We start from the raw sequence: 144,179 nt of genomic DNA, 5'->3' as shown, positions 1-144,179 counted from the left end.
ATCTATTTTACAGACAGATATTTTATAGTATTTATAGAATACCATGATTTCTAGAATTATAAATCCATAACACTAAGATATTATAGTTTATTCAGTCAGATAATACAGATTAGATATATAGTTATTTCATTCAGATATTATAGTATTTACATATTAGATTTACAGTGTTATGGTTATTTTGGAATCATGATGAAACAAAAAGATAATTATATATATGTATTATAGAGTATCATACCCTAATGAATTATTTTAGTTGGATTCAGTCAGCAGAGCATGGTACCATAGATATTTTAGATCAGAGTACAACCACATATCTCAGATAGTGTGTGGATTTTCGTCTACCATGCCTTGGAGAGATTACAGGCTCCCCAACATTTTGGGTAGAGATGGCCAATTTGACAAGGTATATGCTAGTACTAAGCCTTTAGAGAGATTGTAGTAAGTCCGGACTGAGGATTGGTAGAGTATCAGCTGACTTATCCTAGTGGGCCAACCAGAGTTAAGTCCCGCTTATGGGCCGCACAACCCTGTCATGAGGGGTTAAATCATGACATATGGATTTCCAGGGTAGTTTTCACAATTATCTATATATGTACAGATTTACAAAATAACAGAAGATATATTATAATATTAGTAGTATGATTAAATAGAAAACAGAGATATTAAAGATGTATTTTAAGCCACATAGGTGTGAGTTACACAGTATTACATTTTGCATGGTATTATAGTTCAGTTATTTATCAGTAAATTATTTATGTAAACTCAGTTTCCACACACTGGTAATAGCATATTTCGTTTTACTGAACGTTGTCTCATCCCAGTAACTTAACATATTTCAAGTGTTCCAGTTAGGTGAGCAGATCAAGCTCGTAGGTAGAGAAGACGTCTACACTACTCTGTCTGTAGGGTAAGTGTTATTACGGGATTGTATTTAGAGTGGTATTCAGGGGTTTTTGGGGTAAGTGGTGCTGGGATGATGTGATCATGTATGTGTGTTTTGTGAGAATAATGTATTTATGGTATTGTAAATATGGATGTATGACCTTATATTTTCTGCTGCATAGGTATGTTATTCTGTGAGTAGAAATTTCCTCAGTGCCCACCAAGGGTCTGAGATGTTATAGCAAATAATATAGGGGTATCAGAGTATTTTATTTTGCAGTATATTTTAAAAAAAAATGGTATGAATTTTTAGGTCGTTAAATACCTCGAGGTGGAGGTGGTCCAGCACATGTGTATACGATGACCCTAGATGAAGCAGATAATGCTAAGAGGGCATGTATGAGTTTATGTTTAAGATAATGACATTTTTATTTAATTATAGATGATGCAGAAGTTTATATGATGATATATACTGAATTGTATGAGATATAGAAAATTAATAATTATAGAAATGTGGAAATGAATGATTAGCAAAATTTTGAGGATGAAATTCCTTAAGGAGGAAAGAAATAATTATAGAAATGTGGAAATGAATGATTAGCAAAATTTTGAGGATGAAATTCCTTAAGGAGGAAAGAATGTAAAGACCCAGAAAATATAATAATAAAATAAATTGGGAAAAAGAAGTTTTTGGGCTAAGAGAAGAGAAAATCGGCGACTGTTTTCTGGCGTGAGGAGAGAATCGGCAACGGTTATGTGGAATTACTGCGGGTCAGTAACAGGTAAAACAGTAAAAATAGGGTCGGTTAAAGAGTAAACCAATGATGGTTTTCTAGAGGTCTTAGAAAATCGGCGACGGTTTCGCCGGTTTTCTAAGACAGAGGTGATATATAGAAAGATCCTACGAGTGTTTCAAAGGAAATCAAAATTTTTCCTTTCTTTTTCTTCGAAAACCTACATTTCACCTCTCTATTTTCTTCGATTCTCACTCCACTAAGGACCATTTTGATGGTCTGGAACCGCCACGAGGTTCGTCGGATCTTTCTCTACAAAGCTACTGGAGCAGGTCATTGATTTGGGGTTTTGGGGAATTATCCCAAAAGTAGGGTAAGTGAGATATGTTAAAATTTTATTATTAGATTAAGGTATATGGCATCTAGGAAGTGTTAAATGAATGTTGTTTTGAGATTTGAGTTGATAAATTAGGGTTTTTGAATCAGGGATCGGGTGAGCGTTGTAGGTATCGTTTCGAGGTTTCTGCTAGCATAGTTCAGGAAACCAGGTAAGGGGAATATATTAAATTAGGATTTTTTAGGAAATAACCAATGAAAAATGGTAATTTTATGTATATATGTATATGATTTTCACGTGAGTTTTGAAAAGCCGATTGTTTGAATTGTAAATTTTTTAGCCTAGGGTTGTGCTACTAGATATTATTTACGAAAATGGAAAGTTAAAACGACAAATTTTTTTGGATAATTGTGTAAGACATTAAATGTATATTTTCAATATATTAATGATGAATGTGGGTTAGCTTATTTTACAGTAAAAGTATGAAAAATGTTGTTAAATTATGTGGCATGAGTAAAATGAAGTTTCTGTATTGAACTATGATATATGTATGAGATACTAGAAATATTAGAAATGTATTGAGAATTAAAATGTGATATGATTTATTCTGCATGTGTTTTGAGAATGTTAAATTACAATGTATGGTTTGAGAACTTCAGTGGACCAGAAAAGGGCATAGTACTGTTGTGATTATTTATGGAAGCGCTAGTGCACCCACACGTCTTAGAGAGAGTGTGGAGACGGGATGTCGATTGTGTTGGGAAGGGTAGGGTCCCCCTGGAATCTAGACCAGTATGGGAACAACAAATCGGACCTACAGATTGTAGAATGTGGTTTATTTAACTCTTGAGGGCCAACCAGGGTTAAGTCTAGCCTTCGGGCCGCACAACCCGTCATGGGGCAGAAGCATGACTATGATTTTTCACTGGCATAAAGAGTTCTAAACGCATAATTTTTATTTTTAACCATTGATAATATAAGAACAATAGATATGGAAATAGCAGATATAGGAACAATAGATATAAGAACAACAGACAGGAATGATATGAAAATAGATTATGTGAATGTAGACGTGAATACAGAAATAAGAAATGTAGAATATGAATGTAGATGTAATGAATAACACAGAGATAACAACATAAAGAGTAATGTAGGAAAGTATTATCAGTATTAAATATAGTAGTATTATATGTATTTGGGGCGAGGTATACTCTTTTCCCAAGGGCTTGCTGAGAAAGGTGAATACCTTTATAGATATTAGATGTAGCCATGAGCTGCATAACGTATTAGGGCAGAGGGAAGCTACTTGTATGGCCAGGTAGTCTTCCTTATTCTCGAGAACTTCTACCAGTAAACTTTTGTGTGAATGCGTGAGTATGAGATAAACTAACCACTTGAGGGCTTACAAAGTAAGGTAAGTGCCCTAATATGTTATAGTTGTGACTGTAGGTTGCTTAAGGTATCAGAGCAGAGGGGTGCTACTTGTATGGGCGGGTAATCACCACAATCCTTGGAAACTCTCATTGATAAAATACCTTGCATGTGCTTGAGTAGGAACAGATGATTTCACAATTGTGATCTTATTTGAAAATGATGAATATATATATATATATATATATATATATATATATATTGTACACAAATCTCATGATAGTCACACATTAATTTAACGTATTTCATCCTTATTGAGATGTGTCTCATCCGATATAAATTCTATCTTTTCAAGACCTTCACGTGATCAAGCTTAGTGAGCTCGAGGCTGGTATAGCATTTTTTATATAGAGAAAGAGGGTATAAATTTTGGTTATAATTTTTGGGGTTGTAATATATTTATGTTTTCAGAGTTGTGAATATTTGTGAATACTGGATGTTGGTTCATACTTTTCAGGTTGTATAGATGTAGAAACTCTAGTATATTATTAAGGAGTTGTTATTATTTTCGCGGCGTAACTGATAAAGAGCTAGGTACAGGTAATGGAACACGTGGCACCCAGGCCCCACATGACGGGTTTGGGGCGTCACAAGGTCGTATCAGAGCTATATTATAAATAACACTTCAGACCCTAGCTTCGGGTTTGGAGCTTTACAATATATGCTTCAAGATTATCTAAAATCAATGAAAATTTGACAATTATCTCCATTTATTAGGAAAATTTAAGATTTATTTATACAACATTTGAAGATTTTGATCAAGGATAACAAATTCTCAATGGAATCATAATATAATTTACAATGCAAGAGCTTTTATTACTGCTCACTAGACTATTTGGAGGAATAGAATTGTAGAAAGTCTTTAATAGTAACTATATCATATTACACTCAAAATTTTGAGATGCGGAGGTTGATAATATATTGTGATGGTGTCTTTGGTCATCATGCAATGACCAAAGACTTATAAATCCACAAACTCGTGTAGTGCAATAATAATTATTTGTTAGCGATTGAATAAAAATAACTACTCTTTAGATAGGTAGAAAGGAAATGAGATTGGAATAAAGGGAATTGAATTTCTTACTTGAGTTCACCATCTGTACTATAAAAGGGATTCACCTATTTGGTATCATCTTTCTAAAACCCAAAATTAACTTGATGTAAAATATATTTTGATTTGTTAAAAAAATGAATATTTAAGGGTATAAGTGTATAAAACATGTTATAATATATTTTTAACAATTCTTAAAAAATTAGGAAGTAGTTTTCCTTCCCCATTAACCTCTTCGTTTAGTTTTTAAAATGCCCTTATAATCTATGTTTAACCATTTCTAAAAAAGTGAGAAGTAGTTTTCCATCCCTTTAGCCTCTTTGTCTAGTTTTCAAAATGCTCTTATAATTCATCTTTAACCATTTCTAAAAAATTGAGAAGTAGTTTTCTGCCCCTTTAATCTCTTTGTTTAGTTTCTAAATGTCCATATAATATTTAATTCATTATTATTTTTTAATAACTTTTTTTTATAAATTTTTAAAATTAGAGAACTTAAAAACATGTAGATAGTGAGTTTTTTCCTTTTTTCATTTTTTTAATAATAAAACATTAAATAGTGGTCTGCTGAGAACTTTTTTCCCACTTTGATGCATCCCGAAACATGCTGGATGGTCCAGCAAATTTTAAAAGAAAACTCGCTAAGCCATTCAGTGAGTTTTAAATGACGAGGGCTTTCGCCGATTGACATGTGGCAATCAAAACTAGCTAAATGGTCTAACGAGTTTTAAAGCTAATTTTTTTAAAAAAAAAATTGCTACTTGATGTAGCGAGTTTGACCTCCACACCAATTTCCATGCCCACGGAACCTCCTCCCTCTTCCCATTTTTAAATGATGCATGCAATAAATAAATGTTCAAATTAATGTCCCATGAGGTCGCAATTCCCCACGCACAATCATGGCTATGCCTGCGTTAAGTCTTGTCAGGCAAAATTATCGGCACAATGAAGCATTAAACAAAGAGGAAGAAGAAACCAAGTTGCCTAGGAACCTCCTCCCTCTCCCTCTTCTTCCGTCTTCGCATTCATAGCCAACACCGTCACTGGCACGTTCACAGCCAACGTCGTCACTGTGCACTCTTGCTTCAGCCATAGGCACTCATGCATGTGTCGTCGTAGAAGGCAAGGCTGGCGACGGAGGCGCCGCTATTATGGTTGATGAAGTCGCCGTCATTGTTGATGGTGGCCGAGAGGTTGGGATTTCCGTATAAGCGCCGACGACTGAAATGTTTGGTTGTTGTGGGGTCAAATTGGTATAAAGGGAAGTCAAATAGATCTAGCCAACTTGGTTTCTTCTTCCTCTTTGTTTCATGTTTAGATTAGGAGTAAATAAATAATAATTTTTTATAACAAATTTTCTTTCTCTTTTTAAATAAAAAATATATTAAAAAATCAAAGGGGAGAGGGGCAATCGTGTTGTTGTGTGTAAGGATAAAGGAGAGAAGGTTGATTTTTCAATTTTCAATTTTAAATTAATAGGTGGTTTTGTGCTTCTTTTGCAAGAAAATGGCCATGAGTCATTATAGTGGCCATTGATGCGGGGAGAAGTTGAAGGTAAGGATTTTGATCCAATCTTATTTAGTTGTTCAATAATGGAGAGCTACATGTCCATATAAAATTGAAAATATTTCCTTTTTGTGTGATTTCCTTTTTATTTGGAAAAATAATAATAAATATGAAATTACCCTAAAAAATATAAATAAATTCAAAAAAAGACAGCTAGACAAGATAGTTGAGAGAAAGATGCCTAAAACCTATAAGATAATTAATTAAAAACTGGTTTATCTCTTTCATGTGATGGAGTTTTAGACTTGCTTACATGCAGTAAGAGCTGCAGGCTTAGGTGGGCAGCCTATCTCAAGTTAGGCCTTAAATGTCATAACTTACCATAGGCATGACCATGATTGTGCATGGGGAATTGCGACCTCACCATACATTAATCTGAACATGTATTTGCTGCATGCGTCGTTTAAAAATGGGAAAAGGGAGGAGATTCGAGTTTTTTTCCCGGTTTATCTTTTTTTTAAAATATATATTTAATAATACCCTGTTTAAAAAAATAATTCCCAGAATGATTCTGACGTAATCTTGCTGCTTTTAAATCTCACTGGATCAAGCAGCGAGATTTGCTTGCCATGCGTTAGTCAGTTAACCGGTCTATCATTTAAATCTCATTGAACCAAACAGCGAGATTTACTGTGCATTTATTTTTTTTATTAATAATTCAAACTATATTATTTTCAAAAATCTTTTGAACTATAATTTGTAACATGGATTGATTCAATTTTTTGTATTCTCCTTTTTTATTTAGTTATTATAGTAATAATAAATTAAATTTTTGGAGTGAAGAATCATTTAATAATTTAAATTTTCACATAGAATAAATTCAATTTTTGAATTTAATTAAAAATATAAATGTATGTGAAACATGTGAATGTATACTAATAACAGTTACAAGTAAATAGTACCAAAACTATTTATTGCTGTTCATTTATTAACTAAAAAAAAAAAACTATTTTCCAAAACTAAATGGACACTATATGTTTCTAGAATTATTCAAACAATTTGATACTCACAGAACTCAATATAATGCTCACAAATAATGTATATAGTAATCTTTTTACTTCAGAGACTGGGAGGCAGCAGACAATGCAAAAACTGGCACTCCAAACAAACTAGAACTGCATGACTTATCATCAGAACTCTCTATGAAGTAATAATAATCTATAATAATTTTTTCCATGACTTTATTTCTTCTATTGTATTAAGCAATGTGAGGGGGAATCCCTCCTTAAGAAGGGCCACACTCAAAAGACATGATGCTTGAGATCCACAAGTAGATTGAGTGCTACAAGTAAGAAGCACACAGATTGATCTTGCCAATTTTCTGAAAGCGCATCCCGGAATAAGAACAGATTGATAAGATGCCACTAACTTCAACAATGAGCTAAGTTCATCAACAACATCATTCACCAAGTGTGCGTGCATAACGTGCCATAAAGCACCAAAGTTCCATGACAATCTCCCTACAAAGGAAGTGAGGGTGGAAGCCATTCTCGAGCAAGAAATACAGTACTTCTCCCCAAGCTAGACTTGAAGAAACCACAATTATGAAGCTTTTCAAAGTATGCCAAAACCAATAAAACATTGGTTGCCAAGCTAACTCCTGGGATTTTCCAGTGTCATGAAATATAGGAATTTGCAAGACGAGCAATGAACAATACACCTCTTCATCGATCAAAATATTTAAAAGCCAATCAAGCTTTCTAACTATCATGGGTCTCACATCTTCTTGAAGTTCACAAGAACTTCTCGGAAGACATAGAAAGAAAGCAACACGTCCATGCAACAATACTCTTGACCTAGACATTGCTTCACAACCCACTGAAAAGATTGCATCCATTGAAATCATCCCATCATAACTACTTGGCTTCCTATGGGTTGAAATTAAATCCATTTCATCAGTGAACAACTAATCCAAAATTTGGAAGTTAAGTTCCCCTTTCACTTGATCTGAATTTAGTAAGGATTTAAGTAAACTAAAAGATGTTGGCTCAAAAAATTTCTGCCACTGCTTCACTTGCATTTCTTAGAAGAGTTTCTTTGGTTAGTGAAATTGAAAAGGTTGAAATCATCACAACACAAAGTGCCATCTCCTTATAGAGAATCCCGATTCAACCAAGTTTTGAACATTGAGTTGGATCAAATTATAGATGTGTTTATGCTTATCCAAGTCCTTTTTTTACACTTGTTACCCCCACTATTTCCTTGGATTAATTTGAAATAGATCTGTGATCATAAATTTTTTTAACAATGTTTCATATGTGTAGGCATGTAAGTCCCTTGATGAGAAGTGGTGTCCCAAATTTCTGGTAATTGTTGCTCAAAATAATCATCACACTAAGTTCTTCCAAGTTGGTGGATGTCCAAAAGGAATGTTGTAGATGTACATACCATGTTTTCAAATGTGAAGTAGAGCCTAGTTAAAACACCATTATTTCTTTTTTCTTCCGTCTTATGGTGTCCTATGGGTTGGGAGATATAAACAAATTCTTAAACTGACTATTTAAATATCCAGAATCTCACTTACATTTTCACATGTTATTGAGGTGGGATAATTAGAGTTATTTACGCCTTTCAACCCTATATGTCAATTGTAATTATTTTACTACTTGCTTTAATTTGAGGGAGCACAATGCCCACACATTACCATGTGTTGTTAGATGAGGTTGGTTTTTCTGCAGATGACCTACATGATCTTGTTTAGTTATACGTCATATGTGTTAGTAGATTCGGGCAATTGTAGCTACTGAAATGATGGTTATTGAACAGTTTTAATTTAAAATAATCTTGTTATTAGTGTATATTTATAATGTATGACTGATATATTTTTGACTAGTGACTCCCATTGCCCATATTCAACCATGCGCTTTGAGTTATTTATTTGTTGTTGAACCAATATTCTATAATATGAATAATATCAAGTAAGTATTGGAGCTCAAAATTTGATATACATATCCTTCTTATAACTTACAAAGTCATGTTCTGGTTAACTAATTCTTAAAATATAATTAATTTATCATTAATGTAAAAAAATTATATTATAAATTTATCATTCGTTGTTACAAAACTTAAATTATAATTTTCCTTTGTTGTTGAACCAACTTTCTATAATATGAATATTATCATTTAGTGTGGTCTGTGCGTCCAATCATATAAAGAATCATTACTGTAAAAATTTTGGCAATCTCCTTTTCAAAAATGACCAAATCCCGTACACGCACCTGTTCAAGAAAATTTTTATCTTATACAAACGATACCAGTATGTTCACAACTTTCATACACATTCAATGTACCAAATAACTGTAAAAATTTTATAGAGAAAACATTTAAAAAATGACCATATCCCATCCACGTGCTTGTTCGAAGAAAACATTTTTCATATACAAATGATAACAGTATGTTTACAACTTTCATACACATTCAACATATCAAATAAATGTAAAAATTTCGATAGAGTCTCCTTTTAAAAAATGACCATATCCCATCCATGCACTTGTTCAAAGAAAATATTTTTTATATAGAAACGATATCAGTATGTTCACAACTTTCATACACATTTAACATATCAAATAACTGTAAAAATTTCGGCAGAGCCTCCTTTTTAAAAATGACCATATCCCATCCACACACCTGTTTAAAGAAAACATTTTTCGTATACAAACCATACTAGTATGTTCACAACTTTCATACACATTCAATGTATCAAATAACTGTAAAAATTTCAACAGAGCCTCCTTTTAAAAAAATGACCATATCCCATCCACGCACCTATTCAAAGAAAACATTTTTCGTATATAAATGATACCAGTATGTTCACAACTTTCATACACATTCAACGTATCAAATAACTATAAAAATTTCACAAAGAAAACATTTGAAAAATGACCATATCCCATCCACGCACTTGTTTAAAGAAAACATTTTTCGTATACAAACGAAACCAGTATGTTCCTAACTTTCATTCACAACTTTCATAAACATTCAACGTATCAAATAACTGTAAAAATGAAAATAAATATTCATTTATTCACACCTGTCATACACAACTTTTAATTGGGGAGGTGGGAATAAAAACAACATTCATTTACAACTTTCATTCACACCTGTCATACACAACATTCATTCACATTTACATATGCTGCAGAAAATGAATAAATATTCCTAATTATATACATAAATAATACAACGATGCTATACAAATGAAAAAATAGAAAATACATGTTGTACAAATGAAAAAAAAATAGATGTACAAATGAAGAAATAAAAAATAGAAGTTGTGCAAATGAAATAAACAAAATCGAGCGGACTACTCCATGCTGCATGGGGGTTATCTCCAGTTTCAGGGTGGCTACCGTTGGCACCAGCCCTCTCCTGGCATCTCCTCCGTGTCTGGTGTCTTGTCCCATTGACGTGCTGTAAGCCCAACATCTTTGCCAAAAAGGAACTGCATCATCTACATCTATGCGAAGCGGATGGGGAGATAACACATATGAAGGCTCTAGATGAGACCGAGGTGGCATAGTGGGTGCATCCACCTCCTCTGCATCGATCAGGTCATTTAATAGGTAATCCATCGAGGGGGTGGTAGCAGAGTCCGAGGGAGCATCTTCCTGTCTACTAGATGAACCCACAATATCAGCCACCATCGAAGGCGCATACGGTGCCGATGGGCCGAGTACATATTATGCCTGTACAACGGGCGGCGAGAAGGCCAGACTCGGTGGACGACTGGAGGAAGCTGCTCGATCTCCTCATATTGGAGCTAGTCGACCTCCTCGTGGATGCAGGGCACATCAAGCTATAAGGATTCATCAACCGTCCTCATGGACAAGGTCCAATCCAGCTCTCACTAGTCTCTGAATAGCGGGATCTGAAGAAAGTACATCAACCTCCTGTAGTACGTCCGCCTGCAACATACGAAAAAAATTGGTTACTACATTGACATCGTAACGTAGCTAGTAAAAAAGTAGGCGTGCATTAAAGTATTCTTACGAGGCTCATATAGACAGTAGTGGTCTTATTCACGAAACATCGTGTGATGGACCTATGCCACATATAGTATGGGTCATCCAGATGCATCAGACCATCCTCTGCCACTCCCCCTATAATGTACTCTCGCCGATAATGCCAAGCAGTCACGTACATCTGGTGCTCGACCGCCCAGTCTGTGACCCCTCGACCGCGCCCATCAATCTTGTGCAGGTCCTCCCCATGTACATCTACCCCTGACGTCAAAAAGTGATCGGGAATGCCTTGTCAATAGCCAAAATGATGCATATCTTGGTCAGGAAGATACCACTCGATAATATGAAAACATATGAGTGGCACTCGGGCTACCCACAAGTCCCTCCCAACTATATAATCAGTGGATAGGTCGACCAAGATATCATCTGCGTAGGGCGTCCATAAGAACTACACTTAAACATAAGTATAATTTAATAGGTGGGTCATGTATCTGATGGAAAAAGATTATGATGTGCTACCCTTGAATGTGAGTATACCTCGTGCTCCCGGTGCATGTCAAACTCGAACCTATACCAAGGCAACGTATGCTATGCAACCGACGGTGCCCTCAACTCATCCCTCCATCTGTGTAAAGTAATACGTAAGTTAATAAGTGTAATGACTAGTACATACTACAAATTAGTATTGTAGTACTCAATTCACAAATGCATTGTGAATGAAATTACTAATCAGAATGTGAGTGGGATTGGGTCAATCGGACGACCGTCCTCGTCCCTATCAATACGAAGGGCACCGCGGCGTGTAGGAGCTAAGGAAGTGAATCTCTCCCATGCCCAAACTTGTAATAAGTGGAGTGGGCCAGAGATCTCGCACCGCAACTGGTTAGCTGCGCGACACATCTCCCTGCAAAGCCATGCTAATGTCGCCAACCCCTAACTATACGAACGTATCTCAGTCAAATCCGTAAGGATTGGGAGGAACATCTGATGCAAATAACTCCCCGAGAGGTCACAAAACAGCATCCCACATATCAAACGCAACAAGTGGATTCATGTGTGGAACGCTACAGTATGCACATCTACATCTGCCGGGAGCTGGTGAAACATCTCCCCCTCAAGAAACCGCATGTGGACGCGGGAACCAACCATCTTGCTATCAAGTAGCACCAACCCTAAAAATCACTCACATATATGGCGTAACGCTCCTCCCTGACTGCCTTCCCCCTGCTCTATTGGTCCAGCAGTACAACCAGTGATGGGCCTCCCATCAATCAGCAACCCAAACAAAATCGCAATGTCTTGGAGGGTGATAGTTGCCTTCCTGTGCGGTAGGTAGAACATGTGCATCTCAGGTCTCCATTGCTCCATAAAGAAGGTCACTAGATGCCAGTCCAGCTAAACATGGCCAATATGATAAATCTCATAGAATCCAGCATCTCATATCCATTGAATGATGCGGGCGTCTGCAGCTATCCAATCGTGGATTAATTGCGTGCCCCCTCGACAGTATAAGGGATTGACGTGCGAATTGGCCCATGCTCTGTTGGACCGTTGCTGATCCTCCATCATTAGGATGCTAGCATCAGATGACCCTGGCATTAGATGACCCTGGATCGATCCTGCAAAACATAACTGTTACCCTAAACAAGGCTTTCACCTCTTGTTTTGATGGTAACAAATGAAGGAAAGGTTTGATGACATTGTGTGTTCAAGTAATGATGTTTTTAGGCAACTTAGAAAGCCAAAACCAACAAAGCTTTGAAATATCACCAACAAGCTTAAAAGTACTGATGTGTCATGAAGTGATCAAAAAGGGAAGCTCAAAGACATCTGAAGATGAAATGAACTCAAAGCTCCAAGATGACCATGAAGTTTTCAAAGAACAAGAAGTGTTTAATCTGTTAGGAAATCTTCATGTAAGTACTTCAAAGGTAAAAATATCATTATGAATTAAATGAAGCTCATTAGGGAGATATAAATGGACTTAGAGACTTTATTTTAAAACCCCAAAAAATTTCTTTCAAAAGTAAGAAAGCACGGAAACCAAATATCTTTGAAAAAGGAAGAAGGAAACTGATTTTTTACTGTCCAGGCGACCGAGGTAAAATCCTCAGGCGACCGAGGATTTTTTGCTGAAGAAAATTAAAACAAGTAGTGTGTCTTCAAGCACCTAACCCTGTATCTTCAAGCTCTTGAACTCACTACAAGAGACCGAGGTTGCCTTTTAGGAAACTGAAGTACGACAATGGGCAGATTTTTTAAACTTCTAATTTTCAAATCTAATTGACTTGCGCCCCAATCTTTTTAGAAACTTGGAGGGCACTCCAAGTAAACTTAGGTAGCACGAATGTGAATGTTTTTCAAGCCTATAAATACATGTTTTATAATCTTCACATTCACACCAAGCATTGAATATTCTTTCAGAATCCCTTTCACTCAAAGCTCTTGCTATCTGCTTTAAGTGCTGAATTGTTGCAAATTTCATGATCCTCAACAAAGATAAGTAAACCGGTGATATTTACATTAAGCTTCTTACTTCATTCTTTTGGTATTTTGAATTGAAGTATATTAGTTTCTAAATTGTACTAATCAGCTCTTTGTGTGAGCATTATTTGTACATGTCTATTTGATTTATATCTTGTAGATTGACGATTCCAAGGACTGTTTGGATTGTTGGCTAAGTAAGAGGATATTGTTTAAAGATGCGGGCTCTAGCTTAAAGGAGTGATCGAACGAGGCGATATCGTTTGGAGAAGGCGGGCTCTAGCCTTAACCAACGAGTGTTGTAAAGGTTTTTTTGGCCCGTTAAAGGAACAGGTTTAGTGAATCCTTTGGTGGTTTGCCAAAGGCGAGGACATAGGCTGAGTATAAGTCAAACCTCATAAAAATTCTGGTCTCACTCTCTCTTTCCCTACTCTTTTTATTTTCAGTACATATACAATTGCGTGGATGTTTTAGATATTTGAATTATATACACTACATGAATTAGATATTAAATAAAATTAAAGCTTAATTTGCTTTTGGTATTGCAGAAACCGAAAGGAAGTTCGTTAGTTGATCAATCTTTTGCGGAAACTATAAAGTAGTGCGTTGATTGATTCAACACCCCAAGACTCTTTAACTTAAAGTTTATTTAAGGTTTAAGTATTTGGAAAGAGTGATTGGATGTTGCATTGAATATCAAATTGAGAGACAATTTTCATATATACAAGGCTTGATTCAAATTGATATACCTAGAGCTGACAACCAAAGCTATATTGTGATTGAATGGTTTAAAGTTTGATATTGATTGGAATGTGTTTATATTTCAAAGAGTGTTGAATCTTGCAAACTTTCATCAATCTAAATAGTGCTACAGTTAACTTGTACTTGGCAAATCACTTGGTTGTTTGCTTTCAAATTGTGGTTGATTGATTACTTGAAAGATTATATAGTTGTGTGGTTGTGAATTAAATAAAGGAACTATGTTCTTATATGATTGGTGAATTAAACAAACAAGTCTAAAATTAATTAATCAAGAAGAAGTTCTCATAGGAATTAAAAGAAAGTTTTAAAATCCAATTCACCCCCCCCCCCCTTTTGGGACTACACCTTGCTTTTTAGTAACGATGAAATACAGTCAATATAATAATACTATGACACCTAGACGAACCCCTATAAGTGATAATGACTAGTGCGATGACCCAGAAGCATCCCCAGGTTGTGTCCTTCTCGGACACCTTGTGCGTTTATGTCCTTCTTGATGACATATGTTGCACATGATATTCTTCCTACCTTCTAGTGCGTCCATCTTATTGTGTATACGTAAGCTTCTTAATTGACCTTTATGTCGACCATATGCAGGATTTTCCTACAAAGTGGTTAATGAGGATACTGGCTAATACGCCTCGTGCATAATCAGATGAAAATCCATGGCGTATATCACATAATGGTCGACAGTGCTCCAACATGACTCAACATACTGAAGCTCGTTCAACCGCATCTCTCCACATGCAGCGAGAAGGTGGGAGCAGGGAAAATGTAATGCTTGTTACTTTCCACACGAGCATTCGCGTCTCTAAATGCTCAAAGTTTAGACCTTATTCCCTTTATGTGGCCCCAATTGCGCGATTTTGATGCTAAAACTACCCCTCGACTGGTCGAACATTGTGACTTGATGTCTGGTCGCCTTCAACTTCCTTCTTTCCATCGCTAGCAATATATGTAGAGTGAATACATTTCCTCCAAATATTGCATTACGAGCAACCTCCAGTCAGCTATTGAAATAATGTGCAATGAGATAAAATGTTAGTTACACAAAGGCTATTATTTGAAGGCTATAAGCACCTTTCAGGATGGTGTTGAAACATTCCACAAGGTTAGTGGTCATGTTCCCAAACCTTCTTCCACCCTCGTGGCACTAAGTCCACATATAAGGAGGGATCTGATCAAAAAACGACTTCACTGGTTCCCCACCCTCATCAAATATCCTCTCCATTCACATGTTAAATTTTCTTACCCAATGCTTCCTTCCCGCTCACTCGGCAATACGCTTCAGATTGACACTTTGTACTTTCATATTAAGTTGTTGACCACGTGTCGAAGGTAGAATCAGTGGTGGCCACGTGGTGGTTTCCAATCAGGATTGCGTTGCACTGCAGCAAAAATTTCTGGATGCCAATCTGATATAAGGAAAATGTCATTCCTATCAGTAATGGAATGAAGACAACATAGATTGTACGCGCACATCACTTCCATCCACTTCGGCAATGTTTGATAAGACTTCTCCCAATCGCCGAATACTTGGCTAATTACTTTTTGTTTGCCCAATTGAATAGCCAAAACGATGATCTATGAACTCCTTCAATGTGGCGATCGACGTCGACGCATCTCCCTTTATCATATTCACTATCTCCCTAGCAATGAGGGATGAAGTGATTTAGTTATGGTCATGTGAGAGAAGTTTGTTCAGACACGTGTGCGGACCACCATATTGGGTGATTTCGAATAATCGGTGTTTCATCCAATACATTACATGCAATCTCCATCTGCAATTGTGCTCCTTACATCTAGCAACCCACAACTCTGGGGTAAATCGAACAGCGTGGAAGTCATGGTGAGTTCAAGTGTGATACATTCGCATTACCACGATCAACTGATCCTTCAACCTGAAGAGTATCCCCCCACTCAGCTTAGAGGATTCATCTCAACGAGTCACATGTATAGGAAGCTCATCTACCGTAGTTGAATTTGTAGCATCTACGTCAATATGACCGTACATCGGAGGCTTATCCATGAACTAGATGTCGTACGTGGCATCATCCATTTCACTGAGGGGTGGGCTCTCATCATCAGGGGACTCATTTAACCCTTCACCCATTTCCTGCTCATACGTGTCTTCATCTTGACGATTAACATCATTCGTAATGTTCATTCTCTTGTCCAATGCATCATTTTGCAATGGCGAACAACGATTCTGGACCCTCTGGCAAGACTTCTTCGCAACCTCCCTGCGAATACGTGTCAGGAACAGGTGTTTCATACATCAATGGCTCAAACGACGATCCAAGATATTTGTTAAAATCCACAATAGGCATACCACCAACCTCCGCACTCATATCGATATGACGTGTTTGTTGGGTGTCTTCCTCCACTTCATCCAAATACTCAGCAGGCGCCTCTGGCTACCTAGCCGTGGTTACACCCATTTAAGGAATGGTTTCAACATATAATTGCACAGTTAAATATATCGAATCTACACAGTGTGCATCCAACACAATGCGCAGACCATAATCATCATATATGGGAACAGCCTTGTAGAGGACTGTATTATTGAACCCACACTAAGGGTATCGTGCGGTCACCCGCAATGCATATTGATCTGGATCAATATGCAAATATTTGTATATCTTCACATACAATTTATTTAATTTACACCTATAGCCAATTCGAATTGGTCGAACTGGCGGAGTATTATAACTAACACCATCTGCTCCGGTTATAATGTTCCCCCTATATACAACAATACCGTCACCGGAGCACTGCTTGAGTTTCCTACCATTTAGATCGGCGCTCAAGAAATAAAAAATACCTACGCAAAACAAAATTGTATATGTTGACCTTATAGGTCATATCGAGTTTTGATAATGACAAATACTTGTTGTATTTGATTGATGTTTGAGGATATGTGCAGGCATATAATTGGAAACTCAAAATGGCGACACAAGAAGTAAAAGTTGAAGGCCCTGAAGATCCTACTTATGTTGTATTTAATTTCTATATTCATTATGAGTCTGTAATAGTAAATAGGATCTGGGTTGTAATAATCGTATGCATCACATGCATGATTTGATAGGTAAGATCAAAACAAAAAAGGCCTAGAATGACCCTAGGACACTCACACATGCACATATATATATGGTCATAAGGAAAGGGTGATTGCATAATTAAATTGACCTGAAATGCACTTAAGTCGCATGTTCGGTCGACCGTACTGCTCAAGTACAAATCCTCTTGGTCGCCGGTGCCGGGTCAATAGTTTGATCACTACCCGTTCAACCAAACTTGTCATTTCATTCTCACCCGATTGACCGAACTCCTTCCGAGTCAACTATTTGACCATACGGTTGACCGAGCCTAAATTGTATGCCAACCACCTGGTCAACCGAGTTCCCATGTGTAAGAACTCAATGCTCCGGTCGACCGAACTACTCAGTTCAAAAGCTCCTGATCAATCGAACCACAAAGAAAAAAAAAATCGCCTTTAGGACGCCATGTCCGGTCGACTGATCTTCTAGTTCAATTTATGCCCGATTGACCGAATGTGCACAACTCGGTCAACCAAACCTTACTTCGATCGACCGATGCTCTCAGTTTGCCCCAATGTTTTTACTGTGGTTAAAATAATAAAATGGAATTATTTTGGTTAAAATGTATTAAAATATTTATAACAATTCCATATGTGTCTTGAACGGTTATATTTTTTGGGAAATCTATATATACCCCCTCAATTAGAATAATTAGCACAAGATTAACAAACTTGATTAGTGATTTTTCTCTGAATTTCAAAATCATTCTCTCTTACTTCCAAGTTTCCTACACTCATACTTACCTTGTCATATTGCCAATAATCCGTTTGTAAGTTTGAATTGAGTGTTCTTGTCCTATAGGTTTGCTCTCTCAAATTTGTGATTGTTTGATATTATTTTGTTTGAGAGCAAGGCCTCAAGTTTTCTTAGGAGACTTTGTTAATAATCCTTTCCTAAGAAGACTTCACTTGAGCTTTTGAGTATTGCACTATCATTGCAATATCTTAAGAAGTTCTCATTCGATTTTGGTTGCTAAAAATATTTTAAAATCATCTTCAAATATCTCGTGTTTTTCATTTTGAGAAAATTTCTTGGAAAGATATTTTTTTTATGTTCTAAATATCTTTGTTGCAATATTCCTTGAGTAATATTATCTTTAGAACACAAAGATCAAATCTTTTTTGCAAACAAAATCTATACATCTCTTAAACTTTATACATTGAGAAAAATCATCTGTTAAGATATCTGAAGTGTGGCTAATAACTTTGTTTGAGCATTGTGACTGAATATATTGTGTGATATAAAGATCATATTATTCGCACTCTCACGAACTGATTGCAATGCTTGAATAAATATTTGAGAGTAGATATCTAAGACCACAATGAGCTTACTTTATTATATCGTTTGGTGGTGCATGTGATTGTTTATATTGGGTACAAATTTGCTTTACATGAAAGCATAATCACTGTACTAATTTCATTATTGTGAATATACTATTGTGTTTCTAGGCATGGCCTAAGGGGGTGGTAATCCGGTCCGGTAAGGATTGGTTGTAAAGGTTGAGGTCAGCCTTGTGCTAATTGACTTGGTTGTTTAGGTGCCGCTCCACCCGTTTAAGTGAGCATTATAGTAATAATTGGTTTACTTTACCTGCACTAGATTGACCATAGGGTTGTGAATATACTGTTGTTAGGTTGCTGACCTAGGGGATTAAGTTTAAAAGTACCAATTCACCCCCCCCCCTCTCGAGATCATGGTAAAGCTAACAATTGGTATCAGAGCCACGTAGCATAGACTAGTAGTTATTTTGCAAAAGATCTTATATGGCTCATAGCTCCGTGACCCCTTTCCCTTATAGACCATCTTTCACACGACCTTCGATTTTTTATGGTGTTAATTACACCTTCTGGAAATAGAGGATGCGCATATATCTCCAAAATACTAATTGGAAGGTGTGGAGGATCCTCTCTAAGGGAAATCATGTTCCTATGAAAACAGAGGTTACAACTAGAGTTCCTAAAACTGAGGAAGAATATGATGATGAGGATATGAAAGCTGTTAGTTTGAATGCCACTGCTATGAACATTCTGTATTGTAGTCTTGATGTAAATGAGTTTAATAGAATTATGGCATGTGTTACTGCAAAAGAAATTTGGGAAAAGTTAGAAATCATATATGAGGGTACTAGGGATGTGAAATATAGTAGGATAGATATGTTGACTAGTGAATATGAGGCCTTTAGGATGAATGTAGGTGAGTCCATTCAGAGCATGTACAATAGATTCACACACATCATAAACTCACTGCATGCATTAGGGAAGACCTATCCCACATATGAGATGATTAGGAAGATCCTTAGAGGTTTTCCTTGTAATGACCCAAAGAATAATGGTATTTAAATAATAATAAAGAGAGAGAGAGAGAGAGAGAGAGAGAGAGAGAGAGAGAAATGGAAACAGCAATAGAAGGAGGCAGCAGACTTCGTCGACGAACGTTCGCGTTCGTCGACAACATGACAGTATAGGCTCGTCGACAAAGGCGTGCTTCATCGATGAGAAGACACCAAGAGGATGTTTTGGGCGACCCTGAATTTTGTCAATGAAGGGGAGAGTTCATCGACGAATTGTCACTTGACCTCATTGATGAAGCTCATAGTATAAATAGCCCAAACCTCGGATTTTTATGCAGAAAATCAAAAAAATCCTCCCTCTCTCTCCTCTCTACGGTTTCTCTCTCCTCTCTCTTCGATTTGGCTCCGACATTTGCCAGATCGATGATCTGAGGCAACCATGACGCTTCTGGGGAAGTTCTCTCCAAGTCTGCCGGAGCAGATCATTGGTGGGACCGAGTTGAAATTCATCCCTGGTTTAAGGTAAGGCTTTTTATACAAATTTTGGTCTTCCAATAGTTATAGGAAATGTTATTTGCGGAAAAATACTAAAATTTAGTTCTAGGAGTTGTTGTTTTCAGGGTGTTGAACGGGGAACCCTGCGAGTGCAGGACGAGTGTATTTTAGGGGGTTTCTTCTTAGAAATCAGGTAAGAGAATAAATTAAAACAGTTATTTTCCATGAAAATTATTATTATTTATTAGCAAATTAATTTTCAGGAAAGCATGTATTATCTTTGTATATTATGGAGAAAATGCATATTTAAGAAAATACTGTTATTATGTTGAAATGTATATATACGTATGAAATGCTAGAAATTATGATTTTAGAATATAATGTATGATTTCATACAGCAATGTGTGGCATGAATATTATTTTACGTGGGAAGTACTATGATATGACAAATTTTATGAATGAAGTATGCTTTTAGAAATTATGCAATGATGTAGTACATTATGGTTTCTAAATACATGATAAATGAATTATTTATTCAGAATGATATGTATGAAATATTCAGCGCAAGGCCGGGATTGATAGTGAGCGCAAGGCCGTGTTTTACGTATGATTTTCGCGCAAGGCCGCAAATATGAAAGAAACTAGCGCAAGGCCATATGTATGTATTTTATTTCAGAAAATGCTTTGAATCTATTTATGTTAGGCAAGTATATTATCATGTATTATATGTTATCAGAATCTGGATGATAGCTCAGTTCAGTTGCAGAAGGATGGTACCATAACTATACGGATCAGATTACTATGTTTAGACTTGTGCTAACCACCCCCACAAAGGGGTGGGAGATGGATAGTCGATGTGGCTTTTAGTGTAGAGTTGTAGACGTCCACTTGGAACTCCGAACCAAGGTGTGGTGGGCCTATCGTACTTACAGACATTTTTAACTCGGCAGTGGTCAGCCAGCCATTGTTGGATCTAGCCTTCGAGCTACACAACCTATCATGGGGGGTAATACATGACATCAGCTAGCTATACATCCTAGGTAAATTTCAGTATTATCAGTTATATCAAATATTTCATGATCAGTACAAATTATTAGAAATTATGAAAGTATATGATTATTCAGTATGTTATGATGAATGTTTTTCAGCATATGAAATGTACTATATATGTATGATAGCACCAAATATTCCTGTTGCCACACAGCTGTATTTAGTTTATTTTCCCTTACTGAAAAGTGTCTCACCCCTCAAACTTAAATAATTTTCAAGAAACCTAGAAAGACTGGCGGATTGAGGCCGTCGTTGAGATAGATTGTTACTACCGTGCTAGGAGGGTAAGTTTTGATTTAGGGTCAGGAAACTTACGTAGAAGGTTCCTAGATATATATATTTTTTTTTGTGTTTGGAGATTGTATATAAACTCAGTGTTTTAGGAATGTATTTGACTTTGGTGTTATGCATTTTATGGTTGTATGGATGTCGATTTATATTTATTGCTGCTTAGGTTTTTGCTGTGAATGTCAGATGTGTCCCCATCACTCACGGGTTCGGGTTGACTTTATTATTAATTCAATATATGATAAGATAAGCAGGTCATTACAGGCACTTGTTTGGGAAGCCAAGGCTACGACCATTTTTGAGGGTAGAGACCTTAAGGCCATGACTTTAGATGAATTGATAGATTCCCTGATCACCTATGAATTAGCTATAAATGAGAGAGTTAGTGAACACAATAGGGCGAAGAAAGTGACTGCATTGAAAACCTCCACTAACACATCTAGTGAATGCAGCGAACCTAACACTGATGATGATATAGCCATGCTAACTAGAAAATTTAGTAGATTCTTCAGGACCAAAATGGTATGACAAATTTTATGAATGAAGTATGCTTTTAGAAATTATGCAATAATGTAGTACATTATGGTTTCTAAATACATGATAAATGAATTATTTATTCAGAATGATATGTATGAAATATTCAGCGCAAGGCCGGGATTGATAGCGAGCGCAAGGCCGTGTTTTACGTATGATTTTGGCGCAAGGCCGCAAATATGAAAGAAACTAGCGCAAGGCCATATGTATGTATTTTATTTCAGAAAATGCTATCAATCTATTTATGTTAGGCAAGTATATTATCATGTATTATATGTTATCAGAATCCGGATGATAGCTCAGTTCAGTTGCAGAAGGATGGTACCATAACTATACGGATCAGATTACTATGTTTAGACTTGTGCTAACCACCCCCACAAGGGGGTGGGAGATGGATAGTCGATGTGGCTTTTAGTGTAGAGTTGTAGACGTCCACTTGGAACTCCGAACCAAGGTGTGGTGGGCCTATCGTACTTACAGACATTTTTAACTCGGTAGTGGTCAACCAGCCATTGTTGGATCTAGCCTTCGAGCTACACAACCCATCATGGGGGGTAATACATGACATCAGCTAGCTATACATCCTAGGTAAATTTCAGTATTATCAGTTATATCAAATATTTCATGATCAGTACAAATTATTAGAAATTATGAAAGTATATGATTATTCAGTATGTTATGATGAATGTTTTTCAGCATATGAAATGTACTATATATGTATGATAGCATCAAATATTCCTGTTGCCACACAGCTGTATTTAGTTTATTTTTCCTTACTGAAAAGTGTCTCACCCCTCAAACTTAAATAATTTTCAAGAAACCCAGAAAGACTAGCGGATTGAGGCCGTCGTTGAGATAGATTGTTACTACCGTGCTAGGAGGGTAAGTTTTGATTTAGGGTCAGGAAACTTACGTAGAAGGTTCCTAGATATATATATATTTTTTTGTGTTTGGAGATTGTATATAAACTCAGTGTTTTAAGAATGTATTTGACTTTGGTGTTATGCATTTTATGGTTGTATGGATGTCGATTTATATTTATTGCTGCTTAGGTTTTTGCTGTGAATGTCAGATGTGTCCCCATCACTCACGGGTTCGGGTTGACTTTATTATTAATTCAATATATGATAAGATAAGCAGGTCATTACAGGCACCTGTTTGGGAAGCCAAGGCTACGACCATTTTTGAGGGTAGAGACCTTAAGGCCATGACTTTAGATGAATTGATAGATTCCCTGATCACTTATGAATTAGCTATAAATGAGAGAGTTAGTGAACACAATAGGGCGAAGAAAGTGACTGCATTGAAAACCTCCACTAACACATCTAGTGAATGCAGCGAACCTGACACTGATGATGATATAGCCATGCTAACTAGAAAATTTAGTAGATTCTAAAGAAGAAAAAATTATGGGAAAATTGAAGAAATGTTTAAAAAATGTAATTTAAATGTTCTTAATAAAGAAGAAGCTATTCATAATTTAGAAAAGAATTTTAAAGAAAAAAATTACGAAGTAAATAGAATAGGCAATCATTGGAAAAATAAAAGTTAAAGAATTTATTACAAAAAGCCAACTTTCCCAAGTTTACTATTTGAAGATGAACCTATTAAGGAAGAAAGAAGTTTTAGCGGAGGATCTCTTTATGAATGGAACCTAGATGGTTTTACAGAATATCAGGTTATTAAAATTGTTCAACAAATAACATTAGCAGCAGCAACTTATAAATACAGTGATAAGAAAACTTCAGAAACTACTATTGTAGATTTATTAGTACAAGGATTCAATGGATCTTTAAGATCATGGTGGGATAATTACCTTACTCAATATGAAAAAGTAGATATTTATGGAGCAATCAAGATTAAAGAAGATAATGGTCAACATACTCCAATCAGTGATGTCATTTCAGCATTACTATGGACAATATTAAAAGCTTTCGTGGGAGAACCAAATGAAGTAATTGAAAAAAATAGTGTTATCCTTGTCAACCTTTCTTGTCCAAAATTATCAGATTTTTCATAGTACAAAGATATTTTTTAGCAAAAGTTCTAAGCAGACCAGATGGAAGAAGTGGTTTTTGGAAAGAAAAATTTATAGGAGGATTACCAAAATTATTTGCTCAAAGAGTTCCTGACAGAATCAAAGATACAGTAGGAACAGATTATGAAAGAATTACTTATGGTCAGATTATAAGTGTCATTAATCATGAAGGTCTAAGACTTTGCAATGAATTAAAGATACAGTCTCAAAAGAAAAGCAAATTCAAAAGGAATAAGGGAGAACTAGGAGATTTTTGTACCCAATATGGTTACGAAAAAATCCAAGCCCCTTCTAAAGGACATAAGTGTCATAAAAAATATTACAAGAAAACCTCTAAAGATACCATAAAAATTATGACAAATAGTACTATAAAAGGAGGAAAAAGAAATATTCAAAACCCTCTAAACATTATAAAGGAAAACAAAAATACAAAGACAAAAGAGAAATAACTTGTTACAAGTGTGGGAAGAAGGGTCATTATGCAAAAAATTGTAGAATTAAACAGGAAATAAAAGAATTAAATTGTGAAGAAAAACTTAAAAAGGAAAATGATTTCTTTAATCAAAAGTAGTTCATCAAAATCTGAATCAATTGAATCCTCATCTGAGTCAGAAGAGGTTATTGATAACATTCAAGAAACCTCATCAGATTATTCACAAACTTCATCAAAAAGAGAAGCATGTAACGAAGAAGTTGGATTTTGTTTTTGTGAAAAATGTACAAACAGAATAAATGTTATTTCAAAAGAAAGTGAAGACATGCTTGAAATGATTGAGCACATCGAAAATCCAAAGATAAGAAGTAAGTATTTGGCAAAATTAAAGGAAAGATTAACAAAATAAAAAATATCATAAATAAAAGAAGGTTATAATCTCGCAAAAATAATAAAAAGATATAGTGAGAAAGAAATAAAAGACAATAAAAAGGATCAACCTACTACACAAGATTTACAGAGAGAAGTAAATAATACAAAAGAAGAAATAAATAAAATTCAAACTGAGATGCAGAAGTTACAAATAAAAGTCAAAACTTTAGAAAAAGGAAAAGAAAAGGTTGAAATTATTGAATCAGAAGATGAAGATGAAATGTATACACAAGTTGATAAAGAAAAAGAAATTTAGTTAGGATATTTGTCAAAAGTCAACATACATAAATGGTACACAGAAGTTAAAATTGTAATTAATAAAACATTTGTTTTAGTTGCTCGTGCTCTTTTAGACACTGGAGCTTATATGAATTGTGTTCAAGAAGGATTAATACCAACAACTTATTATGAAAAAACAAATACTCAATTATATGGTGCCAATAATTCAAAATTAAAAATAGATTACAAAATAATAGATGTCCATGTTTGTAACAAGGAAATATGAAATTATTCTTGGAACACCCTTCTTCATGTTGATTTACCCATTCCAAGTTGATGAAAAAGGTATTCATACAGAAATAGGAGGCCAAGAAATTACGTTTGAATTTTTAGAGAAAATGCAAGAAAAGGAAGTTAATACTCTGAAAGATTTAGCAATCCAAAGAGTTAATTTAATCAAATGAAAAAGAAAACATATTAAGCAATTATCAAAAGAAATTTATCATAAAAAGGTTGAAGAAAGAATTCAAACCCGAGAAGTTGAAAGAAAGATTGACCAATTTAAAGAGAAATTAGAAAAGAAAGTTTGTTCAAATTTACCAAATGCATTTTGGTCAAGAAAGAAACATATGGTACGATTACCATATGTAAAGGATTTTATTGAAGACAAAATATCTACAAAAGTAAGACCAATACAGATGAATCATGAGTTATTAGAATACTATAAAAAGAAATCAAATATTTATTAGAAAAGAAATTAATTAGAAAAAGCAAATCTTCTTGGAGTTGTTCCGCTTTCTATGTTCAAAATCAAGTTGAAATAGAAATAGGAGCACCGCGCCTTGTCATAAATTACAAACCACTTAACAAAGCCTTACAATGGATTAGGTATCCAATACCTAATAAAAAAGATTTATTAAACAGACTTTGTACAACAACAATTTACTCAAAATTTGACATGAAATTAGGATTTTGGCAAATACAAATTGTCGAAGAAGACAAATACAAAACAGCCTTCACAGTACCCTTCGGTCATTATGAATGGAATGTTATGCCATTTGGATTAAAAAAATGCTCGATCTGAATTTCAAAACATTATGAATGAAATTTTTAATCCTTATACAAAATTTACAATAGTATACATTGACGATGTCCTTGTATACTCAGAATCATTGGAGCAACATTTCAAACACTTAAACATATTTTATGAAGTCATTAAGAGAAATGATTTGGTTGTGTCACAGCCAAAGATCAAATTATTTTAAGTTAACATAAGGTTTCTTGGACATAATATTTATCAAAACACAATCACTCCAATCCAAAGGTCATTAGACTTTGCCAATAAATTTCCAAATGAAATTAAGGACAAAAATCAACTTCAAATATTTTTGGGATGCCTTAATTATGTCGTGGATTTTATTCCAAACATTAGAATATTACTCAAACTGTTATTTAAAAGATTAAAAAAGAATCCACCAGCATGGACAGAAGAACATACTCAAATTGTAATTAAAGTAAAAAATTTAGTCAAAAGTTTACCATGTCTCAGTTTATCCGATCCAAAAGCCTTTATGATAGTAGAAATTGATGCCTCTAATGCTGGATTTGGGGGTATCCTTAAACAGAGGATTGAGTCAAAAGAAACCTTAGTTAGGTTTCACTCAGGTGCATGGACAGGACCTCAAATTAATTATTCAACAGTTAAAAAAGAAATTTTATCAATTGTTTTATGCATCCAAAAGTTTCAAGATGATTTAGTTAATAAAGAGTTTTTATTAAGAATTGATTGCAAAAGTGCAAAGGATATTTTAGAAAAGGATGTTAAAAATTTAGTTTCAAAGCAAATCTTTGCTCGTTAGCAAGCTATCCTCTCTGTATTTGACTTCAAAATTGAATTTATTAAAAGGCTTTTCAAATTCAATACCATATTTTTTAACAAGAGATTTTCTTCAGGGTAAACATGGCTAGAAGATAGAAAGCTTACGACTATTACTCAAAAGCCTCACCATCAAAGCCTCCAGAAGTTATTCCTACTTACAATAGATATTCACCCCTCATAAGACCACCGGTTAAATAAGCTCCATCCTTCAGAGAAATCATGGAAGGACAAGTTTCTTCCCCACAGCACTCATCGTCTTCTCAAAAGATTTTAAAAGGATATTTTATTAAAGACGCATTTGAAGATTTGTTTCCCATTGAACCTGAATGGGATGCATCTTCCCCTTTCGAGGTTGTCAAAAAACGTTTCATTTAGGGTTCTCATTTTGACACTCCAGACACCTTGAAGAACAGAAAATTTTATGAATTAATTTTGGTTGAAACCAACTCAGTCATCATTGATCATACCTATGATCTACAAGATGCGTTAAAAATAAATTTTTCAAACATCAAGATTTTAAAAATAATTTCTCCCTCTAAGTGGGGACAACACCCACGAATCTCAAAAAAATTCAAAGGAATTTTTGTCCCTCAAAACTATGATTATCAAGATTATATGAAAGCATGGTTTTACACTATGTATGTTAGAAACTTTACTCATTCATGGTTTATTCATTTTGATCAAAAAAATTATCAAAAGTTTTCCCAAATGGTTCTGTTGACTTTTTGAGTCTGATCCCTATTTTGATGTTGACAATGCACATGTTTCTTATGTATATACTTAGCATGTGAATAGGTCCATTAATTTAACATACACATAAGGCAATGGCAATGGAAGCTTGCAAGACTTAAAGACTATACGATCAAACGCATTCCAAGAAGTCGGAAGAGCAAAAAGGCGAAGACATTTGTTTTTCATTTGTATATGCATTTATTTTTTATCTTTGGTCTATAATATTGCATGCATCTGCATGATGTGTTTGAATGCTCAGAACGACCGTAGATAGACCCTATGGACCAGCACATCTCACCAAAAACTCTTTTCTAAATAGACTAAAATCATACAAAGTTTTTGGAATAGCTTTAGGGTCAAAATCGGGGTTAGAACGAAATTTACGAAAACTTCGGTCGATCGACACCGGATTTTTTGGTGTCTTCAAAAAGGATCTAGAAATGACCTTAGGACACTCACTTATGCATACCCATACTTGGTCATTTGAAATAGGGTGATCATTGGCTCAAATAGGACTGAAATGCACAAGTTTTGTACTTTCGGTCGATCAACCCTCATAGTTCATTTGTAACTCGGTCGATCGAACCTAGGTCTAGGTCAACGGTTGACCATGTCCCGGTCGACCGAACTCTTGTAATTCAAATGGCCTCGATCGACTGAACCTCCTAGGAAGTCAACTTCTTGACCACCTAGTCGACTAAGCCCAAAATGTACTCCAACGCTCTGGTTGACCGAAGGTCCTCGGGAAATGCCCCAACTACCTGGTCGACCAAACTTCTCAGCTCAAAATGTCCCGGTCGATCGAACCTCATTGTTTTGAAAAATTGCCTCTTCCGGTCGACCGAACCTTTAGTTCATTTTCACCCTGGTCGATCGAACTGCGCTAATTTGGAAAAATCGCCCTACCTAGTCGACCAACCCTGAAGTTCAAAATTGGCCCGGTCAACCAAGCCATATGAACTTCGGTCAATCGAAAGTATTTTGGTCGACCGGTGCTCTCGGGTTGGAATATTTTTTAAGTGTTTAACACGTCATTAAACTTAATTAAACTTTTCCAAAATACCGAGCGTGTCTCCAACGGTCATATTTTCCACAAACTCTATAAATACCCCCTCACTACTCCAGATTAGTAACTTTGATTAACTCTAAATTTCTCTCTAATCCTCTGTTAATCAAAGTTCCCCCAACTTGTTTTTATTGCAAAAATTTCTTCTTTAGGGCAAAATATTTTATTCAAGACTCTCCAACTCTCTTTCACTTGTTTTATCTCAAAATCACTTTCAAAGAGAGTATTTTATTTTGGGCTTTATATTTGTATTTACATGCATATACTCTCATTGGAGTGTGTATTTGTATAATCTTAGTGTGTACATCTCTGCTTGTATTTCAGAAGCATATTTTCATGTACGAAAATGGTTTTCATGTAAAGGTTCGATTCAGCCCATTAATTGAACTAGGGAGTCTCAGCCCCGTAAGTGAGACCAATTCGATTCAGCCCGGAATTGAACTGGGGAGTCTCAGCCCCGCAAATGAGACTAGTTTGGCTCAGCCTAGTAATTAAGCTGGGGTTTTCCTCGCCCCGTAAGGAGAGGATGTGAAAGGCTTTTGCTCCACCCGGTTAAGTGAGCAGGTATAATGGAATCCTTGGAGGCTAAGCCCAAGGCGGGGATGTAGGCTAGTTTGGTTGAATCTCGATAACAAATCTAGTGTCGCTCTTTCTATCTTATTTAAATTCCTACACCTTAATTTTAGCATATGTATGAATGTTTATTTAATGTCGAAATTATTCTCATGCACACATTTGATTTAAATAAGATACTGCACACGTGTATGTTTGCTTTTATTGTTAAACTCACTTTACATACATGTATACATGTTGAATGGGATATGATACTATAGTGATTCGGCAAATTGTTTAAATTAACCAAAAAGTTTTTAAAACCCAATTCACCCCCCCCCCTCTTGGGATCACACCAATTCCAACAATTGGTATCAGAGCCTCATTGCAAAAGGCTTAACCGCTTATGCATAAAGATCGCAACGGCTCAACTTTTCGATGTATCCCAATTTTGAGGGTCAGCGCTTTGCAAATCTTCCATTGTTTTATTGCATAGATTTTACTATGTTAAATTTGAAAATATGTTTGTAAAATCAAATGATTGGTGGATTTGGAAAGTATTCGTGTTTGTTATGCTTATCATATCCCATTGAAAATGTTTTCAAATTGCAAATTTCCCAAATTTTGAAAATGAATTAAATTTGCATGACATATGTTTTAATGCATATCATATGTGTGCCATGCATATTTTTTTGTGTGCCTTAGTCACTAATGCCTTTGTAAGTTCATTCTTTTGAGTGCTAAGGTCATTTGGGAATCATAAGAGGTATAAGGACCAAAAGAGAGATGACACCAGTCCGAGCTTAAATGATTAAAAAGGAGTAAAACCTAAAGGTATATCTATTCTCCTTCTAATATATTGAATAACTCATAGTATGATTCACATGATATATCTTGTGTTTGATTTATTTGTTGCTGTGAATCATATGACATTTGTATTAATTTCATGTCATGATTTGTATGATATATCTTGTATTAAATCTTTGAATAAATCATGATAAAACCTTTATGGTAATAGCATGATGTCTTATGAGGTACATCTCAAAGGAAATTTCGTATACTCGTAAGATTTTAGAAATTGTTATACATAGGGTTAGAATACTTTAAATGCCTAAATAGTGTATAATGCTTAAAATTCAAAGTCTTAATATACACTATTGTTATACTAAGAACCCTAAGGAAATCTATCCAATACTGAGTTTTAGTGATCACATCCAATCTGAGCTTAATATGTATACATATAACTATGATTGGTTAATATATGATAATTTTGGTTAGTGCGTGCTTATAAAGAACTATCAATTCTTAATTCAAATGTCATAAGCATGTTTAAATAAAATCCCATTCAAATGGACAAATTGATTTTAAAATGTCATTATATTCATTATGCTATATATATGTGTGTGCTGTAATTTGAAAAATTTTAAATATAGCATGTTTTGTCCATCACACAGATTAAAGTTTAGGGAATCTATCACGATATTATATATCATGCTACCCTAAACTTATTATGGAGCTTAAACAATAAATCATATTCAAATGATAAAATTAAATTCAAGAAATTCATAAGCTCATCCCCATATTCGAAAATTTGGTTATGCTAAATACTGTGAATGTAAAATTCTTTGGCTACATAATTGAGGGGGAGCATCATGTTTTGAAAATTCATCCAATATGCACTTTGTTGTATTGTGCTTATTATTTCTTATATATTGGATGCTTTGTATGAGCTGAATGCAAATATCCATGTGTGCTAAATGAATATATTCTATGATGGATCAACATTGTTTAAATTTGATCTGATGTGAGCTGAATGCCTATGTCCATTCTTATTTAAATGACTATAGTTTCTCATGAATGGATAATTTGTTTTAAATAAATGCATATATCCATCTTGTGATTTAAGTTCAATTATATTCGATGGATAACCTATTTGTATTGAATGCCACTATCCATCAATTACCTAATGATAATATCTTCGTATGGATAGTCTATATTTTATTTGATATATTGATTGAACTACCTGATTGCATGCTTAGTCTAGAATACCTTCTGCATGACGGATACAGTTGATGAGAATTGCATGCTGGTAGTGGAAATAGGTTCTTGCATGCTTAAACTAAATTATTACTTGTTGATTGCGTGAATCTATCTGATTTTAGGTGCATGGTAAATTTGGAAAATGTCCGATTTACAGACGGCATGCTACCGAAATTTCGATAGGATTTTTCCCAAATCAAAACCTTGTGCTAAAGATGATTATGAAAAAATTAATGTTAAAACATTTTTAAAAGGATGAGTGAAACCAAATAAAAAATTAAAATTCATCATTACATAATCATCGAATAACTAGGAGAGCCCAGCTCCATCCCTATAGGAAGCACAAAAATGATCCATATGCATTACCTTCATTTATTGAATATCGAGGCTCTTGAGAATACGCTAAACATTATATCCAGTGCTCAAAGTCTTATGATTTGATATGAAATGTTCTTGGGTCATGAACATTATTGCATGCCTCAATATATATTTTCTGATGCATCTATGGCTTATAGGGAAGACTATACTGAACATATAACAAAATTTCTCAACAGATAACCAATATAGTTGCATTAAAAGGACCGCTTATACTATCTGGTATACCTAGTGAAATTAATTTTTGATTAGTATAAGCATTACATTTCCTTTCCTAGGATGCACAGTAATTACATAGGATAGTACATGTGAAATCCAAACCGCTATGTATTTTGAAGGCATGTACACATTTAGGTTGTGTCTTAGGATGAACTTAGTTCATGGACACTATTTGGTCAAATTCTTTGGATTATGTAATTTCCCTCCGAAACCAAATGGTAGAGCATCATCCCGTTTAAATTGAACGCCCCATATTTTGATGATGGTCCATTGACTAAGGAATTTGCATGACTTAGGGGGAGTTTTTCATTTCACACACACTCATTGTGAATTTTGAGTTGTGTCATCCTTATTGAACCCCTATTGCATTACCCTTGAGTATAGCCTTGATTGGCTATTGTGTATTTAAATTGAAATGCAATATGTCATGCTAGTATGTGCAAAATGTCTATATTTGCTGCATGCTGAAAATCTTTTGAAAGGATGAATTTTTGAGGAATATTCTTAAATGACTATCATCCTAAACTTAATGCAAGTATGTATGCATGCAAATATACAGGGGGAGTTTAAGCCCCACTTTTAAGGAAAATGAACTTAATGCCTATAATCTCCTACATGCTAAGTAATATTTAGAAGGATGCACATGTGTTGAGTGTGCTTAAATGAAATCCATCCTTGAACGTTAATGCACTTTTGTATGCTTGAGACTATACTAGGGAGGTTAAGCCCTATATTTGAAAAAGGATAAGAATCACATGACCCATGGACTCACATTATTTATATTGCTTCTACTTTTTGAGTTTGAAGGTTTTCTAGGCACCTTGAACATCATATCCTGTCTCTGCTGAATATCTTTGATATGAATTGTTCTAGGTACACATGAACACAATGCATGACTTAGTTCTTAATATTTAGTGCATGTGTGTTAGGGACATTTTACTGGTAAAATTTATTCGTCTTATTCGTCTAACACATATCCAGTAAAATCTAAAATTAATACTTATACTATTTGGATTTTTAATGAATTTTCATAAATTACATCAGTATAAGTAGTTAAAAGAATCTAAGCACGTATTCAAATTGATAGGGGGAGCACCTAGAAATTATTTTTCTATCTTGTTGTGCTTGCAACATTTCTAGCTTAGATTTAGTTTTTGAATTCATTGTGGCATGTGCTTAATTGCAGTGTCTTCATTGAATATAATAAATGAAAATATTTTGTTTGGCACAATGTTTTAGGTTTTGTCATATGATCCTCATTCTTAAATTTATTTAATATCCTTGGATTTATATGGTTGCATTTTTCTAGTCATACTTTGTGTCGTGCTTAAATGCTTAACCAGGAAAATGATGCTTGGTTGAGCTTTTAATTAAAACTTCCTTTTCAGCAAGCATAACCCCCCTACATTTATTAAAAATTTTAAGGGGATATATTTTTATACACACACACACACACACACACACACACACATATATATATACATATATATATATATATATATATGTATATATATATATATATGTATACACACACATTTATAAAAGCAAGAATTGAACTTATATAGAATATATTCTATGTCTTGCTTGTATGCTGAAACGTCTTTATGACTGTGCTTGTATTGTCTTGAAATTTTGTATCATGAAATCTTTTTTAAAGGGTGCTACATAACTGGTTCATGGACCATATATAAAATGCATATGAACTCGTTAGACCACTCTTATGCTCAAACCTACATTTGCTATCATATGTCGTGCGTGTTGAACTCAAATCTTTCATGAGTTTTATGATATGTTTAATTTGTCATGGTTTGTGGATAATCCTAGTCTGATCTTGTTTGTCATATGTTTTTTAATTTCTTAATGACCAGTTATGAAAATTGTTCTGTGCTTAACTGTCATATATCTTTAAAACAGTTATAAAATTTTTATGCCCAACTGCTACATCACATGAGGGGAGAGTTTTTCAAAAAGGGGGAGTTCTCTTCACAAAGTTTGTTTTTAAATGATCAATCTTTTCTACTTAACTTTGCCCTTTTGCTGATGAAAAAAGGGGGAGAATATTTTTGAGTAAAATGTTTATGACCATAGGGGCAAATATCTTGAGGGGCAAAAACATAGGGGCAAATTTATGAGCATGTGTTTTAATGAAAAATTTAAATGCATGATCATTTGTAATGTCTTCTTTTGTGAATATGCTTGAACTTTATTGTTTTTATTTTATGTTATGCATATTCTTAGGAGGAGCCTTTTCAGGCTATACCCATTTTGCTCTCATGCATTTGTCATCATCAAAAAAGGGGAGATTGTTGACTTTTTGAGTATGATCTCTATTTTCATATTGACAATGCATATCTTTCTTATGTGTGTACTTAGCATGTGAACAGGTCCATTAATTTAACACACACATAAGGCAACGGTGATGGAAGCTTGCAGGACTTAAAGACTACACGATCAAGCGCATTCCGTGAAGTCGGACAAGCAAAAAGACGAAGACATTTGTTCTTAATTTATATATGCATTTATTTTTTATCTTTGGTCTGTAATATTGCATGCATCTGCATGATGTGTTTGAATGCTCAGAACAACCATAGATAGACCCTAGGGACCAGCACATCTCACTAAAAAATCTTTTCTAAATAGACCAAAATCATACAAAGTTTTTGGAATAGCTTTAGGGTCAAAATCAGGGCTGGAACAAAATTTACAAAAACTTCGGTCGACCGACACCAGATTTTTCATTGTCTTCAAAAGGGACCTAAAAATGACCTTAGTACACTTACTTATGCATAACCATACTTGGTCATTTGAAATAGGGTGATCGTTGGCTCAAACAGGACCGAAATGCACAAGTTTTGCACTTTCGATCGACCGACCCTCATAGTTCATTTGTAGCCTGGTCGACCGAACCTAGGTGCAGGTCAACGGTTGCCATGTCCCAGTCGATCGAACTCTTGTAGTTCAAAAGGCCCTGGTCGACCGAACCTCCTAGGAAGTCAACTTCTTGACCACCTAGTCGACCGAGCCCAAAATGTACTCCAACACTCTGGTCGACCGAGGGTCCTCGGGAAATGCCCCAACTAACTAGTCGACCGAACTTCTCAGTTCAAAATGCCCAAGTCGACCGAACCTTGTTGTTTTAAAAAATTGCCTCTTCTGGTCGACCGAACCTTTAGTTCATTTTCACCCTGGTCGACCGAACCGCGCTAATTTGGAAAAATCGCCCTTCGTGATCAACCGACCCTAAAGTTCAAAATTGGCCCGGTCGACAGAGCCATATGAACTTCAGTCAACCGAAAGTCTTATGGTCGACCGGTGCTCTTGGGTTGGAATATTTTTTAAGTGTTTAACACGTCATTAAACTTAATTAAACTTTTCCAAAATACCGATCGGGTCTCCAACGGTCATATTTTCCACAAACTCTATAAATACCCCCTCATTACTCCAGATTAGCAACTTTGATTAATTCTAAATTTCTCTCTAATCCTCTGTTAATTAAAGTTCCCCCAACTTGTTTTTATTGCAAAAATTTCTTCTTTGGGGCAAAATATTTTATTCAAGTCTCTCCAACTCTCTTTCACTTGTTTATCTCAAAATCACTTTCAAAGAGAGTATTTTATTTTGGGCTTTATATTTGTATTTACATGCATATACTCTCACTTGTTACTTACTTTTTGAAAATCAATCTTTGAGAGTATTACTTGCATTTCTCCTGGATTATTTCCTTGATAAATATATTTTGGGAGAAGTTATCTATTGCACAAATATTCTTTTAAGCTTAACTCCTAGATTCTCCAAGTATTTCTAACTTACTTAAATCTTTGATTGGAGAACATAATACTCATTTTTCATATATATTCTATTTGTGCAAAAATCATTGAAAGAGAAAAACCCTAGGTTCTCCTATAGTGTTATTGAAATATTTTTTTGGAGAAAACATTTATTAGGGTTTAAATATAGTTAAGCACCCTTACTCCCCTAAGCATTATTTCACATCATTGGAGTGTGTATTTGTATGAGCTTAGTGTGTACATCTCTGCTTGTATTTCAGAAGCATATTTTCATGTACAAAAATGGTTTTCATGTAATGGTTTGGTTCAACCCGTTAATTAAACTAAGGAGTCTCAGCCCCGTAAATGAGACCGGTTCGATTCAGCCCGAAATTAAATTGGGGAGTCTCAGCCCCACAAGTGAGACTAGTTTGCCTCAACCTAGTAATTGAGCTGGGGTTTTCCTCATCCTGTAAGGAGAGGATGTAAAAGGCTTTTACTCCGCCCGGTTAAGTGAGCAGGTATAGTGGAATCCTTGGGGGGGTAAGCCCAAGGCAGGGATGTAGGCTGGTTTGGCTTAACCTCGATAACAAATCTAGTGTCGCTCTTTCTATCTTATTTAAATTCCTGCACCTTAATTTCGGCATGTGTATGAATGTTTATTTAATGTTGAAATTATTCTCATGCACACATTTGATTTAAATAAGATACTGCACACATGTATGTTTGCTTTTATTGTTAAACTCGCTTTACATACACGTATACATGTTGAATGTGATATGATACTGTGATGAATCGGTGAATTTTTTAAATTAACCAAAAAGATTTTAAAACCTAATTCACCCTCCCCCTCTTGGGATCACACCAATTCCAACAGGTTCCTCACCTGGTTCTATTCTTTGGCCTAGATCCAAAAATTTTCCCTGAAGCTATTCGAAATGATTATGATTTATTTCAAAAGAATTTAAAATTCCCTCCTGGTTATTCAAAAGATTCTTCAAGTCTTTTGTTTTTCTGTTCAATTTTAATGATCACCTGGATCTCATGTTGGGATTACATTATTATTCCCCCTAAAGACTATTCATTCCGTTTTTCCAAAACCTTACGAAGAATTTTCAAAGTTCGCTGGTGGGATAAGTTCACCATGCCTGAAGGAAAAGTCAAGGCCTGGTTATCTCAATCTCTTATTCATGAAGCTCCTTACCCAACATTAAAAGATAAAAAGAAGGTTCTTGAAGAAGATGATACTATGTCCACAGTATCTTCCAGGAAGTCAAAGTCTTCTGCAAAAGAAAAATTACTCAAAATGATCGCACAACTTGAATCAGATGACTCTAATTTGTCCAAAGACCAAGAATCTCCTAGGGCAGTCGATTTCAAATTACTTGGTTAAGATATTGACACCTGGTACAAGTTTATTCAAGAAGAGCAAGAGGAAACTTCCTCGAAGAAGCATGTTTCAAGAAAATAAATGATCTTTGCAGCCTTTTCAAAAGAAGACATACAGCTGAACTCAATTGTCAAAAGTGGCGACTCCTTTGTCAAAAGTAAGATTCCAACTATCTGTCATTTTATTCAAGATTTGAAGATATCTTTTACATTTGTCCACCTTTCAGCTAGAGTTGTAATTTAATTTTTTTTTTGTAATTACTTTTGTTAAAGGTGGTGGGTTTCCACATAAATGCAGCTGTCCATTTGCTGTAAGAACCCGAATCATGATAAATGGGTTAAAATGAATAAGAGAGGAGCAAATTGGGAATTTGGCATATTTTGTTGACGAAGCTAGATTTCGTCGACGAAGCCTTTGTTCTTCTCGTCGATGAAATTCAGAGACTCGTCAACGAGGAGAAACCAAGGAGTTTCGGAAAAATCAGAGATCCCAGATTCGTCGACAAGGCCACCGATTCATCAACGAAATCAATGAAAGATTCGTCGACAAGAACACCATTTCGTCGACGAATTGGGCCGGATCAAAGGGCTATAAATAGAAATTTTCATTACTTCCTCACTAAGAAACTTCAATCTTATCTCTCACTCTCTCTAGAACTCTCCCTACTCTCTCTCTCTCTCTAGATTTCTTCGCCGATCGTTGCTAAAATTGTGAATCTGAAGTTACCACAAGGATCGTGGAAGGATTCTCTACAATTTCTACGAATCGAAATCTCGTTTTGGAGATTTTAGGGTTTTGGCGAAAAATCGAGGTAAGGCTCAGTTTTCAATTCTGATCCAGTAGTTTTGTAGGTAACAGTCTTGTGAACATATTCTGTACTGTGATTTGTAGGTTTTGGAACTCGGTTCGCTGTTTAGGGGCCTTGGAGTTCAGGATTTGCTTTTTGGGGAAAAGGTAAAGGGAACTGTGTTTATATCGGTTATTTTTGAAATCGGACTCGATGGGATTGTGGTTCATGGTCCTGTGTGTGTTTTGGCTACTCATTTGGGGGGATTTAATGAGGAAAACTATGGGTTTTTCATTATTACAGTTTTGGGAAAAAGGGGGCAACGAGTTGCATCCCTGGTTTTGTTGAAAACCAAGGGTATATGTTGATTTATACTGTGTTATTGGGATGGCTATGCCTTGACTTATTTAAACTGTACTTGTTTGGAAAACCATGATTTAGATTACCAAATGGGTGTGGTTTGTTTGGTTATATGAGCATGCATATGTTGTATCTTGGTGAAATAGGAACGGGGTTCGAAATTGTTCCAGGTTTGAAAATCCGCTTTTGTCGAAGAGTGTGCAATACCACTAGATTGGCTGGCTTTCGAGCCGAAGGGTGTGTGAACACTAGATCTGCACCGGTTCAACACTGATGCTATGCCAGGTTACCGGGGGCACCGGCTTTTGCCAAAGGGTGTGAAATATCACCAGATTGCCGGCGTTGGCTGAAGGGTGTGAAATACCACCAGATCACCGATTTTTACTAAATGGTGTGAAATATCACCAGAAAGTCTGGCTTCGAGGCGGAGGGTGTGACGACACCAGATTGTATTGCTTGGTTTGTGAAAATACTGGAACTGTTTTGATTGTTTTAACTATTGATCCATGCATGTTAGTGTATCATGATAACGCTCAAATGCCACACACCGATATAACCTGTGTTCTTCCTTACTGAGAGGTGTCTCACCCCTACTGTATGTACATTTTTGCAGGTTCTTCGAATAACCGGAACTAGCGTCCTAATATAGGAAGCGTAGTGGCCGGCGTACTACGTGTAGCGCTTGGGTAAGGGCCAGGACTATATTTTTGGTGGGTTACCATTTTGAGATGTATATAGGCACCCGTTTATACGTTTTGATAGAGCCTGTTTCTGCTCTTGTATAGACTCTGGTGTGGTACTGCATATGTGTATATAGATGACATTTTTCTGTTGTGTATGTGATTGTGATTGGATGTGTTTAGGGTGCCTTGGAACCCCACGGGGTTGGACCCTCATCCATTGTACTGTATCTTTGGATGTTTTATCAGATATAGGGACAGGTTAGTTACATTTTCACCCTTGGGTCTCATTTCGGGGTTCAGGGCGTGACAGCTTAGTATCAGAGCTAACCAGGTTACTAGATCTTGTAGACTTGGTTAGGCTTAGTTATGAGTACATACCAGAGTATAGGAAGTGGATATGGGTAGAGTTGGTTGAGGGTCGTTCGGTTTCTAGATCAGGATTTGTCGACAATATTTTGTGTTTTTCCTGGGATAACGATTCCAGTAAAAGCAGGGCAGATCATTGATGAGTTTTGTGTCAGTGTGATAGGACAGACCTAGACCTGGTAGGGAGTAGTTAACACAATTAGTTTAGATCATTGTGTTAACTGTATGTGTTGTAGGGATACTGATGGATTCCTATTGTGTTGCAGAATGGAGCCTAAGGATAATAACATGGGATGTGGCTCCGAGGAGACTGTGAGTGATGAGTCTCCTTCTATGCCTCGAGGTTTGACAAGGCAGGTGTTACGGGAGATTGAGCGAAGTATGAGGAGACGTGAGCGTTCTCCTACTGCTACGGAGTGCACCATTGAGAGGTTCACATGCATACATCCTCCGACGTTCTCTAGAGGACCTGACCCAATGATAGCGGAGGACTGGATGGAGAAGACTGAGAGGATTCTAGAAGTCCTGCACTACACGGATAGGCAGCGAGTCCTCTATGCTACTTTCTAGCTATCCGGGGAGGTGGGTCGATGGTGGACTGCGGTGAATCTACTGGAGAAGCAGAGGGGTGGTCCTGAGGAGATGACATGGGGTCGTTTCAAGGAGGTGTTCTTTGATAGATACTTCCTGGATTCTATACGTGATGCGAAGGTAGAAGAGTTTTTTGCTTTGACTTAGGGGAGTATGACAATGCAGGGGTATGCAATTCGATACATAGAGCTGTCCCGACTTGCACCATGTATGATCTCGAGCGAGTATGAGAAGACTCGGAGGTTCAAGAAGGGTTTGAGGAAGGATATCTGCAGACTAGTGGGTATGCTTCAGATTTGTGAGTTCTTAGTGTTGGTGGATAAAGCCACGGTGATTGAGACCGTTATCCAAGAGGAAAAGGTGGATCAAGAATCGAGGAAGAGGATAGTACCTTCTGGTTCTCAGACAGGATCTCATCAGGGACCATGGAAGAAGAGGAGTAAGGGCTCGGGTTACCTCTAGAATATTGAGCGCCAGGATTCTCAGGGGAGCCAGACCCGTGGATGTTGTGCCAGATGCCACAAATGGCACGAGGGTGAGTGCCAGTAATTTGGAGGTAACTGCTATAACTGTGGCCAGTCAGGTCATATGTTTCGTGATTGTAGTGCACCGAAGTGAGATGTGTCTACAATCAGTGGGAGCCGAGGGAGCAATCAGATACCTCGGGGAACCGTTCAGGCGAATACAGCTCCGGCCAGAGTATACTCTCTTACTCCAGCGGACGCTGAGCATGCAGGTAACGTGGTGACAGGTACCTTGTTATTGCTTTCAAATAAAACTTCTGTTTTGTTTGATTCAGGTGCGACCCATTCCTTTGTATCTGTGAATTTTGTGGGACAGTGTGGAGTTGAGACCTGAGACATTAATGAGGTGTTATCTGTTACTGCGCCATCTGGGAGTGTATCTTTCTGTAGGAAGATGTTGGTAGACTGCCCAGTGGAAATTCAGGAGAACCTACTACTGGCGAATCTTATGGTATATGACATGTCAGGATTCGAAATCATTCTGGGGATGGATTGGTTGTTCTCCAGTTATGTTGTGATCAACTGTCGTAGGAAGGTAATGGTTTTCATACCTCATGGGGAGCAGGAATATGAATTAGTGGGATCGTGTGTGCGTCTAGCACCACAGATTCTGTCGGCACTACAGGCGAGGAGGCTACTCTTGTACGGATGTCAGGGGTACCTAGAGTGTATGGAGGAACCGCCGTGGGATGAGTTGAGACTCGAGGACATTCGGGTAGTCAGCGAATTCCCAGATGTGTTTCCAGATGATTTACCTGATTTACCTCCAGATCGCAAGGTGGAGTTTACGATAGAGTTGCTACTCGGTAAGGCACTGATCTCTAAAGCTTCGTACTGGAAGGCTCCAGTAGAACTTCGGGAGTCGAAGGAGCAGTTACAAGAATTACTAGAGAGGGGATTCATTTGACCTAGTGTTTCGCCCTGGGGAGCTCCAGTACTGTTTGTGAAGAAGAAGGACGGGTCGATGCGGATGTGCATTAATTACCATGAGATTAATAAGGTGACTGTGAAGAATCGCTATCCTTTACCTCGTATAGATGATCTTTTTGACTAGTTGCAGGGGATGCGGGTCTTTTCGAAGATCGACTTGCGGTCAAGATATCATCAAGTGAGGGTTAGAGCGGAGGATATAGTGAAGAAAGCTTTCTGAACTAGATATGACCACTATGAGTTCTTAGTCATGCCTTTTGGGTTGACGAATGCTCCGGCAGTGTTCATGGATCTGATAAATAGGGTTTTCCATGAGTACCTGGATCGGTTCGTGGTGGTGTTCATTGATGACATTTTGGTATACTCGAGGAGTACAGAAGAGCATATGGAACATTTGAGGTTAGTGTTACAGATTCTACAGGAGAAGAAGCTATATGATAAATTGAAGAAGTGTGAATTCTGGTTGAGTCAAATTGCGTTCTTAGGCCATGTGGTTATTGGGGATGGTATATCAGTTGATCCTAGAAAAATTGAGGTTGTGGTCGACTGGGTAAGGCCGAAGAATGTGCGCGAGGTTCAGATTTTTCTAGGACTAGCGGGTTACTATCGTTGGTTCGTAAAGGGTTTCTCTAAATTGTCTGGACCTCTGACACGATTGACTAGGAAGGGAGTTCAGTTTTGAGTAGACCAGTGATTACGAGCAGTACTTTCAAGAGTTGTAGCACCAGCTTGTTACTGCTCCAATATTGACCATTCCTTCGGGGGATGGTGGATTTGTGATTTATAGCGACGCGTCTCTGAAGTGTTTGGAATGTGTGCTCATACAGCAGGGTAAGGTAGTGGCGTATGCTTCTCGGTAATTAAAAGATTATGAGAAGAATTACCTTACGCATGATTTGGAGTTGGCTGCTGTTGTGTATGCACTGAAGATCTGGCGACATTATCTGTATGGGGTGCAGTGTGAGATCTTCATTGACCATAAAAGCCTCAAGTATTTCTTCATGCAAAAGGAGTTGAATATAAGGCAGAAGCGGTGGCTAGATTTGAATAAGGACTATGATTGCATGATCAGTTTTCCCCGGGAAAGGCTAATGTGGTGGCTGATGCATTGAGATGGAAGTCAGAGCCTACGGCTGTATCTGTGGTTGTAACTCAGTGTCACATCATGCGGGATTTGGAAATCTCAGGTATAGAGTTGGTGGTTGGTGATCATCAGTCTTATCTTGCTGGTTTAGTGGTCCAACCGACCTTATTTGAGCGTATAAAAGCCACGCAGGCTAGTGATGCAAAGTTGGTAGAGGTTATGGAAAAGGTACAGCATGGACTGGCTACAGAGTTTAACATCTTTGAGGGAGGTGTGCTGAGGTTTGGGACCAGACTGTGTGTTCCAAACGATGATGAGATCAGAAGGACGATTCTAGAAGAGGTGCATTATTCTATGTATACGGTACATCCTGGAAGTATAAAGATGTATCGGGACTTGCGTGAGACCTTCTGGTGGCTGGTATGAAGAGGCAGATTGCTCAGTTTGTGGAGAAGTGTCTGACGTGTCAGTACGTGAAAGCTGAACATCATAGGCCGGTAGGGCCATTGCAGCCTTTGCCTATTCCGGTGTGGAAATGGGAGCATATTTCCATGGATTTTGTGACCGGACTGCCGCCAGCGCTTCATGAGCAGAATGCTATTTGGTTGATTGTGGATAGATTGATGAAATCTACTCATTTTATACCGATGAAAGTTGGCTATCCTTTGAGTAGGCTAGAAGATTTGTATGTGCATGACATTGTGAGAATACACGGGGTACCGGTGTCCATTGTATCAGATCGAGATCCGGGGTTTACTTCTCAATTCTAGACGAGTTTACAGGAGGCATTGGGGATGAAGCTTACTTTCAGTACAGTGTTCCACCCCTAGATTGATGGACAGTCAGAGAGGACAATACAGATATTGGAAGATATATTGCGAGCTTGTGTGTTAGACTTTGATGGTAGTTGGATATAGTTTATGTCACTTGTAGAGTTTGCTTATAATAACAGCGTCCAGTCTAGTATTGGGATGGCACCGTTCGAGGCTTTGTATGGTCGGAGGTGTCGATCTTCTTTGTGTTGGGATGAGGTTGGTGAACGTCGGGTGTTAGGACCTGAACTTGTGCAGCAGGCATCTGAGAAGGTGGGTTTAATTCGGGAGAGGATTAGATCAGCTCAGAGTCTACAGAAAAGATATGCAGATGTTCACCGCCGTGATTTAGAGTTCGAAGTGGGAGGTAAGGTATTTCTGCGTATTGCTCCGATGAAAGGAGTGATAAGATTTGGGAGGAAGGGCAAGTTGAGCCCGAGGTATATCGGACCATTTGAGGTACTTAAGCGAGTGGGTCCAGTAGTCTACAGAGTTGCATTACCTCCAGCACTTTCGAGGGTCCATGATGTGTTTCACGTATCCATGTTGAGGAGGTACGTGTTGGATCCTTCACATATTATTAGTTATGATGAGTTGGAAATTTGGGATACTTTAGCACATGAGGAGATACCTATTCAGGTTCTGGACCGTAAGGTTCAGAAGTTTCGTACCAAAGAGATACCGTTAGTGAAGGTATTGTGGCAAAACCACAAGGTTGAGGAAGCTTCTTAGGATCTGGAAACGGAAATACGCCAGAAGTATCCACAATTGTTTTGAGTATTTGTACATGATTCTACTATGGGTTGGGATAGGTGGTTAGTCGTCGAGAGTGTGTATGTACTGTGAACTCTTGAGACCATTGTATATGTAACCATGGTATTCCTCTGCCATAAGTGAGGGTATGCATGTGTATATGTATGATGGGACTACACTGTAGTAGTCACCAGTTTCTTGTTCGTAGTTCGTATATGTGTTCAATTGTATGTATGGATCTAGGAATGAGAGATGGCAAATTTCGAGGACGAAATTTTTGTAAGGAGGGGAGATTGTAAGAACCCGAACGGTGATAAATGGGTTAAGATGAATAAGAGAGGGGCAAATTGGGAATTTGGCATATTTCGTCGATGAAGCCAGATTTCATCGATGAAGCCTTTGTTCTTCTTGTCAACGAAATACAGAGACTTGTCGACGAGGAGAAACCGAGGAGTTTCGGAAAAACCAAAAATCCCATATTCGTCGACGAGGCCACGGACTCGTCGACGAAATTAGTGAAAGATTCTGTTAGAAAAGGTGTATTCCCAAGAGGGGGGGTGAATTGGAATTTTAAACTTACTTCCTAGGTTCAACTAATCCTACAATCAGTAGTACACAAACCTAGGATCTTTTTATGCAATTCCAAATGCGTAGATGAAAATGATGTGGAAATAAAATCAAACGCATCATTCACACCAAAACATACATGTGCGGTAAATATAAAGTGCTGAAATGTAAATAGGCACACGATATGTTATCGGGGTTCGGCCAACTATGCCTACGTCCCCGCCTCCAGCTCGCAAGCTAGAGGATTCCACTAATAGCTCACTTAAGGGTGGAGCGGCACCGTTTACAACCAGGTCAAATTAACACAGGGCTGACCTCAACCTTAACTAGGTAAATTAGCGGGGCTAACCTCAACCTACACGCCTTAATAGGACAACGCACCTAGCTTTCCTAACCGGGTCTAAGCCAATTCGGGACTATTCCAGGGCTAGTCTCCCTCTTTAGGCCCGTGCCTGGAAATACAACAAATGTGTATTACAATCAAATGGTACAGTGATTGTGCTTTCGTGTAAAGCAGATATGTACCCAAATAGGCGCAATAACATACACCATAATATGATTCAATATGTAAGCTCAATGTGGTCTAGATGGTTCAACTCTCAAAAGTATTTTTTCCATCAGTGTAATGCGTACGTGAGAGTGTCAAACAAGCAATCTTTGTATCATAAGATATTCAGCAAATAAGTTCACACAAAGATGTCAAGTCTCAAGTATTTCAATCAGCAGGATATCTCAAGCATGTAAGTATCAAATGATGTATATGCTTGGTTTGCAAAAGATGTGTAATCTTTGTATTTAGCAAATAATGTATGAGTGAGTGAATATTGCAACAAAGATCACTATCACAAACACAAATATCTTTTCACAAATATATCAATATAAATCACACAAGATATTTGAGTATGTTTTGAAAATGATTTTGCAACCCAAATACAAATACAAGCTTCCTAAGATATTGCAACACAAATGCAATACTCAGAAGCTTAAGCAAGTCTTCTTAGGATAGGCTTATTAGCAAAAGCCCCCTAAGAACACTTAGGTTTAGCTCTCGTAAAAATCGAATCAATCAATCAAGAGTGGGAGAGAAAACCTATTTAGACTAACACTCAATTAACTTACAAAGGGTTTAATTAGTATGAGAAGGTAAGTATGAGTATAGGAGGCTCAAATATGAGTATTATAAGATTTGAAAATTTCAGAGAATTTCTCCTAATCAAAGTGGTTAATCCATACTAATTTTCTCAAATGATCTTATATATATAGGCATAGGAGAAAATATGACCGTTGGGGACCTATTGGGTATTATTAGAGAAGTATAATGATGTTTAAAGCATTTTAACCCTGTTTAAAAAATATTTATCCGCGGTAAAAATTAGGGCAACTCAAGAGTTCCGGTTGACCAGAACAAGTTTGGTCGACCGAGTCTCATATGGTTCGGTCGACTAGGGGACTTTTGAACTGAGGTCTCAGTCGACCAGGAGAAGGAGATTTTTCAAATCTTCGAGGTTCGGTCGACCAAGTCATTTTGAACTGGCTGGTTCGGTCAACCAGACCGTTGGGAATTTTCCCGAGGACTCTCGGTCGACCAGGTAGTTGGAGTACAAAACTAGCTCGATTGACCAGATGGTTAAATATTTGACCTAGGGAGGTTTCGGTCGACCAGGGCTTTTTGAACTACCTGCCTCAGTCGACCAGGGAAAAATGAACTGTCTGGTTCGGTAGATCAAAAGTGCACCAAGTGTGCATTTCGGTCCCGTTTCGAATCATACAAACCCTATTCAAGTGTCTAACAAACATATATGCAAATGTGTGTGTCCTGGGGTCACTTGGGATCCAATTTAAAGACACCGAAAAAGTTTGGTGAAAACCCTAAGGTCTTTCTAAGGTCATTTCTAATTCACGGTTTGTTTGAGCTTACATATTATCATACATGTGATGTGTGTGAGCTTATTACAAACCAGAGCCCTAATTACTATTACAGAACAATTAAATGAAATATATTACAATATTGAATAGAAATTGGTCTTCAAGCTTTACTTGCTTTGTGCACATTTTGATCTTAACATTCTTAGTTCCTGCACAAAAACTCAAACAATCATTAGATACAATGAATATTTGTCATAATCAAAACCGGGAGTGACCAATAAGGTCAACAATCTCTCCCTTTTTGATGATGACAAATACAATACGCAAAAATATAGGGATAAGCCAAAGAAGGCTCCTCCTCACAATATGCATCCAAAGTACCCATTATTTTATTTTTGCCCTCTTTCCATCTCCCCCTTTTGGCAACAGCAAAAAGGGCCATTTGAAATAAAATTCTAGGCCATGGGTAAATAGTACAGTTATACAAGAGAAATTTTGGAAAGATTTAGAAAAGTTTCGGCAGAGTGCCGTTTGTAAATTAGACTTTCCAAAAATAAATCCTGTATAATATGTAACCTTTTTTTGAGTTTATATTTCCTAACAATTTATCCATGACTACTCAAATAGTTCAATATGGTGAACGCATAGATTAGAGGTATAATCTTTCAATCATTCAAAAACATTTTAATCATACTTATGCACAAAGAATAACAAAGATAACCTCAACAATTAAGCACACAAACAATATAACTGGTTATTATGAGGTTCAAATGACATATCAAACATGATTAGACCAAAAATATACACAAATCATTTGAAGTTGAAACATATCATAAGACCCGTGGAAGATTTGAGTTAAAAACACACGGCATATGATACAAAAAAGAAGGTTTGAGAGTAAATATAGTCTAACTAGTTCACATGCATTTTCACATATTATTAATGAACTAGTTATGTAATGCAACACCCTTAAGAGATTTCATGACATAAAATTTTAATACAGAGAAAGCACAAGTCATGAAGGCATGTAAGCACACAAGCAAGACATAAAATATATTCTATATGAGTTCAGTTCTTGCTTTCATAAATAGATATGTATATATAGATATACATATGTATATGAGAAATATATATATTCCCCTTTGATATGTGCAAAAGGTACTGGGAGGTTGCTTGAAAAAAAACTTTAATTGTAAGACAATCAAGCAACATTTTTCTGGGTTGTTAATTATGCACATACTAAATTATAACCAGAAAAATCATAACCATAATGATCCAAAAAAAAATTAAGATTCACATGCAAGATCATATGGCAAATCAAGTAACTGTGGCAACAAGAGAATATTTCAAATTTATGATTAAAGCATTCCATTTAAGCACATGCCAAACTTGATTTAATAGTAGATCTAATCCAAACATATTTTGTGAGCAAAACAAAATTGTCATCTATTTTTAGATGCTCCTTCTAAATGTATGCAAATTATAAAACAATTAATTTACATGTACATATACATTTGGCACACGCAAGAAGTAATGTTTCAATTATTTGGGCAGATGTCTATAGAAAATTCGGCAGCATGCCGGTTGTAAACAGGACATTTCCCAAATTTTACCTGCACAAAAACCGTTCTCAAACAGACACTATCATAGAAGTAAGGCATGCGAGAACCTATCATCTACCAGCAGACAGTTCTCAACAACTGCATCCACCATGCACTAGGCATTCTATACTACTCATGCATTTCAATACAGTACACATTTAACCACTAAAACATGCAAGTCAAGAAACTGCAAATATATATATCATAAATAACCAGAGTAGTATGTCAAAGTATCATAAGAGTACAAAATAAAAGGAAGGAGCTGTTTTTATTTAGTACAGATTAGATGACATAAGATAAAAATAAAAAGAATCAAAGCCACGCAATCTGATTTGCAGACAACTCCGGAGTCTAGAACTCCCCTCCATCCTCTCCTTCATCACCACCGTCACCGGCATCGAAATTGAAGTCCATGGTCATCCTGTCCCTCTCATCCTACATCTCCTGAATGCGGTCACTCAGCTCACTGAAGCCAGCTGTCATGGACCGCTCCAAATCTGTAAAACGGCTGTCAGTGGAGATGGAGTGCTGTTGGAACTCCTCCCGAAGTGCAGCGGATGACGATGCCAAGTTCTACAAGTCTGACTGGACTGATCCTCGAAACTGTGTGAACATGTCAGACAAGCTGGTGATAGTGGCCATGAGATCCACGTTCGATGGCTGTGGAGGCTGTGGTGGCTCCTGTGGGGCCACTACCTGTGCTGCTACTGCTCAAGAGGGCGCCCAAATGTTCCCTATGAGCTCGTACCCCATCAGTCTAAGGGTTATGCCAGACAAAGTGTCCACCGGTCTTCTCCTCTTTAGTGAAGCCACATTCGTCCTCGTGACTCTGATGTTCTTGAAAAGCTTGTTCAGAATGCCCCCATATGGCATTATCACTCAGTGGCCAATCGTCTTGGCCATCATCCAACGAATTACCAAACTAGGTAGGTCCAACTTCTTCTGAGCGAATAAACACCACATAACAAAGCAGTCTAAAAATGAATGTGCACTCTAGATCCTGCCTTGGGCAGGACATTGTAGGTGATTAGATGCTGCACTATCTTAGCCTTTAGGGTGAACTGCCTATAATGTGGCGGGTGGTTCTGGCTAGCAGTGTCAGGGTTAGCCAAGGTCAGGTTGGCGAATGTGGCTATAGTAAATTCCTGCTCAAAGAACCAGGAGTTAACCACATCGGGGCACTCAAAGTCGTCACGGCCAATGTCGAGGACGTAAGCGATATATTGTGCGTCAAAATGCACATCTGTCCTCAGAACATGGGAGAAGTACCCATTTTCATCATTGCCCAAGTTGGCATAGAACATCCTAACAAAGGTCAGGTAATGGCCCCCAGGTTGGTAGGAGATAAAGGCTCTCCACCCCTGATACTCGAACATGTCCATGATGTTTCTAAAATGCTGATTCATAAATTCCAAATCAAGTATCTTACCTAGTATAGCTTCTTTGGGAAAGAATTCCCGTATATATAGAACTTTGCACCTCTTTGAGATAAAATACTCATCTTCCGCATGTGCAAGATCATGAGCTTCAATGTGAGTCATGGCAATGAGGATGTGAGGCTAGGATAGTCGGAAATGTAGTGAAGGAAAGGGAATTCTCTCAAGATTTCTCGCACAAATGAGCTGAAAATGAGAAAATCATATATGTATATATCATAGCTCGGTCGACCAGAACCTGATACGATCGACCGATGATTGAGATTTCCCAAGCAACGACACAATTCGGTCGATTGAGAAGAAAATGAACTAGGATGGCCGGTCGATTGAAAGGGTGTACTGTACCAGGTTTGGTCGACCAGGAGGAAACCGAAAGGTTCAGTCAACCATGACAATGTGTTCATTGGGGTCCGATCGACCGTATGGGTCAAAGTCAACATGTCCTGGTTGACTGGGGCACTTTATAACTGTAATGCTCGGTCGACCGAGCATAGTGGATTTTCCCGATTTTGCCTGATTTTTGATCCAAAGTTCTCCCTAAGGTCCAGATTTGATATGTAATAGTATGAGGCTTTTTCTTAAACTATGCTCTTTGGTGATTGGAGAGTACCCTATAGAAATGAAGACATAGAGGGGCAAGGATACAAACCAAGGAATGGCTGAAACCTTATGGAGTATGATCGTGGTTTGGTGAGGACTTCCTATGGATGAAATTGACCAGAGTTAAAGGATTTGTAATTTTAAACTCAAAGGGTTTCCTAGAGGATACCTCTAATCTGGTTAGAACTATGAGAAGCACACAATGTACATTAGTCATTTATGATTAGTGGTGCTTTAAGCCTAGAGTGATATCTTGATTTCGATTTAGGCTTTTCACATTTAAAAGTAAGTTTAGGGTATAGTGATGTGAGATATAAGATGGAACCCTAAAACTCAATTTTGTGCAATGGACAACTGTTGCTTAACTTTATGTTTTTCATGTCGGCATGGCTTAAGCAATTAGAACTAAATACCGGTCGTACATGCCATGTCCATTTGGAAGTGGATAAATGTTCTTAGTATAACAAAGTGCATAAGATTTTCATTTTAAGTAACAACCACTTCCCAAACCTGTAGACATCACAACCCCCTAAACCTAAGCCTAGGAACTAAGGAAAGATTAAATAATCAAGTACTATTTATTAAAACCATCCTTCCTCATCTCTAGTTGGGTTTGCTACCATGATAACCCACATCATTTCTTTACTCAAGCCTCTAGCACTTCTAAATAGAATCTTAAACCATATGTGCCACATAGTTTTGCACAATAAGCAGGTATTGAATTTTCGTGAAGGGATATGCTTATTTATTCCAAATTTCTTTAGCGAGGCTAGACTGTTGGTTCTATGTAAGCAACCAGAACCGTTTTTGAAATGAGCTTTCCTTTTAGGTCCAAAGGGTTTATTGTGATTATTCTTATCATTTTTGGCTTTGAGTATAAGTATAGAATAATCATTTATTTCTCCATCCAAGCATGCAATTTTCAATATCTTCCCAATCCTTTTCTTTTCAAGAACAGCATGAAGATTTTTCAACCCCTTTAATTGTTTTGCTATTCTTTTGTTCTCACTCTTCAAGCGTATTTTATGCTTAGAGATTCTAACTAGAAACTTGTGCATTTTCAATAAGGTCTTCTCTAGTTTTTCATGAGACAACATGCTTTCAATATTCAAATGAGCACATGATTCACCACAAAGTTTATTACTATAACATTCATATGAATCAATGCACACAGTATTATCATCAGAGCCCATAGATGACTCATCATACAATATATCACAGGATTTGGCACAATAGTCATCATAGCATGCATCACATGGATTATTGCATGAGCTAATAGCATAGTTATCACTAAGGCAATCAAATGATTCATTGCATGATATATTCCAGTATTCAACATGAGAATCATCAAGTGCATTAATAACAAAACTATCACAATATTCAATAGATGATTCAACATTAGATACATCATAGCATTCAGCAACAGAATCATCTACGGAGGCTAAGATAGGAACATATACCTCACCGGTTGTTACTATAATTGCCCTATTATTTACCACTTCCCGAGTGGTGGTCTCATTCTCCTGGGACTCTCCATATTTTCTTTCGAGTTCATCCCAAATATCCTGTGCACTACTACATGCCACAAACTCAACAAAAATATTAGTCTCTAAAGCACATAACAATATATCCATGGCATTAGAATTAATCATATTAAAGTCATTTTCATTTATTTGTGCACATCTTCCTTTAGCAGTCACAAGCCAGACCCTCCAGTCCATAGATTTCAAAAATATGGTCATTCTAACTTTCCACATGTTGTAGTCGACACCACAAAATACTGGAGGACTAGAAAGTGATTGTCCCTCGCCGAATGGGGATACACCAATGTGAGCCATTACGATCTTTTGGAAAAACGTTTAAGTCAAGTGCAACAAGGCTCTAATACCAATTGTTAGAAAAGGTGTATTCCCAAGAGGGGGGGGGTGAATTGGAATTTTAAACTTACTTCCTAGGTTCAACTAATCCTACAACCAGTATTACACAAACCTAGGATCTTTTTATGCAATTCCAAATGCGTAGATGAAAATGATGTGGAAATAAAATCAAACGCATCATTCACACCAAAACATACATGTGCGGTAAATATAAAGTGCTGAAATGTAAATAGGCAGACGATATGTTATCGGGGTTCAGCCAACTGTGCCTACATCCCCGCCTCCAACTCGCAAGCTAGAGGATTCCATTAATAGCTCACTTAAGGGTGGAGCGGCACCGTTTACAACCAGGTCAAATTAACACAGGGCTGACCTCAACCTTAACCAGGTCAATTAGCGGGGCTGACCTCAATCTACACGCCTTAACAGGACGATGCACCTAGCTTTCCTAACCGGGTCTAAGCCAATCCGGGACTATTCCAGGGCTAGTCTCTCTCTTCAGGCCCGTGCTTGGAAATACAACAAATGTGTATTACAATCAAATGGTACAGTGATTGTGCTTTCGTGTAAAGCAGATATGCACCCAAATACGCGCAATAACATACACCACAATATGATTCAATATGTAAGCTCAATGTGGCCTAGATGGTTTAACTCTCAAAAGTATTTTCCATCAGTGTAATGCGTACGTGAAAGTGTCAAACAAGCAATCTTTGTATCATAAGATATTCAACAAATAAGTTCACACAAAGATGTCAAGTCTCAAGTATGTCAATCAGCAGGATATCTCAAGCATGTAAGTATCAAATGATGTATATGCTTGGTTTGCAAAAGAAGTGTAATCTTTGTATTCAGTAAATAATGTATGAGTGAGTGAATATTGCAACAAAGATCACTATCACAAACACAAATATCTTTTCACAAATATATCAATATAAATCACACAAGATATTTGAGTATGTTTTGAAAATGATTATGCAACCCAAATACAAATACAAGCTTCCTAAGGTATTGCAACACAAATGTAATACTCAGAAGCTTAAGCAAGTCTTCTTAGGATAGGCTTATTAGCAAAAGCCCCCTAAGAACACTTAGGTTTAGCTCTCATAAAAATTGAATCAATCAATTAAGAGTGGGAGAGCAAACCTATTTAGACTAACACTCAATTAACTTACAAAGGGTTTAATTAGTATGAGAAGGTAAGTATGAGTGTAGGAGGCTCAAATATGAGTATTATAAGATTTGGAAATTTCAGGGAATTTATCGTCGACGAGAACACCATTTCGTCGTTGAATTGGGCCGGGTCAAAGGGCTATAAATAGAAATTTTCATTACTTCCTCACTAAGAAACTTCAATCTTATCTCTCTCTCTCTCTCTCTCAAGAACTCTCCCTACTCTCTCTCTCAAGATTTATTTACTGATCATTGCTAAAATTGTGAATCTGAAGTTACCACGAGGATCGTGGAAGGATTCTCTACAATTTCTATGGATCGGAATCTCGTTTCGGAGATTTTAGGGTTTTTGCGAAAAATTGAGGTAAGGCTCGATTTTCAATTCTGATCCTGTAGTTTTGTAGGTAACGGTCTTGTGAACATATTCTGTACTATGATTTATAGGTTTTGGAACTCGGTTCGCTGTTTAGGGCCCTTGGAGTTCGGGATTTGCTTTTTAGGGAAAAGGTAAGGGGAACTGTGTTTATATTGGTTATTTTTGAAATCGGACTCGATGGAACTGTGGTTCATGGTCCTGTGTGTGTTTTGGTTACTTATTTGGGGGGATCTAACGGGGAAAACTATGGATTTTTCATTATTATAGTTTTGGAAAAAAGGGGGTGACGGGTTACGTCCCTGGTTTTGTTGAAAACCAAGGGGATATGTTGATTTATACTGTTATTGAGATGGTCGTGCCTTGACTTGTTTAAACTATATTTGTTTGGAAAACCATGATTTATATTACCAAATGGGTGTGGTTTGTTTGGTTATATGAGTATGCATATGTTGTATCTTGGTGAAATAGGAACGGGTTTCCGAATTGTTCCAGGTTTGAAAATCCGGCTTTTTCCAAAAAGTGCACAATACCACTAGATTGGCTGGCTTTTGAGCCAAAGGGTGTGCGAACACCAGATCTGCACCGGTTTAACGCTGATGCTATGCTAGGTTACTAGGGGCACCAGCGTTTGCCGAAGGGTGTGAAATATCACCAAACTACCAGCATTGGTCTAAGGGTGTGAAATACCACCAGATCACCAGTTTTTACCGAAGGATGTGAAATACCATCAGACAGTCCGGCTTCGAGACGAAGGGTGTGACGACACCAGATTGTATTGCTTGGTTTGTGACAATACTGGAACTGTTTTGATTGTTTTGACTATTGATCCATGCATGTTAGTGTATCATGATAACACTCAAATGTCACACACCGATATAACTTGTGTTCTTCCTTACTGAGAGGTGTCTCACCCCTACTGTACGTACATTTTTACAGGTATTTCGAGTAACCGAAACTAGTGTTCTGGTGTAGGGAACGTAGTGGCCGGTGTACTGCGTGTAGCACTTGGGTAAGTGCTAGGATTGTATTTTTGGTGGGTTGCCATTTTGAGATGTATAGGCACCCATTTGTACGTTTTGATAGAGTCTGTTTCTGCTCTTGTATAGACTTTGGTATGGTACTGCATATGTATATATAGATGACCTTTTTCCGCTGCGTATGTGATTATGATTAGATGTGTTTAGGGTGCCTCGGAACCCCACGAGGTCGAACCCTCATTCATTATACTGTATCTTTGGATGTTTTATCAGATACAGGGACAGGTTAGTTACATTGTCACCCTTGGGTCCCATTTCGGGGTTTGGGGCGTGACATGTGCTGTCACCTTTACTTAAAATTTTTGTCTTTTGTGTCGGCTCGCTTATCTTGTAAGGAACCAGCGTTGATTTTTATGGTTGATGGGGCCTATGGAGCACCCGCACTAAATCACCCTGGATTCCAAATGGTTTCATATTCGAGCCTTCGTATCTATAAATAAGAGTCCTATATCATTGTATTCCTCGCATCAAAGTTGAGGGTTTAATTTCCTTAGGAAAACCTGAGCCTAGAGCTCCACTCAACTTCTCTCTTCTCCCTCTTCTCTCTCTTATTCTGTCTTTAGGATTTCCGTCATGTAAAAAAGTTTATTAATCAATCAAGTAAGCTTTTAATTGTTTGCTTTCATTTTGCATTCAATTAATTTTGTTTATTCATAAGTATGCTTTGCAGTTGCGTCCTTTGGATGATCTTCTGCATTAGAAACTTGCCTTGAATGTTTTTCTTTTGCTTTGTTGAATGTTTTTGTTTTGATTTAAACTTGTCTATTTCTTCTACTTGGTCCAAATAGGATCCAATAATCTTGTTATTAAAGTATATTTACATCATATTACTAAAATAACTAATATATCATAATACATAGTAAAATAATATAGCCGTTTTAAAATAAATTTTGAATAAAAATAATAATATTTTTATGATTAGAAACTTAAAAGCTAATTATTTTAATTTTTAATGAAAATTTAATTATTTTCTATTAATTAAAATAACATAATATTATTTATTAATTAACAATAATCTTATTATTAATATATATTTATATCATTTGATTATCACATTAATTTATGTTAAAAATAGTATCTATAACTAAATTAATTTTTTGATTTATTTAATGTTAATTTAAATTTATAGATGGTTTTTTTATTCGTTCCATAATTTAATTATATTTTATTAATAATTAATACGTTATAATGCATAATAAAAGAATATTTGATTAATTTTTAATTGAAATTTTAAATAATAATTATGTTTACTGTTACTTTTAATTAATATTTAAATATTTTTTATTAAATAAAATAATATAATACTATTTAATATATTTATTTCATGAATAGAAAATAATATTTCATGAATAGAAAAGAAATAGAAATAGCAAGGAATTTTTTGAACTTTTTTTCTATCTAAAGGTAATTTGTATTTGCAATAACTTTATTATATATACATATAAAAATGTTTTTTCATACAAAGATGATCATACATGCATACAAATATGCATTATCAGTCTACTATATTTATGGAATGACAAATTAAATTTTCTTTGCAATTTTTATAACATTCACCTAACAAAGATTATCCAAGAAATTCAATCATCATATGATTAAAATTTCATACAAATAATTTTTTTCTAAAGAATTGAAGAATAGTGCAGCAAAATGGAAAGGTACTGATGAAAATTTCTGATGATATAACTACTTGCTCTTTCTTTTATTTGAAAATAAAATGCCAATGAAATCGCAGATTTTTTTTCCTTTTAATAATAGAATTTGGTTTACCACTGCATGTTTGTCTTTAAGGACAACAATATTTTTGCAATACTATATTAGCTGCTATGGAATTTTAAAAAATATCCTACTAATCAAGCAATTCATCTGCAAAACAATATATATATATATATATATATATATACATATATATATATATATGTGTGTGTGTGTGTGTGTTATCATATAAACACAACTTGCAGACACATTTGTATTTTTTTTTTCGTTTTCTTTTTTAATTTAATATAATACAAAAAATGAAATAAAGGTCTTACCTCAATGGGGTTCCAAATGTAGCTTCCAAATAAGAAATCAAAAGCAAAATAGTAAACTCTGAATCTATAATAACAACTATTGAATAGATAGTGCAAATTAATTTGAATAATCAATGAAAATAAAAAAAGATTTTAGGTAAAAAAAACATATCCCATTCTTCCGAGTTTTATAGGTTACTCGAGCTCCAACGGTCACCTACACCAATGGCAACTTGCCAAACTGTCACCTACATCAACAACTACTTGCTAGCCTCCTGCTGCTACCGTCCTCCTCCCTGCCAGAAGCTCTACTCTCTTTGTACCGTGCGTTCACGAGTGAAGCGAAGGAGAAAGGAGGAGTTGAAGGCAGTCAAGGCAAATCTCGCTGGACGAAGCAACGAGATTTTGCCACGTGTCAAACATCAATCGACGACTATTCCATTTCCTAGGCAAATCTTGCTGTTTCGTCCAGTGAGATTTGCCTTAACACACATCAACACTCGAGTGCTCGGCTCATTTAAATCTTGTTACTTGGTTCAGTGAGATTTGTTTAAATCTCGTTGGACCAAGTAGCGAAAACAAATTTCACTGGACCAAGTAGCGAGATTACGTCATAGTCATTTCAGGAATTATTTTCCCAAAAAAGGTATTATTTAATATATTTATTTTTTTGAAAAAAAAAAAGAAAAAATTGAGAAAAAACTCGAGGAGATTCTGTGGGCATGGAAATTGGTGCGGAGGCAAAACTCGCTATATTAAGTAGAGATTTTTTAAAATTTAGTTTAAAATTCGTTAGACCATTTAGCGAGTTTTGGTTGTTACGTGTCAATCGGCGGCAACCCTCGTCATTTAAAACTCGCTAGACCATTCAGCGAGTTTTGGGACGCATCAAAGTAAAAAAAAAAAGTTTTTACCGAACCATTATTTAATATTTTATTATAAAAAATCAAAAAAGGAAAAAATTCTGTAGATAGTGCATATCCATAACTAATTGTTTTTTATTCAAAATTTCATCTTATTCATTCCTAACCCATTTCATTCTGCTTTATGTGTAGATGGCTGTTCATTACTCAAGGGCATGTAGGAAATTAAAACAGAATTATTGAGACTGATGACTAACAAAAATAAAGGAGTTTTGCTAGGTCTTTCTCAAAATTTTCTCTCTCAAAATCCGTCATATTAAGAACTACTCATTTGCAACGTACGAGCAGACAAATATACGAGAAGGGAGATAGTACGATTCTTGGCAAAAACACAAGTTAATCTCATGATCAAAGAGAGAACAGAGATAATCTTTGCGACTGGAGTGGGTTCTCTTTGTTTCTCCTTCTTGTGGTACGAGGAATGTCTGGAAACCTTAGATGCATCGTGGTTGCCGTCGATGGCAGCGAGGAGAGCATGAATGCCCTGCAATGGGCGCTCGACAATCTCAAGCTCCGAGACGATCCCGATGCCCCCGCTTCGTTCGTCGTCCTCCACGTTCAACCACCGACGTCCATCGCCACCGGCCTCAATCCTGGCGCCATCCCCTTCGGCGGTCCCAGTTTTGTCTCAACCCGATAACTATATCTTCTCTCTCCGATACCGCATTTATTGAGTTCCGTAGCATTAAAAGAGAGTTTATGTCGATTACTGAACTTTACAAGTCGAATAATGAAAATTGATGCAGGTGACTTGGAGGTGCCTGCGTTCACTGCGGCGATACAGGCGCACCAGAAGCGCATCAGTGAGGCCATCATTGCTCACGCTTTGCAGATTGTCTCCCACAAGAATGTTTGTGATTCGCTTCCAATAGCTTCTCGTCCTTTGACTATGATTTAAACCAATTAAAGAGCCACTTTGATCTTACATTAGAAATATTGGTTCTAATGTGTATATCAGGCGAATGTGCAAACTCGAGTAGTAGTTGGGGATCCGAAGGATAAAATTTGTGAAGTCACTGAGAATTTGCATGCCGATCTGCTTGTGATGGGATCACGTGCTTTTGGCCCAATCAAAAGGTGATTCAACGTGCTACATACATGGTTTTACTGTTGATTGAATTATGTGTTTTGTTCTACTACCCCGTGGAAAAATTTGTTCGTTTTGTTTGGTAACTAGTAATCCTGTTGAGTTTTGAAGGTTTGCAGAATCTGAAGTTAACGTAGCTTATTGTTTGGGTCTTCTTCATTTTTTGTGTCAATGAAAAATTCATTGGAAGGTTCTGTAAAATTCAAAGTTAATGGATCAATCTTAGCTTATTGTTTGGGTCTTCTTCATTGTTTTTAGTCAATGTTTTAAAAGGTGAAAGGCGAGGCGATGTGTTTTACCCTCTGCGAGGCGAGGCGTAAGCCTTAAGGCGTTGAGGCGTAAGCATTTTGGGACTGTATTTTTTAAACTAATTAATAAATAAAATCAATTTATATATAGTAAAAAAAAAAAGAAAAAATTTAGAATAATGGAGAAGAAAATAAAAACATAATTTTTAAATATCATATAAGCCAATTTTAGTTAACAAACCACAAACAATACATGTTAAAAAATAAGCATGAGCCATAACATTACAAAAAGAAGAGAAAAAGCCAAATTAAAGCATCACAATGTCTCATCATCCAAGGTTCTAATTTCTAAGAATCTAAATCTAAATCAATAAAGTTTAGAGGGAACTATAGTAGGAGTTCTTCCACTTATAAATTCCCCCTCTCCCACTTCAATATCATCGTCGTCCTCAATTGTGACCAATGTTAGCCTCTTGCCTTTGTCTTGAGTGCCTAGATATTCAATAAAGCTATAGGTTAGGAGTTAGGAGAAATGGAGAATTATAAACTAGTAGATTAAAAAATGACTATTGATATGTATGTACTCAAGTTCTCACAATAATCACTAATCTTCATTTTGCTAGGAAGTATAGAATGCGAGCTACCAGAAGCTTGTGTTGCTTGAGCATCATCTCCTTCAAAAGTTACCACGGGCAAAGCTCTAATAGCATCAACTTCTAGGAGGTTTTTATCATCAAACCAAGAAGTATCTTTTGGGAGGATAGGTTCTTCCTTCTCAATAATCCATTCATCATTTGAAGCTACTTCCGCCACCAATATTGGATCATAATTTTGTCTTCTTCTTAGAGCTCTCTCCCTCAGTTTGGCGTTGTACTTCACGTAAACTAGAGCATTCAATCTTTTGTACTCTAATCTATTCCTTTTTTCATATGAATCTACAATTGAGTTTAAGCCATTTAAATTTTTAGATATTAGAAGATATTTTCATATTTGAGTGAAATGATAATAACATGGCATTTGTAAGAACTAAGAACCTGCTCAAATGTGCTCCAATTCCTCTCACATTTACTAGTACTACATGTCAAGCTAAGAACATGAATAACAAACTTCGTCAATTTTGGGGTCTTTGTCCCAAAACGCTTCCACTAATCAGCTACAAAGGAAAAAACATGTTTAATTTCCAAGTTATAAGAAGAAACAAGGATGGAGTACTACTAATTAACTAATTTTTATTGAGATATTATTTTTACCTGGGCTTCTCAACATTCTAGAGTCAATAGCCACTTGAGTCCCAAAATCCCTTCGTGCATTATCAAACAAATCCAATTAGATGTTTGCAACTAGCTTCTCCTCATATCTCAACATTCTATTCATGCATTCAAATAGTCCTTTCTTCACTTCTTCACAATCTGAGAAGTCCTCCTTATAACGCAATTGGGGATTTAGATAATATCCTGCAGCATGTTGGTGATGAAGTTGTGGAGTCCATCTATGATCTATTTTTCTCCAAATGGCTCCATACTTCTTGGCATTTCTAGAAAAAATTGTAGCAATTTTTTCCTTCGCTAAATCCATCAACTCATAGAGAAACCCCATGGCTGGTCTTTCCTCAGAATCAACTTCCCTTAGAACACAAACAAGAGGGACAACACTTTGATAACATAAGCCACATGAGGCTTCAAATGTTGGTCAAATAAAACTATTAAGCGAGTCTTTATACCTTCATGCATTTTTGCATATGTAGAAGTGCACCACATCTCCGAAGAGAACATAGATTGAAGGCCTCACTTTTGTTTTTAAATGCTTTGAAGTGTCAAAAATGCAGCAGCAAAGCGCGTCACTGCAAAGCGGATGAGTTCTTTGTTGTTGGTGAAATGTTTCCTCATCATTGCAAGTACATAGGAATGATTATGAATAAATTTCACAACTTGCTTAGCCTCTAGGATTGTGGTTGCATGGATCTTCAATTTTGCAATACCCTCCAACATGAGATCCAAACAATGTGCAGCACATGGAGTCCAATAGAGCTTCTCCCTTTTTTCCATAAGCTTCTTTCCACCATTTATCATGTTCTTCGCATTATCAGTTATCACCTGCACAACATTCTCCTCACCAACTTCCTCAACCACCTCATCCATATACTTAACATCAAGTCCCCATTTTTTATAGAATCAGAAGCATCAATGAATTTTAAAAATCATGTGCTAGCAAGACTATTCACAAGGAAATTAACCAAGACCCTTGAACACCCATCAGTCCATCCATCAACCATGATAGAACATCCATATTCCTAACAAGATTTTTTGTGCTCTTTCAACATGCCATTAGTGTTTTTCACTTCATCTTTAAGGATCCATGTCCTCATCTCTTGCATAGATGGAGGCTTGAAACCTGGCCTGTAATTAGCAATACCATCCACCATAACATGCCACTATACGTCATCCATCAAATTAAATGGTAGATCATTGTTGAACACTCAATGGCCAACTTTTCTCCACACTTTATTTCTTTCTTTCTTCTTCCATTTTGAGTTTAGAGTGGATTGTTTGGTTAGTGAAGATGAAAACTTATCCATTAGACCTCTAGCCCTAGGATTAAGGCTAGTCCCACTGTGCTGCTGTTCAATATCTCCAATTGATCGAAACGTAGCACTCTGAGTTCCTCCTTCTGGATCCATCCCAATCTCTTCAAGAAGATAATTTATTTTACACTTTTCTTCTTGAAATTTTTCAAGAGCAATCTTGCACGCATCTCTCACGTTTCAAGGAGCTTTTGGGCAAGGTTTCATTCCCTTCCTTGTACCTACCAAATGATATTTAAATCTTGTGACAGCCCCACTGCAAGGTTGATCACAAAATTTGCATTTAAAATATTTTTCTCCATCAATTTCTTTATGTATTTCCAAACAAAATCTTTTTTCTGTCCCTTTGACTCACCTTTAGACATGTTTTTGTTTATTGAGCAGGAACAATCAGCAGCTGCAGCGGGAAATTAAATCTGAAAATTGAAAACTGAAACAAACCAAAAGCTAGTTGCAGCTACCGTCAGTTTTAGAGACAGTGGTAGAGAGTCTCGTGGGGTCTGCTACGAAGAACACTGGAGAGAGTGAGAGTTGAATACTCGAATTAGTTAGAGCAAAGACCTTAGACTGAGAAGTGAGAAGAAATCTCGAAGTAGAGAGGTTGTAGGTGGTCTCAGAGAGAGATGAGAGGCTGTAGAGGGTCGCTGCAAAGAGATGAGAGGTTTGAATGGGTCGTGGGAGAGCGATGAGACGTTGGAAGGGGTCATCGGAGGCAAATTAGAGGTTGGAAGGGATCATCGACTTGTCGGAGAGAGACGAGAAGCTGGAGGAGTCTTCGAGGCCAGACGCAAGATTTGAAAGAGACGAGAGCTCTGAAGGGGTCGTTGAAGAGAGACGATACGTTGGAAGGAGTCATTGGAGGCGGATCAGAGGTTGGAAGGGATCGTTGACTCATCGGGGAGAGACGAGAAGCTTGGTAAAATCGTTGGAAGCAGTCGCCGAGTCGTCGAAGAGAGAGGAGGCGCTGGAGGAATCGTCGGAGAGATACGGAAGCTTGGAGGAAAGAAGCTTCGTCGAGAGAGGGACGTTTTGAGGAAACAAGCAGTTGCTTGTTTTTTTTTTTTTTTTTTAAATATTTTAAATCAGGTGCTCTCAACAGGCGTATGCTTTCCCAATTGATGCATTAAAGGTGTGATTTTTTAACTGAGGCCTATGCCTTCTCTTGTGAGGTGTATGCATTCGAGGCTTTAGGGTGTTTTATTCTCAAAATGCCTCAAGGCAAGCCTTACGAATGCCTTTTAAAACATTGTTTTTTGTTAATCATGTCACATGATCAAAGCCGAGTCTATAAAAGTAACGATTTAAGCATCTTTGGAGCATCTCAAGATGGATTGGTGTAATATTTTGTCTTTGAGTGGATGGTGTAGATGCATATTCAACTAAGAAGGTTGGTGATGATTAGAAGGGGGGGAATGTATATAATAAAGAAAAAATGGAGAAGCTTTGTCGATGGTTCTCTATCATGAATCCCCCCCCCCCCCAACTCTCCGCATCTCTTGGTTTTTTGCAGCGATTTCATTCATTTACGATAAAAGAGATGAGTTGTTTGAAAGGGTAATGTTTGGTATTGGCTTGATTCGTGCAATGAAGGTGGGGAAGTTCTTTGCGTTAGGGTTGGGGTGGAAAGGGAAATCCAGTGTTTGTCTTGGGGGTTTTGAAAGGTGATGGGTGGCTAAGCTTTGTGACTAAGTTTTGTGAGGTTGCGAGGGAGATCTATCCTAAATGTGGGGACAAAGACGAAGGCAGACATTCAATTGTGGATCTAGGTGGTGTTAGGATAGAAGATCAACTAGGGTGAAGGAAGCAATTGAGATGAGTATTCATGGAGGGAGGGTGCGATGACAGGGAAGGATCAACTATGTACCTGGTGTGGTGATGCATTACAATCAAAGGAAGTTGGGGGTTTCTTCAATTCCTGCTCAAAGATGAAGATTCTGTTAGTGAAGATAGCTAGTGTTACGGAAGAGATAGCAAAATTTGTAGAGGTGGCTAATATTTCTCTCTGGAAGGAGAAAGAGATGAAGTTTAGGTTGGACATTTTGATGATTGTTTTGGACCTAGGCCAGATTCTTGAAAAATAGAGGGGCTTTTTGTTATCCAAGTTGGGCGAATCACTCCAACAAGTGCATTCTTATGGTAAAAATGCGTTGGGCGTGAAAAATTTTGTAGATCATAAAGAGGGCTCTTTTCCTTCAAATTGGGCCAAGAATAGGCCCTGTGTATGAATTGTGCTGATAAGGCCCAATTGGTGTAATAGCCCATGGAGTTGATCAATTTTTTGATAAGGATCAAAGGATTTTTGTGGGGTTTCAACTATGGGAGAGATCTGAAATTCTTTTGATTGCTATAAATAGTAGGGTTCTTTGGGGAAAAAAACTTAGGTCTTCGGCTTTTTGATAATAGGAAAAAAGAAGAGGAAGAATGTAAAAAAAATTACAAAGATTGTGCATGTCTGCTTCAAGCTTGCAACTTTAAGCTCTCAGCTTGACTGTACAACTCCATGGTTGTTGAAGCTCTCTGTTGATCTCAAAGCTCTTAACTTGTCTCTATTGCTATTGGAAGAAGGATCAGTCCCACCTTGCAGATAGACAACTTGTTTTCCAATCAGGAACTCTCGAAGCTCTTAGAGAACTTTCAATTTTGAAGGAAATTGGCTTTCAAGAGATGCTTAGCTGTTCTCTTTACATGGGGTGAATAAATCCCAAGAGATGCTTGTCATTTGCCTAAATTTTGATGTATCTTGGTTAAATGGACCAAATTTTGTGTCTATTGCAAAAGTAAAATATTTGAGCGAATAAAAATATAGATTGGGCCTCTTTCATTAAAATCCTAAAAAGGAAAAATCCATATTTTATTGCACATGTAGGGTTGGTAGTGTTGGTATTACCTTATTAATGTTAGATGTTTCAAATTTTAAAAAGTATCTGTTTAATAGTCGTCGGTTTTTTTTTAATTAAATATATGTTAAATTTTAATATATTAATTAGTTTTAACCTTTTTAGAATATTAAATACTACTTTAACAGTTTCATATTTATGATGCTTGAAGTTATACTTAATTTTATCTATATAAACTATGATCCAGCTTAATTTCAAGACACAATTTTTTCTTCTTATAATAACTTTATCTTCTCTACATCTTCTATAGCTCTGGTGTTTGTGAGTCCACACAAAATCAAGCCAGCTAAGTAATCCTAAAGGTCGTGCGTGCAGTGACTATATGCACTGAGAAATGTTCTTTGTAGGCGCAAAATCGGCTTTAAGGATAAATTGTGTTTATTTAATTTTAACTTATTAGTAAATATTTTTTTTCCTTCTATTATATTTCCAATAGGTAGGATCTCAAGTAAGGTCACGATCCTATGATTCTAATGATCTTGATATTATCCTAATGGGATGCTACTTGATTCTGATTCTTCTTACGATTTGGCTTGATTAGGAAAATCTGGACAGTATATGGTTGTATGATTTGAATCAGGATTTTGATTACCATGGTTTGTGGCTGGAGGATCATGGTGGGAATGAAGTTTGGCTGGATGGGGTTGAGAGGAAAGCGAATAAAAGTCCATGTGAGCTGGCAAGACTTTAGAGCTTTATTAACTATGAAGGGAAGGGTTTAAAAAAGGGTGTTCTTAATTAGAGTTGGCGATTTCTTAGTTTTTTTAGTTTTTTTTCCTTTTGTTTTTTATTTGAGGGTCTCTTGTCCTTTCCTAGCTTGTATTTCTCTCTTGATCTATATTTCTTTTTCTATAAAGAAAAATAATAAAAAGAATTTGATTCATCTGTTTTTGCACGTGGTTAATGTAATCTTGATTGACCGTTAATAGTTTAATAAAGTTCCATGGAGTTAAAAAATAACGTATGTGCCTAAATATGGCATAAACAATTACATATGCTGTGTGTATGCAACTACAAGAATATATAGGGTATGGCTGCAATCTTCCCTAATTTGTTTTGACAGAGAAATATAGTTCTTATATTATCTTTGCCCCTACTAGCCATTTATGTTTTAAAAAAATAGTTCAAACTGTTTGTTTAGAAGTACTATACTATTTAAACTTTTTTAAAATTAAGTTCCCTCGAATCCTTAATTCCTCTCACTGTCTCTCATGATTTTGCCCTAATTTGGGAATCATGAAATGTTTTAGGTGTTTACATTTCTCCTCTCCCTCTCCCTCTCCCATGGAAGGTGACACACGACGAAGAGTAGTCGTATGAAGGAAGTTGTTTGACCTCATGATCAATGTTGAACAAGTCAACATTCTTAGAATCACTGAATACTAAAGGGCTAGATGGGTTTCCATATTCCTAGAAGAAGACTGGTTTCTCACTTCTTGCGAAGAGTTTGGGCTTGTAACAAGAAGGCAAGGATGGATGGAGTAAAAAATCCTTACCTTGCCAGAAAAACAACAACATCAAAGGTTTACACTTGCTGGAGGCAGAAGGTAAGGAAAAAAGGGATGACTCAGTTGGTAATTTTTACATTTGAGGATTCAAATGGGTTGAAAGCAGATTAAAAAAGAAGATTAGTGGGGAAATTCCTTTGGAAGAGGTGGGGTGATGTGTCAGATGCGGAGGGAAATCTGGTTGTGATTTGGATTGTGACAAAGGGCTACTAATTGATGATGTCCAAGAACAACTTGGTTATGGATCATATTTTCTAATTTTATGGGAGCTCATTCCTTGTAATCTTCATCTCCAATGGAGGTTATAGAACTTTAGAGGGAGCTCTTGATTTTAGGAGTGTTGAATTAGAAGAGGTAGAAGACAAAATTGAGCAGAATGAGGCAGGTACAATTTCGTGTGTCATCTTCAAAATATGTTGGATAAAAAAGGTATGTGCTTAGCTAATTTAGAAGGAAAGGAAGTCCACTCGAATAGTGGCAAAATTAAGACTAGGAAGGGGCAACAAAGATTGGCTAATTTTCAGTATTCCATCAATAACAATGAGTAAGGATTGAAAAGAAGTTTTTTCTTGGGGAGTGTCTTGTTTTAGGCTTAGGTAGGGTTTTTGTTGGTGGGTAATAGTGGTATGGGTTGAAAATACTAAAGGTTTTGAATGTTGAAAAGAGGTGACACAATTAGGGGTGAGCAAACGGTCGGTTCGGTTAAATTCGGGTAATTAACCGAATTAACCGAAAAATTCGGTTAAATAAAACCATTAACCGAACCGACCGAATTGACGATGGAAACCGAACCGACCCCAACCGAATTGCCCATTCGGGTAATTCGGTTAACCGATTTTAACCGAAATCATTTAAAATTAATTGTTAGAAATATAATACAATTATAAATTTTTTTTAAAACCAAATCTAACTTAATTAAATACCTTATTTATTCATTTTATTAATGAAAATAATATTTTACTGTAAAACAAAGAATCGAAATATGTTAATTAAACTCCTTCATGCACTTGCAAAAGCAAAATTTATATTCATAAATTATATTTAAAATCTAATTAATTAGTAATTCGGTTAATTCGGTTAACCGAAATTTTTTTACCCTTAACCGAACCGAAACCGATTAACCGAAATTTTAATGGAATTATAACCGAACCGACCGAACCGGGATTTTTACCCGAACCGAACCGACCAATTTCGGCCGGTTAATTCGGTTTTCACCGAATTTTGCTCACCCCTAGACACAATGGGTCTCTTTCTTAAAAAATGACTCTTTCATCCTCACACGAAATCGATCATGGCTGTGCAAATAGTAGATGTTAAGGCGTTTAGTGCAGATTGAATGTAAATCCTTTAATATGAGTTTGGAGAAGGAGAGGAAGACCCTTTATGCGTGTTTGAGAACAACATCTCTTGAAATAGGTGGGTTAAACTCTTGAAGGAGGCAGCTTCTTAGGTTGCTGATGGTTTATCAACCTTTGTTTGGCTGGAAAGGGGATCCAAAAATGTTCATAATGGAAGTCGTTTGTGTTGGATGGTGATTAGGTGGACGAGGGTGGGGAAGCTTTTGGAGCTAGCATTGAGGGAGAAAGGGAAGAACTTCTTGTTGTTTATTCTTGGAGATGTAAATGGTAATGGATGGCGAAGATTTGAAAATGAGTTTTGTGAGTTTGGGAAGGAGTTTCGTCTTGATGTTGAAGAAGCAGGTGCAACAAGCTCTTTTGCTCCTAGGTGGTGGAATAAGGTGGTGATGAAAGGGAAATTTGGCGAAGATAACATTAGTCGTATGGATCTAGAAAATTTATGTCTACGATGTGGGGGAGATTTGCAATTGAAGGAATCTTGAGTGACAGTTCCAGATAACATCACAACTCATCCAGAGGAGAACATCCATAAGGTGAAAGTGCATAGGGTTTTGGTGTCCATTGTGAGTGTCACAGAGGCAGCTAGTGTTGCAATTAGGGAAGATTAGGGTACAAAAGCTGGGCCTAGATGACTTATTCTCATCTTCGATTTGGGCTTGGTATGTGAGAAAGGAGGGTTTCTTTCTTAACAAATTTGGGCCATTTAATAGAACAGGCCCAAGGTTTAAATTTGGGCCTTTCTTTGGGTTCAAAATAGGGTTCTACTCAACTAGGGATTTCTCTGTTGGGTCTTGCATCTAAGAAGGCCTATTCTGAGAGTATGGGCAACCAGGCCCCTCCCTTGTATGATCCTATCAATGAATAGATCCACTCCCTTGGCCAAAATTCATAGAAGCTAGAAAAGAGTGAAGGGGGGCATTCAAACAGTTGTTAACGAAGTCCAAATCCTCTCTCTAGTTTTACGAGACAAAAATAGAGTGGATAAAAAATCAATATTTAATCAAGACATCTTTAGCTTTGTTTGAAAATAGTTTGGGAAGAAAATGATGATATTAACAAAAACATCAAATTAGTTGTTGATTTTGGTTTTGCATAAGGGTTAGAGACTAGTATCCATGAGTATAGAGAAAAAGAAGTTGGTTTGGGTACAACATTTGATGCTTCAGGTTTTGACTTTGAAAAATCTAATGAAAGGCTACTTTGATGGGTGCGAAAATGAGAAAATTACATGAAGCAAAGAGAGAGTTGGAACATTACATATTGCCTATGCCATTCTATTTTCTCTCCCCTTCACTTTATCACTATGCTAGTTTGTCTCTCTTTATGATGATGATGCTAAGGACGATGGGCTGAGGGAGATGTTGATGATGGATTGTAATGGATGACGATGGAAAAGAAGGACGTCGTTGATGTTGATGATGATGTTGGGTGAGGGAGATGATGATGGCGATGATGATAATGGAAGGGAAGGATGACGATGATGATGATAATGATATCCAAAGGTGAAAGACAATAAAATGGCCAATACTAATTATTGTGAAGGTGGAGATGATGATGATGATGGATGGTATGGATGATTGGGGGCTGTGCTCAAGCTTGGCTAGGATGAAGATATAGGGTGTTTAGCATGCATTAGTATCAAAGAAGAGAACTTGCATGCATTAAATGATTCATGTAAATCTAAGATTATGTAATCAAGGTACATACCATAGGAATTTTCAACGTTCAAAACATAAGAATAAACATCAAAGATTGAAATAGTGAAGCACAATAATGAATAAGATGCAAGAACATTCATGAAAACAAATTTATATTTCATAGAGCACATTGAGTTAGTTTATACCTTGCAATTCTCTTCTCTCCAAGGCTTCATGTGCTTCATGTATCTTGGGAAATCCTCCAAAACCTTGAGAACCCTCTCTCTATCTTGCTCTCGACGTGTGACTCTTCTTTGCCCCCTCCAAGATATCTCCTTTAGGTTTTTGAAGAGCTCGCTGTCTAAGCCCCTCTAAGATCCTTTAGGGAACCCCAAGTTGTCTATTTATAGACCTCTTGGGGCTAGTATTTTTCCCTAGAATCCTTTTTTGAAATTCAAAGAATTTTTAGGGATAATGATGCGATAATGATAAAAGAAATTTCCTCCTTTGTCCATAAGGGGTGTTTGGACACAAGCACCATCTTATTCCAAACAAGGATGGCCTACTCCAACTAAGGATATCCTCCTATTCCAATAAAAGGTGGGTTAACTCCTAAAAATGCGCAATTGAAGCTCATGCTTAGCCTAACAACAAAATATGCTCAGTAGAGTCTATGAGGAAATGGAGGGCTCTCAATTAATTGTGTTCAACTCATATTCTATTCATTATCTGCCCAATTGATTGAGAAATTCCCCATTTTAATCAAATTAAGCCCACACAAAATTGGGTGTTGATAGTGTGGAGGGAAAGAAATAAAATAGCATTCAAAGTATCAGCTACACTACTGAATATGGTCGATTGGCAAGAGGTCAATGATTGTGAGAATTGAGCAGTAAAGAATAAATGATCCAGATTTGAAAATGCTTTAAAAGGTTTATTTGGGTAATGTCAATTGTGTACTTCTCCTTATATGAAGTGTTTATTATCACAAATTTTCTTTTAGGGCAGTGGAGAGGGGTTTGGTTAGAGGCCTAGAAGTGGGGAGAGAGGATGTTGTGGTTTCTCATCTCCAGTTTACTAATGACACCATCTTCTTGACGATCACTGTCTTCCTGTAAGAGAATCTTGGGTATTCTTCATATTTTCGAGAGGGTGTCCGGGATTAAAATTAATATGGGGAAGAGTGGTTTAGTGGCTATGAATGTGCTAGTCAAGCGTGTTAGGGAGCAGGCTAACAAAGTTGGGTGTTGTATCTTGGATTGGCCTTTGACTTACTTAGGTGTCCCTTTGGGGGGGTAACCCTAGAGCTGTAGATTTCTGGAAGCCAGTAGTGGAAAGGGTGAGGAAGAGATTAGATGGTTGGAAGGGAGTCTCTTTTGAGGGTAGGATTACTTTGATTTAGGCTCGTCTTGCTAGCATCCTATTATATTTCCTGTCTATTTTTAAGATTCTGGTGGGGATTGCGAGCAAGCTTGAGAGGATTATGAGAGGGTTTTTGTGGTCCGGCGGGGGGAGTCCTCGGGACCATCTAGTGAGTTGGGATTTGGTTTGTAGATCTTAAACGGAGGGGGGTTTGGGCGTTGGTAAGTTGGTGTCTATAAAAACACTGCTCCTTTAGCTAAATGGCTATGGAGCTTCCCTCTAGAAGAATTGTCCCTTTGGCATAAAGTAATAAGAAGTAAGTTTGGGATGGATGAGAATGGGTGGGATACCAATGCTAACTTAAGATGCTCTTTGGGAGTCCGTGGAGGCCCATTTCTCAGATCTTTTCTTTTTTTTTTCACCCCTCACACTAAACTTGAGGTAGGGAGGGGTTCTCATATTCGTTTTTGGAAAGATCCTTTGCTGGGAAACACACCATTTTCCATTTTTTTCCCTCGTTTCTTTCATCTAAGTTCGGAGAAAAATAAAGCCATTTCTTTTTTCATTGATGGCTTGAGCAGTCCTTTGGTTTCCTGGAATCTTCATTTTAGGAGACCTCTTAACGGTAGGGAGATGGTGGAATTGTCATCTTTGTTATCTTTATTGAGTGGGAGTAACTTTTCTTTGGGGAGGGATGTTCTTTCTTGGTCTTTGGGCCAGTCAGGAGTGTTCTCTTGCCATTTTTTTTTTTAAATTTTTGATTCATTCCAACTCTTCTTTTCCACTATACTTGACTATTTAGAAGGCAAAGGTTCCCCCGAAAATAAAGGTTTTCACTTGGTTGGTTGTGCTTAATAAGATAAATAATAATGACTTGTTGCGAATTAGGCGACCTATGAAGGTTCTCTCTCCCCATGTATGTGTGCTCTGTTATAAGAAGTCTGAGACAGCTTCTCACCTTCTTTTGCAATGTGTATTTGCTCGGAGCATATGGAATATGCTTTTTGGCATTATGGGAGAAAGCTGGGTTTGTCCTCCCTCGGTGGAAGACTTTTTAGAAATATCCTTTGCAGGCCTTGTTAACAGGAAGGATAGGGCAACTTTATGGAAGTGTGGCGTTTTTGCAGTATTATGGGGTTTATGGATGGAACATAATCCTCAGATATTTTCTGGGAAAAGGTTAAACCAGATGCTGGTTTGGGGAAAAATCAATACTTGACCTCTCTGTTGTGTGTCAGTTATGTATTTTTTAAAGAAGCAAGCTTCGAGGAGTTTTGAAGAGATTGGAGGAACTCGTTGACTTGATAATCTCCTTTTTCTTGTGGCTTTTTTTTTGGTTTAGTCTTGGAGTGTCTCAGTTTGTCTCGGGAGATGATATCTCATTCTCCCTCTTGTAAATTCTTTATTTATTAATGATATCTTCTTTTGTAATAAAAAAAAAAATGCAAAATTACATTTTTAAGCGTGTCCCCGCTGAAACAAAATCCTTGATCTGCCCCTGATGGCAAGATAAACATTCTTCATTTTTATGAGAAACAAAATGTTGGAATATTCTTTTGAGTGCTTATGCAGCTGTACCTTTGATATAATTCAAATTTGTCTCCCCTAAATCCTTCAATAATTGCAATCTGAATCCTTATAGAGGAATGTTGAAGTTGTAAATAGTGCCTAATTGTTCAAGTCCTTGCTGTGTGGTCTATAAATGATATGTTTCCACTGATCTTTCATCAATGCTTTCTTGGTTAAGATTACAGATGTCATGATCCATATTCTCTTTCTGTATTTTTAACTTAATTAATTCATTGAGTGCTAACAGGATGTTTTTGGGAAGTGTAAGCAACTATTGCACCAATCATGTACAATGCCCAGTCATCATAGTTAAGGGTACTTCCTGAGAAGCTATTGTAGGTATGCTCCCCACTACCCTATTTCTGCTGTTTTAATGGCAAGAACTGCCCTTCTTTGCCCTTCCTACAATTTCCTTAAGATTTCTTCCATGTTTTGTAAAACTGTGGCTGTTGTCGTGATGTCTTTTCCTGTGAATAAATCATGTGTTTCAATTTTCAATGCTTTTTTATTGTATTTTAGATCATAATATTTGTTTCTCTCTCTCATGATGTGCATTGAGGTGCATTGTAGTGTTGTTTTGAGCTCATCTGAGTCCTAATTTTACTTTTCAATATCTGGCGGTAGATGCATGAAGTAATGATTGATTTTTTTTTTCCTTCTTCATTTTCTCCATGTCAGATTACATAATATGGAGACAGGGTTAAAGCAAGGCTCTGCTTTCTATTGAGTGTTCCTTCCTTCCCTCCTACTCTTACTAGGCATTCGTTGTCCTTTTTCTAGGGATTTATATTTTCTCCCTTAATTCTTCTGCTTTGCTTCATCTAATCTTCTCACCTAACAAGTAACAACCTTCTTCTCTTTGTATAATCTCTGATCCATTGTTAGTAGTAGTTTTGACCAATCTTTTGCTCCTCACTTCTTTTCTAGCGCTTGGGAGATTTTCCTTCCAGAGACTAAAATGGAATGTGAAAACCACACAATGATGCTGGTGCCTAGCGAGAGAATCGGCAGTGGAACAATCATGGGTTTTGGGACAGGTCATTTCTGATGAAGTTCTCAACAAACAAGTGGTGAAGTCTATCATAAGGATGGTGTGGAACTTGAAGCATGGCCTAATCATCTTGGATCTACAACTGAATGTGTTTTGACTTCATGGACAGGGATAAAGTTCTACAGGGCAACATCTTGGATTCAACCACCTCTTAGTGCTGAGGCAGTGGGAACAAGATATGCTACTTGAAAATATATCATTCTAGTACTCTCTGTTTGGTTCCAACTCATGGTCTTCCACCAGATAATTACTCGGAGGAAAACGAATTAGGCCTGGAAGATGCTAAGCCTTTGTTTGAAGTAGTTTAAGGCCCAAAGTTGGGGGGGCCCAAAGCTATGACTAGTATGGTTTGGCATAGAGGAGGTTTTCAAGGAGGGTGGAAATGTGTAGGTAGACGGGGCTTATAATGAGGCTTAACTGGATGTGCTTTTTTGTTTGGGGGGGTGAGGTGCTACAATTTATACAAGGTCTCTTCTTCTAGGGCCCAATTTAAGGGTACACGTAAATGAAGCATGGGAAGGCTTTTGGAAATTCACTAGACTCTAAAGGAGAAAAGGGCCAATGTAGTAGGGAGACTCAAAATCTTTTGGATCAAACTTTGCAAAAGTTGTTGGTCTACTAGAGGGTGAAATCAAGGCTGGCAACTGGTGGACAAGAGTTGATGAATGAAGGAAAGCAGATCCTGGTGTCAGAAGATGGCAATGAGTCATCTTCAGGCCTTGAAGGGGAGGAGTACAATTTTATTTCCTTTTACAAGATTGAGAATGAAGGGCTATTGGTTGAACATGGTAAAGGAAGAGGGGTGAGATGGAGGCTGACTTGGGGGTAGATAATGAGATTGAGGCTAAGTATCTTGGAGGGGATTCAAAATCAGACAAAGGATGTTGTAGTCCTATCCAAAGTTAGACATTGTCTTGAGTTGAGAAGGACTTTTCCAAACTCTAGTGGTGACCCATTCCGAAGTATAAGAATCCATATTTCAAATTAACAAATTCAAACTTGAAAAAGCTCTTTCTAATTCTTGAAGAATGTGGGGCAAAAGGATTGATCGAGAAAGATCTCTTTTTCTTATTATAAGGTCATGATTGGATACGCATTTGTTTGGCTCGTTCCCTGCCATAAACGGGTACATCTCTCACTACCCAGCCTTTGACTATGGCCAAATGAAGGGAATGGTGCTGGTTGTGAGAAAAACCTTCGACCTAGTTATTGAAGGCGAGAGTGGCGATAGGTTATGCTGAAACGATTGGTTCAGATCAAAGGAAAAACTTTTGATTTGCAATTATACAAGATTGGGGAGAACTCTTCTTTGCTCATGGTTGAGAATAATGTCTCTTGAAATAGGTGGATTAGGTTTCTAAAGAAGCGGTGGTCTGTTTTGCTGATGGTTTATTTTCTTTCTGTCAGATGCAAAGGGAACTTTGAACTATTTGAATGTGATTCACAAAGTATTGGATGTCGATTAGGTGGACGAAGGTGGGAAATTATTTGGAATTAGAGCTGGGGTGGAAAGGAAAGAAATTTCTATGTTTATTTCTTGAGGTGCTAAAGGTGATGGGTGGCAAAGCTTCTCAAGTGATTTTCATGAGATAGCAAATGTGTTTTGTGAGGATTTTGGAGGGGTTGGTGTTGATAGTTCTTCACACCAAGGATCGTGGAATCCAGTGGATTTGGAAGCCAAACAGAGGGAAGGAGAGGGCCATAGTAGCCAAGTTAATTATAGTAACAGCGACACAAGTACTTCCTTATTGGTTCTAGATAAAGGGCAGGTCCAAAATTTTTGTTCTAAAAAACTGAGTAAGGAAAGAAAAAGTATAAACATTCTGCTAACAGAATCCAAATCCAGCATCAAGGTTTCCAAGATTTGAGTTGGGATGACCAACAAGTTCAGAATTCTAGCAGCAGATTAGATTCAAAACAAGATCAGGGGGTTAAACTTGTGTCAAGTTTTGAAGAGGTATTAAGTGAAAAAGATGAAGCTGGGTTTGGGGAGAAATTTGGCGATCGTCGTCTTATTGCCAACAGGTTTGAAGGCGACAAGGTTAATACTTGTAGGAGGGTGGCAGCTTGTATGGGTGCTGAAATGAAGAGTGTTTTCTAAGAAAAGAGAGAAAATCTTGGTGAGTCGGTGCCGAAGTTACTAAGGAGAAATTTTAAAGGAGAGTTTAGTGTTGTGGAAGACCCAAATGCTAAGAAAAAGGCTGGATGTAGTAATAAGGTTAGTAAAGGAAAGTAAAGAAAGGAGGCGATTTTCCAGATTCAAAGAGTTATGATATTAGTGAGTTTGATTGTGGTGGGGGGTTGTTATTGGACGAGATTTGATAACAATTTGGGTACATTTATGAATCCTATGATGAAATAGGGGATTTACTGTATTGTCCATCCACCCCCTTGGAAGGCTTAGGGGAGTTCCTATTTTTTGATAACGATGGGTCGGTGAACAAGTTACAACATAGAGATGGAATTCTGCCTACACCCATGTTGGAGATTCCTAAGAAAGACTTAGAAGCTCAAAATCTTTTGGATAAAATGGATTTAAAGTTAGTGAAATTGGAGGAAATGAAATGCATATAGATGGTGGTAAAAGTCAAAAGATGAAGGGAAAAGGCAATTAACGAATTTGAAGTGCTTAGCAAAATATAATGGAAAGGGTTTGGAAATAGGGTTTTGGGATAAATATTGTTTACTTTTATTTTGTAAGCATTGTTTTTTTTTTTTCTTTATTTTTTTTTCTTTTTTCCTCTATTTGGTGTTTTTCTTACCCCCCCCACCCCCCCGGCATGTTGTACCTTCTATTCTCTTTATTATCTTTTTTTTTTTATAGAAAAAATGAAATTGAAATTGAAATCTTGAACTTAGAAGGGACAAATGAGGAAAAGACTAAAAAAATATGAGATTTATTCACAAAATTAGAGTAATTGAAGTAAAGATGGCTTTAAAAAAATATGAAAAGTGGAAAATCTATAGATTGGATAACATTCCAATTGAAGTTTGGAATTGTTTAGAAGAGGATATTGGAAGCATATGGTTAACAAATCTATTCAATACCAATATACTAGTATAAAACTAAGAAAATGCCGGAGGATTAGAGGAAAAACACATTAATACCTATATAGAAAAACAAAGGTGATATTTAAAATTATAATAATTATCGTGGAATCAAACTTATGAGTCATAGTATGAAACTGTGGGAAAGGGTAATTTGACAAAGAATAAGATTAGAAATGAGGGTCTTGGAGAATCAGTTTGGTTTTATACTTGGGAGGATGACAACAAAAGCTATTTATCCTTTAAGAAGGGCAATGGAAAAGTTGAGGAAAAAAGAAAATGGACTTGCATATGGTTTTTATTGGCCCATAGAAAGCCTATGATAGTACCTAAGGAAGTTTTTTGGTGGGTTTTAGAAAAGAAGTATGCAGAGATATACTGATGTCCTTAAGGATATGTATGATAGAGTAATGACTAGCATTGGGATTGTAGAAGAAGAGTATAGGGAATTTCCAATCAGAGTAGGTATACATCGAGGTTCTACTTTGAGCCCTTATCTTTTCGCTTTAGTGATCGATGAACTCACTAGGAATATCCAAAACAAGATTCCATGGTGTTTGTTGTTTTCAAATGATATTGTTTTGATTGATGAAAGTAAAGTGGAGTAGAATATAAGTTAGAATTATGGAGAACAACTTTAGAGTCTAAAGGTTTTAGGATAAATAGAAAAAGACAGAACATATGAAATGTAGTTTTTGCCATACAAGAAGAAATATTTTAGATAAGATTATACTTGATGATCAAGAAATTAAATAGGTCTTGTAGATTTTTTGATACCTTGGATCTATATCATGCAATTTGAAGCAAAGATTGAAAAGAGTGTAATACAATTAAAGCAGGTTGGGTAAAATGGAGGAGTGTTTCAGGCATTCTATGCAATCATAGCACACTCTTAAAATTAAAAGGAAAGTTCTATAGGACGACTATAGGACCTGCCATGCTATGTAGACCATAATGTTGGGCAACTAAGAAACAACATATTCAAGAAAGTAAAATTTATCGAAATGCGAATACTAAGGTGGATGAGTAGTGTAATATTAAAGGTTAAATTAAAGAATAAACATATTCACAATAAGTTAAGCATAACACTTGTAGAAGATAAGAGTGAGGTGACTTAGATGGTTTGGGCACTTTGAAACACATGTCATGTAGTGCACCAATAAGTAAAAGTGAGTTAGTGATTGTTACTGGCAATAGAAGTGGTAGAGGTAGACTTAAAATAACTTGGAATGAAATAGTGAGGAAGGATTCAATAGCTTTTAAGCTAGGGAAATGCACTTGATCATGTGAATTGGTGGAAAATGATTTGTGTAACCAACCCCACCTGGTTGGGCTTAATGCTAGTTGTAGTTGTCGTTGTTGATTAGAGAGAGAAAATATGAAAGATGAGAGGAATGTAGGGAGGAGGAGGAGAAGGAAAATAACACGGGAGGGAGAGAAAAAGAGTGGGAATTTTTATTTATTTATTTATTTTAGTTCATTGGAGGCTCACTAAGCCCAGGAAACATAATTGGGATGTAGGGCATCTCTCATCCCATACCCCTTCCCCCCCCCCCCCTGCCCCCCTTCCTCCCGAGTTCAAACCCAAGACCTTCACCATGAAAGTCTCAAGCTTTAATAGTTAGAATGTCGAAAAGTTTGATTTAAATTCATAACTGCCTTCTCCCCATACAAAAACACTTGATGGGGTAATTTATATACCTCACACGAAAATATAAATCAAATTTTCTTCTTTCTAAACTATACATTAGAAAATAAATAATTATAATCTTACATTAACTAAATATCAATTTATAAGAAAAATAATTATAAAAGCCCTATCATATCCTTCCCCCCCCCCCCCACCTTAAAAAAAAAACCCTAAAGAATAAAACACCCAAAATAACCTTTAAACATTGTTGGAATTGGTGTATTCCTAAGAGGAGGGGTGAATTGGGTATTTAAAAATTTTTCCCTAGGTTAAATCAGATGACAACAGTATTACACAAACCTAGGGACAATCTGAGCGAATACCAATTACCCAACAATAATTTAACTGAACAAATAGTCAAAGCAAGTATAACAAGCTCAGTATTTCCTAATCATGCACAATATATAAACCATGCACACATTCATAATTAATTAAATATAAGCATATATGCCAGGAAATAAAAGTGTAGGAATTTGGAAGCCTACACAAGATATGTTATCGGAGTTCAGCCAATACTGCCTACGTCCCCGCCCCAAGTTCATAAGTAAGAGGATTCACTACCTTTGCTCACTTACGGGTGGAGCGACATCGTTTACACCACCATTTCCTTATTAGGTAAGGGAATACCCCAAGTCAAATTATAGGACTGACCTCAACCTTTACAATCACACTTTAGAAAGGTGCTCCTAGTTTTCTTAACCGAGTCTAAACCATCTGATGCTTTCTTAATCGGGTTTAAGTAATCCGGTGCATGTTACAGGCCAGTGTAATCCTCCTTCGACGATCACACGTCGGGAATACAACAGATGATCAAGTATTGTGTACAATATAAGTGTTTTTTACACAAGAAGATATGTACCACAATACAACCAATAATCACAATGCACTCACAAATGATAAGAATTTATGCTCAAGTGAGATTTGTTAAGTTATATGTCAACTCTCAAGAATTTGTCTATATATATGTGAAAGTGAGACCTTTGATTCAATATAGTATATTCAATAAATGAATAATCAAAGGTACTTTAAAAACCCTAAGCAAATATCTCAAAATATTTTATCAAATATCAAGCACAATAGATATTAGGGTTTAAGCTTGCAAAAGATATTTTTATCAAGAACACAAAGCAAGCTTTTAAATCTGACAATAAGGATGCCAAGATTCACAAGCAAGGAGGAGTTCTTCCCAAATAATATTTTTCAATAAATATAATGGGAAAAGCTACAGCTAACTCTCAAAATCAATCTCAAACAATGCAAGTATGTGAGAGTAATTAGCTTAAACAGAAGGTATAAATGCCCACAAGATTTGAGTGTTTATCCAAGCCTCAAGTTGCAATAATTTTACAAATAAAGATGAATAATACATATGCACTCTTTCTAAAATATGCAATCAATAGAGTATGAGAAAGAATTTTAACAATGAACTTATAAAATGTGGGAGTATGAGAGCTTTAGCACAAAAAGATTTTCAGAGAAAATTTGTTAATCAAAATGTTGATCACCTCACAAATCAGGACAAATGAAGGGGTGTATATAGAAACCCTAAAAATTATTACTGTTGGGGACACGACAGTCATTTTGAAAAAGTTTAATTAAAATTAACCTTTATTTAACATGGTAAAAAATTGCGAACTCGAGAGGTCTGGTCGCCTGGAGCTATGGGCCAGTTGCCCAAAAAGACAGTGAATTTGAAAGATCTTGAGGGTTCGGTTTGCCGTGGGAAGTTGGTCCGCTGAGCCAAAGCGATTTTCCAAACTTTCGTAGGTTCGGTCGCCTGGCCTAATGTTCGGTTACCTGAAATGTGAAGCTCGGTCACTCGATCAAGTTTAAACCTAGTGGACCGGTATGTTGAAGGAGTTGAGTTAGACAGGAATTTAGATTCGGGCGCCTGAGGAAGTTGTGTGATAAATAGGACGGTCGCTCGAGCCCCCCTTAAAAAATCTTTAATAAATAGCTTCGGTTAGCCAAGGCAATTTGAATTAAAAAGGTTCGGTCGACTAGGGCCCTTTCATGGTGCACATTTTTGTCCTGTTTTTGTCCTTGAACTTATTCAACCATGTGTGAGTAAGTTATAACATTTTGTTGTAAGGATTTTGGGTCCTAATGGTTAGTTTATGGTCTTATGTATTTGAGCATTCAATCCTTACTATGCATGGGATGCAATTATTACAGACCATATAATTATTACAGACTCAAAAAAAATATAATGCAATTACAATTGACAAATTTTGTCTACATTTATTTTGCATTTCATATTGCCATGCCATACGCCAAGTGATATTGAATTTCAGCTCCTCATGACTTCAATTTTATCCTTACCATTCGTGTATGCAAAGTGATAATCCTGCTCACATACTCAATGCATAAGTAAGATACTTTGTATTTGTCATAATCAAAACGGGATATGACTCAAAAAGTCAACAATCTCCTCATTTTTTATGATAACAAATACAAATGCAAAAGTGGGTATAGCCTAAAAAGGCTCCCTCTAAGAATATGCATAATTTCAAATTTTCAATGCAGATCAAGTATATCAAGAACAGAAGACATTGTTAAAGCAATATGCATTGCATTTTAAGTTTGTCACTGAAGCTCATCTATCAAAGCTTAAAGGCCAAATATTCACCCAATTTTGCAAATATATTTCTCCCCATTCACCCAATTTTGCAAATATATTTCTCCCCCTTTTGACATCGTCAAAAAGGGCTAAGTTATAAACCATTTAAGCATTAAAAGACTTAACTTAAAAAGAATTTTCCCTTTTTAATTTAAAACTTGGGCATTTTAAAAATTTTAACCAACAAAAATATAGCATTTAAGTTCACAAGCAAGAAACAAGATATTTCTCATGTAAAATCATTTTCTTGTGTGTGTATATATATATATATTCCCTTATGATTCACAATAAATGCCGTGGTCTGTGCTTGTTGAATGAGAAATTAATATGACGCTCAAGCAAGCAATGATTATTCTTGTTAAATATTTAGGCACAATGTAAAATATTACGAATAATCAACCATATAAATCCTAAAAGTATTAGAAAATTGAAGACAAGGATCATATGGTAAAACCAGAGAACCTATGACCAAGCAATATAATTTCATTTAAAAATGTTCAATAAAATCATCATAATTGAGTACATGCTACAGTGAGTTCATCCTAGATCTAAGCTAAAATATGGTGAGCACAACAAGATAGAAATTTAATTTTAGATGCTCTCACTTAAGTACGAGCTTAGATGCAATGAACTGCTTATACTCATTAAAGATTAATTTCAATGAACGTGCCAAGCAGTATAAGCAATTGTTCAGAAATTTTCAACAAAACTATGCTGAATATTTATCAACTATATTTATCCCTGATCAGTATAGTCGTCCCTATAGGCAACAAATGCATTAGAAATAGATATTAAGGCATACAATAATGTTTATAACCAAGAACAATCTATATTTGTTTATAGTCCTTTGAGAACTGGATATGATGTTTAAGGTTTTTCAGAAGAACCTCAATATTCAAAAAGCGAAAGTGATGCACATGAGTCCTTAATATGCATTTTATCTAGGGATGGAGCTTAGCTCTCCTAAATGTTCGATGATTATGTAGGGATGAAGTTTAATATTCATTTGATTTTCACTCATCCTTTCAAAAATATTTTATCATTAATTTTATCATAATCATCTTTTCACATACTTTTATTTTGGAAAAATTTTACTGAAATTTCGGCAGTATACCGTTTGTAAATTGGATATTTTCCCATTTACCATGTACTTGAAACCTAGTTGTTTTCATCAAATTATTCATTACAAATATTCAACAACCTAAAATGTCTACCAACATGCAATTCTTATCACTGCATCAGTCATGCAGTTGGCATTCAATACAAACATTCATTTCAGTATACAATCAATACTCCATATAAAAATAAACCATCCATTAAGATAATATGAACAGTAAGCAACAATGGATAGTTATGATTTCAGTTCAGTGTTGTTCTTATAAAGGCATGTGGGCAATAGATGTGATTATGAGAGCATTTAGTATATAGTCATGAAAGAGAAATGCTCCCCCTGAGATAAGCACTTATCCATCTTATGCCTTTTCATAATTTTTGAATTCTTAGTCAAGTGTTTTAAAATTTTCAAGGATTTAATTCTTGGCTTTACATATTTAGGCTTAGAAGACCAAAAAGTCACAAGTAATATCTAATCAAAGTCATAAGCCTACTACTTTTTTCGCTATAATCCAACCTCTTCAGTGTGAATGATGTACATGACACAAATCCTGGATGAACTGAAGAGTTGTTCATTTGTTCGCAACTGAGCTGTGTGTTAAGGTGCTAAATGAACAAGGTGGATTATGAGTGAACAATATTCAAAATATTTTTGTGGAATCAGAAATGTCCACCATTGAGTTTCGAAGAGTATTTTGGAGTAGGACAATATGCAAAGTATTTTCGTGTTAGGATTTATGTCCTAACGGCTTTGGCAGAGAGCAATTGAGAGAAAAACACTGCTCTTTGGACCCTTTTAGTTAGCCATTACTGGAGGGTATCCTTTAAATATGATCATGATTTAGAGCAGGGATACGATCTAATGCATATGAAAAATCTTTACTGAATGTTCATGGTATGGTAAAGATTTCCTATGGAAGTGATTGGTAAATCAAGATTAGAGGATTTATTTTTTATACTCAAAGGGAACAAATTGATTTAATCAATAAAATATGAATCCCTTAGTGGATATCTCTAATTTTGATTATGAGGAGGATGACTTTAATTAACAATAATAGAATAGACATTTATGACCCTTAGTGCTTAAGTCTAGAGTGATGACTGTATTTTGATTAAGGCTTCTATGTTTAAGAATAGGCTTGTGGTTAGATGGTATACAATATATGATGAATTCTGAGAGTTGTGGTGTATTTCCAAGAGGGGGGTGAATTGGGAATTTAAAAAATTCTTCCTAGGTTACGTATATTCAATTTAAAATCAACAATCAGTATTACACAAAACTAGAGTCTTTCTAAACAATTTTCAAATACCACAAATATAATGAAATACGAATATTTAAAATATGCACAACAAATCAAATATAAGTGCGGAAATATAAAGAGAGAAGAGAGAAAGAGGGCCCTAAACACCGAATTTTTAATGAGGTTCGGCAAAACCACCTACGTCCTCACCTTGGGCAAAACACCCAAGGATTTCACTCCTTAAAATCGGGTAGAGCTTCCCATTACAATCTGTTGCTTACAAGAGACACAACTTCCTCCTAATCCGCTGCTTACAAGAGGCACAATTTCTTTCTAATTTGCTGCTCACGAGACATAGCTACCTCACCCGGTTCACAACTTGAATCGTAAATACAAATGGTATGACAATTTGAGTATAAGTAAATGCTTCTTTACAAGCTGATTTGTACAATGTAAGAATCTTAATACACTCTCAAATGATTTTCAATTTGAAGGTTAGTAGAGTATGATAAAACCTTTCAAAAATATTTTGCAATTAATTGAGTGAGAGAATGAAAAAATGATTTACTCAAAATGATTAATTTTATCAAATATAAGAAGCCTTCCAAGCAAGAAAATATGAGTGAAAAAGTATTGCTTAAGGCCTTCTTCAAAAATTCAAAGAGTTTTCTCCAAAATATATATTTTTTCAAATGAAAGGAGTAGGAAAAATGATTTCTTTCAAGATTGTCTCCTTAAAAATAGAAAGAAGGCTTTTCAAGCAATATATATTATAAACATATGCTCAAGCTCAAGCCTTGTTTGTAAACCCCAAAAATAATTTCCCCCAAAAGATTTTCAAGCAGAAGAATAGGAGAAAATAAGTTTTGATCTAAAAAATGGAGTATAAAATATGTTTGAGAAAGAGAGAATATGCAAGAATGCTCCTAAATGATTTTTCTAACCTTTTTCAAGTGTTTAGACATGTATTTATAGGCCAAATTAGAGATATAGCCATTTTATGGCCTTTAGGATATTAAAATATAATTAAATTTGAAAACTAGCCGTTTTGGGTCGTTAGGGCGCTTTCTTGAACTCCCTTCAGTTTTTCAGTCATTACCTTTTATATACAACTCCAAATTGGATGTTCTTGGTATCAACAGAAAGCTAAGAGACAATTTTCATATTGAACACTTTTTAAGATAAGGAGTAATTAATTTATTAAATCGCTCATCAATGAGACGGAAGAAACATGAAAGGAATTTTTCTACTGTGGACACCCTTCAGTAATTTGGACATAACTTTTTCTATATAACTCCAAATTGAACGTCTTTGGTATCAACGGAAAGCTAAGAGAAAATCTCACAACTTTCATGTTGGACATTTTTTAAAATAAGGAGTTTTTGATAGAAAAAAGTGCTCGTTAATACAATGGAAGAAACATGAAGGGTTTTTTTTTTTTTTTTTTTTTAAGAAACTTGTTTTGGAAAAATATTTTCATGAAAAGTTTATGTGCCCTAAGGTCAATCTAAGGTCAAGTATGAGCTTTAAATTAAATCATGAGATGCATGCACAATTAAACATAATTAATTATTACAATCCAAAAATAAATAAAGTTTTCAAGCTTGCTCTCTTGATTCCCATGGAATACGTCAATTGGTGCAAGCTTGAAGTGCATTTACGGCTTCCATTTTGCATCCTTCACTTGTGCTTTCAAAATTATAAACTTATATATTCACTAAATACACAAGTGAGATGTTGTTTGTTATAATCAAAACAGGGATCAGACTCAAAAAGTCAACAATACTCCCTTTTTTTATGATGACAAACACATGAGCAAAATTGGGTATGCTTGACAAGGCTCCCCCTCACAATATGCATAATTTAAAAAATATTCAATAAGGTTCACTTTCACACATGAAGAATTTAGAAATTTTCAAGTTATACATTTAAGCTCAATGGTTCAATGTGCGGTATATGTTTGAAGCGTAAAAAATATTCAATGAAGCACAATCATCATTTTCCATTTTTGTTAAAATATAAAAGCAGGAGAGTATAATTATAAAATTTTGTTCATTAATCTTCTCCCCCTTTTGTCATTAGCAAAAGGGTAAAAAAAATTTTTTTCTTTTAAAAAAAAAATTTAAACTTTTTCCCTATTTGCCTTTGAATACTAGAAATATCATGATAAAACGAATTTAAGAAAAAATAGAAAATCACATGTCATGAATATTTTTAAGCACACAAGCAAGAAAAAGATTTGAAAAATTATAAGATCATTCTTGCCATACAAGTTTTAAAAGAAAAAAAAAATTACCTTATGATATTATCAATAAATACAAGGCATCATATTTGTAATATAATGATTTTAATCACTAAAGTTCAAGCAAACGGACATTTTTTCTGGTAAACATTTAAGCACATTCCAAAGTATAACCAGAAAAAGGCAAACAATCATATAGATCCTAAAGATATAACATTATTTAATAGAAGATCATATGGCAAAAAGATGGTTGGCAAAACAACGAATTTTAATTTAAGATTTTCAATAAAATCATCATGCTCTAACGCACATGCTATAGAAGATTTCTAATCTAACTTATAATGTTGGCGAGCATAACAAGATATAAACTAAATATTAAAAACCCTCCCTTTCAATTTGAGTATGTGCTTAGATGCAATAAATTACGTACACTTCTCAAAAGTTGAATTTCAAGAAGAGTACTACTCAGTGTAAGCAGTTGATTTAAATTTTTCTACATATTGATTAAACAATTTTTATTCAATCAGTAGACTCATTCCTATAGATCACATATGCATCAAAAGACAATATCAGTAGACTCATTCCTATAAAAACAGGATATGATGTTCATGGTTTTCTTAATAACTTGAGGGCTCAAAAACAAAAGCAATGATGATTTGATGCACAAGAATCTACAAGAGTTACGTTTAAGCTATTTTCTTAAAATGATGTTGCTCAACTCCCCTGTATATTTGCATGCACACATGCTTGCATTTTGGTTCAAGGATGATGTTCATTTAAGATCATTCAACATATATTCATCCTTCAAAAGATTTCAGTATGCAGCAACTATTAGATATTCAGCACATATGCACGACATATTGCATTTCAATAAGCATACGATAGCCAATTAAGACTATACTCAAATATTATGCAATAACTATGCAGTTGGGGTTCAAGAAGGTAACACGACTCAAAAGACTCAATGAGCGTGTGACAAATGAAAGCTACCCCAATGTCATGCAATTTTTCCAAGTTTATGGACTTTAATAAAGGCCTATTATTTTGAATTTAAAATAGTCTGAATAACCATTTGGGTCCTACATTAAGTTCATAACTCAAAGATTTGGATCAAATGGTATCCATGAACTTAGACTATCCTAGGAACATAGAATATGCATAATTTAGAGCATCCTAGGAGAATTTCATGAAAAGTGTATGTGTATTTTAATTTAGCATATAGCACTCAGGATTTAACATGCACAACTTATTCAAATATTTTACATGCAATTTTCTATATAGATATTCATAAAGTTCTATCAGCATGTAGTAAACTGCATAACAGATTAGGATGCTAAGTGGAATATGGTCACTACTTTGAAACTACATAAGACTTATTTAAAATAAGTCTTATGAAGTCATGATTTCTGTTAACTAGCTAGCATGTGTGTCTATATGTCATCATTCAAAATCATCATGCAAAGCCCAAGTTAACTGCCAACATGCATTTCATGAGAAAGACATTCAAATCAAGCATGTAGATTAGTATAGTTCAAAATAAATATAAACTATCCATCAAATAGTATAACATTTAGCAGGCAATGAATAGTGGCATTTAGTTCTTGCAAAACATCCAATATAAATTAAGCTATAAAATATTTATAAATCAAGCACAATAAAATTTAGCGTTTATTGGATGAATTTTAACTTTGCTCCTCCCCCTCAATTATGCAGCCCAAGCATTAAAATTTTTAGCAAAAAATTTCTTATTTTCAATGAGCAATCATTTGGCATTTCAAGCTTAGACTTAACCTATAATTTCTAACTGGGGATGAGCTTCAAATGCATTTGAAAAAGTTTAAACATTTACTTTTCATTTTGAGTTTAGGTTTATATGATACAAAGTTTAAGATTAACTCCCAAAGCTCAAATATGTGTGATGGAAAAAAATATGCTTAACTAAAGATATTCATTTAAGCATGAGTTAAGCATTAAGAATTATGTACCAAGCAAATATGTTTGTGTCAATTTGGAAGTGGATTTACCCAAACATGCTATAGCCAATATTATCATATTTTAACCAATCATAATGATGTATATGTGCATTAAATTCATATTGGAGATATTACTAGAAATTTCATATTGGCTTGCATATCTGATGTTTTTAGTATATAAAATAGTGTATAGTGAATACATATACTAAGATCTACAATTTTAAGTACACGCCACTTCCTAAGTCTTTTAGTTATCATTACCCCTAAGCCTAACTAATCCTAAGTTCTAGGGAAAAAATTGATCAATCATGTAATTCCTATACGAACCTATTCTACCTTTGGTCCAAAGAGGTTTGCTTTCTTGATTAGCCATGTCATTTTCTTATCTTTGCCTCGGGCACCTCTAAATGGACAATTATATCGGGTATGCCCTTTCATTTTACAAAATAAGCAAGTTTTGTATATTCGTGAAAAATTATGCTTATTTCTTCTCTTCTTGCTTGATGAAGCATGACAATGGGATTTTTGAGATAGACCTAAACCCTTTTTGAAAATATTATTTCTTTTAACTCTTAAGGGTTTATTTGAACTATTCTTTTTACTTGCAATCCTAGAAATTGCTTCAAAATAATCATCTATTTTTCTATCTAAGCAAGTGATTTTTAGAATTTTCTTAATTTTCTTCTTTTCTAGAATAACATGATAATCTTTTAATTCTTCTAATTGTTTAGCTATCTTTTCATTTTCATTTTTCAAAAATATTTTATGCTTATACACCCTAACTAGAAACTCATGCATTTTCAAAAGACATTTTCTAGTTCAACGACATAAGACATGCTTTCATTTTTACATTTATCACATGATTCAGCAGAATTTTCACAATGAGCATTAGATGATTTATCACATGATATAACATATGAATCTACACAAGAATCATCAAATGCACCATTAACAGTATTATCACAAGAAATATCAGATGATTCATTATATGATGCATTACATGATATAACATGAGAATCATCATATGTATCATTCAATAAAAGAGATTGTGATACAAACACCTCCTCATCGGCTAAATCACTTTGATCATAGTTTGCCACCACTTTCTCATTTGAGCTTGAAGCTTCCTGAGTAGTAGACTCCTTCTTTTCGATTCCTCCATATCTCTTCTCCAGCTCCTAAATATCCCTTGCACATTTACATGCCATAATTTCAAGAAAAAAATTAGAATCTAAAGCACGATATAACATATCCATGGCATTTGAATTTGCATGCATATCATTTTCATTCATTGGCATACAAATTCCTTTGACAATCATTTGTCAGACCCTCCAATCCATTGATTTTATAAAAACGCTCATTCTTAATTTCCATTCGATAAAATTTTCATCACAGAAAATTGGAGGCCTAAACCATAGTTGTCCCTCACCGAATGGGGATACACCAATGTGAGTCATCGCTATCTTTTTACAAAAACGGTTAAGTCTATGCAATGAGACTTTGATACCAATTGAGAGTTGTGTATTCCCAAGAGGGGCGGGGGGTGAATTGGGAATTTAAAAAATTCTTCCTAGGTTACATATATTCAATTTAATATTAACAATCAGTATTACACATATTCAATTTAAAATTAACAATCAGTATTATACAAACATAGGGTCTTACTAAGCAATTTGCAAATATCACAAATATAATGAAATGTGAATATTTAAAATATGCACAACAAATCAAATATAAATATAAGTGCGGAAATATAAAGAGAGATTGAGAGAGAGGGCCCAAACACCGAATTTTTAACGAGGTTCAACAAAACCGACTATGTCCTCGCCTTGGGCAAAACACCCAAGGATTCCACTATTTCGCTCCTTAAAATCGGGCAAAGCTTCCTGTTACAATCTGCTACTTACAAGAAGCACAACTTCCTCCTAATCCGTTGCATACAAGAGGCACAACTTCCTCCTAATTCGTTGCTCACGAGGCGTAGCTACCTCACCCGGTTTAGAACCCAAACCGTAAATACAAATGGTATGAAAATTTGAGTACAAGTAAATGCTTCTTTACAAGTTGATTTTTACAATGTAAGAACCTTAATGCACTCTCAAATGATTTTCAATTTGAAGCTTGGTAAAGTATGATAAAACCTTTCAAAAATATTTTGCAATTATTTGAGTGAGAGAATGGAAAAATGATTTACTCAAAATGATTAACCTTATCAAATATAAGAAGCCTTCCAAGCAAGAAAATATGAGTGAAAAGATATTGCTTAAGGCTTTGTTAAAAAATTTAAAGAGTTTTCTCCAAAATATATATATTTTCAAATGAAAGGAGTAGGAGAAATGATTTCTTTCAAGATTGGCTCCTTAAAAATAGAAAGAAGGCTTTTCAAGCAATATATATTATAAACATATGCTCAAGCTCAAGCCTTGTTTGTAAACCTAAAAAATAATTTCCCCAAAAAGATTTTCAAGTAAAAGAATAGGAGAAAATAAGCTTTGATATAAAAAATGGAGTATAAAATATGTTTGGGAAAGAGAGAGTATGCAAGAATGCTCCCAAATGATTTTTCTAACATTTTTCAAGTGTTTAGGCATGTATTTATAGGCCAAATTAAAGATATAACTGTTTTATGGCCGTTAGGGTATTAAAATATAATTTATTTTGAAAACTAGCGTGCGAACACACTTCAGTTTTTCAGTCATAAGTTTTTATATACAACTCCAAATTAGACATTCTTGGTATCAACCGAAAGCTAAGAGACAACTTTCTTGCTGAACACTTTTTAAGATAAGGTGTGATTGATTGATAAAATTGCTCATCAATGAAACGGAAGAAACATGAAGATAATTTTTCTGCTGCAGACACCCTTCAGTAATTTGGACAACTTTTTCTATATAACTTCAAATTGAACGTATTTGGTATCAACAGAAAGCTAAGAAAAAATCTCTCAACTTTCATGTTGGACACTTTTTAAAATAAGGAAGAAACATGAAGGGTTTTTTTTTTTTTTTTTTTTTTTTGAAGAAGAAGAAATTTGTTTTGGAAAAATATTTTCATGAAAAGTTTATGTGCCCTAAAGTCAATATAAGGTCAAGTATGAGCTTCAATTAAATCATGAGATGCATGCACAATTAAGCATAATTAATTATTACAACCCAAAAATAAATAAAGTTTTCAAGCTTGCTCTCTTGATTCCCATGGAATACGCCGATTGGTGTAAGCTTGAAGTGCATTTATGACTTCCATTTTGCATCCTTCACTTGTGCTTCCAAAATTATAAACCTGTATATTCACTAAGTACACAAGTGAGATGCTGTTGTTTGTTATTATCAAAATAGGGATCGGACTCAAAAAGTCAACAAATTCCCTAAAACCTGAACTTGTACAATGGACAAAGGATGCTTAACTTAACATTTTTATATTCAAGCATGAGTTAAGCAATAAGAATGATTTACCTAACAAAGATGTCATGTCTATTTGGAAGTGGATGTGTAAATTAAGGTTTTACAATTTAAGGCCAAATCACTTCCTAAGCCTTTTAGTCACCACTACACCTAACCCCCAGAACTAAGGAAGAATTTAAAAAATTTATGTAATTCCTATTGGAATTCGATCTTCCTTTGGTCCTACAGTATTTGTCTTCATGACAACCAACATCCTTTCCTTATCCAAGCCTCTAGCACTTCTAGATAGACAAGTGAACTGAATGTGTCATATCATTTTACAAAATAAGCAAATTTTGTATATACATGAAAGATTTTGCTTATTTGTTCTATTTTTTCTTGGCGAGGCATGAAAAGGAGTATGGGACTTAAAATATGAACCTTTTCTGAAATATTTATTTCGTTTAATTTTTAAGGGTTTATTCGAACTGTACTTCTCATTTTTGGATTTGAAAATCATTCCAGAATAACCTTCAATTTTTCTTTCTAAGCAGATGATTTTCAACACCTTCACAATCTTCTTATTTTCTAAGATGACATGATATTTTCTTTGATCTTTCAATTGTTTTTCCATCCTTTTATTTTCATTTTTCATGAAAATTTTATGCTTAGAACACCCTAACTAGAAACTTATGCATATAAAATAAAGTTCTTTCTAGTTCTTTATGTGGTGGCATGCTTTCATCAATAAATTCATCACAAGATTCATCTTAAGATTTGACACAAGAATTGACATATGGATCAATGCATGAATTATTAGCTAGGATATCACAAGATTTAACAGATGATTCATCACAAAATATATTGCAATATTTTTCACGAGAATTATTGCATACATTATTAACTGATGTAGAAGGTGAGTCATATACCTTGTCGCCTGCTAATTCAACATGACTGCACCTTTCACCTTTCTGATCACTCAAGGTCGGAGCATTTGGAGAGATGGCCACTTTCTCCTGGGTCTTTCCGTATTTCTTTTCGAGCTCATCCCAAATTTCCTTCGCACTTATACATGCCATGATCTCAAGAAAGATATTAGAGTCAGTACAGTATAACATATCCATGACATTAGGATTAATCAAATTAAAATTTTTTTCATCTATTTGTGCACATCTTCCTTTAGCAATCAATTGTCAGGCCCTCCAGTCTACAGATTTATGAAAATGTTCATTCTAATTTTCTAGGTGGTGTAATCGACACCACAAAACATAGGAGGCTTGGTAACTGATTGTCCCTCACCGAATGGGGATACACCAATATGAGTCATTGTGATATTTTGTAAAAACGTTTAAGTCTAGTGCAACGAGACTCTGATACCAATTGTTGGAATTTGTGTATTCCCAAGGAAGGGGGGTGAATTGGGTATTTTAAAATTTTCTCTTAGGTTAAATCAGATGACAATAGTATTACACAAACCTAGGGTCTATCTAAGCGAATACCAATTACCCAACAATAATTTAATTGAGCAAATAATCAAAGCAAGCATAGCAGACTCAGTATTTCCCAATCATGCACAATATATAAACCATGCACACATTCATAATTAATTAAATATAAGCATACATGTGCCGGAAATTAAAGTGCAAGAATTTAGAAGCCGACACAAGATATGTTATCAGGGTTCGAAAAATGCTGCCTACGTCCCTGTCTCAAGCTCACAAGTAAGAGGATTCACTACCTGTTCACTTATGGGTGGAGCGACACCGTTTACAACACCCTTTCCTTACTGAACAAGGGAATACCCCAGGTCATATCATAGGGCTGACCCCAACCTTTACAATCACACCTTAGAAAGGTGCTCCTAATTTTCTTAACCGTGTCTAAACCATCCAGTGCTTTCTTAACCAGGTCTAAGCAATCCGATGCACGTTATAGGCTAGTGCAATCCTCCTCCGACGATCATACGTCGGGAATACAATAGATAATCAAGTAATTATTGTGTACAATACAAGTGCCTCGTACACAAGTAGATATGTACCACAATACAACCAATAAGCACAATGCATTCATAGATGATAAGAATTTATTCTCAAGTGAGATTTGTCAAGTTATATGTCAACTCTCAAGAATGTGTGCATATATATGTGTGAGAGTGAGAACTTTGATTCAATATAGTATATTCAATAAAAGAATAATCAAAAGTATTTTAAAAACCCTAAGCATATATCTCAAAATATTTTATCAAATATCAAGCACAATAGATATTAGGGTTTAAGCTTGTAAAAGATATTTTTATCAAGAACACAAAACAAGTTTTTGAATCTTGCAATAAGGATGCCAAGATTCACAAGTAAGGAGGAGTTCTTTCCAAATAATATTTATCAATAAAATATAATAGGAAAAGCTATAGCTAACTCTCAAAATCAATCTCAAACAATGCAAGTATGTGAGAGTAGTTAGTTTAAACATAATTTATAAATGCCCACAAGATTTGAGTGTTTATTCAAGCCTCAATTTGCAAACTTTGCAAATGAAGATGAATAATATAAATGCACTCTTTCTAAAATATGCAATCAATAGAGTATGAGAAAGAATTTTAACAATGAGCTTATGAAAATGTGGGAGTATGAGAGCTTTAGCACAAAAAGATTTTTAGAGAAAATTTGCTAATCAAAATACTAATCATCTCACAAATCAGGACAAATGAAGGGGTATATATAGAAACCCTAAAAAATATTACTGTTGGGGACACGACGGTCATTTTGGAAAAGTTTTATTAAAATTAACCCCTGTTTAACACGATAAAAAATCGCGAACTGAGAGGTTCGGTTGCCCGGAGCTATGGGCCAGTTGCCTGAATAGACACAGTGAATTTGAAAGATCTTAAGGGTTAGGTTTGTCGTGGGAAGTGTTGGTCGGCCGAGCCAAGGCGATTTTCCAAACCTTCGTAGGTTTGGTCGCCTGGTCTAATGTTTGGTTACCTGAAATGTTAAGCTCGATCGCCCGGTCAAGTTTAAACCTGAGTACCGGTCTGCCGAAGGAGCTGAGTTAGATAGGAATTTAGATTCGGACGCCTGAGGAAGTTGTGTGATAAATAGGACGGTCGCTTGAGCCCCCTTTAAAAAATCTTTAATAAATAGCTTCAGTCGGCCAAGGCAATTTGAACTAAAAAGGTTCGGTCGACCGGGGCCCTTTCAAGGTGCACATTTTTGTCCTGTTTTTGTCCTTGAACTTATTCAACCATGCGTGAATAAGTTATAGCATTTTGTTGTAAGGATTTTGGGTCCTAATGGTCAGTCTATGGTCTTATGTATTTGAGCATTCAAACCTTACCATGCATGAGATGCAATTATTACATACCTAAAGAAAACAAATTTTGTCTTCATTTCTTTTGCACTTCGTATTGCCATGTCATACGTCAGGTGATGTTGAATTTCAGCTCCTCATGACTTTTATTTTATCCTTATCATCCGTGCATGTAAAGTGATAATCTTGCTCACATACTCAATGCACAGGTAAAATATTTTGTATTTGTCATAATCAAAACGATTATGACTCAAAATGTTAACAAACATGATTTTAAATTTGACTGGTCGATCTGATCAAGTTTGATTGGCGTTGGTCACCAAGCTGGTCTAAGCATGATCCCAAACCCAGAAATGGAACGAACCTAGGCAAGTTCCTAGGTCAGTATTGATTGGGGTCAGCAATCGGTCAACCCATTCCTTTTATAAAAAAAAATAAATAAAAAATGTTAGGTGATGAGGCGAGAGTAGGACGAACCTGAGTCTTCAATTTCTATTTAGTGTCTAGGCTACCACACTTTTTTGTCTGCCATGTTTCAATATTTGTTTCCTAACATAATAGTAATGACAGTGGTGGTGGTAGTAGCAGCGGCAGTAATAATAATAATAATAATAATAATAATACATGTATTTTAGAAATAGTACTAGTTTTATTTGTAACATATTAGTGAATATTTTGTACTCTAATTAGCTATAGGTGATTATGCATAGCATCTTTGTAATATCATCTTGGATTAGTGCAATATTATCTTTACAGTGTGTGTGTGTGTGTGTAATATCATGGGTAGCACCACCACCTGTCCAATTAGTTCGATTGACTCCGTGCCCTTTCTTCGACACTGGTCTGGGATTTAAAACTATGCTTTTTCTAAAAAAATTTATAAAATAACGAAAAATTTTAACCTAATATATAATAAATACATGCCACATTGTAAGCACGTAAAGTTCTAATTGGTGATCCTCCATCATTTTTCTATTACAAATTGGAATTAAAACATAATTATTTGAATATTACGTTATGGATATAAATCATTATCAAGAATTTAACATCACCACCACCATCATTATGGTTAACAACAATAGCAGCAATAATGGAGAAGGAAATAAGAGAAGCTGGCCTTGGCACGTACGAGTTATGCAATGGTACTGGCACCAATACCAGCTTTGAGTTTTCGATGCAGCAACTTCTCTAGTGCTATTAATATTTACTTCCTCGATAAAAAATTTAAAAAATAAATAATCCATTTCATCTTCCTGTTAAAAAAAAAAAAAAAACAGTAACATCCCTTTGTATTAGTCTTTTTTCTTTTTTTTTTTTCTAGAAAAAAGAAAGAAAAAGGCTCAATCACAAAAAATGCCACAACTTATCAGTAACTAAACTTTATTTATTAATAATATACCAGCGTTCTATAATTAACTATGATTTTGATTCAGCTCCAAAACATTTGTTTTTGGAAATGCATTTTCCACCTTTGGCCAAGTTTCCTTTTAACGAGGTTGGACAAACTTCTTTGGTTTGTGCATGTAAATTGGGATGCTACGCATCTTGATTTCTCATCCATAGTTTGAAGTGAAGTTTGTTGTGGCTCAGCTTCAATGAACATTCTTTATGTTGCGAAGTAATGTCTATGATAGTCATGTTGATTGTGGAATTCACGCAACTGGAGGCATCTCCACCACCTACCCCTGTGATCTCAGTTTTCTCCATCCCTCGTAAATTGTTTGGAAGAGAAAACCACGCAATAGCTATTCTCTTTTTGTGATGTTGCTGTTGTACTAGCATGTTGTACAGAAATCAAGGCTGACAGAAAATGTTATTGCGTCTTTTGGTAACTGATCAGTTCTTAAATTTGGGTGACAATCTGTTTGCAAAGAAAATGCTTTTTGGTATTGTAATCTGATGAATCAAACTGTCCCCCCTGTCGAGTAAAGGATTTCATATGGTTAATTAGTGAGTTTAAGATCATGATAAGACAAATTCAGCGCATAATTTGCACTGGTTTTCTTTTCGGTCCAAAGGGTAATAGATTTCATGTCCTTGTAATTTCTCGCCAATTCCCTTTTCTTTCTTTTTTTTCTCCATCTGGGAGTGCTCGTTGGTTTTGCTGAATGCAGTTCTGGTGTTTTGTTTCATTTGGATCCTTTGTGGAGGACAGAGGTGGCTTGAACCATGCCATGAGGCTGACAAAAATTGTGGATTTCTCATTGGTATTTAATGAGGATGAAGGGAAAGAGGAACATGAGCATATGCTGTCTGCATGAATTATTTGAATTGGAACTTTTTCTCTCGTGAGCGTGGTGGGAGCCACTTTAAATCATTGAATTGAATGAGAGAGTGTTTATCTTCTTTCTTCTTTCTTCTTTGGTCGACTAGAACATAAGGATACTGTTTGCATGAATTATTTGAATTGGAACTTTTTCCCAGACCAGTTTATTTCTGCAATATATTGATAGAGCAGAGTGGACTCGTGAGCATGGTGGGAGCCACTTTAAATGATTGAATTGAATGAGAGAGTTTTTATCTTTTTCTTCTTAGGCCGCCATTCATTTTGTACAAAACTCAAAACATTTTTTGTATTATATTTTGTCAAAAAATTTATTATTCAAATTTTCTTTCAAACATATAATTAACTAAAAGCATCAATTTTGAATCTTAAATTTTAATTTTTATAAATTTAAATAAAATTTAATAAAATTTTGTGTTGCTCCTCCGTGAGACTGTGACATATATTTTAAGTGCTTCTCCGTATATGTTTGTTTCAGTTATTTACTTGGTCACCTTTCCAGAAGCTTCTCGGATCTTCCTCTTCGACTATGAAATTTTAGAATTAATGTCATGTTTGGATGGTGGAGTGGAATAAGATAGGAAAGGAATGAAATGAATATTTGAATGTCAAAATGATGAAATCGAGTGAAAAAAAAAATTTTATTCTATTTTACCCGATTTTATTACATTTCTATGTATAAAACTACGTTTGTTTTGTGGAATGTCTATTTTTTAGGAATAGATTAGTTTTAATAGGTTAGTTACAATTAGTTATTTAAAAAATTATATTATTATTATAAAGTAAATAATAATGAGAAATATTTTATGAGTCTATAATAAGGAATAGATAATGAATAATAATTTAAAAATATTTAAAAATATATTATGAAGATGTCTATTTCTTTCTTATTACATATTTCAATAATTAGGAATATGTAAAAAGGAACTATTTATTTTCAAAATTTAAATTATATTTCATCTTGTTCAAATGCATAGTTATTTCATCGAATCAAACGAGTTGTTGCTTTTGACGTTAATCACTTTGGCGGCTTAAATGAAGTAAATGATCAAGGTCTTTAGATACTGGTCAAAGATAAAAACTAAATGGAGAGAAGAAAGGCCAAGGATAATGGTCAAGGTTTAGATACAGGTCAACCCTGAAGTGCAAGGCTTAATCTACCCTCGATCTTGATTGAGCTAAGGCTAGTATGGCTCAGCAAGCAGTAAGAAGATAGTTTCTTTATATGGCCCAATCAGGGTGTTTTTTTTTTTTATAAGGTTATTCTATTTTGTCGGCCCAAGATTAGAGTCTAGAGGGGAATGAATGGATTCTATTGCGAATTTAGGTTTTTCTTTACAAAATATAATTCTTGATATGATACAAGTAATTATATCACAATAAATAAAATATAAATCATGCACAAGACATAAATTAAATAGTATAAGGAAGAGAAGCTTAACACCAATGTTTAATGTGGTTCGGCCTCTTGTCTACCTCCACGCCTTGAGACACACTCAAGGATTCCACAATCCACTATAAACTCTTTTAATGGTGGAAAAGTCTTTAGGATCGGGAACAAATCCCTTTTGTTCACCAAGAACCTTCAACCACGGTTCACCAGGAACCATTTGCGATCTGATTCACCAAGAACCTTCAACCACGATTCACCAAAAACCATTTGCGATCCGATTCACCAAGAACCTTTTATAGCTTGAAGATGGAATACAAAACAAATGCTCTTTGAATGAGCTGATAATTAATACAACCAAAACCTCACACAACTCTCTTAAAGTAATGATTCACAACAAAGTTAAGGGGCAAGAGAGAAGTTGAGCACTTGAAATATGAACTAAAATGTGGTGTGCTTGGGAATGATATTTGAACTTCTAAATCAATAATGTTTAAAACAAGTTTTTGGACTTGTATTTATAGGTAAAATGAGCTACTAGCTGTTTTATGGCCGTTGAGATGATATATAATATGTTTACTTTGAAAACTAGCAGTTTGTAGCCGTTAGGGCTTGAATCTCGACACAAACTGTCGACTATTTAACCCAATTAGTTGATTGTTTTATCCAATTAGTTGACTAATTACCTCAATTAGTCGATTATTTCAACTAGGCCACATTATGCCTAAAACCGTCGATTGTTTATCCCAAATCGTTGATTGATTACCTAAATTAGTGAAAGTCTTCAAGATGAAAGTTATGAGAATTTTTTCTTACCTTTCCGTAGATACCAAGATCGCCCTTTTTGGAGTTTTCTAACAAAAGTTATGCTTCAAATACTAAAGGGTGTTCAGGAAATTTGAGAGATGCATAACTGAGGTTTTAAACCTAACAATGTCCAAGTTTTTAAAAGATTATAACAATAATATGATTTAAAACTTGTCTCATATAAAAATACATTTGAGTAAAAGATATTTTTATAAAACTTTTGTTTTTACTTTGAAAACTAATAAGTACCGAACTAATGAATTGGTAATATCCTACATACTCTTATGTCCTAGTCTGCACATGCAATTTGTTCAACTCTTGCTCAGTAATCTTACATGAAACAATACTGCGAGGGTTACAATAGTTTCTACCTCAAACACTCTTTATTACATATGATTTTGCACTTGCTTTATTCAGATGTGCTTGAATTCTTTCGAGTGAGTGTCCATCTTCATATTTCCTACTTGAACGTCCACTCGGTTCAATCTTTACCTTTAGTCTAGTATCTTCATGTAAATCAAAATACATTAAATATGATCATGTAACCACCAAGGCTAACATATTTGGGTTTTGGTTTGTTTAGTTTTTGACTTACAAAACTAAAAATCAAATGAATATATATTTGGTTATAATTATTTGGAGCTATCCGAATGGTTTTAATTATGCAACAAAATCATTCAGACAAGGCCAATTCTATTGGTCTAAATTAATCACTACACAACCCTAGAACTCTATCCATGCATCATGCCTTTAAAAGCAATATTCATAAGTTAAAGTAAATAATATCTCACATGAGGCATTAAATTTTTTTTGACATGGATAACTATTCATATGACTATAAAACAAAATGTGATTATATTTGTTAGTTGTTGTGCTATGAAAATAACAATGATAATTGGTCTAAAAAAAAAAAGGAGCTTTGATGGTCAAGAATAAGAAGATTGAAGCACAAAAAATATAAAGCAAATATGTCAAAACCTTTAAATACCCTTTCATGAAAAATAAAAACGCAGTGTCTTTATTTAATTCCACGAGGTAAAATCATTCCTATTAGGACACTTTGAAAATTTTTATAATATGTGTACAAGTGCATTTATGGAGTGAACTAAAATTTTCTTCTTCCAAAATGTTATTCCAAGAACTAGCCCATTTTTTAAATCTATTCTCTTGGATCTTATGATAGATGGAATAAAATTGAATTTTATAATTTTACATTTTTACTGTATAATTTTCTATCTACTTTTAATTTATTTTTGCTCATGAATATTGAGTCAATTCATTTATTCCCTCAAATCACTAGCATTTAAGGGGTTCTTATAAAACATCGCGTCCTAAAAAACTTAGTGCCTATCTAGTTGTAAAACTTGATTTTCATTTTTTCTTTTTTAGACTCGTGAAAAGTTAGTTGATTTTTTTTTTTAAAAATGCAAAAAATAAAAAAACATTAAAAAAATTTTGCACTATTTGCTTACCAAATAATTTTTTTCCCTATTTTTTAAATTTTAAAAAATAATTATATAAATGCCACATTATTTTCTAATTTTTTTGAAATTGTATAGAAAAATCAGAAAATGTCCTTTTATTATTTTCTGATTTTTTGATTTTTTACTCTATGGGAATATGAAATTTGTACATTGAATTTGAATTTATGTGGATTATAACAAAATATAATATAAAATTTGTATTGAGTTTTATAAAAGTTCAAATCCATTTCAAAATCTATGGCCTTAATTGTAATTTTAAAAAAATAAAAAATAAATTATTTTTGTAATTATTTTGAAATGGAGAAATAAAAAATTTTGCACAATTACAAAAAAAAAAAAAAAAATTCTATTTTGTAACATGAATACCGAAAAAATTGAAAATTTATTATTCTTTAAAAAATTAAGAATAAAATATAAGTAAACCGATGCTTGAAATCTTGGATATGCACGCAATTAAACTTAATTTTTTTTGCCTAATAACCATGAAAAGGTTGTTCCGAAAACCAATCCAATTTTTATAACCCATCCTCTTCAATTTGAGTTCTTCCATTTTTCCCTCTGCCAACTAAAAACATTGTAAAAAATTTTCATTGGTCACCCCAAATTCATTGGTCCACAAAAATTGTTCCATTTTTTAAGTTTATAAAATTGGTTAAACCGGGACAATGAATCGGTTTTTTCCGGAGGGTAGGGCCGGCCCAAGGGCGGACCAGAGTTAGAGTGAGCCCGTGACCGACCGCATCTGGCCCGCCTCCCGCCTACGGACACCATTACTTTGCGCGCTGCTGTCTCTGCCATCACAATCCAGCTGTCGTTCACGAGCCTACCAGTCCCTCCACATAATTCCAAAACTATCCTTCTTATTGGCCCCTACTCATTTTATTTATTTATTTATTTTTTCTATAATTTTTATTTATCAGGAAAATTAATTTTATATTTATTTATTTTATTTAAATTTAAAGTATGATTTTTAGTTTTGTTTTATTCAAATCTATCTAAATTTAAATATATATATATATATTTTTAATTTTAAATTCATAAAAGACTATTATTATAAATCAAATGCATATTGAATTGTAAGTCTTCATCAAATTAGGAGAAAAAAATATGATGATTATAATGATCTTTTCGTCAATCTTTAAAATATAATTTATTTATTTTAAAAATTTTAAAACATTTCATATAAATGACATTTTTTTTTTTTTTAAATGCGCTCTATATTACTATAGTAAGGGAGGGGGTCAGGACTAAGGCCATGAGGCTTCTACCAATCTGCCGAGCTGACTGCCGTCTGAGTAGAGCACCGTAGCAGGGGGAGGGCCAGAGGGGGTGAGAGGCGTGATGAGATGAGAGATCAAATCAGCAGCTAGCAACAGCAGGAGAATTGAAGACGGCACATGGGTACTGGTGTAACATTGCATAATATATATATATATATATATATATATATATATATATATTTATATTGTTGTTTTTTGTTACACATTGGTAGAATAGTTACACATTAATATAAAAAGTTGTATTGAATTTTTTGTATTATTTGTCTTACATTGGAAAGAAGTGTTTTTTGGACTTGAGATTGAAACTATATAAAGAACTAAACTCTTCATTTGTAAAACACACTTTAAAGTTGTACTTTGTCAAGAAGTAGTGGATTGATCGTCGGCGCCCGAGGACGTAGGTAATTCTATACCGAATCTTGTTAATTTCTTGTCTTGTTTTTTTTACTGTTTTATTATTAATTTCTACATTGCTTTAGTTTTTTATATATTCAATAACAATAGTTGTAATATTGGTGTTCGGCACAAGTGGGGTGTCTGACACAACAATTAGTATCAGAGTTAGGTTGAATAGTGTCGATACGGAGGTGTTCCTCTGTTAGGATCCTTAATTCCACGTTTGATGCCTAAGAAAGACCTTATCTAAGCGAGTGCTCAGAAACCATTGCGACTCGATTGCTCTCTAGAGGTCAACCTGGTTAAAGTGAAATTTCATAAGATAAAACGGAGTAGACACAATTGGTACGTACTATTCATCCTAGGCCTTTCGTTTTGTTGGTTGCTATTGAATATATAGAAGATGGCAAAAACTAGTGTAGCAGTAGAAGAAACTTTGTCCACACAAACTCCAGCCCCTTTGGCTTCGACATTATCACCGAAGACGATAGTTAATGCTCGGTTTGAGGTGGAGAAATTTGATGGTACTAATAATTTTGGTATGTGGCAATGTGAGGCGATGAATATCTTGTATCAGCAAGAACTAGATATTGCTTTAAATAATAAACCAGTATATATGGGTGACGAAAATTGGGAAAAGATCAATCATCAGGCATATGGTACGACTCGTCTATGTCTCGCTAAAAATAAGAAATATTGTGTTATGAGGGAGACATCTGTAAAGAAATTGTGGAAGACATTGGAAGATACATTTATGATTAAGAGTCTGGAAAATCAGCTCTATTTGAAAAATAAATTGTTTCGCTTCTAGTATCAATCAGGTATTTCAATTAATGACCACATAAATGCTTTCAATAAAATTTTGGCCGATTTGTTAAATTTGGATGAAAATGTGAAAGATGAGGATTAAGGCATATTGTTACTGAATTCCCTCCCTGATGAGTATGAACATTTGACCACAACTTTATTGTATGGGAAAGATAAAGTTACTTATGATGTTGTTTGTACTGCATTGATTAGTACTGAATGCAGAAAGAATGATCAGAGGGTCCATAAGGAAACAACGGAAGCAGTAAAAATAAAGGGACGTTCTCAAAGTCGTATGTCTGAAAGGAAGAGTAAATCTCATGGGAGGAGTAAATCTCGTGGAAGACCTGGTAAAGATGAATGCGCCTTTTGTTGTGAGAGAGGGCATTGCAAGAAAGATTGCCCTAAATTACAGCAGAAGAATAAGGACAAAACACATTCTAATGCCAATATAGCCAATGATGATGGAAGTGAGTCAGATTTTTCTCTTGTTGGAACATCTTTGTCACATTATTTTGGTGAGTGGATTTTGGATTCTGACTGTTCTTATCACATGTGTCCCAATAGGGAATGATTTTTTAATTTTGAAGAATTAGATGGTGGAGTTGTTTTTATGGGAAATGATAATACTTGTAAAACAACTGAAATAGGATCAATACAGTTGAAATGTCAAGATGGAACTATTAAGACCTTGACTGATGTTAAGTATGTTTCAAGCCTAAAGAAGAATCTGATTTCATTACGCACCTTAGAATCTAAAGGGTTCACTATCACTTTGAAAAATGAAACCTTAAAGATTAAATCAGGTGCGCTGGTGGTGATGAAAGGAATAAGGAAAAATAACTTGTATTATTTACAAGGTAGTACAGTTATTGACTCAGCAGCTGTTGTTTCTGAGAAAAATGCAGGTTCATATACAATTAGGTTATGTCATATACGATTAGCACATGTAGGAGAAAAATCTTTATAATAATTAGTTAAGTGAGATTTGTTAAAGGGTACAAAGGTGTGCAAACTTAAATTTTGTGAGTATTGCATTTTGGGAAAACAGACTAGAGTGAAATTTGACATTGCAAATCCACCAGACTGAAGATATTTTAGACTACATCCATACAGATGTATGGGGGCCCACAAAAATGGCTTCGTTGGGTGGTATGCATTATTTTTTCACTTTTGTTGATATTTTTTTAGAAGAGTTTAGGTGTATTCTATGAAGTATAAAAATGAAGTGTGTGATATTTTTATTAAGTGGGAAAAATTAGTTGAAACTCAAACTGGTAGAAAGATTAAACGGCTTAGATCAGATAATGGTGGTGAATACACGAGTGACCCGTTTATGAAGGTATGTTAGGATGAAGGTATTGCTCGACACTTCACAGTTCGAGATACACCACAGCAGAATGGGTGGGCAGAGCGCATGTATCGGACTTTGCTAAAGAAAGTTATGTATGTTGTCTAATGTTGGGTTAGACAAAAGGTTTTGGGCTGAGGCTGTTAGATATGCGTGTCATCTCATCAATTGTCTACCATCATCTGCAATAGGGGGAAAAACACCCTATGAGGTATGGTCTGAAAAACCTGCTAATGATTATGATTCTTTACATGTATTTGGTACTATGACTTATTATCATGTTAAAAAATCTAAGTTGGATTCAATAGTCAAGAAAAGCAATATTCTTGGGGATAAGTGTAGGAGTCAAAGGATACCGTCTTTGGTGTTTAGAAACCAAAAAAATGATTTTAAGTAGGAATGTGACTTTTGATGAACTTGCGATGATGAAGAAAACAATACGCATTGAGTCACGAGTTGAAGAGAAAACTAGTGGTACTCAATAACAAGTGGAGGTTGAGACAATTTTGGGAAACGCAGTGAGAAATAATACTACACAAGGTAACTCTCCAGTTACGGTAGGAAATAGTATACAAGAAGAGGAAATTTCAATTCCAAAATCTTCACAGCAACAAGAATCAATTGTTTCTCAGAGGCCAAGACGAGAAATTCGAAAACCTGCTCGGTATACTGATATGGTGGCCTATGCACTTCCAATTGTGGATAATAATGTTCCTTACACTCTCAAAGAAGCAATTAGGAACTCTGAATCAGACAAGTGAAAAAGAGCGATGGATGAAGAAATACAATCTCTTCATCATAATCAGACTTGGGAGCTAGCCTAACTGCTCAAGGGTAAGAAAACAATTGGTTGCAAATGGGTTTAAGTAAAGAAAGAAGGATTTCCAAATGCAAAATAATGTTCGCTTCAAAGTTAGATTGGTAGCTAAGGGCTACGCACAGAAGGAAGACATTGATTATAATAAGGTATTTTCTCCAGTTATTAAACATTCTTCCATTCGAATTTTGTTAGCTTTGGTAGCATAATTTGATCTTGAACTAATTCAGTTCGAAGTAAAAACTACATTTTTACATGGCGATTTGGAAGAGGAAATCTATATGACTTAGTCAGATGGATTTCAGGTTGTTGGAAAATAAAATTGCGTATGTAAATTGAGTAAATCGTTGTATGGTTTAAAACAGCCTCCAAGACAGTGGTACAAATGATTTCATCAGTTTATGATGGGTTAGAAGTACATTAGAAATAAATATGATCATTGTATTTATTTTTGCAGACTACAAAATTGATCTTTTATATATTTACTCTTATATGTTGATGATATGTTGATAGTTTCAAAGAATAGAGAAGAAATCAACAAGTTGAAAAGTCAATTAAATCAAGAGTTTGAGATAAAAGATCTTGATGGAGTAAAGAAGATACTTGACATGAAGATTCGCAGAGACAGAATGAGAGGAAGAGTTAGTTTGTCTCAAAAATAGTATTTAAAGAAGGTAGTACAGAGTTTTGGCATGTTTGAGCAGTCAAAACCAGTAAGCACTCCTTTTACTTCTCATTTCAAATTTAGTGTAGCTTTATCCCCTAAATCAGGTAAGGAACGTAAGTATATGTCACTGGTTCTTTATGCAAGTGTTGTTGGTAGTCTGATGTATGCAATGATTTGTATTAGACCTAATATTTCACAAGCTGTTAGTATGGTGAGCAGGTATATGCATGATCCGGGTAAAGGATATTGGCAAGCTGTGAAATGGATTTTGAAATATATTATGAATACGATTGATGTTGGTATAGTATTTGAGAAAAATAATACTATTGATCAATGTGTTGTTGGATATGTGGATTCTGATTTTGCAGGTGATTTGGATAAACGTCGATCAACTACTAGATATGTTTTTACATTTGCTAATAGTCGAGTGAGTTGGAGGTCTATCTTATAGTCTACCATTGTCTTGTTTACAATAGAAGCATAGTACATGACAACTTCAAAGGCAGTTAAGGAAGCTATTTGGTTGCAGGGATTACTTGAAAATTTGGGAGTTGTTCAGAAGCACATTGTTGTATTCTGTGATATCCAGAGTGTTATTCATTTAGTAAAGAATCAAGTCTATCATGAATGAACAAAGCACATCGACGTTCTGTTTCATTTTATGCGGGATATTATTGATGGAGGTAAGATACTTCTTCAGAAGATTGTTATAACTGAAAATCCCACAGATATATTGACCAAGATTGTGACAACAATCAAGTTCAAACATTGTTTGGACTTTATCAATATCTTATAAGTCTGATAATTTTTGGAATGCGCCGATGATGTGGAACTCCAGAAAATGTTGGTGACTGAAAAATTTGTTGAATTTATCGTCAAGGTAGAAATCTGTTATTTTTTGTCTCATATTGGTAGAATAGTTCTACATTAGTATAAAAAGTTTTTTAAATTTTTTGTATTATTTGTCCACATTTGAGAGAAGTGTTTTTTGGACTTGAGATTGAAGTTATATAAAGAACTCAACTTTTCATTTGTAAAACATATCTCAAAATTGTATTTTGTCAAGAAATAATGGATTGATCGTCGGCGCCCGATGACGTAGGTAATTCTATACTGAACTTCGTTAATTTCTTATCTTGTTTTTTTTACTGTTTTATTATTAGTTTTTACATTACTTTAGTTTCTTATATATTCAATAGCAATAGTTATAGTATTGGTATTTAGCTTAAGTGGGGTGCTCGGCATAACATATATATATATATATATATATATATATATCCCGGTGATTCGGAACTCATATGCATATGCTCCGATGGAATATGGTGGCAAAATAGGTCGAATTTAAACTAGATTTAAATTTAAAACAAATTGATTCGTTTATAAATGAATTAAACATATTTGAATCGGACTGGTAACAGGAATCCTCATATGCATATGAGCTCCGAATCATCGTCCCGGTTGTCATTTTGTCCCAAATTGCCATTTCTTCATGCCAATTGATCCGCGTGAACAAGTGGATCCGACCTAAATATCTCGTTCATGGACCCTACCACTTACTTGTTAACTTGAACAATTATCTTATGCGAATTGTTGCCAGGGTTCCCAGTTCCAAGACCACCACCCCCTCTCCCGCAAACATCTTATATATACATAGCTCCCATTCACACTTCCCTCCGCCCACTCACTCCGCTACCATTCTCATCTCAGTTCAATACTCGGGCCGAATCCGGCTCAAGATCCGGAATCCATGGACCCTACAACCACACTCCTCTTCTTTCTTCTTCTCCTCTCAATCGCCGTGGCTACTGACCCTTGCTCCCAATCCGACGGCTCAGATCTCTCCGTCATTCCCATCTACGGCAAATGCTCCCCCTTCTCACCGCGCAAACCCGGTTCTTGGCCCAACACCGTTATTAACATGGCCTCCAAGGACCCGGAGCGCCTGGCCTACTTATCTAGCCTCGTCGCCCAGAAGGCCCCCACTGTCCCAATTGCCTCCGGCCAGCACGCCCTCAACGTTGCCAACTACGTCGTCCGGGTCAAGCTCGGGTCCCCGGGTCAAACCATGTTCATGGTTCTCGACACCAGCAACGACGCCGCCTGGGTGCCGTGCAGCGGCTGCGCCGGCTGCTCCTCCACCACTTTCTCGCCCAAGGCCTCTTCCACCTGCCGGTCGATGGACTGCTCCGAACCCGAATGCACCCAGGTTCGTGGGCTCTCGTGTCCGGCAACCGGGTCGGGCGCGTGCTTGTTTAACCAATCCTACGGCGGAGATTCATCCTTCGCGGCCACCCTCTCCCGCGATTCCCTAAGTCTAGCAAATGACGTCATTCCCAGCTACTCATTTGGGTGCATCAATGCGGTTTCGGGTGGGTCGGTGCCGCCACAGGGTTTGCTGGGGATGGGCCGGGGCCCCATGTCGTTGCTCTCCCAATCCGGGTCGCGCTACTCGGGCGTGTTCTCGTACTGCCTGCCCAGTTTCAAGTCCTACTACTTTTCCGGGTCGCTGAAACTCGGGCCGGCGGGTCAACCAAAGAGCATCAAAACCACCCCACTTTTGCGTAACCCGCACCGGCCGTCGCTGTACTACGTCAACCTGACCGGGGTCAGCATCGGCAAGGTCCGGGTACCAGTGGACCCGAAGTTCTTAGCGTTCAACCCGAACACCGGGGCGGGAACAGTGATTGATTCGGGCACGGTTATAACCCGGTTCGTCCAGCCGGTCTACGATGCCATCAAACAGGAGTTCAGGAAACAGGTGGCGGGCCCGTTTACGACGCTGGGAGCGTTTGACACATGTTTCAGAGCGACGAACGAGGCGGTGGCGCCCGCCGTGACGATCCATTTAGAGGGGATGGATTTGAGGCTGCCGATGGAGAACAGCCTGATACACAGCAGTGCTGGGACGGTGGCGTGCCTGGCGATGGCGGCGGCGCCGAACAACGTGAACTCGGTGCTGAATGTGATAGCCAATTTGCAGCAGCAGAACCTTCGGATTCTCTTCGATGTTGCCAACTCTCGCTTGGGAATTGCTCGCGAGCTCTGCAACTAGCTATTTTGCTCTCTACTTCTTTCTCCATATCTGTCCTCTTGTGCTGAAAATATCCATGCGTGCAGGTCTTTTGTTTTTGACTCTTTTGTCTCTTTTGTTTTTTTTCTTGTTTTTTTAATTGATTCTATGTGCATGTTAATGTTTGAGAATAAGCTGGGTCACGAAATGTAGTCACAGCTTTTGAAATAGTTTTATGTATAATTAGTTTTAAGATTTTGTAAATCTGCTCTCTCTTTATATTCATTCTACATTCAAAATAATTTTTAAAATTTGGAAATTATACATATTTCAAGTAAAATGCTATATATATATATAGGATTTACATTCCAAAGGATATTGGGTTCCACGTGAAAGGTATATGTCTCATATGATAAGATAATAGATTAAATGAATGCAGTGACCATAGGGCCATTGAGCGGTTTGCCTAGGGGCTCCAATTTTTCTTTAAATATTAACATTATTTATGATGCTATCTCTTTTCATACATTGATTTTCCCACTATCACAAAAGTTGGGGCCCCCAATTTTTTTTTAATGTTAACATTTTATGATGTCATATTGTCCCATACTTTTTCACTATCTCAAAAGTAAATGAAATTATATTTTAGAAAATAAAGTAAATGTAATTTAATTCTTTTTTTTTTTTTTTTTCAAGTCTTTATGTAATCTTGAATATAAAACTTTAGTTAGTGATTTTGCATCTCAAAAAGTTAGAAAAAAATAATTTTAAATAAGAATAAAAATTAAACAAAATATTAAGGACTCTTAAGTAAATCATTCGCCTAAGGCCCCATATTGGGAAGAGTCGCCCTGAATGAATGGACATATATATGGGTTAACTTAAAAGTAATTAGCTTATGAATTAATGAGATGCTGAATATATATATTAGCTAGGCCTGACAAAACGGGTCATAACCCGTCGGATCACCCGGACCCGTCCATTTAAAACGGGTTCGGGTTTAAGAAAGTTAACCCATTTAATAATTGGGCGGGTCACGGATTAACCCGTTTATAAACGGGTTAAGTGGGTTTGGGCGGGTCACTCGGCGGGTGACCCGTTAATTTCAGTTCAGTGCTTCTCAGTTCTCACACGCGCACGCCTCACCTCACCCTCACGGTTTACACTTCACAATCACACACACTGACACACTTAAAAAAAATAAACCCTAAGGTAAAGTTCCCCTTCCCGACTCCCTAACCAGCGCCGCGCCTCTCCAGTCTCCACTCCAGTCTCCACTCTCCAGTCTCCTCTTCTGGCGCCTAGGTCGTCTCTCTGACCTCTCGTCCACGACATCTTCTCCGTCCCCAGCAACTTCAACCCCACTCACAGCCACTCCGGCAACATAGCCGAACCTCCCATACCATAATGCCCAGAGCAGCAATTGTGAACCGGCACACCCCCACGATCTCAACACCGGAGCACAGTTGCCGTCGTCACCCTTCGTCTCCGACAAGGTCCTGGACGAAAATGTCGTCGCCAGCCTTCCAGTCTCCAGTCTCCTCGTATGGCCAGCTCCACCTCCACAGACCACTTCTCCACATCAACACCCCCCCACCCAGCTCCACACACCATTTCTTTTTATTTAGAAATTAATAAATAACATGCAGTTTTTTTTTTTTAAATGTCATTTTATATGAAATTTTAAAATAAAAAAATTATATATTTTTAAACGGGTGACCCGTTACCCGCCCGTTTATTAAATGGGCGGGTTAGGGTTGACATGTGTATGATCTGTTTAACATTGACCCGTTTATGACCCAACCCGTTTATGACCCGACCCGTTAGTGACCCGCCCAAACCCGGCCCGTCCGCCCGTTTTGCCATGCCTAATATTAGCTACTATTATGGGGAGTAACTATAAGGGCATGTTATACAGTTAACCTAAGGAAAGAAGAATTAAGGATGTGTAAGAAAAGTTAAGTTCATAAACTCTAGGGTTAGCTACATGGTAATGTTAGCTGCAAAGAAAAAATAGGAAGAAATGAATTGTTCTCTCTCTGCATTTACTTCTCTAATCATCATCCCATAGATATAGTGAAGGAAGGAAAGAAAAGGAGGAAAAGTGGGAGAAACGATTTCTTCGGATTCCCGGGTGTTCTTTTCAATAGATTTGATATGACCGATTCCGGTATGCAAAGTTTATAATTTATGATTTATTTATTTTCCGCATAAAGGTTATTGATTTGAAGTTCATGATAATTGAAGATCATTGACTGCAGTATATTTATGAAAATTTTCTTACATGTGGTATCAGAGCCAAGGTTAAAATTATCATGATCTTCCTTTCATGATAAAAATCATTTCTTTTAACCCCTTACGATCTTGTTATGAGTTCGTGTGAAAATTTGTGTTCATGATATTTTCTGAAATCAAACTGAAGAATTCATATGATAAATGATTCCTAAAAATATATGTGATATTTGATGGATTTATAGGGGTTTTGTTGATCTGAAAATTTTCTTACATGTGGACCATTGACAATTTTGCCCTGTATAGTGATATTAAAGTAGGGCTGCTGAATGATATGCATGCAAATAATTTCATTATAACTTGATTAATGATGAAACACTTACATGTTATGCATGCGTAAGCTAGAGAATTTTACATAAAAGTAAGTTAGTAAAATTCTTATATTGGGGAATTGATTATCTGTTGTAAATTATGGATAAATTTTGTTGACTAAGGAATCAATCAATGTTTCTATTATGGTTAGCATGTTGTCACCAAAGTGATCTTGCTGAGAAAAGTTGTAAACGTTGATTGAAATATAATCTGGCAAAGAATAATAACAGAATGGTTATTTGAATATTATGGTTGGCATAAAGGTGCACCAACTTTCAAATAATCATTGATTCAATTAAGATAATTGAAGAATGGTAGTAAGATTGGGAAGTCTACCCAAAGGTAATAGACCAATCAAACTTTATAAAGGTTATCAATTATGCCTGAATGAATGAATATTACTAGTAAATGTAAGGGTTAGTATATTGTATAAGTTGATCAAAATATTGAATGCAATTTACTAGTTTTTAAGCATTAATGTAGTGAGCATTTTGTGTTATTACAATGTCTATTCCTGTTTCATTACATTCGCTGGCTTCTTCTGTTCCGATCTTCAATGGGACAAATTTCTCTAGCTAGAATGAGCAGATTCAGTTTCACCTTGGTGTTCTGGATCTGGACTTAGCTTTGCGAATGGATAAGCCGGCTGCTATTACTAATGCAAGTAGTTCGGAATAGCGAGCTTTGTATAGGTCATGGGAAAGGTCGAACAGATTAAGTATGATGTTAATGCGGATGTGTATAGCAAATAATATTAAATCAACACTCCCTCGACTAGAAAATGCAAAAGAATATCTTAAGGCAGTGAAAGATAGATTTTGTTCAGCTAATAAGTCTCTCGCAGAAAGGTTGATGGCTAAACTAACTACAATGAAATTTGATGGTAGTAAAGGAATGAATAAACATGTCCTAGAAATAACTAATCTAGCTGCTAGACTTAATACTTTGGGAATGAATGTTGATAAAAGCTTCATTGTTCAGTTTATTTTGAACTCTTTGCTTCCTCAGTACAGGTTTTTTCAGATTCACTATAACACAATTAAAGAAAAATGGAATGTGAATGAATTGACAAACATGTTAGTTCAAGAAGAGGTAAGACTCAAATAATAGGGACAACATTCAGTAAATATCATGAGTCACGCAGCTAGAAGTAAAGGAAAGAAAATAAAAAAAGGTTTAAAGAAAGATCCATTGAAGGTGGCGAGTACTTCATATAGTGGTGAGGCTCACAAGAAGGAACATTATGGTCCCAAGTGTTACTTTTTTGTGGCTATGGGCATTTAAAGAAAAGTTGCCTGAAACGTAAATCATGATTTGAAAGAAAAGGTAAGCTTTTAGTTTATGTATGTTTCGAATCAAACATGATGCAAATCCCTTCTAACACTTGGTGGATTGACTCTGGTTCTACTATTCATGTTTCTAATTCGATGCAGGGATACCTTACGATCCAGAGCGTAAAGGAAAATGAACACTTCATAGTCTTGGGGAATGGAAATCAAGTGCCTGTTATGGGTGTTGGAACTGTTGGTTGTATCTAGAATCGGGTCATTGTTTAGACTTGTTTGATATTTTTTATGTTCCAAATATTTCTAAGAACTTAATTTCCATGTCTAGATTAGATCATGACGGTTATGGTTGTATTTTGAACATAAAGGTTTCCGCCTTATGAAAGGTAACTTATGTGTTGGTTCTGGTGTTTTGTTTGAGGGGTTGTATAAATTTAATCTTAATAAAAAGTTTGCTGACACTCCTCACTCTGCATCATAATATTGGAACTAAGCGTAGTAGAGAATTCCTCTTTCTTGTGGCATAAAATACTGGGTCATATATCCAGGGAAAGAATGGAGAGATTGGTAGAGGATGAGGTTATTACAGACCTTGATTTTGCTGATTTTGATGTTTGTATCGATTTCATTAAAGAAAAGCAAACTAAACATACAAAGAAATGAGCCACAAGAATTAAGAATCTACTGAAAATTGTTCATACTGATGTATGTGGACCTTTTGACTCACCATCTTTAGGTGGAGAAAAGTATTTCACCTTTATTGATGATTTTTCATGGTATGACTATATCTATTTTTTGCATGAAAAGTCTCAGGCAATAGATGTTTTAAAGACATATGTTGCTGAAGTAGAGCAACAATTAGATAGGAAGGTGAAAAGCATTAGATCTGATAGAGGTGGTGAGTATTATGGTAGGTATAATAGGATTAAACAATGTGTAAGACCATTTGCTAAAAGCATGGTATTTGTGCTCAATACACAGTGTTTAGTACGCCTCAGTAAAATGGTGTGGCTGAAAGGAGAAAACGTACTCTTATGGAAATGGTTAGGAGTATATTGATTAATTCCTCGGTACCAATTTCATTATGGATGGAAGCCTTTAAAACAGCAGTGTATGTGCTCAATCGGGTTCCTAGTAAGGTAGTTCAAAAAACTCCTTTTGAATTGTGGACGGGAAGGAAACCGAGTTTAAGGCAGTTTCATGTTTGGGGTTATCCAGCAGAGATTAGAGTTTATAATCCAAATGAAAGGAAATTGAATTCTAGGACTATGAGTGCGTACTTTATTGGGTACTTTACTGTCCTAACCTGTGACGACCTGCTTAATTTCTACATTTTTTTTTCCATAATATAATACAATATCACAAAGCTTAGCAGATTATAATTCACCTGGACCCGTGGGTACCAGGGATACATCAAAACACATAACGGAAGCCTAAGTAGCAGGAAACATATAATTATAATATCATAAATACAAAACCATCTATCATAATACCAGAGTTACTACATCCACTGTATATAAGTTTATGCATTCCAAAAAGAAAAATCTAGGGACATTTTCACAAAAATCCAACTGTCCCTGCCAAAACTTACCCTTCAGTGAGGGATAACAGCAGAGCTTTACCCACTCTCCTATCATGGGCTCTTGAAATGTTTATGGAATTTTGGGGTGAGACCCTTCTTAGTAAGGGAAATAAACTAACACTAGTGTATGACAACATAAGCATTTCTGTGGTATACATATAGTCATAAACATAACCAACAAAATTGTATATATATATATATATATCATTTCTGGGAAAAACATATATAATCAAAATATGACAGAACATAACGATTTCCATAGCATAATTCATCTCATATAAATAATAATACAAAAACAATCCTGGTAGGTTAGCTGACTATTGTCATGTATTACCCCCACATGACTAGGTTGTGTGGTCCGAAGGCGAGACCTGACAATGGTTGGCCGACCACTTCCAAGTCAAAAGTACATTCTGTAAGTCCGATGGGTTTGCCAGACCTGGTTTGTATACTAGGGGCGCTCACACACTTCTTAAAACCATATCAACCATCAAATCTCACACCACTCCGTACAGCGGCGTTAACACAAATATCATGATAAATCATGAACACATAGCATCGGTACCATGCAAGTGCTAGTCTAGACCAAGCCAACCAAGTTCTGATATCATATAGCATATACTAAAATTGTGATGCATGGATATTTCATATCATTAATTATCAAATTTATCATATCATTTTGCATATATACGTATATCATGAAAATCATCGGCCCGTACACCGGTATTTCATATTTACCGTAGTTCGGCCTGTACGCCGACAAATCATATCCATAGCTTAGTCCATACACTGGCAAATCATATCCATAGCTTGACCCATATGCTGACAAATCATATACATAGCTCAGCTTGTATGCTGGCAAATCATATCCATAGCTCGACTCGTATGCCGGCAAATCATACATATAGCTCGGCCCGTACGCCGACAAATATATCAAAATCTCAACCCATACGCCGATTTTCCTTTATAAAAATCCATATCATTAACACAATCCTAGAAACAGTTTTTCATTATAATTTCTACTCATGTCACACGAAATAGGTTTTTCATATATCTAACATACCATCATTTTCAGTAGTATTTTCCAAATATAAATCATATATAAATATATTTATTTTTCTGAAATCAAATGCTGTAACAATATACATATTTTCATAAAATTACTAACTTATTTTATCCCCTTACCTGAGTCCTGAGAAGCCCCTAAAACAAACAGCCCCGCACTCGTAGGTTTCCCCACTCAATACCCTGAAAATGATATTTCCCAAAACTAAAGTTCAGTATTACTATGCGTACTACGCTTTCTACAACTGTCAAATAGGCAAATACTGAGTAGAAAGCCTTACTCTAGATTTGTGATGGTTTCCAACTTAATCCCACCGACGATCCACTCCGGCAGACTTGTAGAGAACTTTCCCTAGGAGCGTCGTGGTGGCCTCAGATCGTCAATCCGATGACTAATGGGGCCGAAACCGGAGTAAGAGAAGGGAGCGACCGTAAAGAGAGAAAATAAAGGGTTTCGGTGAACTTCTCGCGCAAGAAAATAAGTTTAGCACTATTTATACTGCGGGATTCGTCGACAAATCACGTCACCTCGTCGATAAACTATGTAGAAAGTTCGTTGACGAACCTGAACCCTCATTGATGAATTTTAGACTTCCAAAAATCCTCTCTTGCTATCTTCTCGTTGACGAGATAGAACTTCGTCGACGAGATCCTGAAGAACCCTCATCAATGAAACCCCTATGTTCGTCGACAAGGCTTGAAAAATTTCTTGGGATTATCCCATCCAAAATGCAACGTCGTCGACTACCTCCTTCTGTACCTATTTCCATTTCCCTTTCTTTTTATTATTTAAATATCATTATTCTTCGGGTCGTTACATTCTCCCCTCCTTATAAAATTTTGTCCTTAAAATTTACTGTTCATATAACTCATCATCCCTTAAAAGTAAAATGGTCTACTTATTTTATTACTTACCCTCATTTATGGCGGAGGAATACCGTGGTTACATTCCGAGTCCAGGGAGAAATTCTCCCAAAACTAAAATGCTACTAACTAACTAAACTTTTTACATGTACCTGCAAAAGAAATACTATCTAACTACTTACATTTTACCCGATTTGACTTCTTAGAATAGGTGCGGATACTTCTACTTCATCTGCTCTTCGGATTCCCAAGAAGCCTCTTCAACTATATGATCCTCCACAAAATTTTTACTTGAGGAATTTCCTTATTACGTAACTCCTGCACTTTCCTATCCAAAATATGTACTAGCACCTCCTTATACACCAGTGAATCACTGAGCTCTAATTCACCATAACTGCTGATATAAGAAGGATCTGTGACGTATTTTCTCAACATGGACACATGGAATACGTCGTGGATCCTGGACAACGTAGGTGGCAAAGCTAGCCTGTAGGCAACCGACCCCACTTTATCTAGAATCTCAAATGGACCGATAAACCTAGAACTAAGTTTACCCTTCTTGTCGAATCTCATAACCCCTTTCAACGGAGCTATCTTAAAAAACAATGATTACCCTTATCAAATTCCAGATTCCTGCAACGATTATCAGCATAACTTTTCTGTCGGCTCTAAGCTGCACTGATTCTGTCTCTGATAAGCCGAACCTTATCACGCGCTTGCTGAACAAGCTCTGACCCCACTACTCGCCGCTCACCCACTTCATTCCAAAATAAAGGAGAACGACATCTCATACCATATAAAGCTTCAAATGGTGCCATGCTGATGCTAGTTTGATAGCTGTTATTATATGCAAATTCTACTAATGACATGAACTGAGTCCAACTACCCCCAAAATCCAATACGCACGCTTGGAGCATATCCTCAAATATCTGTATCGTCCTCTCTGTCTGCCCATCTGACTGAGGATGGAATGTCGTGTTAAACGATAACTGATACCCTAGAGCTTACTATAAGCTCCTCCAAAAACGTGACGTAAAACGCGGGTCTTGATCTGACACAATCGATACTGGCACCCTATGAGAACGAACTATCTCCTGAATGTAAATCTTCGCCAAACGGTTAAGAGAGTAGCTGATCTTGATAGGTAAAAAGTGGCGGTCTTAGTCAAATGGTCAACTATCACCCAAATCGTATTCAGGTCGTGTAATGCCGTCAGCAGTCCTAACACAAAATCCATAGATATATGATCTCACTTCCATTCAGGGATAAATAATGGCTGCAATTGCCCTGCCGGCCTTTAGTGCTCAACTTTTACCTACTGGTACGTCAAACACTGCGCTACATACTTAACAATCTCTCTCTTCATACCACTCCACCAGTACGACTCTCGTAGATCCATGTACATCTTCATACTACTAGGATGAACTGTATACAAAGATCTGTGAGCCTCTTCGAGAATGGTCCTCCTAATATCCATATTGGCTGGGACACATAATCTAAAACGGAACCACAAAGCGCCGTCATCTGCAATACTGAATTCCTACCCCTGACCATTTTGTACTTTATTCATCACCTCTGCTAATTCTGGGTCTTCTTCTTGAGCAGTTTTAATTCTTTCTTGCAGAGTAGGTTGCACCACTAAACTGGCAATGTGAGCCTGAGAACCACTTCCAACTAACCTAATGTCGAGTCTCTCCAGATCCATCATGATCAGATACTGGATCTCCATAGTCGCCAACACTAATTCCCTAAATTTTCTACTCAACGCATCAGCTACCATATTTGCTTTCCCTGGGTGATAATTGATGGTATAATCAAAGTCTTTAATAAATTCCAACCATCTTCTCTGCCTCATATTCAATTCCTTCTGTGTGAAAAAATATTTCAAACTCTTATGGTCAGAAAAGATCCCACACCACTCGCCATACAAGTAATGTCTCCAAATCTTCAATGCATGTACAACTGCAGCCAATTCAAGATCATGGGTAGGGTAGTTCTTTTCATATTCTTTTAACTGTCTAGATGCATATGTCACCACCCTATCATGCTGCATCAATACACATTCAAGTCCCCTCAAGGACGCATCACTATAGATGGTATAACCCTCACCCACTGAAGGGATGATCAGCACCAGCGTTGTGATTAGCCTTTCTTTCAACTCTTGAAAACTCTACTTGTAGCTGTCATCCCACTCAAATCTAATATTCTTCTTAGTCAGTCGTGTCAAAGGCCCCAATAACGCTGAGAATCCCTCTACAAAACGACGGTAATACCTAGCTAACCCCAAGAAACTCCTGATCTCCTGGACATTTGTAACAACTTGGGATTCTTACACAGGGCCTCATCGATGAACACAAGGAATTCGTCGATGAGTGTATAGGGGACCTCGTCGATGAAGTCATGCCTTGTCGATGAGAAGATACCGAGAAGGGTTTTTGGGACAGTCTGAAATTCATCGACGAGAGGGGAAGTTCGTCGACGAAATTATTTAAGGACTCGTCGACGAGGTGATGTGTCTCGTCGACGAATCTAGCCCTATAAATAGATGAAACTCAAGTTTTTTATCAAATTTCAGTGCAGAACCCTTCTCTTACTCTCTTTCTCTCTCTCTCTCTCTCTCTCCTACGACCCCCTCCCCTTCTCTTTTCGATCTTGGCCCCATTTCTCGCTAAATTGAAGATCAGAGGCCACCACAACGCTCTTGGCGAAGTTCTCCGCAAGTTTGCCAGAGCAGATCGTGGGGAAAGTTGGTTTGAAATTCATATCAAATCCAGGGTAAGGTATTTTGTTCAGATTATGTCTTCCTTATAGTTATAAAAAATGTTGGAGGTAAGAAAATACTGCTGTTTTGTTCTGACGGATATTATTTTTAGGATGTTGAGTTAGAAACTCTGCGGGTATAGAATCAGAATTTTATAAGGGCTTTTCAGAGTTAAGATAAGAGAAATATGCTATGCTAGCAATTTTTAATATGTATATGGAAGATTATGAAAGTGTATTTATAAGCATGTATATCAGGTTATTTTTCAGAGAATTATGAATACTATTTTTATAGCAAAATTATAGAAATTGAGCATGAGACTATGTCTATTCAAATGTGTGGCATAAGTTTATTACAGTACCATATGTATATATATAGATTTTACAGTATTTCAGATATACAGATATTCAAATATTTCAGAATATTAGAAATGAATGAGACTTGCAATATTTTCAGAGAAAAACATGATTTCTAGATCATAACACTCAGACAGATTATACAATGATAGCATCAAGATGCTACAACAGATATACAGAGCATACAGATATTATATACAGAGCATACAGATATTATATACAGAGTATACAAATATTATATACAAAGCATTATAGATATTATATACAGAGCATATAGATATTATATATAGAGCATACATATATTATGTACAAAGCATACAAATATTATATACAGAGCACACAGATATTATATACAGAGCATACAGATATTATATACAGAGCATATAGATAATATACTAAAAAATATAGTATTATGGTTGTTTTTGAAATCATGTTAAAAGCAGTAAGATGAGTATATATTTATATATATATATATATATATATATATATATATATATACAGTATTACACGATATCAGATCCCTGTGGAAATTACAGACAGATATAATTATAGCAGAGCACGGTACCGTTGCTAGTTTCAGACATGTGCAACCACATGACTCAGATAGCATGTGGATTCCATCTAACCGTGCTAGAAGGGATTTGCAGTCTCCCCAGCATGCTGGGTTGAAGAAGCCGGTTAGACGATGACAGAGGTTTAAGTTAGCCCGGAGTGATTGCAGTGGGCCAGGATCTACATAGATCATTACGGAGTGGTGGATGATAGAGATTGACTTACCTGGAGGGCCGACCAGAGTAAGTCCAGCCTACGGGATGCACAACCCTATCATGAGGGGATATATCATGATATACAGATCCCAGGGTATAGCAGAAGTTCCTATGTAGCAATTTATACTATTATACTAGCAGTACCTTCAGATAGTAAACTCAGATACAAAGTCATATTTTAAAGATTACATGATAGATAAATATATTCTATACAGTTTACCAGTTCTCTCAGATTACATTATTATTTCAGTATTTTAACTATTAAACTTAGCCGCCACACACTAGTAATAGCATATTTCCACTTACTGAGTGTTGTCTCATCCCAGTGGGTTACCATTTTTCAGGAAATCTAGTTAGGCGAGCAGATCAGGCTCGCGAGTAGAGATTGATTTGAGTTGCCCTTGTGGGAAGGGTAGGTATTTTGAGATAACAGTATTTTTGGGATAGTCTTCAGATTGTAGTGATGACACTATGTATTTTGTATTGTAAATATATTACATAGCAGTATAGTTTTCTGGTATATTGTATTGTATTTAGCAGTTCCCAGTTTTATGTACCGCTGCTTAGTTATATATGACACACAGAGTTTCCTCAACGCTTTTTGAGCTAGAGATGTTATTATTAGTATTCAGACAGATGACATTTATTATATTAAAAAAATGGTTGAATAAATAGCAGGTCGTTACAGTTTGGTATTAGAGCCTAAGTAGTTAGGTTTTGTAGACTTTAGAATGCAACGGGTACAATACTAGAAAATAGAAAAAGAATTTGGTCTGAATACAGGATCATCGTGATGGGTTCTGTGTTTTTCCTAGGGTGACGATTTCAGTAAAATCATAGTAAACTATCGACGAGTCGTGTGTTTGGGTCGCAGGATTGGATTTTGGGGTAGGAACAAGGGAAATAGTTGATAGTGAATTTAAGGTTTTAGTTGGATGGAGTAAAGTAGATCTGTGTAAGATTTTAAAATAGTGTTTTGTGTATTTTCAGGGATGGATCCGGGTAGCAATGGTACAGATACTAAAGGTGACAGACCAGGACCCTCCAGTATGGGAGGTGGAGATATAGATGTTATACTGCGCAACGTCACTCAGTAGGTAATGGCTGAGATAGTCAGGAGTGGAGGAGAGCATGGCTGCACGATCGAGCAGTTTACGCGGATGAGACCTCTTTCTTTTGCTGGAGGACCTGACCCGATTATGGCTGAGAATTGGGTTCAGGATGTCGAGGAGATTTTAGCAGTACTGGCATGTACAGACGAGCAGAAAGTGGTGTTTGCGACATTTAAACTGACAGGAGAGGCAAAGTGCTGGTGGAGATCAGCACGTATGATTGAGGAGCAGAGGTCGGATCCAGTGCCAATGTCATGGAGCTGATTCAAGGATTTGTTCTTCGAGCAATATTTCCATGCTATCATTTGAAGCGCAAAGGCAGTAGAGTTTCTACATCTGACTTAGGGGTTGATGATGGTGACGCAGTATGCTATACGATTTCTTGAGTTATACCGTTTCGCCCCACATTTAGCACCAGACGAAGAGAAAAATGTCAGGAAGTTTGAAGAGGGATTGAAGTAAAGTTTATTTGAGCAAGTTAGCAGCTTTTGAGCTCAGACATTTACCGAGGTGGTGGATAAAGCTACTGTTATTGAGAGTGGTATGCAGAGGAGCGCTGCATCTTAAGGTCAAAGGAAGAGGTCTGCACCTCAGGATTTGCAGGCGAGCTCTAGCTGGGGGCCATGGAGAGGAGATCGCTATGGAGGTGGTCGGAGACAGATGATGGGCCGTGGTGGTTTTCATGGTGGACGGGCTGCTCCTGTTTGTCCTAGATGTGGCTGCAAACATCTAGGTGAATGCAGGATGGGTGAGGACGTCTGCTATCAATGTGGGAGACTCGGGCACAAATCTTGGTCATGTCAGGGATTGACAGCTCAGGCACCAGCTCCCAGACCATACCGAGGTGGTTATCAGGTGCCCCGTGGAGGACAGCAGAGGAATACGACATTGGCGAGAGTGTACACGTTGACACCGATTGACGCCGATGCAGCTGGAGACGTAGTTACAGGTACCCTTTCTGCTTTCTCATTTATAGCTATTGTTTTATTTTATACAGGCGCCACCCACTCTTTTGTTTCTGCGGTATATGCTAAGTTAACGGGGTATGAGGCACAATTGCTAGACATTGAGTTGGCTGTTGCCACGCCGACTGGGTCAATGGTGAGATGTAAAAGGATACTCAGGAGATTTCCAGTAACTATTCAGGGAAAGATATTGCCAGCTGATTTGGTGATATTAGATATGCAGGGGTTTGACATCATTTTGGGTATGGATTGGTTGGCAGATAATCATGTTAGTATTGACTGTCATTTGAAAGAAGTGATTTTCAGACCTCTAGGCGAGCCGGAATTTAGATTTCTTGGTATGCAGGTACGTTCTTCGCCACAACTTGCGTCAGCTGTTCAGGTGAGAAAATTGATCCAAGAAGGTTGCCAGGGATTTGTGGCTTACATTAAGGAATCGCCGAAAGAAGAACTAAAACAACTTGATGTCCATGTAGTTAGAGATTTCTCAGCTGTATTCCCAAAGGAATTACCTGGTTTGCCACCAAACCGTGAAGTTGAGTTTACTATGGATCTTCTACCGGGATCAGCGCCAGTATCTAAAGCTCCTTATCGGATGACCCCAGCTGAATTAAAAGAACTGAAGGATCAATTGCAAGAATTACTGGATAAATGATTCATCAGACCCAGTGTGTTGCCCTAGGGAGTACCAGTCTTATTTGTGAAAAAGAAACATGGAACCATGAGAATGAGTATAGATTACAGAGAAATAAATAAACTGACAGTTAATAATAAATATCTTCCTCTCAGGATCGACGATTTGTTTGATCAGCTCAAAGGGACCTAGGTTTATTTTAAAATCGACTTGCAGTTGGGTTACCATCAGGTGAAAGTAAGGGCAGAGGAAATCTCGAAAACAGCGTTTTGTACAAGATATAGGCATTACGAATTCTTGGTGATGCCATTTGGGTTGACTAATGCATCAGCGGTATTTATGGATTTAATGAACCGAGTGTTCCATCAGTACTTAGACTAGTTCGTAGTTGTATTTATTGATGATATACTGGTCTACTCGAGGATTTTTGAGGAGCACGAGCATCATTTGAGGCTGGTATTGTAGACATTGAGAGAGAGAAAGTTGTATGCGAAGTTCAAGAAATGTGAATTCTGACTGAAACAGGTTTCTTTTCTTAACCATGTGATCTCTGAGGCAAGTGTATCTATTGATCCAAGTAAGATAGAGGCAGTGGTTAATTGGGTGAGACCTGGAAATGTTCAAGAGGTTTGGAGTTTTCTGGGATTGGTAGGCTATTACCGACACTTCATAGAGGGATTTTCCAGTTTATCAGGTCCGTTGATGCGACTTACGAGGAAAAATATAAGGTTTGAATGGACTGATGACTGTGAGCAGAGCTTCCAGGAGTTGAAGCAAAGGTTGGTTACAGCCCCAGTGTTGGCTATTCCATCATGAGAGGATGGGTTTGTAATATATAGTGATGCATCGCTAAAAGGGCTTGGGTGCGTATTGATGCAACACGGCAGGGTTATTGCATATGCTTCTAGATAGCTTAAAGAATATAAGAAGAATTACCTTGTGCATGATTTGGAGTTAGTTGCAGTGGTGTATGCTCTTAAAATCTGGAGGCATTATCTGTATGGTGGGAAATGCAAAATTTTTACAGATCACAAGAGTCTGAAATATTTCTTTACTAAGAGAGAATTGAATATGAGACAAGGAAGGTGGTTAGAACTTATTAAAGATTATTACTGTACGATTAATTACCACACAGGAAAAGCGAATGTAGTAACAGATGCACTAAGCAGAAAATTAGTGGGACCAGCACTAGCAGTTATGGAGATTCAACACTCGATCCTGATGGATTTAGAGAGGTTCAGCATAGAGTTGGTAGAGGATAGTCCTCAGGGTTTTGTTGTCAGCCTAGTTATACAGCCTACCCTATATGAGAAGATTAAAGCATCTCAGAGAGATGATGCAGAGTTGGCAGAGGCGATGGCAAGAGTGAGGGATGGTCAGGGAGAGAAGTTCAGCATATCAAATGACGGAGCCCTGTGTTTTTGTACTAGGCTATGTGTTCCCGCTGATACTGAAATCAGGAGAACTATATTGGAGGAGGCTCACAGATCACTATACACAGTCCATCCTAGCAGTACTAAAATGTACAAGGATCTGCAAGAGTACTTTTGGTGAAGTGGAATGAAGAGAGAGATAGCCGATTTTGTCCAACAGTGCTTGACGTGCCAACAGGTTAGAGCTGAGCACCAAAGACCAGCAGGACAGTTGCAGCCGTTGTTTATTCTAGAGTGGAAGTGGGACCACATTTCTATGAATTTTGTTACGGGGTTACCACCACTGTGGCAAGGATTAAATGCAATTTGGGTAGTTGTTGATCATTTGACGAAAACTGCCCATTTTATCCCCATTAAAGTTGGCTATTCCATGGACAAACTGGCAGAGATATATGTTCAGGAGATAGTTCACGTCCATGGTGTACCATTATCCATAGTTTCAGACCGGGATCCTCGGCTTACTTCCTCCGCCATAAGTGAGGGCAAGTAATAAAATGAGTAGACCCTTTTCCTTTATGGGATGATAAATGGAGATATAGATAGTAAATTTTGAGGACGAAATTTTATAAGGAGGGGAGAATGTAACAACCCGAGATTCTTACACAGGGCCTCGTCAACGAACACAGGGAATTCATTGATGAGCACATAGGGGACCTCGTCGACGAAGTCATTCCTCGTCGACGAGAAGATACCAAGAAGGGTTTTTGGGACAGTTTTAAATTCGTCAACGAGGGGGGAAGTTTGTCGACAAAATTATTAAAGGACTCGTCGACGAGGTGATGTGTCTCATCGATGAATCCAATCCTATAAATAGCTAAAACTCGGATTTTTTTATCAAATTTCAGCGCAAAACCCTTTTCTCTCTCTCTCTCCTAAGACCCACTCCCCTTCTCTTTTCAATCTTGGCCCCATTTCTCGTCGGATTGAAGATTTGAGGCCACCACGACGCTCCTGACGAAGTTCTCCGCAAGTCTGCTGGAGCAGATCATGGGGAAAGTTGATTTGAAATTCATCCCAAATCCAGGGTAAGGTATTTTGTTCAGATTATGCGTTCCTTGTAGTTATGAGAAATGTTGTAGGTAAGAAAATACTGATGTTTTGTTCTGGGGGGATATTGTTTTTAGGATGTTGAACTAGGAACCCTGCGGGTATAAAGCCAAAATTTTATAAAGGCTTTTCAGAGTTAAGGTAAGGGAAATATGTTATGCTAGAAAGTTTTAATATGTATATGGAAGATTATGAAAGTGTCTTTATGAGCATGTATATCAGGTTATTTTCCAGAGAATTATGAATACTATTTTTATAGCAAAATTATAGAAATTAAGCATGAGACTATGTTTATTCAAATGTGTGGCATGAGTTTATTACAGTACCATATGTATATATATAGATTTTACAGTATTTCATATATACAGATATTCAGATATTTCAGAATATTAGAAATGAATGAGACTTGCAGTATTTTCAGAGAAAAACATGATTTCTATACCATAACACTCAGACAGATTATACAATGATAGCATCAAGATGCTACAACAGATATACAAAGCATACAGATATTATATATAGAGCATACAAATATTATATACAGAACATACAGATATTATATACAGAGCATACAGATATTATATATAGAGCATACATATATTATATATAAAGCATACAGATATTATATACAGAGCATATAGATATTATATACAAAGCATACAAATATTATATACAAAGCATACATATATTATATACAGAGCACACATATATTATATACAGAACATATAGATATTATATACATAGCATACAAATAATATAGCTTAGAAATATAGTGTTATGGTAGTTTTTGAAATCATGTTAAAAGCAGTAAGATGAGTATATATTTATATATATGTATACAGTACTACACGATATCAAATCCCTGTGGAAATTACAGATAGATATAATTATAGCAGAGCACGGTACCGTTGCTAGTTTCAGACATGTGCAACCATATGACTCAGATAGCATGTGAATTCTGTCTAACCGTGCTAGGAAAGATTTGCAGTCTCCCCAGCATGCTGGGTTGAGGTAGTCGGTTAGACGATGACAGAGGTTTAAGTTAGCCCGGAATGATTGTAGTGGGCCAGGATCTACATAGATCATTACAAAATGATGGATGATAGAGATTGACTTACCTAGAGGGCCGACCAGAGTAAGTCTAGCTTACGGGCTGGACAACCCTATCATGAGGGGATATATCATGATATACAGATCCTAGGGTATAGCAGACGTTCCTATGTACAAATATATCACATAGCAGCAATTTATACTATTATACTAGCAGTACCTTCAGATAGTAAACTCAGATATACAGTCATATTTTAAAGATTACATGATAGATAAATATATTTTGTACATTTTACCAGTTCTCTCAGATTACAGTATTATTTCAATATTTTAACTATTTAACTCAGCCGCCATATATGAGTAATAGCATATTTCCACTTACTGAGCGTTGTCTCATCCTAGTGGCTTACCATTTTTCAAGAAATCCAGTTAGGCGAGCAGATCAGGCTCACGAGTAAAGATTTATTTGAGTTGCCCGTGTAGTGACGACACTGGGTATTTTGAGATAAAAGTATTTTTGGGATAGTCTTCAGATTGTAGTGACGACATTGGATATTTTGTATTGTAAATATATTGCAGAGTAGTATAGTTTTCTGGTATATTGTATTGTATTTAGCAGTTCCCAGTTTTATATACCGTTGCTTAGTTATATATGACACACAGAGTTTCCTCAGCGCTCTTTGAGCCTGAGATATTATTAGTATTCAGACAGATGACATTTATTATATTAAAAAAAAATGTTGAATAAATAGCAGTTTGTTACAACATTCCTCGGTCTAGCCCAATTTCCAACCGCCTCAATCTTTACTAGGATCTACAGTAATATACCATCTCCAGATATAACATGCCCCAAAAACACGACTTTCTCAAGTCAGTATTCACATTTACTAAACTTAGCGTACAACTTCTTTTCTCGTAACATCTACGGAACCTGCCTCAATTGCGTCTCATGCTCTTCATAGCTCCTCAAATAGACTAGTACATCATCAATAAGAACAATAACAAACTAGTCTAGGTATTGATGGAAGACTCTGTTCATCAAGTCCATAAATATTGCAGGAGCGTTCGTCAAACCAAATGGCATAACAAGAAATTCGTAATGCCCGTACCTGGTCCTGAAAGTCATCTTCAAAACGTCTTCTGCTTTCACTTTTACTTGATGATAACCAGATCTGAGATCAATCTTCGAATACACCCGTGTACCCTGGAGCTGGTCAAACAAATCGTCGATATGGGTTAGAGGATACTTGTTCTTGATTGTCACTTTATTAATCTCCCTATAGTCTATACACATCCTCATAGACCCGTCTTTCTTCTTCACAAATAAAACTGGAGCTCCCCACGGAGATACACTAGGTCATATGAAGCCCTTATCAAGTAGATCTTGCAACTGATCCTTCAGTTCTACCAATTCTGTTGGCGCCATTCGATAAGGTACTTTAAAAATTGGCGCTGTAGCTAGAAGTAGATCAATAGGAAAATCTACCTCGCAATCAGGTGGCAAGCCTGGTAACTCATCTGGGAAAACATCTGTAAATTCTTTTACTATAGGCGTGCTAGCAAGTTTCATTTCATTCTCTAACATCTCCTTTACAACAATCACAAACCCCTAGCAACCACTTATCAGTAGTCTCCTCACCTGAATAGCTGAAATTAGCTGAGACGAGGATTGCACTCACGACCCTACGAACTTGAATTCTGCTCGTCCCGGAGGTCTGATTATCACTTCTCGTGAATGACAATCTATGCTGGAAAAATTAGCTGCTAGTCAATCCATGCCAAATATAACATCAAACTCGTGCATGTCCAGCACTATCAAATCAGCAGACAAAGTCTTCCCTTAGATATCAACTGGACAACCTCGGAGCACCTTACTACACCTTATTGCTGACCCAGTTGGTGTAGATACCAACAATTCAATGTCTAACAAATGTGTTTTTGCCCCACATAGTCTAGTGCACCCCGAAGACACAAACGAGTGTGTGACACCTGAATCAAACAATGCAATAACTTTAAAAGAAAGCATAAAAACCATACCTATAAACACGTCACCCACAGTCTCAACGTCACTCGGTGTCGGCGCAAACACTTTAGCTAGAGCCGTATTCCTCTGCTAGCCCCCGCGTGACGCTTGATAACCTCCCTAGTATGGTTTGGGAACTGGATCTGCATCTGGTGGTGTAGGGCAGTCTCGCACCATATGTCCCAGTCTACCGCAGCGATAGCAGACCACACCATTAGCTCAACACTCTCCCTAATGCCTCCTACCACAAGTCTGATAGATTGGAAGACCCTGCACCGCCTGAACCTCAGGACCTCCAATATCCTGTCTCTGCCCTCTGCCTTCTGCCATGATTAACTCTCCTCCACTAGTTCTGTCTAGGACCCTACTAGTAACCCGTAGATGTAGATCTCTTCTTCTGACTCTGCTCCTCTGCATCCAAATGCTCACCAATCTCTGCCAAGGCTGCTCTATTGATTAGCTCAACAAAATCCTAGATCCGCAGCACCACCACCTGCTTGAATATACTCTACCTCAAGCCTCTCTTAAACTGCCTTTCCTTCTTCACTTCATCAGGAACAATATACGGGGCGAAACAAGAGAGCTCAATGAAACGCGCCACATACTACTGGACAGATAGTTGTCCCTGCTTTAGACTCAAGAACTCTTCTACTTTAGCCTCCCTGACAGTAGATGGAAAATATCTATCGAAGAACAATTCTTTGAATCGATTCCAAGTCATGGCTATTGGCATAGTCCTCTGCTGCTCCAAAAGCCTCACAGTAGTCCACCATATCTCGGCCTCTCCTGTCAGTCTATAGGTGGCGAAAAGGACCCTCTGTTCTTCAGTACACTGCAACAAAGTCAAGACTTTCTCGGTCTCCTGCATCCAGTTCTCAGCGGCTACATAATCGAATCCTCCTGAAAAGGTCAGAGGATTCATCTTCGTGAACTTCTCGATAGTGCACCCACGGCCAACTAACGAACCACCCTGCTCCCTCGAGCTCCTAGCGATCTCAACTATAACCTGCGGAGTCACGCTACGTAATATTGCGTTAGAATCGGTCCCAACTGCACCTGATGGCCCTGCCCCATCACTGCCACTCGCATGGGCATTACTTCCTCCTAGATTCATCCTAAAAAATAACAAATGTAACTTAGAAATTATATCCTCATAATTTACCCACCTAACCTTATCACTTATCTTAACATTCCTAACTTATTCCTAACCTCAGTCCTACATTCTAGGAACACAACCCGATAATAGCTTACTATGGTTTTCCTGAAATCGTCACCCCCAAGAAAAACACAGAAACTACCATGAAAGTCCTACCTCTAGACTGTAGAACAACCTTAAATCATTTCTTATACTCTGGTATTGTTTCCGATACATTCTAAAGTCTATAGAACTTAGCAACCTAGGTTCTGATACCAAACTGTGATGACCTGCTTAATTTCCACATTTTTTTTCCATAATATAATACAATATGACAAAGCTTAGCAGATCATAATCCATTTTGACCCATGGGTACCAGGGATACATCAGAACACATAACGGAAGCCTAAGTAGCAGGAAACATACAATCATAATATCATAAATACAAAACCATCCATCACAATACTAGAGTTACTACATCCACTGTATTTAAGTTTATACATTCCAAAAATAAAAACTTAGGGACATTTTCACAAAAATCCAACCGTCCCCGCCAAAACTTACCCTTCAGTGAGGACAAATAAATAGAACTATAACAACGACGCTTTACCCACTCTCCTATCAGGGGTTCCTGAAATGTTTATGAAATTTTGGGGTGAGAAACCTCTTAGTAAGAGAAATAAACTAACACTAGTGTGTGGCAACATGAGCATTTCTGTGGTATACATATAGTCACAAACATAACCAACAAAACTGTATATCATTTATGGGAAAAACATATATAATCAAAACATGGCAGAATATAACAGTTTCCATAACATAATTCATCTCACGTAAATAATAATATAAAAACAATCATGGTAGGTTAGCTGGCTATTGTCATGTATTACCCCCACATGATTGGGTTGTGTGGCCCGAAGGCGGAACCTAACAATGGTTGGCCAACCACTGCTAAGTCAAAAGTACAGTCTATAAGTCCGATGGGTCTGCAGACCTGGTTCATACACCAAGGGTGCTCACATACTTCTTAAAACCATATCGACCACCCAATCTCACATCACTCCGTACAGCGGCGTTAACACAAATATCATGATAAATCATGAACACATAGCATCGGTACCGTGCAAGTGATAGCCTAGACCAAGCCAACCAAGTTCTGATATCATATAGCATATACTGAAATTGTGATACATGGATATTTCATACCATTAATTATCAAATCAATCATATCATTTTGCATATATATGTATATCATGAAAATTATCGGCCCGTACGTCGATATTTCACATTTTACCATAGCTTGGCCCGTACGCCGGCAAATCATATTCATAGCTCAACCCGTACGCTGGCAAATCATATCCATAGCTCAGCCCGTACGCCGGCAAATCATATACATAGCTTAGCCCGTATGCTGGCAAATCATATCCATAGCTCGGTCCGTACGCCGGCAAATCATACACATAGCTCAGCCCGTACGTCAATAAATATATCAATATATCGGCCCATACGCCGGTTTTCCTTTGTAAAAATCCACATCATTACCACATTGTCAGAAAACAGTTTTTCATTATAATTTTTACTCATGCCATACGAATTAGGTTTTTCATATATCTAACATACCATCATTTTCAGCAGTATTTCCCAAATATAAATCATATATAAATATATTTATTTTCCTGAAATCAAATGTTGTAACAATATACATATTTTCATAAAATTACTAGTTTAGTTTATCCCCTTACTTGAGTCCTGAGAAGCCCCTAAAACAAACAGCCCCGCATCCGCAAGGTTCCCCATTCAACACTCTGAAAATGATATTTCCCAGAACTAAAGTTCAGTATTACTACACGTACTATGCTTTCTACAACTGTCAAATAGGCAAATACTGAGTAGAAAGCTTTACCCTGGATTTGGGATGGTTTTCCACTCATCCCCACCGACGATCCACTCTGGCAGACTTGTAGAGAACTTTCCCAGGAAGGTTGTGGTGGCCTCAGATCGTTGATTCAGCGACTAATGGGGCCGACACCGAAGAGAGAGAAGGGAGGGACCGTAAAGAGAGAAAATAAAGGGTTTCGATGAATTTCTCGTGCAAGAAAATGAGTTTAGTACTATTTATGCTGCGGGATTCGTCGACGAGTCCTGTAGAAAGTTCGTCAACAAACCTGAACCCTCGTCGATAAATTTCAGACTTCCAAAAATCGTCTCTCGATATCTTCTCATCAACGAGACAGAACTTCCTTGATGAGATCCTGAAGAACCCTCGTCGATGAAAACTCTATGTTCGTCGACGAGGTCTGGAAAATTTCTTGGGATTATCCCATCCAAAATGCAACGTCGTCGACGAACGCTCCTCCTTCTGTTCCTGTTTCTATTTCCCTTTCTTTTTATTATTTAAATACCATTATTCTTCGGGTCGTTATATAACCATAGTATGAGAATAGTAGATACTGGTAATGCAAAGTTCCTTGAAAATGATGAAATCAGTGGGAGTGATATATCAAGAAATGTGGTCATTAAAGAAATTCAGGTTCCTATACTGATATCTAAACCTTTGACAGACATTATTGTTCCTTTAGTTGTTGAAAGACATGATAGCATTGAACAACAATCTAATGATGTATCACTTCCTAATGAAAATGTCACCATTGAACCAATTACAGAATAATCACAAGAAATAACATTAAGGAGATCTCAAAGAGTAAGAAAACCAGCTATTTATGATGACTACTTCATATATCTGCAAAAGACTAATTATGATTTAGGAACTAGTAAGGATCCAGTTACGTTTTCAAAAGCCATTGAAAGTGATGATTCTGAAAAGTGGATCAATGCCATAAATGACGAGTTGAAATCTATGGAACAGAATAAAGTCGGGGATTAATGGGTTTAAAACAGTTGGGTGTGCGAGGAGGTATGAGAAACTAACCCATACCTCCTATCTCAACACTCTCGGCTTATTTCTAACCTCAGTCCTACATTTTAGGAACATAACCCAACAATAATTTACTATGATTTTCCTGAAATCGTCATCCCATGAAAAACACAGAAAACACCACGGAAGTCCTGTCTCTAGACTGTAAAACAAAACCTTAAATCATTTCCTATACTCTGGTATTGTTTTCGTTGTATTTTAAAATCTACAGAATCTAACAACTTAGACTCTGATACCAAACTGTAACGACCTGCTTAATTTTCATATTTTTTTTAAATAATAAAATACAATATCAACATATCAAATCCAGTAGATCATAATCAACCTGAACTCATGGGTACCAAGGATATACGAGAAACACAATACGGAAACCTAAGCAACAGGAAACATAAAATCATAAACATCTCATAATATCATTCATCTCAATACCAGAGTTACTACATCCATCGTATTTAGGTACATACATTCCAAAAAGAAAGTCCTAGGGACATTTCTCACAAAATCCATTCGTCCCCACCAAAACTTACCATTCAAAGAGGGTAGATCAACGGTACTATCTCAGCGGAACTTTATCCGCTCTCCTATTAGGGGCTCCTGAAATGTTTATGAAATTTAGGAGTGAGACACCTCTCAGTAAGAGAAATAAACTAATACTAGCGTGTGGCAACATGAGTTTTCCGTGTTATACATAAACCATATTTAAACATATTCAGCAAACTGTTATATCATATTTGGGAAAACATATATATCATCATAGCATGACAAAACATATTGCATTTTCATAAACATAATTCATCTCATATAGTAATAATACGAAAACAATCTTGGTAGGTGAGCTGGCTGTTGTCATGTATTACCCCCACATGACTGGGTTGTGTGGTCCGAAGGCGAGACCCGATAATGGTTGGCCAACCACTGTCAAGTCAAAATTACAGTATGTAAGTTTGATGGGTCTGCCAGACCTGGTCCGTACACTAGGGGCGCTCACACTTCTTAAAACCACATCAACTATTCATCCTCACTCTACTCCATATAGCAGTGTTAACACAATATCGTGATGATCATGAACACATAGCAGCGGTACCGTGCAAGTGTTAACCTAAACCAAACCAATCAGGTTCTGATATCATATAACATATAATGAAATTGTGATACATGAATATTTCATACCATTAATTACCAAATCAATATCATCATATCATTTTGCATATATATATGTATATCATGAAAATCATTGGCCCGTACACCGATATTTCATATTTTACCATAGCTCGACCCATATGCCGGCAAATCATATCCATAGCTTGGTCTGTACGCCAGCAAACATATCCATAGCTCAACCCGTATGCCGACAAACATATCCATAGCTCAACGCATACGTCGACAAATCATATCCATAGCTCGGCCCGTACGCCGGCAAATCATTTCCATAGTTCGGCTCGTACCTCAATAAATCATATCTATAGCACAACCCATACGCTGACAAATCATATCCATAGCATGGCCTATACGCCGACAATACATGTAAAAATTCTAAGCCCGTATGCCGGTTTTATTATAAAAATCCACATCATTATCATATTCCCAGAAAAATAGTATTTCATTATAAATTCTACTCATGCTACACGAATTAGGTTTCATACATATTTGAACATATGATCTTTTACAGCAAAATTTCCCAAACATAAAGCATATATAAATATATTTATTTTCCTAAAATCAGATGCTGTAATATCATACATACATTTTCATAAAATAACTAGTTTATTTTATCCCCTTACCTGATTCCTGAAAAGCCCCTAAAATAAGCAGTCTGTAGCGACCCTCAAAAAAATATAACATAATAAATCAAAAGGTCAACCCGAACCCGTGGGTAATGGGGACACCTGTCAAACACAGCGAAAATCTACACAACAGTATACATAAAATCCAAACATTCATCCATAAAGCATAATACCAGAGCTTTCTATAACATTATAAAACCATACTTCTATACATTATCTTATACATCAAAATATCTCTAGGGTCAAACACAAAATAACACAGACCCTACTACAAAATCTTACCCTCCTCACAGGGTAATCTCACTAACTCAACGGCGGCCTTGACCCGCCGGTTTCCCAGGGGCTCCTGAAAAATTAATTAAGTTTTGGGGTGAGACACTTCTCAGTAAGGGAAAATAAACTAAATACAGCTGTGTGGCAACATGAACATTTAAGGCATTCATACATATACAGTGCATTTCATATTTTCATAAAAATTCACCATATCATACTGAATATTCACATGCTTTCATATCTTCTAATAAGTCATATCATACATAAAACATCTAATATAGCTGAATAGTACTGAAAATATACCCAGGATGAATAGCTAGCTGGTGTCATGTATTACCTCCCATGACGGGTTGTGCAGCCCGAAGACGGGACTTAACAATGGCTGGCCGACCACTGCCGAATCAAATATGTCTGTAAGTACGATGGGCTCACCACACTCTGGTCCGGACTGCCAAGTGGACGTCCACACTCTACTGAAAGTCACATCGACTACCCATCTCTCATCTCCTCGTGGGATGATTAGCACTAATCTGAACGTAGATATTTGATCTACATATAACTACGGTACCGAACTCCTAAACTGAACTAAATTAACATTCAGGTTCTAATAACATATAGTACATGGTAATATAGCATCGTTCATAATTTCATAAGTACGGCCTCGTGCCAAAAATATAAATATGTGGCCTTGTGCCAATAACATAAATACGGCCTCGTGTCGATGACATAAAATACGGCCTTGTTCGATAACATAAAAATTCGGCCTTGTGCCGATAACATAAAAATACGACCTCGTGCCGAATCATTTCAGGTATTACATTCTGAAAATAACTCATTTATTATATATTCATCAAACTCAATATAGCATAACTCGTTTTTCAAAATACTTGAAAATATGTTTTACTTGTAAAATCACTCATATCATGATTCACTTCACATAAAAATAAAGTTCATGCCACACATGTGTCGTTTAAAGTCATACCTTATATTCTAAAATCATCATTTTTAGCATCTTATACATACATATACTTTTTAATCATAATAGCAGAATTTTCCAAACACACATTTCATATATGATAAACAAATATAGCATATGTTTTTCTGAAAATAAATGTGTTCATAATTAATAATAACTTGCGTGGAAAATAACTGCTTTAATTTATTCCCTTACCTGGCTACTAAGAAAGCCCCCAAAATATCCTAAGCTAACCCCCGTATGATTTCCTGATCAATACCCTGAAACTCAAAACTCCTACTATTAAACATCAGTATTTTCATGCGTACATCAATTTTTATAACTACCACAAAATCTAATTTGGATTAAAAAACCTTACCTCAATTCAGGGATGATTTCCAACTTCATTTTCCCAACGATTCGCTCTAGTAAACTCGTAGAGAACTTCGCTAAGAGCGTCGTGATAGCCTCAAATCTTCGATCCGGCGACTAGCGGGGCCAAAATCGAAGAGAGAGAGAGTGAGTAAGAGGGCCGAAGAGGAGAGAGTGGAGAGGAAGCTTCAAATGATGTTTAAAAATCAGATTTTTCATATTTATAGGGTCAGATTCGTCGATGAGGTCAGATTCGTCGATGAGACACGTCACCTCATCGATGAGTCCTTCATTAAATTTGTCGACGAGACCCTATATTCGTTGACGAAATTTAGGCTGCCTCAGAACCCCTCTCGGTATTTTCTCGTCGACGAGGCCCTGTATTCGTAGACGAATTTTCTTCTGTACTCATCGACGAACCCCTGTATTCGTCGACGAACCCAGGCAATCTCTTGAAATCATTTTTATCCCCCAAATGCAATGTCATCAACGAAGTCTACGGCCACCTTCTGTTTCTGTTTTTATTTCTCTCCCTCTTAATTATTCAAATTTCATTTTATTCTGGTTGTCACACAGTCTCACACCTGCAAGGTTCCCCATTCAACACCCTGAAAACAACATTTTTCAGAACTAAACTTCAGTATTTCTACATGTACTAAGCTTTCTACAACTGTTACGAAGTTAAATATTGAGTAGAAAACCTTATCCTGAATTTGGGATGGATTCTGAACTAGCCCCACCAACAATCTACTCCGATAGATATGGAGAAAACTTTCCCAAGAGTGTTGTGGTGGCTTTGGATCGTCGAATCGATGAAAGATTGGCCCGAAATCTTAGAGAGAAGTGAGGGGAGCCGAAATGAGGAGAGAGAGAGAGAGAGAGAGAGAGAGAGAGACATTCCTGCAAGTTTTTGGCCATAAAATGAGGGTTAAACCTATTTATACATTGGCCCTCGTTGACGAGTCACGTCACCTCGTCGACGAGGTCATGAAGACAACTCGTCGACGAACTCGCTCCTCGTTGATGAAATTCAGAATCACCAAATACCTCCCTCTCGGTATTTTCTCATGGATGAATTACACCCTCATTGAAGAGTCCAATATGCTATGTCATCAACGAACGCGAAGCGTTCGTCGACGAAGGCTACTGTGCCCCCCTTTTATTCTCTTTTTTCCCTCTTTTATTATTATTTAATTACCTTTATTCTTTAGGTCATTACAATAATAATAATCTTATTTACTTATTGAGCATCATCTCACCCCAATCATTATTTTACATTTCAAATAATTTTGAAGAGGGTTCGATAAATCTGGTGTAGCAAGTGCATAGGCGGAAGTAAAATAAAAAATTTAGTATAATACAATTTAGAATATGTTGGTGTATTTTAAAATTTTAGAAATTTTAATTTTAACATTTGAGACGTATATTTGTAATAAACCTAATTAGTGCTCTCGTAATAAAAATAATTAAAATTTATTGCGTCCGCTAAAAAATTTATATGTAGGAAGTCACTCGGGTTCAGGTCATTACATTCAGTGACAAAGGGAGAAGGAGATTTGGGTTCTGGTTTGCTACAGAGAGAAAAGAGAAGTGAGGAAAGTGGAGGAAACCCAAAGGACTTAGGGTTTCAGGGTGTTCACAAGAGGGTAGAGTGAGAAAAGAGAGGAGAGTGTTCTAGAGATGAGGGAGAAGAGAAATTTTAAAATGGCTAAAAATGAAAAAATTTGCATTTTATATGTCCTGTTCTAGGGCCACGTGTAATGACCTCAAAATATTAATATAAAATGAAACATACTAAATAGAATAGTCAACCCGAACTCGTGGGTAATGGGGACACATGTCATTCATAGTGGAAACCTACGCAGCAGTAAATATAAATCACATTCTCAAAACCATAGAATACATAATACCAAAGTCTACTGTAATTTCATACTACTATGTTTATATACAATCTCCAAAAGTGCCAAAATAAACTTAGGATCATACAAAAAAAATCTCCTGATCCAAGTACCAGACTTACCCTCCTAACGGGGTAACTCAATAAACTCAATGGCAATCATGCCCCGCCGGTCTCTCAGGGTCTCCTGAAAAATTTATTAAATTTGGGGGTGAGACACTTCTTAGTAAGGGAAAATAAACTAAATACAACTGTGTGATAACATGAACATTTAAGGCAATTATACATATACAATACATTTCATATTTCTGTAAACATTCATCATATCGTACTGAATAATCATATACTTTCATATTTGCTAATAAATCATATCGTATATAAAATATCTGTTATAACTAATAATACTGAAAACATACCCAGGATGAATAGTTAGCTGATGTTATGTATTACCCCCCATGAAAGGTTGTGTAGCCCGAATGCAGGACCCGACAATGGCTGGCCGACCACTGTCGAGTCAAAAATGTCTGTAAGTACGATGGACCCGCCACACCCTGGTCTGGACTGCCAAGTGGACGTCCACACTCTACTAAAAGCCACATCGACTATCAATCTCGCACCCCCTCGTGAGGTGGTTAGCACCAATCTGATCATAGATATCTGATCTATAAGCTACGGTATCGTGTTCCTGAACTGAACTAAACTAACATTAGGTTCTGATAACATATACATGAAATTATAGCATTTTTCATCATTTCATAAATACGGCCTCGCATCGAAATCATACATAAATACGGCCTCGCACCGAAATCATTTCATATATGTATATCGTTATAAAAATAATCAATTTATCATTATTTTCAACATCATTTGTACTGTAACGTTTCATATTCCTGAAAACATGCTTCATTCGTAACGAAGTCATATTGTAGTACATTTCACATAAAGTAATATTCATGTCACACATTTGCTGTATAAAGTCATACATTGTATTCTAAAAATCATAATTTCTAGCATCTCATATATATATATATACATTTCAACATAATAACAGTATTTTCCAAATGTGCATTTCCTTTGTAATATTCAGATATAATACATGCTTTCATGAAAATAAATTTACTCATACATAATATTAATTTGCATGGAAAATAACTGTTTTAATTTATTCCCTTACCGGACTATTGAAAAAAGCCCCTATAAATTCTGGACTCACACCTGTAGGATTTCCTAATCAATACCCTGAAAATGAAAACTCCCAACACTAAACTTCAGTATTTTCATGTGAATATCATTTCCTATAACTACAGTAGGACCAAATTTGGTATAAAAAGTCTTACCCTACTCAGGGATGATTTTCAACGGAGTTCCACCGACGATCCGCTTCGGTAGATATGCAGAAAACTTCTCTAGGAGCGTCGTGGTGGCTTTAGATTGTCGATCCGGCAAAAATCCAGCCCAAAATGGAAGGGAGAGAGAGAGAATGAGATTTTTCTAAATTTTGACATTTAAATCCAGGTTTTTGATATTTATAGGACTGGATTCGTCGATGAGACACGTCACCTCGTCGATGAGTCCTGTAGAAATTTCGTCGACGAACCTGCACCTTCGTCAATGAATTTCAGACTTCCCAAAATCCTCTCTCGGTATCTTCTCGTTGATGAATCTTGTCTTCGTCGACAAGGTCCTCTTATACCCTCGTTGACGAATCCCCCGTGTTCGTCGACGAGGTCCTAATAATTTTCCTCAGTTATTCCTTCTGTTACTATTTTCATTCACCTTCCTCTCTATTTAAATTACATTATTATTATTTGGGTCATTACATTCTCCCCTCCTTATAAAATTTCGTCCTTGAAATTTATTATTCATGTAATTCATCATCCCTTATTTGGCAAAATGGTCTACTTACTTTATTACTTACCCTCACTTATGGGGGAGGAATACCATGGTTACATTTCAAGTCCTAGGAGATTACATATACCAAAAGAAAATTTCCCCCAAAACTAAAATACCCCTTACTATCTAAAGTATTACATGTACCTGCAAGAGAAAACTACATATTTACTTACATTTTCTAATTACATTTAAACTTCTTGAAATAGTTGCGGGTATTTCTGTTTGATCTGCTCCTCGAGCTCCCAAGAAGCCTCTTCTATCGCATGATTCCTCCATAGAACTTTTACCAGAGGAATCTTCTTATTGCGTAGTTCCTGTTCTCTTCTGTCCAGAATCTGCACGGGTACCTCCTCATAGACTAGTGAATCACTGAGCTCCAATTCACTATAACTGATGATATGAGAAGGATCTGGGACGTATTTCCTCAACATAGATACATGGAATACGTCATGCATCCTGGATAGTGTAGGTAGTAAAGCTAGCCTGTAGGCCACCGGCCCCACTTTCTCTAAAATCTCAAACAGACCGATAAACTTAGGGCTAAGTTTACCCTTCCTACCAAACCTCATAACTCATTTTAATGGAGTTATCTTTAAAAATACGTGATCCCCCACATCAAACTCCAAATTCCTGCGGCGATTGTTGGCATAATTCTTTTGTCAAATCTGAGCTGCACTGATTCTATCCTTGATAAGTCGAACTTTATCATACGCCTACTGTACCAACTCTAGCCCCACAACTCGCTGCTCACTCATCTCATCCCAATACAAAAGAGATCGACATCTCCTACCGTACAGTGCTTCAAATGATGTCATGCCAATACTGGACTAATAACTGTTATTATACGCAAACTCTACCAGCGGCATGAACTGAGTCCAACTACCCCCAAATTCTAATACACACGCTCGGAGCATATCTTCAAGTATATGTATCGTCCTCTCAGTCTGCCCGTCTGACTGAGGATGGAATGTCGTGCTAAATGATAGTTGAGACCCTAGGGTTTCCTACGAACTTTTCCAAAAATGTGACGTAAAGCATGGGTCTCGATCTGACATTATGGATACTGGCACCCCATGAGAACGAACTATCTCCTGGACGTAAATCTCTGCTAAACGACTGAGGGGATAGTTAATCTTGATAGGGAGAAAATAGCGGTCTTAGTCAACCAGTCTACTATCACCCAAATCGCATTCTAGTCATGCGATGTTGACGGCAGCCTTGAAACGAAGTCCATGGAAATATGATCCCACTTCCACTCTGGGATAAATAACGATTGCAACTGACCTGTTGGCCTCTAGTGCTCAGCTTTTACCCGCTGGCACGTCAAGCATTAGGCTACATACTCAGTAATCTCTCTCTTCATACCACTCCACCAATAAAACTCTTGCAGATCCCTATACATTTTCGTACCACCGGGATGAACCGTATACAAGGATCTGTGAGCCTCTTCTAAAATAGTCCTTCTAATGTCAGCATCAGTAGGAACACACAATCTAGAACGGAATCGTAAAGCTCCGTCATCTGAAATGCAGAATTCCTCTCCCTGACCATCCTGCACTCTGTCCATCACCTTTATTAGTTCTGGGTCTTCTTTTTGGGCAACTTTAATTCTTTCCTGTAGCGTAGGCTGTACCACTAGGCTGGCGATACATACTAGAGTATTACTCTCTATCAATTCAATGTCGAGTCTCTCCATATCCATCATGATCGGATGCTGGATCTCCATAACTATCAACACTGATTCCCCAGATTTCCTGCTCAATGCATCAGCTACCACGTTTGCCTTCCCCGGGTGGTAATTGATAGTACAATCAAAATCTTTAATTAACTCTAACCACCTTCTTTGTCTCATATTCAATTCTCTTTGAGTGAAGAAATACTTTAAACTCTTGTGGTCGGAGAAAATCTCGCACTGCTCACCATACAGATAATGCCTCCAAATTTTCAATGCGTGTACCACTGCAGCCAACTCAAGATCATAGGTAGGGTAGTTCTTTTCATGTACTTTCAACTATTTAGACGCATACGCCACCACCCTGTCATGTTGCATCAATACACAGTCAAGTCCTTTTAAGGACGCATCACTATAGATAGTATAGTCCTCACCTCCTGACGGGATGACTAATATTGGCGCTGTGACTAGTCTCTGCTTTCCTGAAAATTTTGCTCACAGTCGTCGTCCCATTCAAATATGGCATTCTTTCTAATCAGTCGTGTCAGAGGTCCTAATAAAGTTGAAAATCCCTCGACAAAACGACGGTAATATCCAGCTAACCCTAAGAAACCCTTGATCTCCTGGACGTTCCTTGGTCCAGCCCAATTCACTACTGCCTCAATCTTACTAGGATCTACAGAAATTTCATCCCCTGAGATAACGTGCCCCAAAAACACAACTTTCTCATGCCAGAAGTCACATTTTCTGAACTTGGCATACAAATTCTTTTCCCTGAGCATCTGCAAAATCTGCCTCAAATGTATCTCGTGCTCCTCATAGCTCCTCGAATAGACCAGTACATCATCAATAAAAACAACCACAAACTGATCTAAATATGGATGAAAAATTCTATTCATCAAATCCATAAATATCGCAGGAGCATTCATCAGACCAAATGGCATAACTAGGAATTCGTAATGCCCATACTTGGTCCTAAAAGCCGTCTTCGATGCATCTTCTGCTCTCACCTTTATCTGATGGTAGCCTGACATAAGGTCGATCTTAGAATATACCCATGTGCCCTGGAACTGGTCAAACAAGTCATCTATACGGGGTAGAAGATACTTGTTCTTGATAGCCACTTTATTAATCTCCCTGTAATCTATACACATCCTCATAGACCCGTCTTTCTTTTTCACAAATAGCACTGGAGCTCCCCACAGAGATACACTAGGTCGTATGAAGCCCTTATCAAGCAAATCCTGCAACTGATTTTTAGTTCTGCCAACTCCACAGGCTCCATTCGATACGATACTTTAAAAATCGACGCTGTACCTGGAAGTAGATCAATAGGAAAATCTATTCACGATCAGGCGGCAAACCTGGTAATTCATCTGGGAACACATCTGTAAATTCTTTTACCATAGGCGTATTGATAAGTTTCAATTCATTTTCTAACATTTCCTTCACAAAAGCCACGAATCCCAGACAGCCATTTTGGAGCAGCCTCCTTGCCTGAACAGTTGAGACCATCTAAGGTAAAGATTGTACTCGTGACCTTGTAAATCTGAATTCTAGTTTCCCTGGAGGTCTGAATATCACTTCTCTTGCACAACAGTCTATAATAGTAAAATTAACTGCTAGTCAATCCATGCCGAAGATGATATCAAACCTGTGCATATCCAGCACCACCAACTCAGTAGATATAATTCTCCCCTGAACATCAATTGGACAACCATGAAGTACCCTACTACATCTCACCGCTGACCTGGTCGGCGTAGCCACTAATACCTTGACATCTAGTGGTTGTGTTTCAAGTCCACATAATTTAACATACCCCAAGGACACAAACGAGTGTGTGGCACCAAAATCAAAAATGCAATAACTTTAAATGAAAACATATTAACTGTACCTGTTACCACGTCGCTGGCCGCCTTAGCATTGCCCGACGTCAAAGCAAAAACCCTAGATGGGGCCATATTCCTCTGCTGGCCTCCACGTGGCACCTGGTAGCCTCCTCGAGCAGGTCTAGGAGCAGGAGCAGCACTAATCTGTGTCGGACACTCCCTCATCATATGTCCTGACTCCCCGCACCTGTAGTAAACACCTCGCCCGGCACGACACTCCCCTAGGTGTCTCTTCCCACAAGATGGGCAAGCTGGAGATGGTTGCACACCCTGGAAACTGCGATTCTCGATCTCCTATCTCCAGTCTCTATAATAGCCACCTCTCTTCCATGAAGCACGACCGACTCCCTGCTGAGAACCGGAAGGTGCGGCTCTCTTCTTCTGCCTCTGCTCCTCAGCCTCTAATCGCTCCCCGATCTCCACTATAGTGGCTCTATCCACTAGCTTAGAAAAATCTTGCAACTTCAATATCTATACCTACTTATAAATTTCTCTCCTTAGGCCTCTCTCAAACTTTCATACCTTCTTTGCTTCATCTGGTATAATGTATGAGGCGAAGCGAAATAATTTAATGAACCTTGCCGCGTACTGCTGCACTGACGACTATCCCTACTTCAGATTCAGGAACTCCTCAATCTTTGCTTCTCTGGACGAGGCTGGAAAATACCTATCGAAGAATGTCTTCTTAAACTGCTCCCATGTCATCTCTACAAGTACTTTCCTCTGCTACTTTAAAAGTCTCACTACCGACCACCATCTCTCAGCCTCCCCAATCAGTCTGTGGGTGGCAAACAATACCCTCTGCTCCTTTGAACACTGTAGTACTACAAACACTTTCTCTATCTCCTGCACTCAGTTTTCAGCGACTGCAGGATCTGTTCTTCTTGAAAAAGTTGGAAGATTCATCTTTATAAACTTCTCTATCGAACTATCGTGGCTTGCCGATGGACCACCCTGTTCCTTCGAACTCCTCGCAATTTCTGCCATAACCTGTTGTGCCACGCTGTGTAAGACGGCATCTGAATCACTACCCGCAGCGCTTGAGGGTCCAGCACCCTCACTCCCACTAGCGTGGGCACTACTGTCACCAGGGTCCATCCTAAAAAGCAAATAACTTAACTCAGAACTCCTTCACTATACATATCACTCAGCTCATATAATATATTCTCCTAATTAATTCATCTCTCCTGATCTTAATTCAAGGTTCAAGCTTGCAACCTAGATACCCAACCCGATGATAGTTTACCATGAATTTCCTGAAATCGTCACCCCAGGAAAATCACACAAACCACCACGGAAGTCTTGCATCTAGACTACAAAATCAGACCTTAAATTTTCTTAACCTATACTCTGACATTATTACTGATGCACTCTAGAGTCTACAGAACCTAGTATCCTAAGCTCTGATACCAAACTATAATGACCTTAAAATCTTAATATAAAATGAAACATACTAAATAGAATAGTCAACTTGAACTCATGGGTAATGAGGACACCTGTTATTCACAGCAGAAACCTACGCAACAGTAAATATAAATCACATTCTCAAAACCATAGAATACATAATACTAGAGTCTACTGTAATTCCATACTACCATGTTTATATACAATCTCCAAAAGTGCCAAAATAAACCTAGGATCATACAACAAAAATCTCCTGATCCTATTACCAGACTTACCCTCCTAACGGGGTAACTCAATAAACTCAATGGCAGTCACGCCCCGCCGGTCTCTCAAGGTCTTCTAAAAAATTTATTAAATTTGGGGGTGAGACACTTCTCAGTAAGGGAAAATAAACTAAATACAACTGTGTGGCAACATGAACATTTAAGGCAATTATACATATACAGTACATTTCATATTTCTATAAACATTCATCATATCGTACTGAATAATCATATACTTTTATATTTGCTAATAAACCATATCGTACATAAAATATATGTTATAACTGATAATACTGAAAACATACCCATGATGAATAGTTAGCTGATGTCATGTAATACCCCCCATGACGAGTTATGTAGCCCAAAGGTGGGACTCGACAATGGCTGGCCGACCATTGCCGAGTCAAAAATGTCTGTAAGTACGATGGGCCCGCCACACCCTGGTCTGGACTGCTAGGTGGACGTCCACACTCTACTAAAAGCCACATCGA

General features: G+C 36.6%; 2 protein-coding genes across 7 annotated transcripts; both read left to right on the top strand.

Moving 5' to 3' along the window:
• Positions 1–57,560: 57,560 nt before the first annotated feature.
• Positions 57,561–111,965, top strand: LOC131161623 (universal stress protein PHOS34). 6 transcript variants are annotated; one of them, XM_058117506.1, is made up of 5 exons: positions 57,561–58,083; positions 58,210–58,313; positions 58,422–58,540; positions 71,958–72,049; positions 95,530–95,880. In XM_058117506.1, the coding sequence occupies exons 1-4, from the start codon at positions 57,885–57,887 to the stop codon at positions 72,034–72,036; spliced, it is 501 nt and encodes a 166-aa protein (XP_057973489.1). In that variant the 5' UTR covers positions 57,561–57,884; the 3' UTR covers positions 72,037–72,049; positions 95,530–95,880. The 6 variants fall into 6 exon arrangements, with proteins under 6 accessions (XP_057973489.1, XP_057973491.1, XP_057973486.1 ...); XM_058117508.1 differs by lacking the exon at positions 95,530–95,880 and adding an exon at positions 100,569–100,957 and having other exon boundaries at positions 57,609–58,083; XM_058117503.1 differs by lacking the exon at positions 95,530–95,880 and adding an exon at positions 111,705–111,965 and having other exon boundaries at positions 57,666–58,083.
• On the top strand, positions 106,045–107,931 carry LOC131161622 (aspartyl protease AED3). The gene has a single exon (XM_058117502.1). The coding sequence runs from the start codon at positions 106,405–106,407 to the stop codon at positions 107,707–107,709; it is 1,305 nt and encodes a 434-aa protein (XP_057973485.1). The 5' UTR covers positions 106,045–106,404; the 3' UTR covers positions 107,710–107,931.
• Positions 111,966–144,179: the final 32,214 nt, after the last annotated feature.

This window comes from Malania oleifera, chromosome 8 (genome assembly GCF_029873635.1).
Source record: "Malania oleifera isolate guangnan ecotype guangnan chromosome 8, ASM2987363v1, whole genome shotgun sequence".
Taxonomy (NCBI): domain Eukaryota; kingdom Viridiplantae; phylum Streptophyta; class Magnoliopsida; order Santalales; family Ximeniaceae; genus Malania; species Malania oleifera.
Note: the sequence above shows the minus strand (reverse complement) of the source record. Positions and strands in the feature narration are given on the sequence as shown.

What these genes read in the sequence shown, in the direction of transcription:
- LOC131161623 (XM_058117503.1), top strand. Translation starts at nt 57,885, where the DNA reads ATGTCTGGAAACCTTAGATGCATCGTGGTTGCCGTCGATGGCAGCGAG. An exon ending in AGATTGTCTCCCACAAGAAT is followed by an intron (nt 58,314 to 58,421) that starts GTTTGTGATTCG and finishes TGTGTATATCAG; the next exon opens with GCGAATGTGCAAACTCGAGT. An exon ending in GCTTTTGGCCCAATCAAAAG is followed by an intron (nt 58,541 to 71,957) that starts GTGATTCAACGT and finishes GAGTGCTAACAG; the next exon opens with GATGTTTTTGGGAAGTGTAA.
- LOC131161622 (XM_058117502.1), top strand. Translation starts at nt 106,405, where the DNA reads ATGGACCCTACAACCACACTCCTCTTCTTTCTTCTTCTCCTCTCAATC.